Source organism: Sceloporus undulatus, chromosome 5 (genome assembly GCF_019175285.1).
Source record: "Sceloporus undulatus isolate JIND9_A2432 ecotype Alabama chromosome 5, SceUnd_v1.1, whole genome shotgun sequence".
In the NCBI taxonomy this organism is placed as follows: domain Eukaryota; kingdom Metazoa; phylum Chordata; class Lepidosauria; order Squamata; family Phrynosomatidae; genus Sceloporus; species Sceloporus undulatus.
In genome coordinates, this window is record NC_056526.1 from 129,356,952 (window position 1) to 129,501,130 (window position 144,179).

Here is a 144,179-nt window from a genome sequence, read left to right on the forward strand (position 1 = left end):
ATTACAGTAAAAATAAGGAAATAAAAAAAACAACAACTCCTGGCCAAGAAGTTGCAGCATTCTGTCTAAGGTCAAATCAATGAATGTGGACTGTGGCTTCTCAGCCTTTGCCTCTCTTTCCTCTTATAACTTTGGCCTTTTGTGCAGACAAATAGCAACTATGATGCAACCTCATCAAATATTGTGTCATGGAAACTTTGCCAATTTAAAAATAAACCACTTGCACTAAACTGCTTCAAAGATTACATCAGACTGTTTTAAACACTCCCAAGTATGCCTCTGAGATTAGATAGATGAAGAATCTCAAAGGGATTTAACGAAAGCAGCTATTTAGTTAAACAATGTCTCTGCCACTTTTCTTCTGAAGCTCTCAAAGCCGTTAACAACAAGGATAATATTATAAATTTGACTCTTTATACTCTAAAATTGCACCACAATGCAGTGTCATTAAAAATATTCAAACATCAGACACATTTGTCTGATTTACCAGCCACTGATTTGATCCTCATTTAGAAGTATATTAGAAAGCAGGTGAGAAGCCTCTATAGAATAAATTTCCACAGACTAACTGTAGTCACAGAAAAGACCCTCTTCCTGGTCCTTTCACAATATTAATAAGGTAAGTGTTGGAAATGTAAACAGAAGATAAGGCTTTTTTCAAATATGGTGGTCCTTTGATGAAGCACAGATATACCTGACCTGACACAAATTCATTTAATGCTAGAGGGCATTTTTATTGTCAAGATACAATTGGATCCAGAGATTTTTCTGCTTGGAAAGCTAACTGATCAAACTGGGAAGAAACGTGAAAAGTTATTACAATATATGATTATAGCAGTGAGAATAATATAAACCCAGAAATGGAAAGGATACACCAGCATAACAAGATTGGGTGATGAAGACTATTGATCTTGCTGCAATTGACAAATTGGCAATGTTGATGAAAGAGAACTCTTTGAATTATTTTAAGAAAGCTTGGTAATTATTTATTACTTATTTACGACCTTATTGGGGATATAAATCAGTTTTAGGCTCTGTGGAGCAAAAATGTGTTGATATGTGGTAGAAGCATAAACATTTTATCATATATAAGGAAACAGAGGTATAGACCCATCAGCTGGGGGGAAGAGTTTAGTAGTGTATGTTTATTTTTGTTTAGTAGTTTAGTTTTGTTTATATTGTTAGTGTTTGTCATTTTTTTTTTGTGCTTTAGGTATATTCATAAAATTGTTTGTGGCTGTGCTTATGTTTAATAGAAGGATGAAAAAACAATGTTAGTAAGCCCATTGGGATACAGAGAAGGTGATGATCTCAAAAGCTGGTTTCATACCGGAAAAATGGTCCTTCAGCTATCCTAGTTAGAGCTTGTAAAAATTACCTTTTTAAACAACTCTTTCCAAAATTCCTCAGTCAACATTGCTACTGTCCCTGGTCACTGTTATGTATAGTATCCAGAAAGAAAGTCCTTGGTTTCCAACTCATGCCCTGTCTCTTTCATTTGAAGAAGCCCACACTGGCTGAAATGAGCCTTTCCCATCCAGGCACTGTTGGAAAGAAAGGCCGAATACAAATGAAACTGCTTAGAACAAGATTCAGTCTGGGGTATTATATTAATTTGTCATACCGACTAGCACAAAGAATAGATTGCAGAAAATCACGAACCCTTTATCTTCTCCTTTCTCCATGAAGCAAAGAGCTTTATACTCTTGAAGCATCTACACTGCAGAATTAATGCAGTTTGACATCACTTTAACTGCCATGGCTCAATCCTATGGAATCCTGGGAACTGTAGTTTTGTGATATCTTTAGGCTGTCAAAGAGCTCTGGTGCCACAACAAGCTACAAATACCAAGGCTTCCATAGATGAAAGCATGATATTTAATTCTTCCATGTGGATATACCAACTGACAGGCTTTTGGCCTTTAATTGGTTGTTTCAATGGATTTCTGTGTGCTACACTTTTTAATCTCACTGTTATGTTTGAAATGCACCCAAACTAATTTACATGATTACATGTTTTAATAAGATAGTGTCATTGCTTTTAAATCTATTTTTAAAAAAATGTCATGATTTTAAATGACTGTAGTACGGTTTTTAGCAGTGTTTTGTTTGAATCTATGGTGTGAGCCAAATGGGTCCCATACTGGGCGAAAGGAGGGACAGAAATAAAGATAATTTTTAAAAAGACAGCATGGAGGAAGGAACAGGAAACTTTCCTTCCACTCAGTTTCTGTACCTTATTTTAGGAAACAAGTCTCAGCGTAGAGGGTTGGTCTTAGATTGTTAATTTTAACTTTGTATGTTTTAAATTTTATATTTGTAATTTTTACATGTTTATGATTTTAATTGTACAATTTTAATTGTTGTGTTTTATGTATGTTAGCCGCCTTGGGTCCCACTTTGGGAGAAAGGTGGGACAAAAATAAAATTAATTAATTAATTAATTAAAGAATGTGCCATTAAGATCAGTTAAGCCCACCTCCAAGTAGTCCTTCTACAAATGATTCACTTTTATCTAGAAATATAGGCATCTAGCATCCAAAAATCCAGCAGCAGCATCTTGTAGCTATGTTCCCCTATGCTGCCACCTCTGATTTTGTTTTAAACCATGCAGTCACCCCAACATGTCCATTTCTGAGTTACACGAGAGAGAGGGCATGAACAATGAGCTTCCAGTCCACTTCTTGTCAGAGAGCTGGAATATCATTGCTCATCCCCACTTTCTGGCAACTTGCAAATGGCCATGTTGGGGGAGGCTGTGCAACTTAAAATGTCAGGGTTTTTTTACAGGGAGGGGAATCTTTTCATCAATGCAATATTTCAATGACTAGAATAGTGAACTGTGATGTTGCAATTCAGTCTTACAACATCATCATCATTTCTGGCCAGGATACCAGTGACAATTTTATTTTTACTTTCACTTATGTAGGGGGGAAAAAAGGCAGTACCAAAAACAGAAAGATGAATCTGGGCACAAGTCCAAGACACTGAAAAACATTCTGTGAAAGATCTGTGGAAGGTAGTCATTTCTAGTGGTTTTAAAGCAAACGTTTGCTTCAGTACTATTAATAAATATTTGTGAGTCAGTTGGAATTTATTGCTGATTTAAAATGTCCATTTAAAAAAAAAAGTCTGCAATTCAGTACGTATCTCATTGCCCTGACTTTGGGTGGCTTTCTGCATTATATATATTTGAGTAGATATCTTAAAACCTTTATGTATGTGTATCAATAAAACTGTAACGTACACTTTGCAAAGGAATGTTTCTGTTTGCATCATTTAAATTCATTCGGTGCAGACAGGAAAGAGGATGGAATAGGCTGAAATTTTGCCTGTTTAATTGGTGAGATCAAATTTTAATTAGCTGGGCTGCATGTGAAGGTTATACTTTTTAATTCTTTAAGCCACCTGGTAACAGAGGGTGGAGAAGAAAAGATTATAAGATAGCTATGTTTTATAATTCTTCTAATAAATGGTTTAAGTGTGACTTCCCACACTTTCTTCAATGTTGCTTAAAGCATACGTGCCAGGTTTTTGCAAATTGCAGATATTTAAAACAATTAATTTTGATTTACAAAGAGATTGTTGCTTTGTTGATTGCCGCATCAGACAGGCCTTTTCCATTCTATTTCTTGTTTCCAAATAGATTTTGAAGGAATATACTACTGCAAATCTAAAACTGTTCCAGTTGTGCAAAAATCATTAACACTGTTGTAAACTAGGAACTGTAGTTTGTTGGTTTTAAGGTTGCCAAATGTGGACTATCTCTTGCCTTGAGATTGTTGTTGTTATGTGTTTTCAAATCATTTCTGACTTATGGTGACCCTATTACAGGGTTTTCTTGGCAAGTTTCTTCAGAGGGGGTTTGCCATTGCTATCCTCTGAGGCTGAAAGAGAATGACTTGCCCATTGTCATTCAGTGGGTTTACATGGCTGAGCTGGGATTTGAACCCTGTTCTCCAGAGTCATAATCCAACACTCAAACCAATACGTCACACTGGCCCTGAGATATCAAGGTCCAAATTTGAGACCTTTGTCATTTTAGAAGATGCAGGCTGTAGTGATGTTAGAAGTGTGATGTTACAAGAGGCAGCCACTGGCGATATCATGGAGTTTATCACACAGGGCAAACTGCAAAAATCCTGTGCAGAAATGGGATTTAAAAACCAGAAAAACTTGCAAAAGTGGGTAGTTTTTCACACACAACAGGGTTAATGCGACATTAACCCAAACAGAAAGTAGACAAAACCCACCCCTTTTTACTTTTGGAATTTTCTGAAAGTAAAAAGGAGCAGGTTTTGTCTAGTTTCTGTTCGGGTTAATGTCACATTAATTCTCATTAACGCTTAGGTCATCTGAAAAACAACTCGCTTTTGCAATTTTTTTCTACTTTCTGTTCAGGTTAATCCCAAACATCATCTGAAAAACTACCTGCTTTTGTGGGATTTTTCCAGTTTAAATCCAGTTTCTGCACAGGATCCGTCCCATGTGATAAAGTCCTATGATACCTTAAGTAATCACAGTTGCACAAAGTTTGCTATTCCCGATTTTTTAAAAAAAAACACTGTATGTATATTAGTGGGAAAATATGCATATACTATTCTGTCCAACTGTCTCAATTTGGCAAGGACAATTGTAATTAATCTTTTGTCATCCCACTTTCTCAACTCTTTTAAAATGTCCCTGTTTCCCTCTCTTCCTCCCACTTGAAGCACTTAAAGCAGCGGTTCTCAGCCTTTAAGTCGTGACTTTTTTGGGGGTTGAACGGCCCTTTCACAGGAGTAGCCTAAGACCTTCGGAAAATGTGTATTTCCGATGGTCTTAGGAAGACCATTAGTTGGAGGTCACCACAACATGAGGAACTATATTAAAGGGTTGCGGCATTAGAAAGTTTGAGAACCACTGACTTAAAGTATGCTATCCTCAGCTTACTTCAATTGCTGCAAACTGAATTCAAGGTGCAAAAGAGGAGAAGAGGGGAAGGGTGGAGCTTTACTCTTCCTGGTAGGCTCAGGCGACAGCAAACTGTTTCAGCCTCAGTTGGATTGTGTGTTCTTCCTCTTTAGTAACATTGGCCATCTTGAACATGCTCTGATGTTGCTTGGCTGCATGTATCCTGTTTTTTGTCTGTGAAATCTTGGAGGATATGTGAAAGTTTCTACCGAGCCGAGAAAGCGGAAGGAAGCAAAATTGCCATTTTCCTTCCAGGGTCACAGCTCTGTCTCTGAACTTGAAGGAGGGAAGTCAATATTTTCTGCCACCTTGGAATGGCACCCTAGGTAGCATACCAGTGAACTGTTACTATATCTAAACAAACTCCAGTGTGTACAAAGCTCTTAAGGCTGACAATGGGATGCCAATGGTTGGATGTCCCTGTGTACCAAGTTCCCTTCTTAGTATGACCTATGAATATTTCTCATTTGCATGCAGAAAATTGCTGATAAAGAAGGCTGGTGGAACTTTTGTGAATTAACCTAGCTCAATGAAGGGTAAACACTGCTTTCAGGATTGCTTTTGCTTCTCCTCAGCAGTCATGACAACAGTCATTGAGACTAAACAGTTACTAGGATGCCAGAGAAGCACTCAGTTGGAGGAGAGGAAAAGAAGGAATGCTGACATTATTTAACTGAAATACAGTGAAGTCTTCTTTTTTATAGTGTCGAACTATTTCACCAGCATCTCTTAAAAGGAAACCTTGCATATGTTTTATTCCTCCAGAATGAAATAATTGTGAAACTTCCTGGATAAAATGTGATAAAATCAGGCTAACCTAATCCATAGACAGAACTTAGAAAAGTTATTTTTCTGGATGGCATAAAAAACTGGGAGAGAGAAGGGACTTTTTTTTAACTATGGAGGGCTGGAGGATTTAAAAATATATTATTATTATTATTATTATTATTATTATTATTATTATTATTTGGAATTATAGTCCCCAAAGTAATCTTTCCCAGCTTTGACCATAGGGTGGTCATGTTGATAACGGAAGATAGAGCAGAAGTCAGTGCATCATCCAAAGGAAGGTTTGTACTAAAAGATAAATGGACGATGGACTGGGGGGGGGGGGGGGGGGTAATGCTTACTGTCAACCTTTTTTGTGTTGAAGTGTTGTATTTTTAAACGATGGACTTTGTCACATGAGCTTCAGTCTCAACTCAGTCTTGCTACACTCACATTATTTAAAGAGAATCGAAGCATACCAGTTTGGGAGCTTTTATTACCATGCTTTTCTTCAATAATGTGATGCAGGCTTTTTGTGTGATTCACAGCCCCGCATGCTCTCTCCCGCATTCCCCTTTAATCACACCCAGCAAGCCCTTTATTTTTAATTTTTTTAAAAAAAATTATAACATAATTTTGGGAATGCAATGTAGTAAAAACGGAGAAGAAAAAAAAGAAAACAGGCTCTTTTGGAATAGCGAGGGGGAGGAAGGGAGGGGAAAAGGAGGAGACTGCCTAACATCAAGACTGCAGCGGGGGCAACTTATTGAACTTGTGGAGGTGGCAGCATGATTGGCCATTTATTGATGGATTTTCCTGTCAATGAAAAGAGGCACTCCGGCAAAGTTTCAGAAGCATAGCAGCAATGAGTTGGAAGTGATGTATGCAATAGATATTGCCAAAGATGCCATTCTCTTGCTAAAATTTAAAACCCATGTGTGATAAAGTCTTGTGATGTGCTTGTGTTTTTAACTGTTTTAAATTGTTCTCTGGCATCCTCTTAGTGAATTGCAATAAGGTAAGTCAAATCTGTTTACACTATTGCAACTAGGGTTGCCATTTCACGGTGGTGGGCGGGACTTTCCTGCCCCCTGGGGGGCTTGCCCGGTCCCGTCCCGACCCCGACCCCGGGTGGCTGCCCAACTCTGAGCTCCCAGGGCTGCTGCCTGCCTTCTATAGAGTGCTGCCTATGAAACATGCTTGGAGCAGCAGTAGGAGGACTGAAACCAGCAGGGGCGGGGTCTGCTGCACTGCCCTGCCTCTATTGGCCAGCCCTCTGCTTCCTTATTTGGGCATGCTCCAAGCGGAGAGGGCTTTGCAGGCAAGTTGCTTTTTGTTCTTCCCCTCTTTCTCTTTCTCTTTCTCCTCCTTCTCTTCTTCTTGTTATTCCGTTTTTTTTCTCCTCCTCCTCTTCCCCTCCTCTTCCTCCTCTCCTTTTTCTTCCTTTCTCCCCCCTCCTCATCTTCTTTTTCTCTTTCTTCCTCTCTCTAAGCCCCCTCCTCTTCTTCTCAGGGGTCCAGGGCTTCTCAAGGCTTTGCCCCCATTAGAATAGAAAAAAGGCTTTGGATCTGTCCCATAAATCCCTCCTAAGTTGAGACATACCTGGGAAAAAGAGGGGGTGAGGGGGTTGGGAGGGTTGGAGGGAACAAGGAAAAGGAGGAAGGGGGGAATTGCTAAGAAGGCTTGGGAGTGGGAAATGTAGTTTGCAGTGGCACAAGGGACTGCCTATGGTCTTGCAAATGCTATGGCTGCTTGGGAGTGAGAAATGTAGTTTGCAATGGCACAAGGGACTGCCTGTGATCTTGCAAATGCTATGGCTGCTTGGGAGTGGGACATGTAGTTTGCAGTGGCACAAGGGTCTGCCTGTGATCTTGCAAATGCTATGCCTGCTTGGAAGTGGGAAATGTTCTTGTAGAATTGGGGGGGGGGTGTTGGCCAGAAAGAGAAGTACATTTCAGCCTTCTCAATCAATCAATCAATCTTTATTAATGCTTAAGCCAAAGGCCATTCGCATGATAAAATATAAAACCAATAACAGCAATTCAGAATTATAAAATATTCCATCAAATAGCATCCAGATTTAATACATAATATACTTCCAATCAATTGAATAAAACAACTTTAAAAGAAAAAAACCACTTCAAGATTTGGGTAAGATCATCCACCTAAGAATCATTAAAAACATTTTTAAAAAACAAAAACAGCTTCAAAGTTTAGATAAAGTCATCCCCCTGACAATCAACTGCAATGTCTGCTATTACCCTTGCCCGAATTTTGTTTGCTGCTGAAGCAAACAATGAAACCTTGTAAGTTACCTTAGAATCAATATCAGACAAGAGATAAAAAATCTTTTCAGAAATGGTATTAGACTGTAAATTGGACAGAATAGATCCCATAAATTTTGCTCTTGGACCAGTATATAGTGAGCAAGAAAACAAATAATGAGGCAAATCCTCGATTTCTGGGGCTCTACAAATACATAAACGGGAATCCTTAGGTGTATGTGAATATCTACCGTCAATCATGGCTGAGGGCATTGTTTGGAAGCGAAGAGCTGTAAAAGCCTGTCTAAGCTTTAGAAATGTAAGATTCCCTAGATAAACAGCCATCTGATGGTCCAATTTATATAATCTAAACCAATTGGAAAATTTCGAATTATTAATAGCCACCCTATCCAGGTGTACATCATGGTTAAAGATATATTCACGGAGCTTCTCTCTTGAATTCAAACTAGAAGAATTTTCAGTTAGAGCAGGATATAATTCAAGCAGCCTCTGGTGTCTTGAGCTCCAGACTTTACAGGTTGATAAATATTGAAAACACAACTTAGGAAAAACCTTAAGCGTAGAATCTTTAACAGATCTCCAATAATTAAGTAAAGTAAAGTGAATGCGAGCTCTAATGGAAGGGAGGCCAACCTCAGCCCGGACCAAGGCTGCAAGCGTGCCAGGTGGAAGTAGGAGCAATTTCCTGAGAAACATATTCTGGATGGCTTCCAGTTTGACCATTTGGGAATCATCCCAACCCCACACGGCAGCACCATAAAGAATCTGGGTTATAACTTTACTCTGATATATTTTGACAGTAGGTGCAACTAGATGACCCCCTGCCTCATTATAGAATCTAAGGATTGCTCCAATTGATCTCACAGCTACTGCTCTACTAGCTTCTATGTGGGGCTTCCATTTCAGCCTTCTGTCTAGGAATAATGCCAAAATGTCCTCCATTTTGAGCATGCCTAAGAAACATGCATTTATATTAACATTTTTTAAAAATTATCAATTTTTTCATGTGTCCTCCATTTTTAAAAAACATGTCCTACATTTGAAAATGTTGCCCTACATTTGTCCTACATTTGTCCCAGTTTGGAGGTCCTGCCTTATGGCAACCCTAATTGCAACTCACTTTTTTGGATGTGAAGGTTGGAAAGCTTTACTGACTGCAGGAGGACCAAAATTCCTTGCAACCCACCTTTTCTTAGCTTCAGCCCCTGCCAACTTCAGCAATTTTCTGGTCAGTGGATAGCAGAAGAACCCTGTTTTTCTTTAACTGGATGCAAAGCAAAGACATCATCCACAAGGACCTTTAGTGGATCCTGTAGATGCCCATCACTGTGCATTTAGCTGTAGGAAAATAGCAGAACACTTGTCTGTCACTGTGTCTGCTTTCAGCCAGGAAATGGCCAAGTTCAGGGGGGCTGCAGTTGAGAAAGTGGAAGGGGTTGGATGGGAGCCTTGTTCTCACAATGAAGCTGCCAAATGCAAGATCAAAGCCAATGTTTTCCTTAGATTGTTTGTTTAATTTAAAAAACCCACTTTGTATTCAATATTCTTTAAGCTAGAATTTGTTTTATCTTATATTGTAAACCACTTTGAATCTCGTATTGGGAGAAAAGCAGAATGCTAAACAAATAAATAAAATTCCCAATACAAACAGCCATTCAACTTGCATCCATTTTCAAAAAGGCAGAAAAGCATAAAAGTAATATGATGGCCACAATCCAACATCTCCTTGGCATAGCTTAAATTTCTGCTTGCAGAGATATGCCATGCCAGCCCTACTCAAACTTCATGCAGCATAGCAACATTGTGGAACCCATGTCTGGCTCAGTCTGCATGCACAATATTGCTGCAATTCGTGTAGATTTTGGGACCTCAGACTGCAAGCACACCTTGACAGTTATTTGGGAGTAAAGCCCACTGAATTCATTGGGACCTAGTCTCACAATTAAACAGGCATATGATTCCACTTTTAAAGCACAGGATGCGCAATCACAGCTACAGCATTCAGATAATAAACAAAGTTCTGGATTTTTACCTGACAATGTGATGTCACTTGTCTTTGCTACAGAAGGCCAAAACTAACCTATGATTAAGAAGCAGTTTTAATTACAGCCATTTGAAATAGATTAATCTATTTTAATCTATTCAGAAATGTTTTATTTCTTTGCTTTCTGAAATAACCAGCTGTAGTGCAAGGCAATCAATCAAATGCATTGTGTCAATATGTGGTACATACACAACCAACGAGCAGCAAGCTTACACTAAAATAGTCAAGGAAAGAGGGAAACAACAAATGATATCTACAAATGATTGGAATAACTGCAACAGGGATGTGTCTCATTCACAAAACGTATACATCTAGATTAACAATATCGAGTCTCAATAGTCACAAACAAACAACAGTATACACATGAAAAACATTGTGTTGTATCCTTGTGAATGTCAGTAGTGATCCAATGTTACATCTTGATGCTACTTTGCTGCAAGTACCATCAATGATCTTTTCCCCAGACTTTTGATTGGATTCTATTGTTGTAGCAGTAGAATAATTTTACTGCCAACACTGTATATATTTATTTCATGGACTTGGATCACTATTGACATTCACAAGGATACAACACAGTGTTTTTCATGTGTATACTGTTGTTTGTTTGTGACTATTGAGACTCGATATTGTTAATCTAGATGTATACGTTTTGTGAATGAGACACATCCCTGTTGCAGTTATTCCAATCATTTGTAGATATCATTTGTTGTTTCCCTCTTTCCTTGACTAATATGTGGTACATCCCTTTTAAAGAAAGGTGTGGATGAGTCCAAAAGGACTATTGGCTTCACCTTTACAGTTGGGATAGGGAAAAAGACCTGTGGGGAATGTTATCAATTAATTTTTTAAAAAAAATTATCTATGCTTTTTATTGAGGAAACATAAACATATATTGAAACAATGCTGACACCTAGTGGTTGCACACCAATCTTTTAAAACTGCTTGGCTGAATCCAAATCAGTAGTTTTCCAAGAAAGATAAGTTATAAATATACAAAGCAAACATGGCTGACTGTGGTCTATAAATGCTTGCCAAAGTAATCCATTTATTTTAAAGGAAAGAAGTAAATAAATGTAGTGAACCTATCCCCTTGGATTCAAAAAATCAACTTGGATTTTTTTTAAAAATACTGTAATGCTTTTCATATATTATGGACAATATGCATGATATACCAGACATCATTTGTATGTTCAGTAAATTTGTATATTTGATACAGCACCTTAAACAGTCTTTTGTCAGGTAAAATTTATTTACTAATAGAGAAGTATTTACATATTATACTCTTATTGATACTGCTGCGGTTTCTAAAAAACATCTAATCTCCACTCCCTTTAATTTATTGTTCCGTGGCTGAAAAAATTTGCTTATGATAGCACAGACATAATTAAATAATCAATTTAAAAGAAAAAAAGATCAAAAAAATTGATTTCAAGACTGCCAAAAAACCCACACATTTCAATTGGATTAAGTTATGAATGCTCACTGCTAAAAAAATGGGGGAAAAAGAGGCACTTTGCACATGTTCAAAGTCACGGCCTCATATTCACATACCATGTGGACCCCTACCATGAGGGGGATCCTTGTGTGCAATCCAGGACTGCACTATTTCTCAAATTAACCTTTCCCTAGATATAATGTTTGGTTTTACATTACATTTGTATATTTGTATTATAGAATATAAAATAAACTGGCTTTAATAACAGCATTCTTTCTTTATTTTCTTTTCTTTTCTTTTTTGGTGATGCAATGCAATGAAAAGTTGGGATTGACATGTAAGAAAGGCTGACCTTTGTTATGCCCCCACATCAGTCTCTGTCACTGGAAGAAGCTTTTCCAAACAGTTTCTGTCATCCTCTCTGTCCAGTCAACTGTTTAGCTAATTTCTTTGGTTTAAGGATTCCCAGCTGTATTTTCCCCCAATTATTCACCAATTAAAATCATGTGCATCTCATGCAATTAATGAATAAATAAATGGGAAGAAAAAATATTTTTAATTTGCAGGCTTTATTAGAGTGATAATCTGAGGGATATTTCATATCCAAGCCAAGTGATTTAAGTTTCTTAATTACCTGAATTCACAATGGATGAATTACCTGAATCCACATATGATGCCCATATCACATCACTGATATCCTCACTATAATTTCCCAAGCATCACTTTGTATGCTTTTTTCAACTAGGATAATATATTGTATCTATACATTTTTATTATAGTTTTATTCTTATTTTCATATATTTTACTCTCATGTTCTTTTATATAACTCTTATTTAGAGTTTTACACAGAGTTTTATATAGAATTTTATCTTGTTTTTTTATTTTGTATTGTGGTACTTTGAGATGGCCTATGGGCTAATCAATAAATATTGATTGATTGATTGATTGACTGACTGACCTAGGCGATTTTTCTAGAAAGGTCAGTAAGCAGAAGAGATGGACCCTAAAATACAGCATGGGATATGCAGGGTTGCTTAATACTGTCTAGTTTGGTTTGTGGTACAATACATGGATACCATAAAGAGGAAATCACTACTATAATGCAAGATCATGAGAACTACAAAAATAAAAGCCTGCTTGTGCAATATAGTAAATCTGCTTTGGCCACTAGAGTTGGATGACAGCAGAAATTCACACCTTTAGTCATCCAGTTATGCCTCCTGAAAAACTGGAGAAAGCAGAATGCTAGCCATGAAATATGTGAGGTTTCCTGCAAGGCAGCAGTTCTGCTCTTGGCATTTTGCCTTGGCCTTCCTCTTGCTTTTCACTGCAAGCTACTCTCACTCTTTCTTGACACATCTCTGATTCACATTACTCAGTCAGTTGGTGTTCTAGTTTTGACACTTTGACTGCTTAATACTTGTTTCTGACAAATCCTAATTCTTGGCTGTTAAACTCTTTGTTTTGGCACTTTTCTGGATTCTTGAACTTTGCACAGGCTTGTCTCCAAACACATTAAGTATGATCCAGTGTGCTCTTGACAAAGAACATTGCCGTAAGAGTCCAAAGTGCTAAAACTGTTCAGTGGATAAAAAACCACTTTTACTTGGATATCTTATTTTTATCTTTTCCTTTTTCCAAAAGCATATTCTGAGTTTGCAGGATTGCCTTGCAATTGTCATAAGGGCCAATATACATACTAAACCCTGGTAAAGGCACTGCATGAGGTGCATGCCCAGCCCCACATTCACAGAGAGGGCACTACGACTAACAATGACTCAAATTTTGTCAAAGCCTTTCCAGTCTTCAAGACTCAAGGACCAGCAGTGGATGCTGTAGACTTTTTACACTCGTAAGGCCAGAGATGGAAATCCCATCACACCAGAAACAATTTCAATTTGAAACACACCCACCAGAAGCCAAACATTTTCACCTATCAGCGTAAGACCTATTTCTTTGTGAAATCAATTTTCTTCTACGGTGCTGGTGTTTCTGTTTTTGGAGATCTTTCAACCCTATCCCTAACCCTAAACCCTAACTCTAACCCTACCCCTACCCCTAACCTTTAACCCCTTATCCCTAACCCTAACCCTATGGTGAAGTGGGAGGCTAGAGTTCTAAACTCTAACCCTGAAAGTATCCACCACCACCTACACACAAAGCACTCTCTCCTTTTGTTCTCTTTTATTTTTCAAAGCAAAGCTGTGAGCAAAGATGGGGGGGACATCATCCAAACAAAGGAAATAGCCTCTGGTAAAACCCTGTATGAATGATAGCTTTACTTATGCAAATCCTGGCCATTGAATTGTCAGCTGAAAGGTCCCATCCTTTCACTTCATTTGGAAAAAATCAAAATTCTTACTCATTCATTGAGAAGTGCTCATAATTTCTTCTCTTTAAAAAGCTTTCAAAATCTTCGAATAACAGATATTTCTACTGTTTTTCAAATTATGACTAATATTATGATAAAGAGGACAGAATGAATTCTGTGCACGTCTCTGAAATACTAAACAAACGGAATGTGGAAGATAAAGAAGGAGAAACTGAGGCATACCTCAGTTCATGGAGGCTTTGCTAGTGAAGCTTCTTTTTTCTTTCCTTTTTCTTTTTATTAAAGCTTTTGGGAACATAGGTTAGGAGAGGCTTCTTCCCACTCAGTGCGGGAATAAAGCTTTCCAGTGGCAATAACCACCCACCAGTCATGAAGCTGTAGTCGTGAATCAGCTCCCAGTGTGTAGCAACAGATTGGACAGGAGACTAACTCTTTAGGTTGCCAACAAAGGTTTACTAGAACTAAAACATATTTATAGTGAAGAACAGATTAACTCTGTCCTGAGGGAGGGGGGGGGGGGGGGGGGGAGGGGGGGGTGGCTGTAGCAGATTTCCAAAATGTATAAGGCAGATAAAACCCTAAAGTGCAAAGATATAAAACCAAACACTAAAGTAAGGATAGTATAAGCCATTGTTTCCCCCCCATAAACATGAATGGATGTGAGAGTTGGACATTGAAGAAAGCAGATAGAATCTACTCATTTGAGATGCTGTGCTGAGAATACCATGGATATTCAGAAAGTCAAACAAATGGGTATTACAGCAGATCAGGCCTGAGCTCTCCCTAGAAGTCAAGATGACCAAACTGAGGCTGTCGTACTTTGGCCACATCATGAAAAGACATGATTCATTGGAAAATATAATAATGCTAAGAAAACTAGAGGGAGTAGAAAGAGAGGAAGGCCACATACAGTATGAGATGGATGGATTCAATCCAGGAGACCATGGCCCTGAGCCTGCAGAACCTGAGCAGAGCAGGTGAAGACAGAGAGATTTGGAAATGTCTCATTCATGGGGTTGCCATGAGTTGACTTCGACTCGAGGACAGTTAATAACAACACAAGGTAACATATTGTATTTATTTATTTATTTTTAGTTACTCAACTGGGAGAGTTGAGCTTTCAATGGCTTTGGAGAACTGTGCTGAAAGCTTTAGATTGCTACAGTGACATTGTTGATAAAAGAAAATGGCAAGGTACGCATTGCAGAAGCCTTTGCATGACATGTAGAAGGCTTGCTGTGTTTTTGTTTACTTATTTAAAATTTGCCTGACCTGATTGTTTCATTTCACACATGTAAATGGTTAGTTCTTAGTAAAAGGTCTCCTGAAATACAAATTGCTCTTCATTTTTGTGGTGCAGGGATCTATTCTATTTCTGCCTCTGGTACCATATTTTCTGTTTAAGAAGCAATGTCCAGGAATATACAGTATCTGCTTAATTAAGTGAGACAAGACTGCATTCTTTGCATTCCAGTAAGATTCTTTTATTGCAGAAGTGTAATGTAAACTCAAACATCAAGTTATAATTAATGTAAGTGAAATAAATATCCAGTGATTCTGTATGATTCTATGGTTTTAGTGTTTGACTAGGACTCTGGGGAGACCAGGGTTTGAATCCCTGGAGACCCATGGGATGGCCTTAGGCAAATCACACACACTCAGCATTACTGGAAGGCAATAGCAACCCCTGCCGAAATCAATCATGCCCCCCAAATCCCATGATAGGTTGACCTTAGGGTCATCATAATTTTGAAATGACTTGAAGGCACATAACAATAAATTTATCCCTTTCAATGTAAATGTTTTAAAGGGTTTTTTTAAATTGTAAATTTAGTGCAGTGGCATTTTTTTTCCTGACTACTACAAAGAAAAGTAAATACCGAGGTAAAATTAGTTGGTTACTATCCAATAACAGCATACTGTCTGAGATCCTTACAGTTTAGTATAGTTACTAGGTCCTTGATATATTTATTAGCTTTGTTCCTGTTCTGGAGCGCTAATTATCTCGGATGTAGATAGCAGTAGCCAATCCACAGTTTTCAGGATAATGGTGGGTCTTCTAAAAATCTTTCAGTTAAGTGTACCATTTTACACTGATACATCTATACAGAAGAAACTTGAAAGTGTTAGAGACATGGTTGGACAACTGTTTAGTAGCTTTAGGTGGGAACTAGAAAATCATCTAATCTTGATGTAACTTGTGACCTAAATAATTACAAACACTTGGTCGAGTCAATGTACTTCAAGATAATGGACAAGAAGAATCAAATTAAAGTCTACCTGTGATAATGTTACAAAATGAACTTTCTATATCAGTGCAATGGCTAGCAATAGAATTTGTTACCCCCCCCCCTGTGAGCTGATAAACAATTTAACATGCACAATACTTTTGGAAAAAAGTTTGTAAGAAGCAATTGAAAGTAAAATTAGCCAGAAAATATCAGTAAGAAGATATTTAAAATGTTATAAAATTGCACAGTGACACAAATAAAATGAATGCAAAATAGAACCAAAATTTAATACACTACACTATAGTTTCCCTTAATGCTAATAAGTCTGGAACACTTTTTAAAATAAATAGTTGGCAACTGATTTAGAACTTCGTAATTATCTTACAATGTTCTGTATTTCTACCCAACAGAAATAGTATACAGTATTAGGTTATTCTGTAGCTCAGAATGGTCATAACCACTATGTAGCAAGCTAGCTGCATATATAGAAGATGTTTTAATAAATTAACAAAAACTCTGACATGGTGAGCAATCTTCACTTTGCAAAAGGTGTTTACTAAACGTTCAGCAATACAATTACTTTAACGCTGTCATAAAACACATTTTAAAAAACCTTCAATATAAGTAAACTGGTATGGGCAAAGTACAAAATGCAAATCTGTGTGTTTATTTAGACACACAGATTTGGTGTCCACCAGGCTTTGGTTGCAGGGTCCCCATGGATACCAAAGTCCATGGATGCTCAAGTCCCATTAAATTTAATGGAATAGTAAAATGGTGTCCCTTATATAAAATGGCAAAATCAAGGCTTTCTTTTTTGGAATTTATATATTTTAAAAATATTTTCAAGCCATGGATGCTTGAATCCATGGATGAAAAAAATCCATGGCTATAGAGGACTGACTGTATAGTTCTATAACAAAATGCCTTTTCTGAGGTATTTAAGTGAATACAGTAGTTCTAAAACTACTGCTTGACTAGGAAAGTTTTGATACTAGGTTTTTTTTCTTTTGAAAATCCCATTTGAAAGAAAAACAAACACCACCTGCTAATAAACAATCTACAGAAGACTGAAGAAAATTCTAGCAATAATTTGGACGTAATACACTTTCTTTCTTTAGTTGCTAGAAATAATATACAGTGTTTTAATGTTAGTCTTTTAAAAATATTTTTAATATATAAATAGACAAGACCAAGTTGCATCAGAAGAGGGACAGGAATCGGAGATAGAAGGAGAGAAAAGAGCAGTTGGTGACTCATCAGAAGTTTCTGATGAGGACTCTGAACAAGAATCATTAGAACAAGCTAAAGGAGCTACAGCACTTAGGGGGAAATCTTCAAAGAGGAAACACAAGGGGACAACAAAAAAGAAAAAGGGGAAACAACAAGATTTTAATAAAGTATGGGGAAAAAAGAATTAATTTTTGATTATTTAACTAAGAGTCCAGTTGTGAGGTGATGTATCTATTATTTTCATGGAATGTTAATGGACTAAACTCTAAAAGTAAGAGGGAGAAAATATTTCATTACCTAATCAAACAGAAACCTTCAATAATTTGCTTACAAGAAACACATATACATATGAAAGATTCTTTAATGTTGAAGAATAAGAGATTAGGCAATTTGTTTTCAGCTTGCAGACCAACTGAAAAGGGGTTGCAACTTATGTAAGCAAAAATCTAGGAGCTAAAGAAATCTTTAAAGATAATCAAGGCCAATACTTGGCTATTGAAATAAATATTCAAAATAAACCTTTGTTGATCATTAATTTGTATGAGCCACAAGAAAATAAATCTAATTTCTTTAAGAAATTGCACGCTAAAGTTAAGGAGTTATGAAAATATAATTATCACTGGAGACTGGAATGGGGTTATGAATACTAAAGAAGATAGGTCAAGCCAGTTTAAGAAAAAACAGGGTAAGGTTCCTATATCTGCTTTTGACCTAGTAGAGGATTTAAGTTTAATAGATGTATGGAGATCGTTTCACCCTAAGGATAAAGACTTTACTTTCTTCTCAAATAGATATAGATCCTGGTCAAGGATAAGCATGATATTATCATCTAAACTCGTGTATATGGATATCAATAGAGTTGAAATTTTACCAATGGAACTTTCAGATCATTGCCCAGTCCTTTTAATGTTGCATCAAAGATCAAAAGAATTTATATAGAGATTGAATAACTACCTTTTAGAGGATGAAGATGTAATTAAAGAAATTAAGAAACAGATAAAATTATTTTTTCAATAAAATATTAAAGATGGAATGCCGATGCACATAATATGGGATGCAGGTAAAGTGGTTTTTGGGGGATATTAATGCAACAGCATATGATTAAGAAAAAAAAGACTCGAGAAAAAGAGCAAGAATTACTGTATTGGAAATGCTGAAAGAAAAAGAACAGAAGGCTAAGAAAAATCCAAAGGATAAGGGCATTTTTCAGGATCTACAGCTACTTAAAAATAAAATTAACAAAAATATAATGCAGGAAACGAAGGACAAAATTAAATATTTTAAATTTAATGAATTTGAAAATGCTGACAAGGTGGGGAAATGGCTTGCATGGAAGTTGAAAAAGAAAAAAGAAGAAAGAGCAATATTAAGACTAAGAGAGGGAACTAATACCACCACCCAACAAGATAAATTAAAGGATATAGTTACTAATTATTTCAAAAATTTATATAAAGCGGAAGAGATTACAGATGAAAAAAGGGTTAATATCCGAGAATATATAAAAAAGGTAATTAATGTAAGTATGACAGATCAACAATCTAAAGTTTTGAATGAACCAATTTCTGTTGAGGAATTAGATCTAGCAATTAAAAGATTAAAAGATAATAAAGCCCCAGGGCCTGTTGGCTTTACAGCAAAATTCTATAAGATTTTCAAAGAAGGGCTTATTCCCCCACTGTTGGAAACTATAGCACAGATTGACTTCGGTAATTATCCAGAATCTTGGTCCCACTCGGTAACTACTTTAATTCTAAAAGAAAACAAAGACCCTGAATTAATTGAGAATTATTGTCCAATTTCTCTATTGAACTTGGATTATAAAATATATGCAGCCATTATAGCGGAAAGACAGAAAAAATTACTAGTTATTAATATTCATTCTGATCAATCTGGCTTCCTCCACAGAGACACCTCAAAGACACGGTATTGAACGTACTTGAGTTTGGTGAAATTTACAAAGAAAGAAAGATAGGGTTGGCTTTTGTGGATATAGAGAAAGCTTTTGATAATGTTAATTGGAACTTTTTAGATATTTTACTGGATGAATGGGGTATAAAAGGTAGAATGAAGAACTGGATAATGAGAATATACAACAAACAATATACCAAGATTAATATAAATGGAGAAAAAATGGATATGATTAATATTGAAAAGGGTACGCGACAGGGATGTCCCCTGTCACCCCTACTTTTCCTAATGGTAATGGAAGTAGTAAATGACAGGATCAGAAACGATAATCAAATTCAAGGTCTAAACATTACTAAATTTTCTTATAAATTTCGCGCCTTTGCAGACGACCTTGTTATTATATTAGAAAACCCTAAGAAAACAATTAAAGAACTTGAGAAATCATAACAAAATTTGGTACTCTGGCGGGATTTAAAGCTAATAAGAAAAAAAGTGGTCTTTTGGTTAAAAATCTTATGGCAAAGGAAAAAGAAGAACTGAAATCTATTAACGGAGTTCCATCTGATATCTAAAATTAAATACCTAGGTGTAAATTTGACAAAAGATAATTCTGTTCTTTTCAAGAATAATTATATACCAACGTGGGAGAAAATTAAAGCTGATTTAAAAAGGTGGGATTCACAAAACATTTCATTGTTAGGGAAAAATGCTATTATTCAAATGAATGTGCTGCCGAGAATGATGTTTTTATTTCAGACTTTACCAATCATGACAACTAAGGGTATCTTCAAATCATGGGAACGAGATATATCAAAATGTTTGTGGCATAACAGGAAACCCAGAATAAAATTTAAGATTATGCAAGATAGCAAAGACAGGGGAGGGCTTGGTCTACCCAACTTTGAGATTTATCATAATGCTTGTGCCATGTCATGGATTAGAGACTGGATTTTATTATCTGATGAGAAAATGATGTATTTAGAATCTTGTGGGTTAGAATTAGGTTGGCATGCATATCTGTGTTATAATACTGTTCATAGGTTTAAAGTGTTTAAACAGCATGTTGTGAGAAACGCTTTGTTCTCTATTTGGATCAAATATAAAAAATTACTTTATAGACATCTACCAAGATGGACTTCCTCGCAAGAGGCATTTCATAATAAAGAATACTCCCGGTCTTATAAATGGTTGAGATATGATGACATTCTAATAAAGAGGGGAGGAAAAGAAGAATTAAAAACTAAAGAGGAATTAAAAGAGATGGACCCTTATGTAAATTGGTTTAAATATTGACAAATTCGAGATGATTGGAGAAGAGATCATTCTGGAGATGGAACAGAGGGTAAAGAGACCGACTTTAATAACATTATTAGAGGTCCAACGCAAAAATTAATTACAAAATTGTATAAATTTCTGTTGAATATGGAGATGATGGAAGAAATCGTAAAGTCTAACATGATATGATGGTCCCAAGACATTGGCAAAGTTATTCCTCTGGACAGTTGGGAAAACGTATGGAAAAGAAATATCCGTTTTACTAAATGTATTAAGTTAAGAGAAAATTATTATAAGTTATTTTTAGGTGGTACTTGACCCCAATTAAGATCGCCAGAATGACTAAACAAGGCGTTTCCTATTGTTGGAAATGCAATCAAAAAGGAAGTTCCTTATATTGCATTTGGTGGCGGTGCAAATCGACTAAAAAGTATTGGACAATGATACACAGATCTATAACAAATGTAATGGGGGGGGGGGGATTCAGTTTACCCCTGAATTATTTCTGTTAAATATTACTGATGGGATCCGGGACAATTTAGTTCAGGATGAACTGAGTGTTTTATTATATTTAATAACTGCTGCTCAAATTCTATTTGCCAAATATTGGAAAGTCAACTCTATTCCAACATTAGAAGAATGGATTTTGAAATTGAACGAGTTAGCAATCTTGGACATGATCTCAATGTCCCAAAATGATAGAATGGTCCAGGATTATAAAGCCAAATGGAAAGAGGTTGCAAAATTATGGGAAAATAATCTCTCTGTATAAATATTGTGGTACGAGACCGTCTGAAACGGGAGATATTTTATGTCATGTATTATATATGTACTTGTAATATGTAATTATTATTTCAATAATAAATAAAAAAGACTTGAGAAAAAAATAATAAAAAATAAAAAATATTTTGAACTGTCCTGAATCCCACTTTGGGATATAAAGTGGGTGATAAATTCAATAAATAAATAAATAAATACAGTCCCTAAACTTTATCTTCGTATGTCCTAAGGTCCTGTACCCGTCTCCAAAATTTGCAAAGCTCCAAAGTGTGAGTAAGTGAAAAGAATGGGTAGTAATATGCTACTACTCCTATGAGAATTGAGGGACATAGATATACTGTTTGAGGCAGAAGTGGGATCAGGACCTCCTACTGCCTTTTTGAAAGCAGTAATATAGAATAAGTAACCAGGTTCCTTTTGGTCCTTAACTGGTGAAAAGAAAAGGATATGCAGGAATATAAGCCTTGTGCTGATGTTCTGCTTTCAGAAAGGGCATTCCACCTTATCACACTAGCAAAATCCCACTGGGAAACGGGATTTAAACTAGATTTAAATTTTTAAAAAAGCTGCAAATGCGAGAAGTTTATCACACCACATTTCTGACAAAGTGAAATAACACAAAGTTAAAACAAAGGCAAAAGGGAGAAAAGCTTTTTACTTTCAGGAAGTTCCGATGGTGAAAAGCTGCATTTTTTCTCCCTTTTCTTTCGCTTTCACTTCACATTATTTCACTTTGGCAGTAACGTCGTCTGATAAACTTCCCGCATTTGTGGTTTTTTCCATTTTAAACCCCGTTTCCCAGCAGGATTTTGTTAGTGCGCTAATTTGGGAAAGTAACTATCCCAAAATCACTCAGTGAATTTCATAGTTGAGCAAGGATCTGGCCTCACTATTCCAGTGATAATGGGCATAACAACGTACTGTCCCTCTCCTTGAAGAATGCTCATTCTGTTTTCTCTAATATATTTCCTTTAAGAAATGCTGATCTTCTAAAAGTCTGCTGGTAATTTACACATTTACCTAATGGAAAAATATGACAACACAGAGGCATTACGATGCTATTCCTAATAAAGGTGGTTGGACCGGATGTAACTGAAGATGTCCATCTGTTTGAAATAATCAGTCTTTGGTTTCTTTATTATACTTTTTAATTGCCCTCCTGAAGAAGTCCTTAAAATATTTACAAGGTGAAATGCATCAGGCTTTTTAATAATAAAACACAGCCCCATAACATCTTGAAACCTTTTTATTTGCAGTCAACCAGAACAGATACCTCAGTTGTTTTTGGACAGTGTCCTCCCTTCCATATGTCATAAAGAAAATCACTCTTGTGGGAATTGTACTCTCCTTATATCCCTTTCCTATTACATGGATGTTAGCTTTGTTCACAACGTCTTTTCCACCACATCCTGGTATGATATCATGGTCAACATATCATGGTATAGTTTCTTCTTCCCTCAAATCATACAGTTTCAGAATCTTCCTTAATACGTGAATATTTCTAACATTACTTCTAACTTGCTCTTAATTTTTTTTCCTGAATGCTTTTCAGGTTCTTATGTCAAGCATCTCATGATTCAGAAAGCCTCTGGAGCTGTGAGATAAATTTATTTTTGATAAATAAATTTATTAATAATAATGCATAAATTATTCTAAATAATTTATTTGTAGTATTTTAAGGAAGATTATTTTAGATTATTTTATATTTATTCATCACATTTTATCACACTTTTTTTTCCAAATCAGTCCCTCAAATAGCATAATAATTAAGATTAAAAAAACCCCAGAAATAATATTACAATATTAAGAGGGAATTTTTTTAAAAAAACGTATAATGTAAATGAAACTGACAAACTCTTCAGCTATACGTTAGCCTTTTCTTCATCCGTATAGGTTTTCTCACTAATGACTTCATAACATCAGGTTCATAAAATGCCACAAACCCATTAGTCTAAGAAATGCAAACCTACCAGGTTAAGGACAGTCATTATCACACAGTTCTTTCAAATTGCCATGGTGCTACTCCTGGCATTTTTCTTCCTTATGTAGGTGTCCATAGCCTCTGCCTTGTGTCCTTCCCAGCATGCCTTTCAGTCTATATTTATTTTTGTTTTTATTTTTTGCACAATTGCATGATTATGGCAATCCATTAAGTTAAAGAAAAGAAAAACAGCTTTCTTGGGAATAGTGTGAGTGAAGGGGAGAAGGGGAGAAGAGCACATTCATCATTCTTAAGAATCAAGGGGGAAAAATGCATCTAGTGAATGCCTTTCTGCCTTGCAGGTATTATACATCCTGGAACATTGTGTAAAGCTAGAAGAGGAATCCTTAAAGCATTCTAAGGCTTCAGCCCAAAACCACAATAAGGAAAAGAAGCAAATGTACTTTAAGGAAATAATAAAAGATAAGTATATCCATGGGATGATTTTGTATTTCTTTCACATTGGGATTAGTGTCCATGCCTCATGGTGAAGCAGAACAGCACACATGCCACCTATTGCTACAAAGAGGCTATCCGGATCAACGGGATAAAAGGTATACATTTCCCTCTGAGAGGCATCTATTTCCCTCAGATAGACACCCTTATAAAATACATAGATGGGTGAAATCACAAGCTATGACAAGCAGATGTCTTTCACTATTGGAAGAAGTACTTCTTATAAATATGTGCTAGAGTTTGACCAGCAGATGTTGATGGAAATCTAGCCTGGAGACAAACAATTTTAGTGTAGAGCAGTAGCAGTCATGGTAGTAGTTCTTATTATTCTACATTTTATTCCAAAATTAGGACTCAGAGCGGCTTACAATTTAAAAGAACAGTACAAAAGCATGGGCGGGAGGAGTGGAGTAGTTGGTATGATTTATGGTTTAGATGTTAGAGTAACTTCTTTTCCTGGCAACAGAGGCTCTTCTTGATAGGAAATATTTGTATTTCCAATAAATCAATTATTAAATCATAGACTCACAGAGTTGGAAGAGACCACAAGGGCCATCCAGTCCAATCCCCGCCATGCAGGAAATCACAATAAATACAATCCTGACAGATGGCCATCCAAGAAAAGCTCCAAAGAAGGAGACTCTACCACTCTCTGAGGCGGTGTGTTCCTCTGGCAAACAGCCCTTACTTCTTCCTAATGCTTAAGTGGAATCTCTTAAAAATTAAGGGAATACATGATTTTTAATAACAGCAAAAAGTGACATCTGAACATAGGTCCAGTTTACAAAAAGATTAGTATCCAAACCAAAGGGGACTACAGATCTCGTATCCCATCCAGTAGAGGAGCATTTCTCTGCTTCCTTAAAACTGTTGCCTGCATTCCTCTACACATTGCTTTTAAATTTTACTTTTGATTTGTATCGTTGATGTATATACGCATGACAGCACAGCAAGAAAATGACAAGAAAAATGTAAAGATGTTTGTCAGATATCTGACATAAAATATAAGAAATCATTTTAAATTCAGGGAGTCAATTACTTATAGGGGAATGTTGTATACTAGTTAACAAATATCTCTGTAAATTTGCAAAAAGCCTGCTACGAGATGAATCTGCCAGTTAGAAGGAGAAATAAAAGTGACCCCCCATCATTTTTAAAATTATACAGACTTGCAGTCTTTCAGGGAAAATGTTTTTCCTCCTAAGAAACTCATCGCTTTTCCTTACAAATTTTTCAACATTATACAAGTGCACTGAAAATGTGACATGCCAGAATGTAAAAGACTCTATTATTTTCTGCGTTGACCCTTTTCATACTCAGGGAGCAACATTATCTTTAATAGGCAGAACTGTGTTTCTTTGTCCCGCTCTTTAGTGCTCTATTTGTTGGCTGTATAATTGAAACTCACTAAAGTGGAGCAGGTTTGTTGGTGACCCCCTACCCCATCTTTGAATGTAATGCATGACAGTAGTTAGTCAGTAACTTTTATAGTCTGATGAGTTCAATTGCTGCTGCTGTACCTTTAAACTCTGGAATCAAACCAGCAAAGAGAGCAAGCTGTGTGAGGTCCAGCCCTCAAGAGCAGCTTCAGATTCAGAGTTGCTCACAGGGACAGGCAGCTCTGATATAGTGCTCACGGCCCTGGCTAGACTCCATCCAGCAACATGGCAAAACATGTAGCCCTTTCACTCTTGCTGCTTGTCCTCATCCTGGTAAACTCATCCCTTGCACGTCGAAAGCTCCTACTGTTCTTGATTGATGGGTTTCGTCATGATTATATCAGTGATGAAGCCCTGGAATCCTTGCCTGGCTTCAAAGAAATAGTGAACAGGGGAGTGAAAGTGGATTACCTGACCCCAGACTTTCCCAGCCTCTCCTATCCAAACTATTACACACTGATGACCGGTGAGTACATTCTTTGACTTTCTCACTAATGCTCTTAACATCCCATAGCCTTAATTGCTGCAGATCACCTAGGGTCACTTGGTTCCCCACAGACTCTTAACACTGTAGGGATGGCTATACAGACAAAAGCTTTCTGATGAACATTCATCCTCAGTAAAAGCTGAAAACCATGTCTGGAATGAACTGCAATGAGAAAAAATCCCTCATGTTTTTCTCCATTTTATTCTCATAGAAGAAACTTTTTGTGCCCAAATAGTCCTGCCAATTAGTTGGAGCCTGTTCACTTGTTTCAAAAACTCGCAGTATAAAAATGTGACAAGGTCAAGTTTTAAATAAACTTTTATTCCTAACATCACTTGTAATGACCCAATACCAAATGATCAAACACTAACTTGGATTTTCCTCTCAGGGGAGAATAGCTGACATTGGTAGAAGTAATTAAAAGATTCAAGGAAAAAAAGAATAATTTTCTTGGCTTGTTCATATCCCACCACTAGAATATTACATTATGATATGCATTCTTCCTCATCTCTCAAAAATAATTTATTAAAATATATTCAGTTATTGCTGAAAATGGACATTCAAGTGTTTCCCTTTTCTTCAAGAGATCAGACAGTCTTTAATCACAAAAACTGCTTAAACAAAAATGGGGAAAAGTGTCATTCCCACTATCTTGCTTTCCTTTTTGGTCAGTGTTTCTCTTATTCAAGAATGCAAATGCTTCCATGGTTGATTTACACAGTAAATAATGCCTATGCTATAAACCTGGGGGGCACTTAAGTACATAGTGTGATATATCCTTAATATATATGTGTCCCCCCCACTAAAAATTAGCAGTCATGATGATTCTAACATATGCCACAAGCAATAACTTTTTATCCTTAGGAAAATGTCATTGGTATGTTTGTCTAGAATACCTTTAATGTTTCAGACTCCAGTTCTAACCATTTGTGCCAGCATTCATGAGTATCTCATTTGTGTAATAAAAATACTTTGTAAAACTGGCATAACAGCATGGTTTATGACTTTGTGCTGGCGTAACAGTAGGTACACTGTATCTTATGATGGTATAATAGCCTTTATTATTGGCAGACTACTTTTTGGGGTGGCCATTCAAATGACCTATCCTAGAGATGCCCTATTTACTTCAACTGATCTTCAGAATCAACAGTTCATTCATGGGAGCTTCTGTAATGTTTCCAAAGTTCACTTGTACTGCTTGATCTAGTAACTCAGCAGGAATGCACAAGAAAGAATATAAACAACGGGAAAAGTGTCCAGGAATTACACAGACTCAAAACTTAAACATCAAAAGGCACATTTTGTATAATCTAAGGAACAACTTTATCAGGCATATGCAACAGTTTAAGCACATTTCTAATGGCTAATCACCGACCCAGAAGGTAAGAATGTATCTTAGGATAAGTAGAGGAAAACTATGCATCATCCCTGTCCAATGGAGAGGGTAGGTGAGGGTCACAGTGTATATTATATTGTATTATATTATATTATTATATTATACACTGTGTAAGAACAAAGCTAGGAGGGGGGCTTTAAAACAGCGATTCCCAAAGTGAGTGGTACTGTCCTGCTTGGGAAAGTTGAAAGATCCAGGGGAACAGTTCAAAAAAAGGTGGCAGTAGGGGGGGTGAGGAAGAAGGGATTGGCGGTGGGGACCTTCAGTCAGTGTATTGGCATGCAAGCAAGACAAGAGGAATCAGCAGCTTTTAGGACGATGGTGGTGTTGAAGGTAGCATGAAACTTCTCTTTTCAGGGTCTCTTAAAACCATCTGCAGAGCCTTGTTGCATGAGCTCACTGCCGCCGTGCCATTTTGGGACAGGCTCACTGGAACGAAAAGTTAGAGCATGTGGCAGCAGGGGAGCAGCAGTGGCAAAAAGGAGCTTTCACATTTGGGACTTTGCTTAAGCTTTGTAAGCTTTGTAAGCTTTGCTTGGACTTGGCTGGCCAATTGGAGCTGTGCTGCTGCTCCTGCTTTCTTTCGTCAGACAGGCGGAGGGAAGAGGTAGCAGAAGAAACAATGTTTTTGTGTGTGTATGAGGGAAGAATCTGAAGCTCTGTGGGGAAGGCATGTCTCTGGGGAAAGAAGGAGAGTACCTGGTTTCGATTCTTTGAAAGAGTCCTTTGCCTCTTGTCTCTCTAAGATCGAGACTCCTTCCACACCAGGAAGAAATGTGGGGATCTGGCTGTGATCTTCTCTATCCTGGTAAAGAAGGATTGAGAGTCCTTCCTTGCTGGCGAAACTTGGGGAGCAGCAACCGAGTAGCCGGTTCAACAGTGACCAGAAAGCCTCTTGCCTGCGCCAGCTATTGCAAGGATGACATGGGCAAATGAGGCAGTTGCTCAGTTGCTGCACCAAGGGTGACCGGGTGCAAAGGGAGCAGCAACTGAGATTGGTTTTTTTGAATTTGCAGTAGAACAGCACACCTAATATCAAGAAGTGTGTGTGTGTGTGTGTGTGCTAGGGTTGTTGCCCAAGAGGAAAGGGGCCTTTCCTGAGTCTAAATTAGCCCAGGGGCTCCGCAGAGGGTAATGCACCTCATACTCTCTAATGGACATTTTTTGGGTAATTTTATAAGGGGGTGAAAGGCCTCCATACATGCTGGAAATGCCATTCGCACACCCCTAGAGTACATTTGGGGGCATTCTGGAGCCAATGAAATGGAAATTGCATGCAAAAAATTTCAAAAATAAATATATGTTTGGCCCTGGGGGGAGGTCACAAAAATGACCCACAGAAGCAATACTTTGCATTCTTCCTGTTACCCTTATCCCACTTGTAGAAACAGTGAAAAGTTCTAGATGCACAGATTTATGCAGGATAGTTTCCTTTGAAAGGTTGTCACCAGTTGCTTATGGCATTTTGTAATATGAGTTTATTTGCAAATATATAAGTTGAGCATAGCAGAGGCACAAACACTCAAATAGATAGCCAAATATATGGTTTTCCATCAGGTTTCCAGAGGACAGTTCTAAAATTGCTTACAGAGATTTTTTTAAAAAAAAACCTCACCTTTTTGATTTTTCTTCAGTCATCCTTAGTCTTTTTCAGGATGCTTATGGAAATTCCAGGCACAGTTGTCTTCAGCTTTAGGCTGTTGTTTTCTCCCTACATTTGTAGTGGTAATGGTGGAAGTACATTGAGCTTCTGCATCAATCTGTAATGCCCATACATTTTCCCAGCATTGTTTTGTGTCTTTTTGAGAGGATCAGAAGAGTAACACAAACTCAATAGCTACCAACTTCTATCTTTTGGCTGTCTCAAAGGTGCTGCAAACTGGTATTACCAGTAAGCACTCGTTCTGGCTTGACTGGGAGCCATTCTTTCTGCTGGGCCCCTTTCAGCAAATAAGCAGTATTTTTTTCCTTCAGAAAAAAAATAATCAGAAGTTTTTGAAGAAACTTTAGTGGCTGGCTCCAGGATCTTTTTTGCAGGCCTAGAACCACCTACTCCATGTTGCTTTTTCATGACCTCCAATCTGGCCAACAAACTGCGTGAATTCCTGCATGAATGTGGCTTGGCACTGTCACTAGGGTTGCCATAACCCGTCTGCAGGCGGGACTGTCCTGGTTTTGGCGGAACCGGCCCGGTGCCGGTCTGGTTCTGCCAATTCAGGGGTTGGAGCCTGGATTTTGCCTTCGCTGCGGGCCAGGTGGTGCTCCTCCTCCTCCGCACGCTCCCACAGCAGCCACCCACCTCCTTCTCTTCTGCGTGGCCACGCAGCTGCGCAGTCCACCCTCTTCCTCCTCCTCCTTTTTTTGCGCACCGCACAGCCCACCTACCTCCCCCTCCTCCTCTGTGCGGCCTAGCTGCCTGCAGCACTTGGCCCCTTCAGGCTCGCTGACCATTGGCAGAAGGGCGGGGCCAGGGCTGTTTCCAGCCCCAGCCTGCCATTGGCCAGCCTCAAGAGGTAGGTGGAGCCTAGGAGGAGGAGTGAGACTCTGGGCCAGCCAGGGGGAGGGAAAAGCGCCCTTTCTTGGTGCATGGTGCCAAGGAAAGAATAAGAGACGGAGGAGGAGGATGAAAAAGAGGAGGGGGAAGAAGTAAGAGGAAGAAGAGGAGGAGGAGGTGGGTGCCCATTTACAAAGGTTCCCCCCCCACAAAGTGTCTTTTTTGTGTATTTTTGGTGCTTTTAATGCTAACAGGTCTGCCTTGTTTTAACAATGATAGCCATGTTAAGTAAAGCCATGTGAAATGCCCAAATGTGATGTCGTGTGTGTTTTGGAATGGAGTGGGGTGGTTTGGCCAGAAAGGGAAGTACATTTCTGCCATCTGTCTAGGAATAATGCCAAAATGTCCTCCATTTTGATCATGCCTAAGAAACATCCATTTATATTAACATTTTTTAAAAATCATCAAATTTTTTCGCGTGTCCTCCATTGGGGGGGGGGGTTCCTACATTTGAAAATGCTGTCCTACATTTGTCCCGGTTTGGAGGTCCTGACTTATGGCAACCCTAACTGTCACCAGAGGAAAAAGCAGAGTTTGGTTGGTCTAAGGACAGCTGAGGGTCTGGGGCCCTTTCTTTGATTTGTCTCCTCTGGTGACACTAACCTTGCCTAGTCTCCTTTCCCTCCTTTCCTCTTCTTATATGAGAAAAAGTCTAAATAATAAGGGTGGGCCTAAACTGCTAGGCCCAAGCGTTGGAGTAGTCAGAGAAGGCTGGAATGGCTTTTTAAGAATTATTAAGGAGACCTTGCACCCCCAAACTTGGTTAACACCAAGAAGATGCACTGCTGAATGCACTACGTGCCTCAAATGGGTTAGAAGAGCCCCAAACTGTTGGCCCATTAAATCCTGGAACTGAAAGAAGACTGTACCAAAAACTTGCATAATAAAGATGGAGGTGGAGAGAAGGACTCTGGCTTTGCCTCTTTTATTGCATCTATGGAATAACAAGCACCATGGTAGAGAGGAGCAGAGATGTTCCTAATATCCATACTCTTTTAAGCTGTAGGACTTAAAAAGGAGCGTTACAGACCACCGCTTTGCGGCGGTCTGCCGGCGCTGCTGTTTGCTCCACAAGGGAGCCGCAGCAGCCAAACCACGCGACTCCCTCACAGAGCAAAAAAGAAGCTCCAAAATGGAGCTTCTTCCTGCGGCGCGGTTATGACGCCGCGAGGCGCCAATGGGGCACTCGCGACGTCATAAGCGCCGCGTGACGTGCGGACGCACAGCGTCCACTATGTCAATATGGCGGCGGCCATGTGGAACGGCCGCCGCCATATTATACGTATTGACTACGTACTAGGGTTAAGGGGGTGCGGAAGCACCACCCCTTCCTAACCCTGGCGGTTTGTAACCCGCCAAAGTTTTTTGAAGGCAAGGAATACTCAGAATTGGTTTTGCCAATTCTTTCTTCTGAAATATAGTTTACAGGACCTGGTATTCACTTGTGGTCTCCCACTCAAATACTAACCAGGGCTGACCTGTTTAGCTTCATCAGACAGGATCTGGTGTTTCTAGGGTACATGGTAATAAAATGAGAAAGCTGCATTGATAAAAGCAGGCATAAGACTAATTCATACAAATGTTTCAGCTAAATGGTTTTTTATGCTCTGGACCATGTGAACATCCATCACAGTCCAAACATCATGTTCCTTTTTCTGTAGTGCTCCAGATCTAAATTTGCTTTGTATGAAAGTCAGTAATGTATTAACTTCACTGAAATACCTTTTGTTTGGAGAGTCATCTCACAGCACCCTTCATCCTGGGTGCTGCCACTATCCCTCTCTCCAAATACACTTCCCCAAAGTACTTGGGGAAGTTCAAAGGATTGATGAAATAATTCCACTTCTGAATCAGTGGTTGCAAGAGAGGTGCTGGCTACAGACCAAATGAGAGTTATATTTTTAAAGAAATGCTATTGGTATGTAACAGGGCAAAATGTCTACAGGGAACTCTAGTTTAAAAGTACCAAATGGCCTGTGTAATATTTTGTCTCCACGGATTACTTGAAACTATACACATTCTACGTATTTAATATTACTCAAAAATAATAATCTGGGAAATTGATAGTTTCCCCTTTCTTTGTTCATATTGTTATGTATTTTCTACATTGAAAGTAGTGAAAAATTCTGAGAATGGTACTAACAGGCTTACCTTATTTTGGATGAGAGAATAGTAGAGATTTAATGTGTGACCGTAATATTTATTTCATTTACAATGCTAAAAGCAAGGAGTAACTGGCATTTCACAAGGCATATCCATAGAGCTGACCTTGCACAGGCTCTCAGGTCTGCAACTACAGTTCCAACTACTTCAGGCACCTGTCAAGATGCAGAGTCAACATTTTGAGAATGTCAAAAACACTCTGAAAAGAGGGACAAATCGTTATTGGATAGATCTTTGGGGCACGCTGGATGTCACAAAAGGATTGGTACTCTAAATACAGTATGTGAATAGCAGGAAGCCTATGTGGGTGGTTAACAGTTGTGCAGGCTTTACAATTGAGGAATAGGAGGGAATAAACATACACATTCTAGCCATCACCCACATGTGGAAAGTAACTGTAGGCAGAGGAGACCAACCATGGGGCCACTCCCTGGGATCTCTCAAAACAGAGGGCTCTAAATTGCATGGAAAACCTCCACAGATAGAAGTGTCTCTCTTTTGTAGGCAAGGAGAATGCAACGAGAAAAAAGATAGTCAACTATGTTGTTGTTTGCCTTCAAGTTGTTTCTGATTTATAGCAACCCTAAGGCAAACCTATTATAGGGTTTTCTTGGCAAGATTCAAAAGGAGGTTTGTCATTGCCTTCCCCTAGACAGAACATTTGACATGTCCAAAGTCACTCAATGGGTTTTATGGCAAAACAGAGTATTGAACCCTGGTCTCTAGAGTCATAGTCCAACATTCAAACCACTATGTCATGCTGGCTCTCGTAGTTTTCTATCCTTACTTTTATTTGCTTACCCTAGGCAACTGGGCAACTCTAAGTAGGCAAGAAGGTGATATAGAGACAATTGGAAGTAATTTGGCAGCACTGCTTGTTTACCCACCCTATCTAATATGTACATGCTTTTCCATGTATTTTCTCTCTCTCTCTCATTCTTACCTTTCCGCTTGGTAGTTGTGAAGCTAGGACAGAACCCTGTGGCAGCTCACTAGTCACTTCTTCCCAAGATGGAGAGGAGCCACTGCTGAGCACCCTTTGGGTTCAGCTGGTCATCTAACTATAAATACACCAAACAGATGCATTGTCTATTCCACATTTTACTAGCTTCTTTGCAAGAATATCATGAGAGACCTTGTCAGAGGCCTTACTGAAATCATGATATGCAATATCCACAGCATTCCCTTCATCTACCAAGCTGGTAATTTTATTATTTAAAAAAGAGATCAGATTAGTCTGGCATGGACTTGTTTTTCAGAAACCCATGTTGATTTTTTGTGATTATGGCATTTCATTATAAATGCTTATAGACTTTTTGTTTAATGACTTGCTCTTGAATCTTTCCTGGAACTGATGTCAGGCCAACCAGACAGTAATTGTTTGGGTCCTCTTTTTTGCCTTTTTGAAGATGGGGACAACATTTCCCTTCCTCTAGTCTGCTGGGACTTCTCCTGCTCTCCAGATATTCTCAAAGGTTATTGCCTGTGGGTCTGATATTATTTCTGCCAGTTATTTTAATACCCTTGGATGTAATTCATCTGGCCCTGGAGATCTGAATTTCTTTAAATTAACCAGGTATTCCTGTACTACCTCTTTATTTATTCTATGATGCAGTATCCCTTCTGCATCCTCTGCTCCATTTTCTTCAGGTTGAGCACCATTTTTCTTTTCTAAGAAGACTGAGGCAAAGGAGATGTTGAGTAGTTCTGCAATGGGCCTACCATTTCCTCCTTCTTCCTTTTACTACAGACATAACAAAAAAAAAACCTTTTATTACTTTTAACCTCTCTAGCAAGCATGAGCTCATTCTGTGCTTTAGCTTTTCTGACTTTCCCCCTACAGGTGCTAGCTATTTGTTTGAATTCCTCTTTGGTGATTTCCCCTTTTCTCATTTCTTATGTATGTTAAAACTTACCTCAGTTGAAAGTTCTTTAGTCATCCATCCTGGTTTCTTGGGACACCTCCCATTTTCCCTTCTCATTGGAGCTATCTGAGTACTGTATTGTATTCTGGGTAGAAAAACATGTTTTTGAGAGAGAAAAAAACCCTTCTTTCCTGCATAAAAATGATCTCTGTGTAGAAAAGGAATTATTGTGAATTCTGGAATATTTCAATATGACAAGCATACAGTGATGGAATATTTGTTTTATCCACAAGTGGAGAGAAAGCTACTGTAATTATTCATCCCTGCATGTGAAAATGAAACATCTAAGGATCTACATTCCTATTAGAGAGTTAAATGTAACGTGCAAACCTGTGACTATTTCTTTCTAGAGTTCCTGCGCTGTATCTTCCTAAGCTGATATATAACCTGATTCTATCTGGCAACTACTCATGGTAATGTGGGTGCCTTGGGGCAAACTATACATGGGCAGGCAGCTGTGAGCATATATGCAGTATCACACGTAAAGGGAGGGGCATAAGGATTTACTCGTACATGAAAAGGAGAGCTCCACTGAAGGAAACAAAACTCATCCCCATTCCTCATCTCACTGTTGGTTACCCTTTGTACCCTATTGCCATTTACCTAGTTTTGAAGCACTTTTCTAAAGTTTTGTTCTGAGACTCAAAGTGAACTAGGCAGGCAGAAAATTCTTAAAACTGCCGCATGCAGGAAAGCAAAAGAGGTGCTCCTATCAATGCTTTTGTGCAAAGAGTAGACCCTAACCCAGGTTTGTCTAAGATTGTGTGAATGGTGCAGGCACATAGACAAATATACTTGGCTTCCAAGCCACTTCAAGCATGTGAAGCATGGTATTCTAGGACAGTGCTCTTCATGGTTGTAGTTGGTAGACCAATGCTAATCCCTGAGTCATCAGCTGACACTTACCAGTACGTTTCCAGGAAATTATGTGAATATCATAATCATATGACATAAATATGGTCTTGGTCCTGGGAACTGGGTTGCCTCAGTGGTATTCCCACACCGGGTGACACCCAGTGTGAGGGGCAGGATTTCTGGTGGGGTTTCTGGGGTGGGGTACCCGAAAAAAATCCCCCCATGGGGCCTAGGCACCTGGAAAAGTTCCTCCACGGGGCCTTGGCACCTGGAAAAGCCGCTCCGCAGGGCCTGGCTACCCAAAAAAGCCTCCGCACAGCCCAATCAGCACCTGTGTGGGGCGGGGAGATGATCTGGTGTCACCTGGTGTGGTTTGAACCTCCTGCACGACCTTAGTGACACTACTAGATTGACTATCTGTCATATCAGATATCATGAACAGCACTGTTCCAGAACATTGAAAGGAATTAATCATAAACAGAGGTGTGGTTGCTAAATGAGGGTGATCAGAGCAGAAACTCCCTATTCAATATAGCTGTATGACATTGGCACATTTACAAAAAATACACTTCCTTGTACCATGTTTGAAAAACAAAGACTACAATTTTACTGTTACTGAACACTGAAGAGATATAAAAGTGAGTGACTGAACAAGAAAACCAAAATAAGGCTGCTTTGGTTTCATTTCTACAAAAGCATCATGCTTAGTATCTGCCAAGGAGATACTTGGCAAATTTACTGCTGCACCAGAAAGTATCTTAGCAATATAGCATATTCTTTTTTCTTTCTGGATTTTACTGTGTTGAACCTATCTTCTGTACATCACAGTTCACATTTATGATTAGTGGTGCTACAATTTTATCACTAGCAAAGAAGTTGGATCTCTGCCTGGCTCCAAAGAGACTGTTTTAAACCAGACAGTAAAAGTGGATTATCTGGTTTTCCAAGTCTTGCCTATTAAAATTACTGCTTGTGACTGACTGTATAGTGCTCTAAAAAAGGTATTTTTTAATGTGAAAGGTTTGATAAGGTCACCCAATTTAGCTATGCTACAAGGTGAAAATACTGCCAGTGTCACTTTTTGGAGAGCTTTGAATGGTATGTCTACAGTAAAGATATAAGCCAAGCTGGAAAGGATGGGGCAGCCATATAAAGCAGTAATGTGGAAATAAAAGGAAATGTGCAGAGGAAGCAAAGAAAATACAGGCTGGGCCCACCTCCTTGTGTTCTAATGTACTGACAGAGGTCCCCTAGTCTGGTTCACTTCCACCATCACAGCTAGGTTCAAGGAAAACTGTAAAGCAGACCTGTGAATTGTATGGCCTCAAGATATTGTTGAACTGAAGGTCCCAGCATTCCTCACCATTGGCTATGCTAGACAGGGTTACTGGAACTTGCACTTCATCAGCATCTGGGCCAAAGCTGACAAAATGAAAATCAACATGGGGAAATGTAAGATACAGCAGTTAGGGTGGAAAAAATGAAATACACAGCTATAGGATGGGGGACACCTGGCTGAACGAGACTATGTGTGAAAGGGATCTGGGGGTCCAAGTAGACCACATCTTGAACATGAGTCAACAGTGTGGTGCAGCTGCTAAAAATGCCAATACGATTCTATGCTGCATCAATAGAAGTATAGCGTCTAGATCAAGAGAAGTGGCAGGGGGTTGGACTGGATGGCCCTAGTGGTCTCTTCCAACTCTATGATTCTAAGTAATAGTGCCACTCTATTCCTCTTTGGTCAGGCCCCACCTAGAATACTGTGTCCAGTTCTGGGCACCACAATTCAAAAAGGATGTTGAGAAACTGGAGCATGTCCAAAGGAGGGTGACTAAAATGGTGAAGGGTCTGGAAACCACACTCTATGAGGAACAACTTAGGGAGCTGGGATGTTTAGCCTGTTTAGAAGAGAAGGTTAAGAGGTGATATGACAGCCCTGTTTAAACATTTGAAGGGATGTCATATTGAGGAGGGAACAAGCTTGTTTTCTACTGCTCCAGAGAACAGGGCCAGGAACAATGGATGCAAGTTCCAGAAAAAGAGATTCTACCTCAACATTAGGAGGAACTTCCTGACAGTAAGGGCTGTTCAGCAGTGGAACACACTCCCTCAAAGTATAATGGAGTCTCCTTCCTTGGAGGTCTTTAAATAGAGGCTGGGTGGCCATCTGTCAGGGATGCTTTGATTGAGAGTTCCTGCATAGCAGGAGGTTGGACTGGATGGCCCTTGTGGTCTCTTCCAACTCTACAATTCTATGGTTCTATGCTCTGAAGAAGGTCTGGTTTAAGCAAGAGTGCAAGAACACCCCAACACACTTCCTTTCAGGTAAAGCACTCTGGGCAATTGGTGGTCCTCCAGATATTCCCGGACTACAACTCCCACTAGTCCTAATCAACATAGCTTGTGGTAAGGGATGATGGAAGATGCCACCTTACTATGGAGAATAGACTCCTTCATCTCATTTCATTCACAAATATGGCACATAAGAGACAAAACCATCTGTATTTGTCCCATTATATCCTATTTTTACATTGGATTTGTTCTCTTAGGAAATCTCTGGGAAGTATGTTTTTCTGAAGGGTGAGGGATGCAGTAGGGATCTCCTACAAAGTATTCTTCATCCCCTCACTAAACTACAGTTTGTGAGATTCCGCAGAAGAAAATATGACATTTAAATTGATATGTTTAAAGTGAGATAAAGATGATACAACAGAGATTTTAGACCCTTGGGCTGGTGTATACAACAGAAAATATGAGTTAGGCATGTGTGTACTATCCTGACTCATTAATGACCATACATATTTTGTAATAATATTTTGCAAATACAGCAGCATTTTCTCATCACATGTTCCACTCCTCTGTTGTTTCTTTATAGTCCATTTTCCTCCTCACTGCCACAGACGATTATGATCTCAGGTGAAGAAAGAACAAAATAACTTTTAAAAATAAGTTCTTGAGGGCAAACATCCAGAGACCTGAAGCACCAAACAGAAAGTAATGTGAAAGTACTTTTCTCTGTTTTCTATAAGGGGTCAACAGCTCTTTAACCTGCACTGCATTACATCTAGGCTGGCTGATGCTTGAAGAGAGAAACACTCAGGCATGTGATGCTTGTCAAAGGCAATGAAGTATAATCAGGAAAGTTTCTGCAACAGGGAGATGTGTGAAAAAGTACTTTTCTAAAAGAAGACCAGTGATGCTGAAGTTGGACAGGGTATGTGGTAATGAAATGGTCCAGTGGGATTATGAGCTTCTCTGTGTATTCAGATGGTTTAGATTCTAAACAAATTTGTTAGTCTGTGTGACTTGCAGAAAGGCCTTGGCAACTTGGGAGAGAAATTCGGGTCAGCGGTAATGTCTTGATAATTATATATCTGAGATCTTCTTTCCACAAAATAATTCAGTAATTTTTATTTGTGACAATATAGTCTTATGTTGCATGGAACCATATTTGTATGCTTATAAATCCTTGTGTGTCAATAAATGATGTAAATAATCAACAGGATAGTGAATTGATTGCAGGAAAGGGAATAGGTACAAACAAGAGGAGACATTGATCTCACTCAGAAAAGCTAAATTTACAGATTCCCAAAGTAAGTGAATAAGTTATCCTTACTACACAGGTTTCTAAGACTATCAAAGTATGCCAATTGGACATTGTAATAAAAATTATTTGAAAATTCTTGGAATGGCGCAATAACAATCATAATTTCATATTCAAATAATGTGTGTGTGCGCGCGGATTACATGAGAGGATAATGGTGATGTGTGTTATTACACGTTGAGCATCCCCAATCCACTAATCCAAATACTCCCAAATCCAAAACTTTTTGCACCGACATAGAGCTGTGAGTGGAAAATTCCACACCTACTACTCATCTGATAAATTGCAGTCAAAACCAAGGGACACAACAGACTCTTTATTCAGTGTCCCCAAAGGAAAAAAGACCCTCCCAGCCCCTACCTGTTCAGTGGACTCACCATATCCACAGGGGTTTGGTTCCAAGACCCTGTGTGGATACCAGAAAAATCAGATGTTGAAGTCCTTATGCATAAAATGGTGTAGGCAGCAGCAGAGACAATGGTAAGCTCTCTTGCTTCTGGGAAGCCCACCAGCCACCTGCTTCTGCATTTGACATGGCAGCTATGGCACTCCTGCTCATTCTTTCCCAAGGTGGAGCTGCCACCTCAGCCAGTGCCCTAAGAACAATTCTTAGTCAATCTCACTGCATATATGCAAATATTACAAAATCTGAAAAAGTCAAAAACAATTCTGGTCCCAAACATTTCACAAAAGGAATAAATTATTATTATTATTATTATTATTATTATTATTATTATTATTATTATTGTTGTTGTTGATTCAATCTCCACCCCACCCTTCCTCTTAAGAACCAATAGGTGTGCATTTTCAAAATGTATGTTAAAATTTCCTGTTTGCATGACAAAAAGGTGACTTGGGAATTTACTCACCAGTCAAAATGGATCCTCAACAAATGTTTGTGCCCCATCTGGCTAAGGTAATCTACTTGTGAAATACCTTTCACTCTACTCAATTTTGTAAAGATTCACAGTCTTCTCCACATGTTTTAATTATCTTTGTTCAGTTTCAGTGAAGATCACAACCAGCAGCACAGGACCTAAGAAGTTTAAGCATTATTGTTCACCTATACGAAATCATGTTAGAACAGTTTTTGCTATGCCAGCTCACACTCTTTCTCTCATTTCCTTGTTATTTGTCATTAAGTCAGATTCTACTTATGGCAACTCTATCAGATTTGAAAGAGCTCTGTTCATCAAGAGTCCTGCATAGGTCTTGCAAACTCAGGGTGGTGACTCCCTTTAGTAATTCAACCCACCTGCAATATGGTCTTCCCTTTCTCCTCTTGCTTTCTACTTCACCAAAGATTATAAAAAAAAAATTCAATCATATCATCTCATGATGTGTGCAAAGTATGATATCCTCCATTTAGTCATTTTTGCTTTTATTGAGAGTTTAGGAATGATTTGCTCTTGGAAGCTTTCATTTGTCTCTTTGGCAGTCTATAGTATCTGTATAACTCCTCCAGCACCACATTACAAATTAACTTATTTTCTTCCTATCTGCTCTCTTCACTGTCCAAGTTGATTTGATTGTGCCATTGGATTGTGAATATGTGTTTTCTGATTATTTTGGTATACTTATGATGCATTAACTTTTGTTAAGTACTAGAAAGTGCACAAAGAATCTAACATACGATCTAATATTCTGATAACTGTATGACAAGTATAACATTGTTTTCAGGTAAAGCAAAGTCAGTTCTGAGAAAATTAGAGTGTTCTGTGGGCTTGTTGAAAAGAAACCTATTCACTGCATTTGAAAAAGAAATATAATGCTAATAGGCCATTCAGTGTGTTTCATGCATTTCTCACGAATCATAATGCTAAGAGGTGATTCACCATGCTTCATATACGTACCTCTCATGACTCAGCTTAATGGTTAACTAGTTACTGTTCTCTCGATGTGTTCCTGTGCACTACTCCTTTAACAGAAAATTTGGTACCAGAGACAGAAATAACATGGAAGCAATAGGGATAGGTTCATGTGCCGCAAAGAAGAAGAAGAAGAAGAAGAAGAAGAGCACTTCAACATATTTTTGCAAACCTTTTCATCCAAAACTAGATATATGAAATGAAGCAACCAGGTCAGGTAAGCCTTGAATAAGTAAACAAAAACACCTGAACCTCCTGGAAACTATCTGAAAGCTTCTTCTTAAATGTATCTGGAGATAACCTTTTCTTTCACCAGTGTCAACTTTGAAAATGAAAAAAAAAATGATTTTCATTTTAGTGGACAAACGTACAGATCTATGCTTTTTAACATGCTGGGGTAAACCAAGCTTATCTGCTCTTCTGTTTCCCCCTCTGTTTTACTGTTTACATTTACTAAGTAAGGGATTCTGGAGGCAGCTGCTGTTTACCTTGCTTGTTGTAAGAAGGGACACACAGATAAAGTAGGACTGGTGAGTCCTGTTCTTTCTCAGCTCAGGGTTTATTGCATTGTTTACTGCAGACACAATGCTGCAACCCAACACATCGTCCTCCCAGTGCCAATGCTGCCAAAAAAAATCTAGTCAGACAGAAGACAAGGTGAAAAGTGGGGCTGAGCAGCCATAAAGAGACTTTGTACAAACGTGTTTCTTTGTCAGAGGGTTTGTTAATTGAGGCATGCCTTTATAAGAAAAAATACAACACAAAACATAACCAAGTGTTTTAACCCCCTTACCTATCCCCCTTGACCAATGCCTTCCATATCCCAAAGCAACAAGTTTCCACACAGCTGGACAGATTAGTATGTAACTCACATTACATTTGCAGGAAGGTCTGAAAGAAGCCTGCTGTGTCACTGGAATCTAATAATGGAGTCATCTGTGGAACATTAATTCTCCACTCGACAGTGCTCTGTTTGAGTTATGATAGGTGAAAATTCTGAAAACACATGCCATACAGAATTTATTCCATCTTGTCACCCCAAAGTGTGGATGCTGGAAACATAAAATCTCATATTCACACAACTTGGGCAGCTGGTACTTGAAAAAATCATGAGGACCAGATTAACAATTACAGCAACACACTCTTTGTGAAGCAAAGCCCTGCAGTCTTATTTTTCCTTCAGGCCCACTGACTTCCACATTTTCCTCATAGTTGTGCTGCTTTCTAAATTCTCAACAGCTGTTAAGACTGAAAGATTAACGCTCTCTCTGCCTTGCGCAGCCCTGAATGAATGAAGTTGATCACAATGTGAATGGATTCTTCTCAAATGTTTCTTTAGCACCCGTGTGGTAAAAGCCTCCAAAGAAAGCATGCTGTGTGAATTCCTTGGCACAGCTGCTGAGACAATCTTCTGCCCGATACAGGAAAACCTAACTGGCTGAAATCTTACATTTATATCTCAAAGTATCATCTGAAGAGAGAGAAAAATACCTTTCTGTACTCCATGGCAAAATACAATATGTAGCTCCATACCTTCCAACATTTCACAGATGGAAGCCAGAACAACAGTGGGTTGGGATAAGGATGGCAAAAGTTATTAATGAGGAAGGACACACAAGATAAGAGAGGCTGCAGCAGTTTGCTTTTGTCTGAGCCTTCTGGGAAGAGCATGATTCTGCCCCACCTTTCCTCTCCTTATTGCTGACTTATCTGCTTTTTTACAAACTTAGTTTGCATCAGTGAAAATAAGCAGAGGACAATGAAAGAAAGCTGAAGGAGAAGAGGAAAACCGACATTTTAAAAGCAGCTGAAAAGTGGGATGATAGAGCATTAATTGGGACTATCCCTACCAAACTGAGACAGTTGAAGGGTATGCAGCTGTGTGATCTCAAATGTGGATTCCACACAGAGACAGGGAGCTAGGGAAATGTAGTGGCTATGAGTGTGAGCTGCAAACCCTGAAGTTGCATATTCAGATTTTGCCTTTCCTGCTTTTGCCACTTAATTTTTAAAATATATTATCTTAGCTGTATTTCCATCATTCAAAGAAGCTTCTATAATAATACATACATTGGGATATAATAAAATGTATTCACTTTAAGGATAATGACCATAACCTACATTACAGTGTTGTAAGAATGATTGAGATCTTGTATGTTAAATGCTTTGAAATCTAACAAAAGGTATTAGACAGTTATCAAGTGTTGTTATTATAGTGGTTTATTCCTTTACAATGCTTCTTCTATGTAACTACATAAGCACTGAGCTAAAACAATGCAGGGTTACAGAATCACAAAGGAGGTTATGAATAGCCAGTATTTGCTGCAGCTTTAAGTTTTGCTTAGTAATTTGCTTGTGGAGTTTTTAATTTCATCCCCTGCATACATTTATATTTACACATACGTAACCAGTAATGCCATGACTGCCTGAAAGTAAAAGGACTGCAATAACAGCTTGCAGGATGTTGACTAGAAACCAACAGATTTTCTGGCTGAGATTCAGAAGTTTATTTGAACTATTATATTCTTAGGATGTACATCCTTTTGGGCTTTTTTTCTATTACAAAAGGAAGGCATACTCTCCAACTGTTGTGATTTGGCAGAGACAGTCTCAATTAATCCTCTCATATCTCCCTTTTCAACTGCTCTTAAAATGCCTTTAGAATCTGCAGCTTTCGGCCTCTGAGGGAGAGAGAAGGCTGGCCCAGTTCCATCAGGGGCTGGCCTGAAGAAAGAGGCTCCTCCCTCCCTAACTGTCATCTTTCGGCCTCTAGAGAGAAGGCATGCCCAGTTCCATCAGGGGCTGGCCTGAAGAAAGAGGACTCCTCCCTCCTGTCATCTTCGCCTCTGGGGGAGAGAGAAGGCTGGCCCAGTTCCATCAGGGTGCTGGCCTGAAGAAAAGAGGCTCCTCCCTCCCAACTGTCATCTTTCCTTTCGGCCTCTGAGGAAGAGAAGGCTGGCCCAGTTTCCATCAGGGGCTGCCTGAAGAAAGAGGCTCCTCCCTCCCTAACTCATCTTTCGGCCTCTGAGGGAGAGAGAAGTCTGGCCCAGTTTCCATCAGGGGCTGGCCTGAAGAAAGAGGCTCCTCCCTCCTAAACATGTCATCTTTCGGCCTCTGAGGGAGAGAGAAGGCTTGTTTGCCCAGTTCCATCAAGGGCTGGCCTGAAAATAAGTAAGACCCTCCTCCGTCCCATCTGCTTTGTCCATGGCCTCACGCCTCAGATTGCGAGAAGAATACCTTTGGACCTGATTTCCTCCACCCCTCAACCATTCCCTTCCTCCTTTGTGTCGTGTCTTTTTAGAATGTAAGCCTGAGGGCAGGAAACCGTCTATTATCCCCTCCTTGTAAACCGCTCGGATTCCCAGTGATTGGGTGGTATATAAATAAAACTTATTTATTATTATATTATTATTATTAATTATTATTATTATTATTATTCAAGCAATCTCATAAACCAGATCGAAAGTACTACTATAGCTTGAAACTTTCCATATTGGTAGAATTTCAGCCAGGAGTGATGAGGACAAGTATCTGATTACAACCAAAAGAGAGCATAGTTTAATGACGGTCTAAGGCCATCACAAGATAAGTTCAGCTCTTACCAACTCATAACAACAAAACCAATAGCAACCAGGCACCTCTATAGTCTCACTCCAGGTAACAAATGAGGGGATACCACTCTTAACTTAGGCCCGGTTCAGACTGGTCATTAAGAAGACGCGGCCTGGTGGCGGAGTGGGGTGTTGCATCCATATGATGCATGTGTCCTGACTCTGTCCCCCAGGACGCCAGATGCCATGCGCCGCTCCACACAACATGTGGAGTCATGGTGCTCCTCCGGGGCTGGCGTCTACAGTATATGATGCAGTGCTGAAAGAGTGCACAAAGCCAAGGCAACATGGCTATGGCACCCTGAAAGGCCAGATCAGGCCATTGTGTGTGGTTGCCACGGCCCTGATCTGGCTGAAACAGGGGCGGCTCCATGCTGCCCCTTGGGGCTGTCTGAACAGTCCCTTAGTTTCCTGATGAGTTCTCCATTCTTCCTCTCTTGGGCCTCCAGTTGCCATTTTCACTCAGCCTAATTCATCACTGCACTTTTAGTTGTAGAGGATGGCTAGTAAGAAAACATGCATTTATTGTCCACCTTGCTTCAAATATCATTTGTTGAATGTCTACACACACACACACACGTACGTATATATCTCTAGGGGTAGTCAGGTTGGCCAAACAGCAAAATATAGCGAAAACCAAAAGACATTATAGGGGGCTCTTGGTTCCACTGGGGTTTGGTTTCCGGGACCCCTCATGGTGCGGTACCCTCAGGAGGGGAGAGCACAGCAACGAGCTGCCACAAATGCCTCCTGAAGCCCAGGTGCCAAGGAGCTAGTGTGCTTTTGTATGAGTATTATTCATAGCAAGGGGGTCCAAAATCAAAAGAAATACCTTTTAAAATAACAAAGGAAACAATATAATTATAATAATTGCAAGGAATACTTTAGCTTACTTCTGGAAAATTCAATTCCTCGCAACCCATTCAAGCATAATGCTCTCAAAGAAGCATTGTGTTAAGAGCTCTGGCTTCCACGAGAAGGTTTATTCTGCAGTCTATGGTTACAGTACTTCTTTTTTTAAATGTGAAAGTATTATCGAATCAGAAAACCTGGGGCATTGTTGAGTTTGCAGTAAGGGAGGCTGGTTAATAAACAGTCGGAGCATCCTCAATTGATCTTGCTCTCATTTCACAAACAATTTAAATCGCAGCAAGGCCTTAATGACACCATATTAGGCACATTTGTCCAAACGTAAATTACAGCAGTAAAGAAAGCGATTCATGGCCTTAAATATCTAAGAAAGATTCATGCATGGAAAGAAAAGTGTTGGCATTAGATGCTCTTACTGGGGATTATGGATGTTACATTTGAGGTCAGTGGGGTTAGCCTCAGCTAACTTACTTTTTTCAAACTTCAGGGTGATTTCACAAAAGGATGGAAGAAAAGGAAGGAAGGAAGGAAAGGAAGGAAGCGAAGAGAAGTCTGTAGGCTCTGTTTCTTAAACAGGTTTTGAATTGGTTTTAAAATGTTGCAGAAAAAAAAAAGGATACAAAAAAATGAATGCCATGTAGCCCTTCAAAAATTAAAAAGTGTGCATTGGTGGAAAGGCAGGATTGGACCTGATCCTGTTCAATTCTTCACCAAGGACATGTGAAGCTGAGGATAAATTAGGCGAGTAGAGTAAGAACTAATTGTACCATATCTTCATATCATCTGTTCTTCATTATGTCTGGGGTGCATAGCGTAAGTACGTCCATATGACCCCACATTTTCTTCCCTTATTTCAAGAGACAATATTCAGGATTTTCTGGGCTTGACAACAGTTTAAGAGGGGATAGATATATAGTGAAAAATGAGGATACCAAGCAAGTGTTTTTCATTTTCCAGGTCGCCACTGTGAGTCCATCAGATGATTGGAAACTACATGTGGGATCCTGCTACAATACGTCCTTTGATAACGGTGTTACTAAGAGAGCCTCCGGCCGCTTTGGTGGAATGGATCAGAGCCTTAGGGTCACTATGGTAAAAGCAAGAGGAAAGTCTTTATGACTATTGCCTGTTAGTATTGCCAAATCAGTGCCTCTTAAATTGCTGACGTGGGCCCCAGACAGACAGGACAAAACTGAAGCTGCTTCGGGGTCACTTTGGAAGTATGCTGTTTAAATGATTTATGTGTCTAAGAGTCCGGAAGCTGCACCAAAGCCATGCTCCAGCCTTAGGACTAGAGCATTGCTTTGGCATGGCTTCTGGACTCTTAGGACACATGCGTCATTTAAACAGCATCCTCCAAAGTGACTCAAGCAGCTTTAGTTTGGCCTGTCTGTATGGTGCCTCAACTCTGTATGTTTGTACTTGTTAACAGTGATACTACAAGCCTCTTCTGATGCTCTCATTCGACCTAACACACAGTACAGATGGCCCCCCTTTTTACAGAGCTGAAATCCCACTTATCAGCCATGTTTAGCAAGTAAAGTGAGGCAGAATGGAAATGAATCCAGCCTACCCCTTTGTTGTCTCTCCCAAACTGATAATGAAGGGCTTTCAGCCTTTACAAACTGACTTCACTTACAGAGGAGAAGAAACGGGATTGGGGCCAAAAAAAACATCGGCAAGGCATCCGTTTGTGTGTTCATTCTGGGTGCGTACAGGACAGGAACATCCTTCTACACGTTGTTTTAATAATCTTTCATATGTGTTGCTGCATCACAGCGCCTGTGTTACAGGCACCTCTCAACACAGACAGCTTATTTACAGGTATATGAGAAGAATTGCTGTTCTTTGTTCATCTTGACCATGAACCGCTGTTGTTGTGAAGCCCTGGTGGCCACAGTGTTGTAAATCCTTTACTGCAGCCATTCACTCAAAACAAAAAAAGGTTGTGAGTTTCAACAACCACAAAAGGGCCCAAAGCTCGACTCAGGCTGCATCCTCTCCGAGGTCGCTAAAAATGGAGTACCCAGACTGTTGGGGCCAAATTAGCTTACTTGCTAATAAGCTACTGCTGTTTCACTTTCACCGCTATGATCTTTTGTAATAGCGGTATATATAAATAAACTTATTATTATTATTATTATATAATTATATTTGAAAACAGGGAGAATCACTTAATATTGCAGCAGCCCTGCCTGTTTTTGCTTATGGAACCATCTATTAATGGAGGAAAATTAGTTTGATTCTGGTCTTTATAGCCTAAAGTGTCAGCCCTACTAGAGTAGACCACACTGAATCAATGGACTTTACATAAGTGATGACTTACCCTCCATAAAAGCTAGGGCTGGGCCTCCTCCCTGCTCTCCTTTTGGAAGCAGCCAAAGACTTTTCTATTCAAACAGAGCCATAGGAGTGCATTTTTACAGTGTAATGTTAATAACCTCACTGCATTTTTTGAATGCTTTTATGGTTTTTAAAAAACTTAAAACTGTATTTCAGTATGATAACTTGTTTAATTGCATGTAAACTTTTTTTTTATGCTCAGTTTTTGGCCTTTTTCTTGTTCTGAACAATTTTGTAAGCCATTGGTCCACACTAAGAGATAGATAGATAGATAGATAGATAGATGATAGATAGATATAAGTTCCATTGATTAAGTGGGTCTTCTCTCTAGTTAGACTGAACAATTGGATGAGACTATAGTACAAATTCTGTTCCAACATGAAAACTGTATGGTGGCTATTTATATAGCATAGTTACAATCACATTGTATATTCACACTAAATACATATGTATGCTCTTATGCGTATACAGTACATACCAAATGACAATGGAGCAGCTGCCCCACTCATTTATGTTCTCTGCTGGTTCACCCATCCTATCACATATGCATATGTCACATCCTCCCTTCATACAATGCTGCATAAGGCCATTCAATAGAAAAGGCAATGTCTCAACAACAGACAGACAGACACCATTCTTTCTTTCTTTCTTAAACAAGATAGATGGACAACAAAAACATTATAGTACGTTAGCCACCACACTGTTGCTACTTGCTTTTAAATGATCCCCAATCCACCAAATGCAATCTCATCTTTATGGTAGTTTCCAATTACAGTTCAAACTATAATTCTTACTAAAACAAGTTCACAGTAAAGAAGAATTAAAACAGATGTATACATTTTAAAAATGGGGTAATTTATTATCAAAAGACACTAATAATTTAAAAGCTATAGTAGTTGTTTTGCCCAACCACTTAATAAACCTCCTGTTTAAAGAAGAATAATACTTGCTCCCCAGTTATGGATCTGTTCAGTAGCTAAGCGCTTCATCCCAAGGGCTCAAGCTAGGTAGCAACATTTTAAGTAAATATGTGTTTAATTAAAAGTTGTAAATAAGGCCCAAAACAGACCACCCAACACCGCAGGATGAAAGTGTCCATTAACTCTGTAGGGACCCACAGCAGCCAAATTGGAAAAACCGTGTTCTTTTTACAGTGCCCGTGCATATCACGAGTGTGCTATTGGCGCACACAGTGACGTAAGCGATGCCCAGTGACGGTATATGTTGCACGTCCCTTACATCAAGATGGCAGCGTCTATGTGGATGGGACGCCACCATGATGCTGCCGTCATTATACACTAGGGTTCCAGTTAATGTGCGCTCCTGAATCCTAGTATCGGCGGCAGCACCGCCCCTTTTGGCCCATCTGTCTTGGTGAAAAATAGCACATTAATATAATGGCATTAGATGTAAATGTTAATTATTTCTCTTCACTTTATAAGCACTCATTTGCAAAATTAAAAAAAAACGATGGAAGCTCAAAGTTTTCTAAATATGTCACTGCCTGATTTTAATATTTAGCATAAATATTAGAATCAGGCATGACTTTTTAGAAACTTTTTTTTTAATTTGCAAATGAGTGCTTATAAGTGAGGGAAAATAATTAACACCAGAGTGCCTAAGAACACTTCCAAGCCATGCTTGGAGCAAAGTACTGTGGCTGAGCTCACCTGAAGGTGAGAGGTTTGCACTAAAAATCATATTGCACCAGATACTCAATATGACTGAATTATATGCTTTCTCCCTACATCCAACTAGATCACTCTTTCCCAACTTGGCACCTTCTAGAGATCTGGACAGTGCCGGTGGTCATGAATCTTGCACGCGCTGTCTAAAACATTTGGAAGGTGCTAAGTTGAAGAAGTCTGGTCTAGATAGAGAATTTACACACCCTGGTTGGAAATGTATATGCATCACATGATGTCCCAAAACAAATAGCAAATTCAGCATATGTTCACGGACAACTAATTTGGAGTTAGCAACTTGTTGGTCATTACAGATTTTTTTAAAAGAATAGAAAAGGGATTAAATTCTGTTTCTCTTTTTCAGGCATGATCATGGTCATATTTTTAAGTGAGCATACAACTACTTCACTTTTAGGAGCCTGCGTGTCAAGTCTGGATCAATAATAGAAATATGAGGGGAAAAAAATAAAGACAATCGCAAATTCCATTCCCTTTTCCCTTTATGCAAGACATTCCCCAGATCATTTGAGCAGGTCTGGAGGCTTTAAAGAAATCTGTTATGACATTCCGCATCCAGCTGTTAAGCCAATATTTAGACATGCAGTTTGGAAAAGAAGAGGTTCAAGTCCTTGTGTCAAACATTTAAAGATACATTTCATTATAAAAGGGGTGTATGTGTGAATAGCTGTACTTTAAAAAAAGCTTCATTTGCAAATTATTTTCTAAAACTGATATAATACAAACAGTGCAACATTGTTGTACTTTGCCTTCATGTCACTTTTAATTTATGGTGACCCTGTGTATGAGAGACCTCATTTGCTCTTGTGAACTTAGGCCTGTGGCTTCCTTTATTGCATCAATCCACCTATAATAAAATGGTCTTTCTCTTTTCCTATTTTTTCCCCCACTTTACCAGCCATTAACATCTTTTCAAAGGCTCATGCAAGTAACATCCAGAAATACTTTTAATGTCCTGTTAATTCATCTTCTAAAAATTTGTGTAGTAGTTACAATCATATTTAGTGAACAAAACTCTGTTTCAAGAGTACTCAGCCTTTGGGTCTATAGATCAGTGGTTCCCAAACTTTGGTCCTCCAAACATTTTGGATTTGTGGTCCCAGAATTCCTGTTTGCCAAGCTAGCCGAAGGACCAAAACACCTGAAGGTCCAAACCTCTGTTTTAGATGTCTTAGACTTCAGCTCCCAGAACCCTTCACCTTGGTCTAAGATGGCTAGTGTGTCTGAGAACTGTCATCCAAAGAGGCTGGAGAACCACATTTTGAGAACTACTGTAAAAACAGAATACATCCTAACTATGGGTCAATTTCATTTCTATTGAATTGCACACATTAAAAATATTCCAATGTGCATTGCATTTTGAAGGGATGAGTAAAGTTCAGAATGATAACACAAGCCTGTTAATGGATAACAGAGCCCTGGTGGTGCAGTGGTTAAATGCCTGTACTGCAGCCATTCACTCAAAACCACAAGGTTGTGAGTTCAAGACCAGCAAAAGGGCCCAAGCTCAACTCAGGCTTGCATCCTTCCGAGGAGGGAGCTAAAATGAGTACCCAGACTGTTGGAGGCAAAATTAGCTTACTTGCTAATTAGCTTACTTGTTTGGAGGACCAAAGTTTGCTATGATCTTTGGAATAGTGGTATATAAATAAAACAAATTATATTATTAAGCCTGCAATGACCTTCAGTTTTGCAGACTTTTGCAGTTCAACTGTTACATATGTTTTAGTACTACTCAGCATTTCCTGGTTTTAACAATCTTAACCTATGATCTTGAATTTAACAGAAACTAAACAAAGCAAGGAATGTCAATTACAGCTAGGGAAATATTTTCTCACAGACATTTAGCACAGCTGGGGAATCTGTCAACCCCCCCAACAATATCGCATTAGTTCATCCATCTTGGGATGCATGGACCCAGTAGTGTGTTAAGTATATAACCAAATAATATACACATTTTGAATATATACTGGTTATCACAGCTGCTGCTCATCTAACTTCTGCATAGGTATGTTTTAGCCAAAATTATTGAAATCCTTCTTACTCTAGAAGACCCTCCAGTAGGGAAACGATCAAAACTGGTATGCTTAAGAACATGTGCAGTCCATGTGCCATGTGCAGCTCCCCTTTTTTGTGGCCCTCCAATACTTGTAGAATGTTTGTCTTTTTAAAATATATATATTGTAGTTTGTATGAAAATTCAGCAGCAAAACAATAAATGCACTATGCTCTATGAGAAAAGGAACTTAATATACTATTGTCAATGTCATAGAACTTTATCACACAGGGAAAATCGGGTGTTTAAAAAAATTACTCAGGACATTTGCTCGATCGCGGGAAAGATTTTCCCATGATGTCACGATTAAAGAGGACCTATCCCAGAAAAAAACAAGAATGCTTCAGCAACAAATCATTCATGAGAAAATGCTGGAGCATTCTTTAATTACGATGAGTGGGAAAAGCTTTTCTGTGACCATGCAAATGTCCTGGGAAAATGCCTTTTAAACGCCTGATTTCCTCCCGTGTTATAAAGTCCATGGTCAGTACTATAGTCAGTATCATAGGGCAATCTCTTATTATATTCTTCCCCACTAAAGAAGCATTGTTTATACAAACACTATACTACTGGGACAGTTACCTTGTCTTTTGCACCTTTTTGGAAAAGTACATTGTATTCATATATATATTTAGGTGTACTTAGTTTGGAATGGATGTAAACCATCTCGGATCCTGTTCTGAGACAAAGGCAGTATATAAATAAAATAAAATAAAATAACCCTTGGAAATTGTTCCCCCCTGCTGTATAACTTGCTTCCTTCAATGCAACCAGCATTCAATGAGGGTTATTTTCTCATTCCCCAAAGAGGAAGTGGAATGCTCAGGTTTAAGTAGCACATGTCCCTTCCTGCTTAGGTAGGAAAACCTTGTTTATTATCCTTATTCTGCATTATATGTTCATTTATTCAGTGAAATACATATCATAGCACTATAGTTTCCATGCCCTTGGGATATTAAAAACTAGATTGCTTGTACATTTTGTTGCTGAGCAGAACCGCTATAAATACTAATATTACAACATGGTTCTCTTGTGTTTAGAGCATACACACAGTTCATTTGCCATAGGTTTCTAGGGCTTCATACATTGTGTTTTGTTGGGAAAAGCTTCAGGTGACAAAAAGTTAACTGGCGTAAAATAGATTAAGATTCTGTGAGGAAATAGATTCAGCAGTTCAATAAACCAGTTCCATTAGGAAGAAATGCAACTAAATGCAAAAGATTTGGTAAAAGTATTAATTTTATTAATTTTATTTTAATTAGACTTCAGGTCTGCAGTTAGCTTGGTCAATAATTCTGAGAGCTGAAGTCCAAAATACCTGGTGGACCAAACTTTTAGGAACCATTGGATTACACAAATACAAAATGGGCACAGTTTTTGGCAAGCTGCGCTTTTTTTCTCAATAGCTGGATGGCTAGATAAACAGACAAACAGACAGATGGACAGATAGACGGACTGATAGTTAATAGATTCAACACATTTTTCTCAAAGAAAACTCCTTTAATCAAGGTTTAATCAAGTTACTATAAATCCTGCAGTGTTTAGTTTAGGATATTGAAATAACATAATCACCATCATCGCTGTCCTCATTTTTGCCACCCATGCCATTCTTTCTCCTTTCCCCCAGGACATACAAAAAGTTACTACTGAAATATTCTTAAACTACCAATAGAATTAAAAGCAATTTAAAGCAAAAGCCATCAAATAAAGATGGCACAACACGTCATTACATTTTAAAAAAGCTATTGGACGTATTTAGAATTAACATCTAAGGTTTCTGATAAAATTTTGAATCTCAGATGGATGTTTTCATAGTCTGTATGTGCACATGCAAACACATGGACTTTGTTTTGCCTCTTGCAAATTCTCACCTCATCATAATTTTGATTTCAAAGTATTTAATTGTTAATTGAACTATTAATTCAAACTGTAAGGGTGGCTAGGAAAAGACCGTGCCAATTTGTCATTTAGCATTTGGAATCAGAACAAGCCATAACAACCAATATTCCTTTTTAGGATGTGAAGTTGAAATCCTTGGACACCGACCTACTTACTGCTTACCATACTATAGTGTTCCAACAGATGCCAATTTCTCCAACGCTGTCAATAATGCTATTGAGTCTTTGAGGTAAAGATACCAAAATGTTTTGCTTTGATTGACTGATTTGGTAGAAGGAACTCTGCTTCTGTATAAGAATAATAGCACCATGTCATTATAAAGGTAATTGATTCACTCCAAATTTCCTTTGTTATATTTTGTCATTTGAGCGGCAATCTTTATCAAGCTAAACTGAAAACAGGAAAATTGGGTGGCTAGGTGGGGGAAAGTACAAGATAAAATTATAGTGCTTTAGTTCCAAGCAAACTTTTAAGTTCCATGTTGGGTTTCCTTTGCCAAAAGATTTTAGCTGGCCCTAGAACATAGACAACGGATGTTGAAAGTGTCACCTTACTGAGCAGCAGACATGTAGTACAAAATATTTTTGTTCCGGATTAGTTTATCTTTGTTTTCTGCAGATCCCTCACAACACTTAATAATTATTTGATCATGTATCTGGTCAAATGCTTTAACATTTTCTAATGTAATTAGTGCTATGCATTATGGAAGCTCTAACATTAGTTTGGCATATAAGGGGGAGTTATGCTTCATTATTTAATGCAAACTTACTGCTTGCTTGAAAGTCCCATCCAGGCTGTTCTATCAAGTCAGAAATCTAGCTGTCAGTCAGTTTTGTCTAATCTGGCATACTCCAGATGTACTAAATGATAACTCTGGCACTGTAGTTCAACATATCTGCAGGTGAGGGGGTGCAAGGCTGGGGAAAGCTGTTGCAAATTGTTGGGTAGTGTTGGTTTTTAGCTTAGTGTTTCACCCCAGAATAAAAGCAAAAAGCTGAACTGCAAATGTTGCATGAAGCTTCAATGCAATCTTCCTTTTGCTTGTCAAGTGATGTTTATGTGGCCTTTCAAATATCATTTTGATAAGTGTCCAATAATAACAAGTGTTGCTTTATATAGCACTTCTTAGAAAAGGAAGTGCAATTTTGTGTAATTTACTATATGTATCCAATAATCATTTGCACAAGAGTTTTGGTTCCTATATGTTTGTATTACTTTTGTTATATATAAAATTTGTTATTTCAGATTCATCATTTTTTGGCATTTGTTATTTCTGATTTTAATTGTACATGTTTTATGTGAGATCATTAGCCATCTTGAGCTCTTATAAGACAGGGAAGGCTCTAAATCAAATTAAGAAAGAAAGTACATAAACAAAATGTTGTTGACAATTATAGTCCCATCTTTATTACTTTGACATCACATCAGTACATAAATTTGGAGTTATTTTTGAAAGGCTGAACAAGACTGTTTCAGGGATCTATAGGTAGGACTGAGTAAAATGTAGGAGAGCCATCACTGGCAGGAAGGATCTGGTGATGGGAGGATGCAATCTGCTAAAGGAGAGATCATGATATCTCCATCTAGATTAATTTCAGTTACAATGTCTTCGTGAGAAAGGAGCATTACACAGAAAGGGTAGCAACCTGTGGGATATAGCATAGCCTGCACCTCTTATATTTGCAATATTTAGCAGCAGATAGCAGGAAAAACAGATGTCACAAGACACCTTAAGAGGAAATATGCTTATTTTACACTTCTTTTATTTTATGCTTAATTTATAAGGTTGCTTATTTTACATTTAACTCTTTTTGTGATATTGTTACTTTAGAAATGGCTCAGCAGATTTGGCAGCAGTGTATTATGAACGAGTCGATGTCGAAGGCCATCATTATGGCCCCTCATCTATTCAGAGGAAAGATACTGTAAAAGCTGTGGATAACGTTTTGTTCAGTATGACTAAACTTATCAAGGTAGGTATCATTTAGAAGCTACAGTGTCCTTCAGGATCTTCTCCATACTCCGCTGTTCCTCACTTTTATTCAATGTCATCAAGGGGTTTATATCTTGCTACATGTACTGTGGGCCTGCCATATTGGTAAGCTTGTCATTCACAATTTGGAGCTCTTGCAAATTGCTCCATCCCATGTTAGTCAATAGTGGCACATGCCCATGAGTGCACTGACACAAACAAGTGCACATCATTGCCCATTGACTAATATAGCCTTGAGCTCCCACATTTTTTCCATCAGTAGAGAGCCCAGAACCAAATCCCCACAGATGAGATGGCCTGGCTGTACTTGGTACAGTACATGAACATTCATGTCTGAAATGGTAATGTGCCTTATACATATTTAGCATTGCCAGATTTTCAGAATAGCAAGAAGTAACAGTTGAAATTCATGGTATGCAGGGCTGACAATCAGAAAGCAGCTATTAACAAGTTTGTATTCTACCTAAACACCAAATGAAAGTATTGATTTCAGTTAAACTAGCTATGTATGCCTCTCAGTATGAATATACTGTCCACATTAATAAATTACATGATGCATATATTTCTGTTTTTATGATGGGCTCACACACACACACACAAAAAAAAACCTCACAGGATTTTTTGGGTTTTCATTCAGTCTACATAAAAGGAAAAGTCTTCCAGGCCTTAAATAGGGTGCATTTATTATAATAAAGAACACCTGCCACCCCTCTAAGGGCCACCTGGCAATCCATGTACATATTCAAAATGTGTAAATGTAACTACTCAAACATAAAAGGAGACATGCATGTGCACTTAGTATCTTAGTGTCTTACTTATGTTTATCATAGTGGCCCATACTAGGTATGGTATTATACAGTGTGCACCATGTTTACTTCTGCAAGTGAAAAAGCCATAACTTGTTGCTGTGAATTTAAAAGATCCAGCAGATGAAGTTACTGTTTTACTAAAGCCCTAAGATTAGAAGGAGGACCACCATCTCATCAGTAACGTCAGAATGAAAGTGGATGGAAGAGCTAATAAATTCGGTGGTCAAATAAGAATAATCTGTTTATCTGCTCTAGCACTTCCAAGCGAAAGGCTTCCTTGCCCAAATCCCCAAATTTAGTATATCTGATCCTAATTAAAAAGTAATAGGTAAACGGTGGTTCTCTAGTGGGGGCAGTTGGGGGTTCCTTAATACTATCCATTGTCCCCTTGGACACCCACCCCGTTTTGGCCAAATCAAGCCTTTCAGAAACACTACCCAAAAGGGATGCTATAAAAGATAAGGAAGACAGATTACTAACTGGTTGGTCATTTGAGAGCTCAGCATGGCTGGGAAAGATCTCTGTCTGAAGTCTGGGACATAGATTATTGAGCTAATTGGGTACATATATGTGCTCATATGGTTTTTCAAAGAATGATAAATTCATGGACTGGAAATACTAAGGAAAGGACTGCTCGCTACTGCATGTTGGACAGAACCTCATAAATACTTTGTTGATATACTTTGTAAAAAGAAATTACTACAGCTACTATTGATGAAGAACCAACTCATGTTAATCCAGATTACATCATTTCATAAGCAGAACCAGCAGAAACCATGATGACACTTCTGCCTGCCTCTTCACAAGAGAGTGAATATGGGAACAGAGAGTACTGCATTGGCTTTAGGGTCCTTAAACTGTTAGCAGGGCTGCTGCCAGTTGATAGTGAAGTTAATGTTAGTCTGTTTCTACAGAAACAACAGAGACGTTTGGCCGATCTTTAAAACCTTTTATTGCCTGTTTGGGACCAGCCTTCCACATAAGAAATCCACGAACACCTCCGCCTTTTAAAGATTAGTCACTCCTCAATATCCACATGACACAACTATAGTACTTTGATGCCACATTAACTGCCATGACTGCAGAGACCTCTAGAGCTGTAGGTCAGGGGGTGATGCCTCACCAAACTACAAATTGCAGGATTTCATATGACAGTCACAGCAGTTAAAGTGGTATCAAAATGATATAATTTTGCAGTGTGGATACAACCACTGAAAAAAACTGGAATGAGTAGAGGAAGGAATGCCTTCTGTTAGCATTCTTGTGACTCTTCTCAAGCCAGTATATGGATTTCTGGGTTTAGCTCAGAAAGTCATGGTTGTATTTCTCAAGAAAGTTCCAATCATAAAGGCCCAGCTTCAGAGAAAGCTGGTGACACCCAGGTCTTGTTAAACCAACGAGATAAGTTAATTGTGACTAAGAGCAGATACAGGTGGCTTGGTTAAGCAGAAACTGGTGGTTTGGGCAGGCTTTGGGCAACTGATTGTCTATTGAACAAGGAGATTTTAATGGGAGCTGGACTTTTACCTTTGATGCTCATGTCTGATTTGTTGGTTCTTTTAATGAGATAATCTATTTAATTCTGTTTCAAAAGTGTACCATTTGAATTTTCAGCTGTATCTATTTTTAAAATACCTTGTGAGCTCCATTGTGTCTCAGTACTGAGAGAAAAAAAGGATACAAAACAGGAAGGAAGGAAGGAAGGAAGGAAGGAAGGAGTAGAGATACCATCAAAATCAGGTTCTTGGTGAATGCACACATCTCACCACATGGATCAGGAACACTACACTGCATGGTCTGCCAGTCCACACCACTAATACTCAGAATATAGAATAAAAGCAGAGAGACTCATAATCTGATGATGGCACTTCCATCCAAATCTAGGGCCTATTCATTCAATACAATTATAACACTATATTCCACTTTAACTGTTATGGCAACATCTAGTAGAATTCTCTGATTTAAAGTTTAGGGTGAGAATTTAAAGATATAGATATGTGAGTCTACAGAATCAAGTATGTGGAGAAATCTTATAGCACCTTTGAAACTAATGGCAAGAAAGAAGTTGGCAGCATGTGCTTTCATAGACTGAAGTCTACGGAAGCTCATGCTGCCAACTTCTTTCTTGCCGTTAGTCTCAAAGGTGCTACAAGATCTATCCACATACAGTTTAGGGCAAGGCATTCAGAATTCTTAGCCAGAGAGCTCTAGTGCCTTACCAAATGACAAATCCCAGGATTACACTGGATGTTGCCATAGCCTTTAGTAAAATATAGTGTGCTAGTGTGAATATGTAATGTGAATGGGCCCCCTGTATTTCAAACATGGAGAATCGCTGTGTGCAGGGATTTCTCAGGCAGTCCACAACTTCTTTTAGTAATCAAGGATAAGAGACCATTTGAACTATGGAAACTGAACTCTGAAAAGTGTATTCCATCTCAAACATAAGTCTCTTTGATTTTAGTTCAAATAGAACCAAGGGCTCTGCTAGACAGGGTAAAAATACCAAGACATATCAAAACCATATGCTCACTTCTCTTCTTCTTCTTTTTTAGAGGTTTTTTTTAGTGTTATGGTATAATAGTGCAACACGGAAATAGCACTACTAAACTATAACAGATTTTTAAAAAACCAATGCAGATTAAAAATCAGAAAGGAGAAAATTTGCTCTTCATAGACCACCTCAGCAAACCATGTCCCATTTTAAAGAAAACCTTGAAGAGTTCTAGTGCAAATCCAAGAAATCATAAAAAATACCACCTGATAATAATGACACTAGTACACATGGAGGTGACAACAAAAGGCAAAATCCAGCAAACCTCTAAGAGCTATATCATATCAACTCATGCTTCTTTAGACCAGTCTAGAAGAGCTGTAACTTTATCTGGATCTTTTAAAACCAGACATCAGCATCAACTCAACTGGAAGTGGTGGAGGATGTGTGAAAAGATTACATCTCATTGTTCCTCTATTCCTATCATATACTCACTGTGCCGGTAAATGAATCTGCTTACCAAAGTGGAAATGGGGAAGCATTTTATGTCCTTTTCAAGCTATAATCATGGTCTTTACTATCTTGACAGGACAAGGGCCTGCAGAATGACCTGAATGTGATTCTTTTCTCGGATCATGGGATGACTGACATTTCTTGGACGGATAAAGTGATTGAACTGAAAAACTGTATCAACATGAGTGATGTTATACTACTGAAGGACCGAGGGCCTGTTGTAAGCCTGTGGCCAGTCAAAGACAAGCAGCTTGAGGCAAGGAAAACAGACACCTTTTCTCTTCCTTAATCCACCTTGTGCCAATCATTTTTTGCTTCACATCCAGTTCTGCCGCTCATCTGGACTACGCCCTGTCCTTCCTTGTGCATTCACAAATGTGGAAGGGAAAAGGAAGATATAGTGGAACCATGAGTAACTGAATCTCTGACCTCCCCGATACGATTTCAGAGGGAACTATTTCTTTCATATTGCTGCTAAACTGTTTATGACGGGACATCAGGGAAGGCAGTTGAGGGTCCACTGAAAAACAGAAACTAGGAAGACTGTAATCCGTTCTACTTATGACTCACAGTCATGTATTCATAACCTCAAACAGCGAAAGCTAGTGGCTCTGATGTCAGTAGAGCAGAGAATCTCCTCTGGGTTTTAAGATAAATGTTAAAGGTACTATCGAAAGGGCTGAAACCGTGTTATAACAAACAGTTATGCCTGCTTGAGTTTTGCAGGTTCTTTGGCACAGTTTCCTTTGCTTCATTCTTTAGATCCTTTGTTACATGTCCCTATGTTGTACCCTTGACTTATCCACAGACCATATCAGATTCCATCATTTTTCAACTTATACATATGATCAAATTATAGATGAGTATATACAGTATTTTGCAAGTGGGTGAGCTAAAGCCCACAGATCTCCCTCTTAAAAAAACCTCTATGTGATTTAAAAAAAAAAACAGGGCCCCAATCCTTACTGAAATTGCTCATCCCTTCTTTATATAGATTTATTGGCTGTAGTGGGGATAGCAATCCTTTAAAGAGCACTTTTGAACAGAAATTGATGATAGTTTTTTTGTGGGTTTTTCGGGCTATGTGGCCATGTTCTAGAAGAATTTATTCCTGGCATTCTGCCAGCATCTGTGGCTGGCATCTTTCTCTGAAGATGCCAGCCACAGATGCTGGTGAAACTTCAGGAATAAATTATTCTAGAACATGGCCACATAGCTCGAAAAACCCACAAAAAAACTATGGATGCCAACCATGAAAACCTTCGACTCGCATTAGAAATTGATTATGTTTGCAAACATGATTGACTCTTCAATGTGGATGAAGCTACCAAATTTCAAATAAATTTCACAGCTTGTAGGTAAGTTAATCACAGAATTTCAAGGTACTGGAGATTGTGCCGGAAGTTGGGGATGTGGAGCTGCTAAAGATTGTTGGGAGAAGTGATTGGTTTCTTGCCCTGTTTCGTTTTCATGAAAATAGCATCCATGGGCAATTAACTGACAAAGTGTAGATTAGCTATATGGTTTAGAGAGTTAGGATTAATAGATAATTGTTAAGGAGAAAACAAAATGAAAAGCCTCAGACTAATACGCATCTCTGTCCCCAAAACACTGTGACTGAAAGCAAAAAGGAAAGCATTGGTAAAGTTATCCCTTGGTTGGAAGCTATAATTGTCAGTCAAAGACAAATTCTTCTCCCTTCTACTACCCCAGGTTCTTCATATAGCTTGCTCAGGGTAATGTAACATTTTAACCAAGAAGTCTTCAGTTTGTCAGATATTTTTGGTACCTTTCAAAGTCTAAGACAGTCCAAGCTAATTCTCGTCAGATTGCTTTGGAGGGACTTCCAAAGTGTTCTTTGCTTCAGAAGAACCCCAAATATCTCTAAAGTGGCCTGAAGCAACTTAAGATTCATCTCATCTAAATCCACACATTTACAAAATGTCCAGTGATCCCCTCAAGTGTTCAGTGATGTTTGCCCTAAGAATATAAACTAATTGTCTTCTCACACTATGTGAACCAAATGGGTATATTACTGGATTTTCTGTTATAGAGTTTTCTCTCTTCTTGCCCTGATAAAGTTGATGGGACAATGTAATTTACACCAACAGTTAATGCTCATTCATGCTGGCTTGTTGTAATGATGTCCATTGAATTTTTGTAAATTTAATTTCTTTGCAGATATATAGCAAACTGAAGAATGTACCACATATGACAGTTTACATGAAAGAGGATATCCCTGCTAGATTCTATTATAAAAAAGGAAAATTTGTCTCTCCTTTGACACTTGTTGCTGAAGAAGGCTGGTTCATCACAGAGGTACATCACCTGTGCTAAGTCTGTACAATTGTGGCTCAACAGCAGAACACAACCAAGAATAATGATGAAGGCAATCCTCAACACATTTTGCTTTCTGACACAGGGCAGTAGATATTACCTTCACAACCCAAGGAGTCTGATATACCCAAATGTGGCCATGCTGTTTGGTTATGGGAGACAGAAGATCCCTCATGCATCTTTCCCTGTCTCTAGCAGATAAAAAGTATAGCAATTAAGAACTATATAACAATAAATATTTTGCCCTTTCATGACATCCAGAATCTGCTGCATGTAGCACCGATCCCATTCTGCCTAATATTAGGGCTGGCTCTGCTATTTGGCAACAAAATAAATTTATTGGAAACTTTAGGGAGCCAGCACACATGGTTGATGGACTATGTTTGTCTTAGCAGGTATACTGCAGGTTGTGCAGGCCTGTGTAACAGTGCAACAAGTCTGCCTGGGCTATCAATCCCTCCCTCCCATTTTAACTGCAGTATGAAATGTGAAATGTTAATACACACTCAGACTGGCATCCTATTAGTGACATTTGCATGCGTAAGTCCACCTTACACCCGTAAGTACCCTTTTTTTAAATCACTGCACAGGTTGAGCATTCTCTTCTACCCTCTGCAGCACCCAAAGCCCCACCAGGATCAATGGTTTTGCTGTGACATTATGTATTTATTTTATTTACTCTCAGAGCGGCTTACAATTATTATTATTTTTAATTAGATGCTTCTCTGCCCTCAGGCTGACAATTTAAAAAAGACATGACACAAAAAGAGAAGGGAATGGTGGTGGGGAAGGGATCAGGTCCAGCAGTTCTTCTCTCCCTCTGAGGCTTGACCCAAGGCAGATGGACTGGAGGGAGGGCTCTGCTTCTTAATGATAGCCCCCCTGAACTTCTACTCTGTGGCTAGTGGAGAGTGTGGCATATCAGAGATGTGGCTAGCTTTGCCCTGTGCCCAGACACAGAGTGATGGCATCGTCTCCCAAGACTCTGATGCATCTTCAGTAGAAGTTTTTATCGGTCTGTCTCTGGCTATAAGTCATAACCGGATGCCTTATCAATTCCTCTGTGGTCTTCACCTGCCACAAAATTGCTATTCAGGGGATTACTGCAGAAAAATTGTGAGTCTTGGAGGTAGTCAGCAGGGAGGCATAGCAGAGTTCTGTCTATGAAGTTTAACTTTAACTCTGCGCTGGGTAATATAGGACCTCAACCTTGGTGGGAAAAGATGAAATCACATTTCAATTCCAGAATATGTAAATATTTCTATTTTAATTAACATATTATAGGCCTGGTACAGATGGGCCCTTTGCGGCGTGGCCATGACGTGCTAGGGTTGCTTGGCAGCAGGGCACGCACATGCCCCACAACCCTAGCACGTCATGGGCATGCCGCAGGTGCGTGGTAACATTCAGATGGCGTGCACAGTGATGACATGCCAGAAGCGCAGCATCCACACCATTGCGCTGTCACTGGCGCTTTGGCACGGTGCAAGTGCGCCGCAGAAAAGAAGCCGCTTCCGCACGCTCCTTTTTTGCTGCGCAGCAGCACCATGCAATTTGGTTGCTACGGTGCTGCTGCGGAACAAGGAGAGGCGCCTCCCCGGCGCCTTTTTGGCGCTCTGTACCGCACCTTATTCTTTAAAAAAATTGCATTACCAAGCTCAGAATACAGTATCTTTCTTACAAACTTCATGAAAAGGTTTATTTTCCAAATGTTGGAAAGTCTGTGTGTGTGTGTGTCCTCATTTTTTATTTTTATTTTTTCTGTCTTTTGAGAATGTCTTCCCCTGCTGTTATTTCTTTTGGAGCCCCATTATTATTTCATTATCAACCGTTACCTCACTATCAACCAAATAAAAATTATTTTTATGTTATCACAATTGCAAATCAATAATTTAATTTTGATTTTCACCCACCAAAATGACTTCAAACAGCTGCCAACATTACTATATTATATTTGCTTTCTTAATTTTTTAAAAAAGCATCATTGATGGAAGTGTCTTAGTAGCTTAAAGTTGTTTTTGAATCCTCAGTGCCTCACATTATTTTGAAAAGGTGAACATGGAGGTTAGACCATTTCTTTATAGTATATATAACTCACTTCAATATTTTGCATCTCAAAATATTAAGTCAATATATATCAGCAGTATGAGACACATGCTTCCAGTACTCTAAACCAAATTGATGATGACCAGTTAAAATGGGTTAATATAACATACAAATAATTGTCTATATGTCATTTCAAACTATAGGTTGAATATATCACTGGAGAGATAGGGAGATCTTTCCTTTTAAGAGTCAAAGCACATTTGGCTGACATTTATCACAAAAATACTTGGGCCAGCCCACAGGTCTGCTATATGGGGAAAGGACAACATCAAACTATTCTAGTGAAGCTCTTGGTTTGTAGTTGTGTGCCTTCAAGTCGTTTCCGACTTAACGGCAGACTAAGACAAACCTACATGGAGTTTTCTTGGCAAGGTTTGTTCACAGGCAGTGTCCTATTGTCTTCCCCTGGGGCTGAGAGCATGTGAGGTATCCAAGGTTATCCAGTGGATTTCATACTTCAGCTGGGAACTGAACCCTGATCTCCAGAGTCACAATCCAACACTCAAACCACTACATCTTGCTGGTCAAACTCAGCCTCTAGAGAAAGAAGACCAAGATGTTTATTGATCAATTAAAACTCATATTAGCATAAAAGTAGAGTTAAACACTGTTGTTTATCAGTGGAGCTCCTCAGACATGTAATATAAAGTCATTTTATTTAATGGGACTTGAGCATCCACAGAGTTTGGTATCCATGGGGAGGGCGGGGGCTGTGACTAAATCCCAGTGGACACCTAGGGCTCAGTGTATATGTCCTTATCTCATCTGTTGAATCTAAGATTTGTACTTTTGGAAAGATTCATGATTTCATCAAAATGTTATATACTGTACAACCACCACCTCCATTGATGATGGCCTATTCAAATTCCCCTTTATGGATGATGCACGGTTCTACAACTGACTAATGGCTCTAGTCAAGAATGATGCCTCTACAATATATAGCAGGGGTAGGCAAACTTTTTGAGCCGGAGGCCGGGTTGCTGTCCCTCAGACAACTGGGGGGCTGAAGCCAAAAAATAAATAATAAAAAAAATTTTTTTTAAAATTAAATAAATAAATAAACCTGGACAAATGTAGGACAAAAATTTCAAGTGGAAGACACTTTTTTTAAAAAAATGGAGGACACGCCAAAAAAAATTGCTGATTTTTTAAAAAAATGTTAATATAAATGTATGTTTCGGAGGCTTCTATAGACAATTACCCCCCTTACCCGCCGCTTGCCCCCCCTTGCCTGCTGCTTGCCCCCCCTTGCCCGCCTCCTCCTGATAGGCCAAAGGCCCCACGCCCTCACACGAGAGGCCAAAGGCTCTGGCGGCAATCAGTGGCAGGACCAGGCTGGGGCCGGTCCCAAGGCCTTGCTGGGCCGCATCCGGCCCACGGGCCACAGGTTGCCTACCCCTGATATATAGCATCTGTGTATTTGAAACAGTAACACGATACATTGGTCCTGGTCTCTATTTTGACTTTTTTTTTTTTAGCTTTCTGCTTCTATTTATGACCAGAATCCATGCCTAGAAACTGTCAGCACTGTATTCATTAAAAAAAAACAACCTTAAAAACTTAGGAACCCCTTGAGTGTCCATACATTTCTTTGTATCTAATTGTCAACAGATGTGCTAGATAATTTAACAATTCTAGCTGACAAATTAAATCTGTTTCCCTTCCTCTGTTTATTTACACTGACAGGGCTCAGAATGAGCAAAGGAGAAAATGGACGATCTTCCTACCAGCGGGCCCCTTCCGCTGCTGTTTTCTTTAATGCAGTTCCAGGAAACTAACTGTCAGTGGTCTGGACAGTATTAGGCAGTGCCTACCATGCTTGTTACCATTAATGTATTACGGCCTGCCAAGGCTTTCCTATTTCAAAAACACCCTAGAGCCAGCATGGCATTACTCAAGTTAAAACTTTCAACAGTACTAGATGTTGACGTTGGCTCAGCTAGTTGTGTGCCAAAAGCAAGAAATTAAATGACCCCTGCTCAGACTATTGTATAAACAGAATCAGTATGTGGATATATCCTGAGAATGCAGTCTAAAAAACAGCAACTTTTATTTTAGGTGACCACATGTAATACATTCAAATATGCTACAGGTTTTCAAACCAACTTGTCACCAGTCAGTCAGGTGAGCTAGAGGGCTAAAAAGTAGTCACATTTCTCAGTTAGATAGGTGGGTCAATGGAAATCATTTGTTGTTAACTGCCATCAAGTCAACTTTGGCTTATGGCAATCCTATGAATGAGAGGCCTCCAAGATCCTCAGTCATCAGTTGAATCTATCAACCTGTAATGTGGCGTTTCCCTTTTCCTACTGTCTTTTCTCTTACTGAACATTATTGTCTTTCCTAATGAATCGTGTCTTCTCATACCTCCAAAGTATGACAGTCTCAGTTCAGTCATTTTGCCTTCTAGGGAGAGTTAAGCAGAAGTGGGTATCTTCTGGGGGTCTGAAGACCAGACTGGATCTCCTAGAACATTTAGTGGGAGCTGCTCTAGATAAAGAATTAAGATTGTACTGTAACACGTGTTCTGTATTTGTTGCAGTGTGACTTTTTGTTAAAACAATTGGGTACTTCTTTTTAATTCAGTGTTATAAACTGTTCTTCCAAGAACATCAGGATATTTTCACAACAAAACCTCTTCTACTCTCTTCCTTCTTTTTTTCTTCTGCTTCCATGGCTCGCTGGTAGACTGTACAGTCACCTGTAGTCTGAGCATGTGTAAAATACTCCTTGTAAACAGAACTCCTATCTTTTGCAGAGCAGAGAAAACCTTCCATTTTGGGAGAATGGCACTGGAAAAAGGGACGCCTGGCAGAATGGTTGGCACGGCTATGATAATGAACTCATGGATATGAGAGGATTCTTTCTTGCATTTGGGCCAGGTAGGCATTCAGAGACGTAGATAAGCCTCCACCATTATTCTGTTGCAATTCTAGAACTGTGTTAATTGCGTATGGGTAATGTTCATTGTGCAGATGAAAATTTTGGAAAAGCAGATATGGAGTTACTCTACTTGTAGTTTTTATGTCTTCTTTTAAAGTGTTTGGTCAAATAACATTTATCTTGTTATATCACCATCATGTCCAAACAGTTTGTTCAAATGATTTCATTTTATGCTGCCTTGAGATCTTATAATAGCGGGCCAGACATAAATATTTAAATCAATAAATGTGTCTAGGTACAGGCCATTACAATCCACTTAAGGTACATAACTAATAAAGCCTCTTCCTTTTAATGCACTTCTTAGAGAGGACACACACAGAGAAAGGGTAACTCTTGAGTAATTTTTAATGTTAAATTATTTAAATCTTAATCCTAAATCTGTCACTGGTAACAGCAATGTGCACAGAGTTGATTTTCTCAGATCCAGAGTAACTCAGAATAATGCAAGGCTTAAATGAAGTCTCAGGTTTTATTCTGTGTGTATTACAATCCATCTCAAACTATCTCCCGGTTATTGAATCAGATGAGCCATACCAGTTGTAGTGTTAGCATATTCAACTGCGTTTGATTTGCCTAGTATGAAGAACCAGAGCTGCTAATTATAATTGGGAAGATTCAGTTAGTTCTTTATCAAGTAAAATATAACACCAAGATGATGATAGGTAGTACTATACTTAGAGGCTCTGATAGTGTATCTCATTGTATGACCATAATTGGACATATTTTGAGGTAGCAGAAGGAAATGAAATAAAATATTACTGAACAAAACCACAAAAATGAAGGTTACGGTCACTAAAGATACATATTGAGCCATATTTTAGACGTTGTCTGCCATACAACTGCCATACAAGGAGATGTGGGACACAAAGCCAAGGTTAGTTTACATAAGTAAGTTTTGGCCTGATTCTCTCCAACGGTGATTCAGCACAGCAAGGACTCAAATGTAGTTGGGAGCAAACAAAGTTCTTACCTTGGAATCCATCCAACTGCATTCAGATTCCAGTGGGAAAAACTAGTAGAAGAGGCAAGAACAGCTTAAAGGGGCAAAAGTGAAATGAAGAGCCCGGTATATATTTAAAAGGAATAGGGACACAATACAGAATTAAACTGTTGCTTAAACAATAGCTCTGTGAGTATATCTGTACCTGGTGAAGGTTAGCAAGATCCAGATGTCAGAGTGCCAGGCTCAGAGAAAGTTTAAAACAGCTTCACACAGTAGATTGGTATAAGTGTTCATATAAAAGCCATAGGGGGAAAAAAGGTAAATCTTAAATGAAGGCAATATCCAAATTTATTCTTTTATTTATTTGCTATGTCACTTTATCAAATGCTTGGCCTAATGCAAAAACAAACCAAACATTAAATTCCATAGAAATTAGGGTGGGTAATACCTTTTCTTAGGACCACCAGAGTGGCACAATCTTTCAAAATTAATGAAACCACTAAAAGATTACAAAAGTGGCACACTTTAGTCATCCTAATAAAAAGGTGTCACTCATCTCAAATGTTTTGCTTTAACTTACAGAACACACAGGCACTATGTTATTTACTAACTATTAAACCCAAGAACAGTCCTATTTGTTTAGTCAGTATCGCTACCATGAATGACTCAAGTCTGAAATGCCTCATTGTCATTTTCTTTCAGATTTCAAGACTAACTTCAGAGCAGCACCAATCAGATCGGTTGATGTTTATAATGTTATGTGCAAAATTTCAGGGATGCAGCCAAAGCCAAACAATGGATCCTGGTCAAGGGTGGAGTGTATGTTAAAAAATAATGCCAATTTGGCAGAGATATTCCACTGGAGCAGCTCTGTGCTGTCACTAATTCTGTTTGCATTGTTTGTATAACAGACTTTGCTACTCTGGTCCCAATACAATGTTAGTCAGTGTACCCAGTGTTTTCCATCCATCACTTGAATAGCAGCATTAATAGAACACTATCTGGAGAAGAATATACAAATTGATTTCTCAAACATCCAGCGTACTGTCAAGTGTTTATGGGTCCTAAGAAACTAAACGTGGACTCCTTTAGGGGGAGGGCAGGGGCCAGCTTGTGTGCACTACCAAAGACAGAAAGACCAAAAACATTCACCAGCATCATTTAAAGTCCAAAAGCAATCTGCAAGTACACAGACAAATGTTCCAAGCAGTAACCAAATAAGCCACATGTCATAAGGGCACTGTTTTCATCATGTGCTTGCAAATTTTTCAGATTTACATTTATGTATATATAAAGGATGGGGCTGGGGAAGGTCCATATGCTCCCTAGGAAACAATTTCCGTTTAGGTTAGTTCTCTTGTTACCCTAAAAGATGTGTGTATGGAGGTGTTGGGGGTCCCCAGCATAAGTGTCAGCATCTCCTTAAAATTTTGAGGGAAATTACAGCTCAAAAGGAGGTTTGCAAGAATAGGGTAACTTTGGGCCTGAACAGACAGGCCCAAATAAAGCTGCTTTGGGTCACTTTGGAGGTGTGCTGCTTAAATGACACACACATCTTAAGAGACCAGAAGCTGCACCAAAGTGTGGCTTTGACTCGGTTTCCGGCTTCTTAGGACACATGCATCATTTAAACAGCATGCTTCCAAACAGTGACCTGAAGCAGCTTTATTTTGGTCTGTCTGTTCGGGACCTTTGTTGATCTTTTCACTTTTAAATATCAGTACTACCATATATACTTGACTATAAGTCGACCTCATGTATAAGTCAAGGGCAGGGTTGGGGGGCAAAATTATGGATTTTTATATGACCGTAGATAAGTCAAGGGTAAAATTTAGGGGCATATAACAAAGGATCTAAAGACAAGCAATGCCAAAGAACTTACAACATTTGACCAGGCATAACTGTTTGTGTGCACACTAAAGGTTGGATGGATAAGAGAGTAGGGAAGGGGGTCAGTGTTTCCAGGATAGATTATACTCTTGCCTTTTATCAGGGGATGTTTCCTTCTTTTAATAAGAGTTAAAGTACAGAACTTATATTGACCTGTCGAGTCAGATTTTTTGGGTTAATTTTTTGACTAGAATTTCTAGATTTATACATGAGTATATACAGTAACTGCAGAGAATACTTCAGTTTCTGTGAATAGGAGGGTTTTATTTAGAAATGTGCAAGGGTGCATGCAAACATACAAAAATCAATGCAACCATGAGAACCATGCAAGGCTATCAAAAAGAAAGATGTGGAAGAATGCATAGAGTGGAACTGATGAGAACAATAATTACCAATCCTGAAGAAGCCCACAGAAAACAGAGAGTGGCTCAGTTACACAGAGTTACACAGAGCAAGTGGAAAAGATCCTTGGTCTGTGAACAGAACCCCTATCTGTGAACAAAGTGGCATGGCTGGGGAGGATATTTATATTCCATTTCATGTCTTGCAGGGTGCTTGATGTTACCATGCAGTGTAACAAAAACTCTGATAGTTGACAAAAGGGATCCAGAACAGCTGATGGCTTTAGTTCTGGAATGACAAAGCATTTATTAGATTTGAGACAATCCCTGATGTTTGGGCAAGAAAGGTGACTGAGTTGAGGTGAAGGGTATGGTCTCTGATTGCTTTGGGATGGGACTCCCTTTGTCTCCATTGCAAGAAAAAATTGCAAAGAGCCTGGGTGGCGGAGTGATCAGAAAACCCTTTAAGCATTTATTTTTGTACTATCTAGGTCTTTGCATGTCCTCATGTCAGCATGACTTCTTACATGTAATTCCCTGGATTCCACAGGTCTTTGTGACCTCTCATAACATGCCCAATACTACATATAAATCATAAAACCACATATCCAGCGAGAGGAGTGTAAGGTATGCTAACACTCCCAATCTAGCCAACCCCACACCAATCGTGTCCCTCTCTGCTAACTTTTCTTATGGGATCCCTTGCCAATCCCGCTATAAGCAAAAGATTGTGGCATTTATGAGACTACAATTGTAGACATTTGCACTTGCAGGAAGAGTCTAATTGGTTTTACCAAAACTTAATTGCAATGCTGTTCAATTTCAAATAAAGATCAAGGGTCCTGGTGCCATTCCTCTATCCTGGCAACAGCAGCTGTCTCATATCAAGTTCACAAGCCACTTTTCCTTCTTCCATCCTACTCTGTTTTTATACTATAGATCTTCTAGATGAAAAATAAAACAGAATCCTTGTATACAATCTCTACATTTCAGAAAGCTCTAGAATACATCATATCTTTCAAGTGTGCAAATATATTGTCGTTGTATTTCTTTATATGCCACCATTTATTCAGTATGAGGCTCAAGGTGGCTTCCAACAGTTAACAAAGATTCCCAGCATACAAAAATTAAAAAGTAATTAAACTGTCACAGAATTAAAATAGTTAAAACAGAAACTGTTAAATGACATCAAATAAAACTACAGTACATTATACACAGACTGTGGCCCAAAACACAACTGCCAAATGAAGCAGTTTCTGGTTGTGTTTGTGGCATAGCATTCAGATGATGAATGCTCCAAACACGGCCGGAAGCTGCGCCAACACCATGCCATCCAGGAAGAACTGGGCCAAGAAGGAGCAGATAGGATCCACTCCTTCTGGCACTCTGGTTCAGGACAGTGGTGACAGCCCGGATTGGGCCCAGTGTGTGTGGTTGCCACAGCTAAGGCATGATCGGCATCTGTGTGGCCTGTCTGTTTCGGGCATGTGTCTCCACAAATTTTTTTTTATCAAAGACCTGTTGGAATAAAAAGTTTTTTACCTGCTTGCAGAAAGAAAGTAAGGATGATACTACTCTAACCTCTCTGGGCAGGGAGTTCCAGAGGCAGGAAGCAGCCACAGAAAAGCAGCCATGGAGAATCTCCCATATTCCCACCAGATGTGTGTATAAGGGTAATGAGACAGAGAGAATGCTCTTCAAAGGCAGCCCCACAGAGAGCATATTACAGTAATCTAAACAGTATGTAACCGAGGCATGTACCATCTCTCAGCAAAAGGTCCAACTGGTGCACAAGCCTTAACTGTGCAAATGCACTCCTGGAAACCACCAGCACCTGAGTTTCCAGGATCAGGGCTGAATCCATCAGTACACCCAAACTGCAAATCTGTGTCCTCAGGGCGAGTGTAATCCCATCTAGCACAGGCTGAATTGCTATTCCCTGGTCTGCCTTTTAAAAGACCAGGAGCACTCCTCTCTTGGCTGGATTGAATTTCAACTTGTTCACCCTCATTCAGCTCATTACTGATGACAAGCATTGGTTCAGGATCTAAACAACTTCCTTGGACTGAGGTGGAATGTCACAGAGTTGGGTGTCATGTTTTGAGGTTAACAGCAATTGCATCTCTCTCTTTCACATAGATACACACAAACATATATGAAGCCTGACACAGGTGTTCTGTAATAGCTGATAAACATTTAAGTATGTTTTTTTAAAAGCTCAAGTGAACCATCAAATCCATTGGAAGGGGGGGGGAAGCAAAGCAAAGCAAGCAAAGCTGTCTTTTGTTAGCAAGCTATTGAGTATAAACAGCAATTTAGTTCTTTCTAAGCATTTGCAGTAGCTGGGGAACAAACAGCTCTTGTTTAGAAGTCTGTGTTTCTCATTAACAGACCAGGCTCTTTGAATTCTTATGTGCTCTTTCCCCTCCCCCATTAAACAAAAAACCCAAACATAATTTAAAACTATCTTTTAAAAAAAAATCTCAGGTGTAAGCTTTGGTCCTTCAAAATGATGTGAAACACAAAGAACCAAAATGTGTACAGTACCTTTAAGTCTCTTGTTTTCCGGTGACCAAAAACTTTCATTATCCTTTTCATTATCCTCCATCTTTCATCATCTCTGGCTCTCACGCTTATAGTGTCCTTCCTATATATGTTTACTCAGGAGCTGGTTCCACTAAATTCTTTGGGACTTTTGCTGAAGTATGCATAAAGTTGCAGGCTTAAGCACCCCCTCTTTAATGAATGTAATATAAATTTTGGCATACAACTTTCTTAATAGTTGAATTCTCCTAGATTGCACCAGAGGAAAACCATTTTGAAATGAACAGCAACTATGCTGAAAATAAGTGCCTTTACTGACTGATACTAGGCTTCCTGCACAATTATTATGGGACAATGTTTTCAATATGTATACAGTGTAACAGGCACTTTCAGTTTGTTTGTTTGTTTATGGCACTTATAGCCTGTTTTTCTCCCCCAAATGGGAGAAATGTGTGCAAATGTATGAGATATCAACATCCTTCCCAAAGATATTAAGCATTCCTAAGGGGACAAAATGACGTTATTCTGACTGTTTGACTTCAGAAGTAACTTAATTATGTGCTCAGTAATTTTTGTGTCCGGTGTATTGATTGTTACCATCTTTTGAAAAATCTGCCATTTCTACTATAATGTCCTAACCCACATACACCATAAATTTATATTTTTAAAAATATAGGTGAGTTGGGACATTAAAGAGACACTTTATAAATGTTCTTTTATAAAATCAAAGAAGCAGTTGCAGTGGAGGATGGCAACTACTGGGAATGCATTGGCAAGAAGTGTGGGGGAGAATTAACTCTGTCTTCTCATACACAACAAAAGTATTACTTTGGGGCTACTACTAACAGGGATTTCCTCTCAATGTAAATAGCTGCTTAAGAGGAGCAATTTTTGTCAGTACTATGGCAGGTAGAAAGGCATTAACTGTTGCCAAAAAGAAAGAAAAACTTCATTGGATGACAGATAAGACATTTCAAGTCATAAAGGACAAACAAGAGGTAAAAACAAAAAGAGAGACAGATACAGCCAGAACCATGAATGCAACTGTCCAATGACTAGGGCACAGAGATTTAGGAGATTATTGCACTGCCCTTTTTCATCCTTCCCTTCTGGCCTAGGTGTGGGCTGAAACCTTTTAAGCATGGATTTTATTGCATGCCTCCATGCCCAGGCGGTTGGTGGCATCCCATAATCATGACATCCCATGCCCTATCCAGACTTCTATGGCACTTTTGAAAGCACAGGACTTTGCTGTTCTTTGCAAAGTATGGGAGAAGTCATTTGAGATTTGGTGTTGGAGAAGAATTTTATGGATACTATGGATTGTTAAAAAGACAAATAAATAGATCCTAGAGGAAATCAATCCTGATATATCCCTAGAAGCCAAAATAACTAAACAGAGGTTGTCAAGCTTTGGCCATATCATGAGAAGGCATGACTCCCTAGAAATGGTAAAGTAGAAGTCAGTAAGAAAAGAGGAAGATTACATTGCAGGTGGATAGTCTCAACCAAAGATATCACAGCCCTGAGTCTGGAAGACCTGAGCAAATCAATTGAGGATGGGGTGTCTACATTGGCCGCTTAAGCTGGGGCCAGTCCAGAACATTATGACCAAAACTGGCCCCAGAACATCCACAATGGCAACCAAGTACCGGGGCCAAACTATCATGGAAATGGACCAGCCAGGCTGACAATGCATAGATCTACTCCTTGCTTGTTGACAGCACAGTTGTTCCATTCTGACCTCAACAGAAGCAACGGTGCCCTGGACAGACTGTCACAGGGAGCCTGTTTTCAGAGCTGTTGCTTCCTTGTAGGCATTATGTTGCTTCTGCTGAGGACAGAAACTGGCACCTGGACTCCTTGTTGATCACATGTCTGGGTGGCTGTTTCTGTCCTAGCAGAAGTGGTAGCACACTGGACAGACTTTACACAGAGCTTCTGCCCGTGAGTGGCTCCAAAAGCAGGCCATCCCTATTCCAAGCATTGCTCAGTGTGGGGAAAGGGAATTGCATGGCTCTTCGCATGTTGATAATGGCTTGGGCTGAATCAGTCTTGATGCAACTGTGCACACACCACCACCACCAACAACAACAACAAAAAGCTGAGATCACTCTGGGGTTTCTGGGAAAGGCCCCATTCTGACCTCAGCAGAAGCAATGGTGCACTAGGCAGGCTCTCACAGGGAACTTAGTCTGGAACAAAGTCAAATTAAGGGCCCAAAACTGCAATATCTCCCCCAAAGTAGCCATAAATCATGAGGACTGCCATCAAGGCAAGTTTGGTGTTTTCCCCCGATGTAGACAAGTCCTTGGAGATCTCATTCATAACATCACCATAAATTGCAGTTCGGAAGCTCAGGAAACATTACATTTTGCCTCTCCACGTGCTGCTGTCCCAACAATTCAGAGGCTTCTGACTGCTTTCTGCATTCTAGAAAAAGGGCCTGTCAGATCAAAAGTGTCCGGGATTGCTGCCAGCAATCTCTGACTTATGCTGATAACCAAGCCTTCAGCCAACACATGTAAGCAAAACAAACCTTGTGGAGAAGCAGTCCAAGAGCAAGCCGAGGAAACAAGCCGATGTCGGGGTTACAGAAAGTCAAGCGTACCGAAAGATGAGCTGAAGTCAGGAAGCCAGAAAGTAGTGTGGTCAAAACAGTCCGAGGTCACAATAGCCAAGAGGTAACAAAGGTCCGGTCCGAGGTCAAGATAACAAGGTAGCAAGGTAACAAGATGTCAGGAGCTAGAGCGACAGCAATCACACCAAGGGCTCATGCAATAAACTCTAGCAACAAACTCAAGCCTCTCTCCCACTTAATTCAGGGAAAATCTCCCTCAAGCCACCTGAGGCTGGTTTGCTAATTGTCTTTCTGCAATCCTGCTGGATCTGCGCCTGCAAGCACTCTCGGCCCGTCTCTCTTGATAAGAAGGCACCTGCAGGCAAGCCTCGTCTCCAGAGTCACTAGGCTGTGGCACAATAGGAGGCCTCTCCTCAGCACTAGGACCTGGTTGGATCTCCTGCTCTGGGGCTGGGGAAGCACAGCTGGGACCTGGCAGAGTAGAACTAACATCTGGCGTAGCCTCAATCAGCCCTTGCTCTGGAGGAGGCTCATCCTCCTCCTCATCCTCCGAGAGCTCATCTTGGCTGGCCATGACAAAAAGTGAATTTCATGTCACTAGTCGTCAATGGCATGGTTATCACTTTTGGATTTAAAACGTTCTATTATATGGGTGGGACCATTAGGTAGAATTTGGGACAGATCTGGAGGTAAGGTCTGGTGAACTTCAGAGGACCATGGAATAAGAGCAACAGCAAAAAACATATTTATTTCATGACTTGGGCAAACACTTGTACACAGTGAAGAAATGAGTGTTAGAATAATCTTCATACAGCTCCCACAGCCATGATGCAGATTTACCACTGCATTCTCTTTTTTTTTCTCATACCCAGCCTCCCTCAGCACACTAGTTTCTCTCAGTATACCATCACCTGTGAGGTGTGACCAAACACATGCGCCCAGCAATCTCACATGGAGTAGCAAGTAAATAGTATGCTTTGTGAGGAGGTCAGTACTGTATGATGTAGTGGTTTGATAATTGGATTATGACTCTGAAGAGCAGGGTTCAAATCTTGGCTTGGCCATGGAAACCCACTGGGTAACCTTGGGCAAGTCACACTCTCTCAAATTCAGAAGATGGCAATGGCAAACCCTTCTGAAGAAAGTTGCCAAGAAAACCCTGGAATATATTTGCCTTAGAGTAGCCATAAGTCAGACATGGCTTGAAGGCATCGAAGAACAACAATAAATACTTTGTGGAGATTCATTTGGTGACCTTAATAAACATTTAGCTCAAGCCTGCAAATACAGACACAAAAAATCGTGGCAGCCTGCCATAAATGAATAAATACTTCATTCCATAAATAATTCAGGCATTGGGTCCCAAGACAGAATGTGGGGTTCCCTCCATCTCCCATCTTAGAACAAACATAGTTTGCAGTCTTAGAGATTAATCCTGGTTATTAATAAGATTAATGAGTAATAACACTGTTTCACTGGGGGGGGGGAGACTTAAAAGTTGAAATGAGAAATAAAAAAGATATTTTCTCAGAAGAAGGATAATCTTTCCACATATACTGACAGTAAAATTCAGTTTTTAAATTTGTGGTTCCCCCTTCCCCATATTAAGCTGTAGTCAGTTTGAGCATTGGACTGTGACTCTGGAGATCAGGATTATGATCTCTGCTCAGCCATGGAAACCAACTTTAGCCAAATCACATTCTCTCAGCCTCAGATGAAGGGAAGGGCAAATCTCTCTGAACAAATCTTGCCAAGAAAACCCTGCGATAAAGTCACCTCAGCATTGTCCTTCCCCCCCCCCCAAAAAAAAAACCCAAAAGCAAACCTTTACTTTGCCATTTTATGTAAGAGATTTCATTTTACTATGTCATTGTTTGTAATGGCATGAGCATCCACGGATTTGGGTGAAGACGTAAAGACTGAAAATCAATAGTCAGTCATTTTCAGAAGTAAATACTCAGGTTTTAGAGTTAAAAATGACTTAAGGCACACAACAACAAATGAATGACTAAGGCTGCAATTTGAAAAGGAGCAGTATTCTACATTTCATTAGCTTAATCTTACCCATGTTTGAGCCATGCATGGAAAGTATGAAAGGCAGAAAGCTTCCAACCCCCTCCCCCATATTTATTATAGCTTTCCAGTAAAATAATAAAATGTATATATAAGTTGTCTTCAAAGATATAGTTGTGTTAGTCTGTAGAATCAGTATGCAGAGAGATCTTGTAGCACCTTTGAGATTAACTGAAAGAAAGAAGTGGCAGCATGAGCTTATGTAGACTTCAGTCTACTTCCTCAGATGCATTTGGTGGAGTGGAAGCTAGGAACAGGCATATATATGCCATAGGTATGTGAGAATGTCAATTCAAATTCAAAATCTTTTGTGTATGGAAATAAAGTAGCAAGTCCAGTTTTAACAATGGTCGTTTGTTGACAAAGACATAAACTGACTTCATCAATGGCACCAGGCCAGAGAACAAGAGCTTCACGCACTGTTATTTAGAACAGTGGCCTTTGCAATATGGGCTTCTCCCAAATGATACTAATACTGTATTTCAAAGGACACTGATTAGTCATCAATTAATTATACCATGTTAAGTAGCTATACTAGAGTCAGATTGCAATTTGTCTCAGATACATTGGCTCCTGGGTATTTGCTGGGGTTTGGTTTCAGGACCCCTCATGGAGACCCAAATCTGTTGATGCTCAAGTCCCAGTATAAACAATGACATAGTAAAATGAAGTCCCTTACCTAAAATGGCAAAGTCAAGGTTTGCTTTTTGGATTTTTTTTGGGGGGTGGTGGCATATTTTCAAGCTGTGGTTGGCGAAATCTGGGGATACCGAGAGCCAACTGTAATTCCACTGAAGTCAGTTGCCAAATGACAAATACTTGCTGAATCCCCAAGGAAGTGCCGCTTGCTATCACCTTAAAAACAGAATAAAGATCTTTAGTTTTTCCTTTATGCCATGAAAACTACTTAGTGTGCGCTCAGAAACAAGAATATTTCTTGCCCAATCTATAGTTTTACCTCCTGTTATTACTTAATCCAGAGCTCCCTCTTCTGGCCATATACACAGCTACCCTTCCACATGTAAGTTAAATTCAATTTAGATACTCAAGAGGCTTAGCATGCAGATACATAAACTTATAAAGATATAAAGACTGAAAACTAATAGTCAATCATTTGCAGTAGTAATTACTCAAATTTTAGAGTTGAATAGAGCCACAAAGTATTTCTATGGGATTCTAAAATTTGTAATTTTAAAAGATACTTTTCTTGTTTGCATCAACCTAGAAACTGGGACTGTTATTATATGCTACTGTATATTCCCCCCCCCCCCCAAGATATTCTTCTTAAGAAACCCGTGTGGTATTCAGACACAGGAGTGGATGGAGTCTTGAATTAACTCTTAACATGCGATACATGCTTTCATGCCTAGTATATTATTTCAGCTTCTTGAATAAAAAAGGACAGGAAAGTGTAACTCTTTCCTTCTATCTGAAGCACAGGGGAAAAGGAATAACCATCATCTTGAGCAATCCAAACCAAGAATATCAGAGCTGGCATCATCCAATCAAGTCCATGCTTTATTTTTAACACAAACAAAAGCAGGCATTAAAAATGGAGTTAGAAGTTTTGAGCTAAGTTGAAAGCAGTTTGATATCAAAGAAAAACAAAAAACTGATTTATTTAAAATTCAGAAAAGAAGCAATAAGAATATTGGGCCGATACCAATAATGCTGATAACTTGAGCAATAGTTCCAGTTGCTTTATATGCAATACTTTTTGATACGGATGGAGACTGTGGGTTCCTCCATGCATAGCCCCACTAGGCATGTTTTACACATAGCAATGCATAGGGTGGCATTCTAACCTTAACAACTATCCCCGTAATGTAAAGCTAGGATGTAGAGCCTCAGGCCATCTGTTTACTATTAAAAGGGAGCAGAAGAGTTATAGGTATGATGCTTGCTTCTTCAGACATGGATATACAGAGATATGCTTATTTGTGGTAGTAACAGTCAAATTTGTGATGGGGTGGGTGGAATGATTGAATAGACTGGAAATCTACAAGTCTTGCACTACCCCCCCCCCCCATTTTAGCCAGATCATACCCTCTCTGTGGGCTTGTCTACACGCCTTAAAAACTTTTTTAAAATGGGTGGGTTGTGTAGGAAATCTACTCACTGCCCCAGCAGACAAAAAGATATACAGGGTGGCTCCAGGGTGGGCGTGGGGCAAGAATCCATTTGGACTTTTGCCCCTAGTGTAGACCAGGCCTGTATGTGCGTATATGCCTACAAGTCACCTGCAAATTTAATTTCATAGGGTTTTCCTAGGGAAGAAATACTCAGTGATTTTGCCAGTTCCTTTCTCTGAAATATAGCCTACAGCACCTGATATTTGTTGGTGGTCTCCCTTCCATGTGCTAACCAAGAATGACCCTGCTTAGCATCCAGGATCAGACAGCATTTGTTGACCTAAGGGTATTTAGGCCAACATGCCCTCTGTAGACTCCTAAAACATTTGCTATTGCAATAGAGAAGGGGAAGATTATCCTTCAAGCTCCCTTGAAATTTCAGCACTGCATGGTAAAAATGATGCCCAAGCCTCATATGAATGCATGCTACCTATGGAGGCATGTAGCAAAGCAACACAGTGAATAGCTCTTTATTCAGGTAACACATAAATAGGTTTTTGTATTTGTTTTCACCACCATTTAATGCCACAAAGATTTTTTTAAAAATCCTGCACATAATTGGATAAACTGGATTTGGCTTCTATTTGCCTTGACATGATTTTGAATAGCAGGGCAGACATGTGCCTGAAATAAAAAGTAATTTAAGTTTCAAATGTTCTGTGCAAAGGAAAAGCACTTAACATCCAGGCAGTATAATAAAGAAAAATAAAATGGAAAACTGGGCTATCACAAGGATACAAAAGCTCAGTTATTCCTAGTTTCCTATTTCTTTCTACATGATTAGGACATGTTGCATACCTGTAACTATAGTTTTTCAAGTGGTCATCTGTGAACTCACACAAATGGGTTATCATGCACCTGTGCAGTGAGTGCATCTTTCTGAAACTTCTAGAGCAATATATATGTATGTTGGCAGTAGCACTGCCCACCTCCAGCAGCCTGTATAGGAGAATTTTTGCTGAAACCAACAGCAGTTCCTCTTCATCCGCCGCTGCAGCAGAATCAGAAGAGTCTACTGTCTGTCTTGTCAGGCCATCTTCAGCCCATTTTGTCCTGAAGATACACCTGGTAGTTTGGTGGTGTTTGTGTTCAAGGCTGTGGTCATCCTAAGACCTATTATCTCTTGCTGGCATCTTTGAAGAAGTATGTTCTTGTGTTGCTAAAATCCTGGAACATGGTGGACACCTGAAGTTATCTTCTCTGTCTTGGTCAAGCTGATGTGGTTGCCTCTTGTGCCCACTGTACTGCCTTTATACCTCAAGCAAAAAGGAAAAGAGAGTCACGTTTGGAAATATTCTTCACCTTGCACTGCATTTGTGGTCACAAAAACCACAAAGTCTGTTTATCCAGAAGGGCAGTAATCACATTTGCATGGCCCTGAAAGAGAAGTGTAACCATCAGGTTTAATTCCTCCTTCGTGCTCCCTCTAGTGATTAAAAACATCTGTTAATTGCAGCATGGAATTTTTCCTCCCATTTACTATGCCTCTATTTTGTGATTACTCAATGGAAAAGTGAAGTGTATGAAAAAGAAAATGAGGGCAGAATATAATTTTCTCTGGGGACAGGGGATGAATTTAAAAGCCCTTTGGACATGTCACTGCTCAGAATGGGAGCAGTACTAATAGTGCAATGAGAAGTGCCCTTGGAATCAAAGGCAATGATGGAGAACAGATGGGAAGCTTCCAGGGAGTGGGACACCATGCACCAACTCCATTTCATTGAATCATTCAACATTCTGATATTACATAAGAGAGAAAAACTCCTTATGAACTTTTTCACCCACTTCTATAACTTTATACTACTTTCATTATCCTCCACTTATTTATTTTTCCTAAATTAAATAGGCCCAAAGCTTTCCTTATTGTTGTTGTATGCCTTCAAGTCATTTCTGACTAATGGTGACCCCATCATGGGGTTTTCTTGGCAAGATTTGTTCAGAGGAAGTTTGCCATTGTTTTTCCTTCAGCTTGAGAGCATATGACTTGCCCAGGGTCACCCACCCAGTGGGCTTCATGGCTGATCTGGGAATCAAACCCTGGTCTCCAGAGTCGCAGTAAAACACTCAAACCACTACACCATTCTGGCTGTCCCATATTTTTAGTGAAATTATCTATCTCCCTCTTCCCCTGCAATCCCCTCACTTACCTCCCTTCAGACCTTCTTCTTCTTCCCTCCCCAAATCTTCCAGCTTCTCCAAAATCTATTCTAGAGTATTTCTCTGGTTCCTGGAGCAGATCTTAAAGACATAAAAGGAATGCAGGAAAGGGAATGGCATCCTCTCAGTTAGGTTGACAGAATTACTTCCATTAATAGAACTTTATCACTGGATTCTGGCCAAATCTACACCTTAATGTTGTAATACCTGTAACCCTTGGGAGAGCAACATAGGTATAAATATTTACTTAAATCAGAGATTTTAGACTGCACAAGGGCACCAGAGCAAACAGTCGAGAGCAGACAATACACATTTTTCAGTTCATTTCTTAAACTGATTTCTTGGAATCTGTTCCCAAAAGATCTATGATACGTATATCCACCATTTGTGCAGTTTTAATCTTAGTTTTTAAAAAAGGAGTGATTAAAACAGTTGGGTGCCTTCAGAAGAGGCTTACTAAACAAAAGGACACATGTGAAACAATACTGCAAATAATACATAGTCACTATTAGACATTTTAATCTCTGGGGAGAGTTTATTAATTTTTGTATTGTTTATGCCAAGGATTAGTGACTATAGACCCAGGCTAAATCCAGGTTCCCTGAGAGTTGCCACTCTCCACTCCACCCACCACTACTTCTGGGTGACAGAATAGAAAAAGATTAAGAGAAAATGACAAATATGGCATCAGACCTTGCTGGAAGGTTATCTCAGGGGTGTGTGTGTGTGTGTTGTGAGCTAAGAATCAGCATAGGATTATAAATCATACCAGATCAATCAAACCTCCTTTTTTAAAATCTAAGTTGATAGTTTAGTAACAGACATCTATTATATGTTTGTGCACAAGATGTCATTATGAGCTTTGACCAATATTACTGTGAGGAGGATCCAGAGCTAGTTGAGCAACTGTGAGTTATCATTATCATCTCAAAGTTAAACTAGAAGAAGCTTTCAAGCAGAAAGCCACAAAACCTTGTTCTAGGTCCTGTGTTGTTCTGCAGTTATAAATGATTTAGTGAACAGAGGGGTTGCCAATCAAAAATTTGCAACTAACACAAAACGGGGCTGGCCAACACCATAGAATAGAGAACCAAGCTGAAAATTGTCTTGACTAGCTGGGACAAAACTAGGAAGTAGATTCAAAATTCAACAAAAATCAGTATAAAATTAAAAATACGAGTACAGGATGTGGGAGGCATGTCTTGGCTGGAGCAGATGTGCAAAGATTCTAGGTGTCTTATTGGATTACAAGATCAACATAAAGCAGCAGTGCATTATGGCTGCTAAAAAAGGCACAGTTACAGTCTTACAGGGCGCACTGATAAAAAAAGGATCTATATCACAGGAAATACATCCTATTCTCAGTTTCTTTTGCACTATGCTTGAAACCACTTTAACTGCCACAGTTCCATTTTATGTAATCCAATTGCATTTTAGGCAATGTATTAAAAATATCACCCAGAGTTTTAGTTCCTGACTAAATGACCGCCCTGGGATTACATAGGAAAGAGCCATGGCAGTTAAAGTGGGATTGTAGTGCTATAATTGTGTACAGTGAAAGGGGTCGTAGTCTGCACATATCAAACTGTATTTGGAGTACTGTGTCCAGTTCTGGGTACACAGACAAAGTGGAATGTGTCCAGAGGAGGAAATCAAGATGACAAGTGGTCATATAAACAAGTGCCATGATGAACCTTAGAAAGAACTGGGTATGTTCAGCTTTGAGAAGATTAAAATTAAAGAAATGACAGTAATATTCAAGTATCTGCAGTCACAGTATTACAATGTGGAAACATGGAACATTTAAGCTTGTTGCACACAGAGGGCAGGCTTATATCCAATAGGTAGAAATGTCAGAGAAATTTGGGCTAAACACTGGGAGGAACTTTCTGATGGAAAGAACCGTTCCACTGTGGGGCTGCCTGCTACAGAAACCAATTGGATCAGCTACTTTATATGTATTTGACCACACAATGAATGGTCACCTCTCACAGATGCTGCAGTTGCATCATACATTGTAGTTCCTGTACGGAACAAGGGCTTGTAGTAAATGTTATTAGCATCTCTTAACTAAATATAAAAATAAACAGCTTTTCCTCATCATCTCTTTCAATAGGAAGATGTATGTGGTCACCCTTAAAGTTAACATTTCTTCTTTCTCTGTTTATTGCCTTGATACATCACTCTCTTCCTTTTCTTCAATATAGATGCTGCTGTCAACACCTTTTGCCTCACACCATCTATTTGTGTCCTCACATATCTTTCATCTGTACTTAGTTCAGCTCCTAACCAGGGATCTATCCTACAATGCCTTTTCCAGATTTAATATGCTACTCATTGAAAGAATTTGTATTAGACTTTCAGCTCCTTTCCCATTTGTTTCTTCTTTAGCCATATGATATGTTTTTACCTATGTTGCTTCAATAGTTTTGCTCCCAGACCATTTTTCTCCATTTATATTACAGTAATTTTATATTCTCTAATAAACTCCCTATGTCCCCTCTGAGACTCAGAAACTGATCTGCACTTCAGTTTCCCATAGTCTTCCAAAGTCTATTATAGTTTTTCAGACCATCTGTCATAGAATCATAGAATCATAGAGTTGGAAGAGACCACAAGGGCCATCCAGTCCAACCCCCTGCCATGCAGGAACTCTCAATCAAAGCATCCCTGGCAGATGGCCATCCAGCCTCTGTTTAAAGACCTCCAAGGAAGGAGACTCCACTACACTCTGAGGGAGTGTGTTCCACTGTCGAACAGCCCTTACTGTCAGGAAGTTCCTCCTCGTGGCCGTGAGGTTGGGCTAGGGGTCTTTTATTGTTTTTATGAACTGTGTTGTTTTATTCTGTTTTTAAATTGTATACTGTTGCACTAAGGTGCATTTGTAAGCCGCCCTGATCTATTTGGAAGGGCGGGGTATAAATAAAATTTTATTATTATTATTATTATTAATGTTGAGGTGGAATCTCTTTTCCTGGAGCTTGCATTCATTGCTCCAGGTCCTAGTCTCTGGAGCAGCAGAAAACAAGCTTGCTCCCTCCTCAATATGACATCCCTTCAAATATTTAAACAGAGCTATCATATCACCTCTTCTCCAGGCTAAACATCCTCAGCTTTTTCTACTGTCCCCAAGTTTGTGCCTGCTCCTTTCACAGTTACTGAAACTCAGAGGAATGCTCACTTTGCTTATTTTCACCTCAGTTTATCTCTAATGTTTGGTGAAGCTAGATTTACTTTTCTGTCTTTTTCACTTAGCCCCCCCCCCCTTGGCACGGAGATTTTAAAACATGGCTTCACGTTATAGTTCCAAGTTGTAATGTTTCAAGCTTTAGTTCCACTCATACTTCCACCCTACACTTGCAAGATTAATACAGCTAAATTTTCAGTTTTGCACTTCTCAGAATTTAGTGATGCATGTTTGACTGAAAAAAAGTACTAAAATGCATATAAACTTGTATATTTCAACTTAAAAGATGTGCCAAATGGATTTTAGGTCAAAATTAATGTGAAAAATGTGCAGTTTAGATTAAAATATGTTTCATGCAAAATAGTGTTTCTAAATAATGCGAATGTTGATGCAGTGGGAAAATATGAGACTGCTTAAGGAACAAGATGGAACAGAATGAATGAAGACATGCAAAACTCACAAATAGCCTGATCAGCCCATACTTTCATGTCACTCATTCTGGTTCTCTTTTTTGGTAAATTCTGGCACCTAGCCATATGCATTAGGGCACACATGGAGGACGTGATAACAAGCCTTATGTCAACCAAGTATTCCCCTCCCCACCCCATCCACCTCTTTTTATAAAGATGAACAAGCAGAGTATAGCATCACAGAGCCAGAATTAGAAACCTGATTATGCCATTTGCTGTTTTTAACAGTTCTGCAAAACAGCCTAACAGTGGCACTATTCATGGCATGGAGCACTGAAGAAATAATGCGCAAGTCCAAGACTCAAATACAGCTAATGGGTAAATCACCCACAGGTATCCAGAGGGAAAAACATTTCCTGAAAACATGCTGTTCCACAATGTCATTTTCTAAAACAAAAGCTAACACATTATTACATCATACTATTATTGACAAAGAGATCAATTCTTTACATGCTTTTCCTTGCCCATATTTTGTTATATCCAAAGGTGATGGAAATCATACTTGAGAAAAAGGGAGGGCAAGACCCCACCTGTAAATCTGAAGGTACACAAGAATTAATACATGATGGGATGACATTTGTATACAGCAAATAAGTAAAACATTGGGAATACAGTTGCTATTTTGTTTCCTGAACGAACTTTACCCTTGCACACATGCACACACGTTAATTCCTATAAACATGAAAGGTTCTGTCATGTTCACCTAGTATGTAGAACAGTTGTGTCCAGTTTAATATTCATTCGTTCATTTAATATTCTGCCTTTCCCTGAAATAGGATCCAAGATGACCCACAATATGAATTAAAACAGGGAACATGAATTTATCCCTAATAAAAAGTTTAAATACAACTAAATAAACTATCAGATTAAAACATCAAAACTTTAAAGCAATATAAAATCATTTAGAAACATAACAAAAGTAAAAATCCAGCACATCCACTGCATTAAAGACCATTCTGCATAGCCATTTGATCACTAGATGTTTATTCATTTTTTTTTAAAAAGAACACCACCCTGTTTACTTGCCTTGAGCAAAGCAAAGAGGCCAGCCCAGTCTCCCATGGCTGAGAGTACCACATACAAGGAGCAGTTACTTGGATGGCACTCTCCCACATCCTCATCAAACTGTCTATGCCCAGAAATGAATCAGTGGCTAATAAAACAAAGGAGTTAGTTTTCCCTGTAAGCAACCCAGTCAGCACTTTGTCTGCAGCATTTTGGACCCATTAAAGTTTCCTAATACAGCCCTAAATATAGCATGTTGGAATATTCTAAATGGCATGTAATCAAGGCATGGGCATCTAGGTTCAGGACTGAGTCCAGAAGCACACCCAGACAACAAATCTGAGATATCAGGGGGAGTGTAACCCCATCTCACACAAACTGAATCCCTATTCCGATCTACACAGAATTCCAGTTTGTCAATAAGAATTGCTCCAACCACAGAACTACACTTTTACTACCAAGAGTGTCTGTGCGACAGTGTCGGCCACTACAGGGTATGTTATGAGTGGATGATTTTCTATCCAACTCTAATATTCCCATTTCTTTCATTGATGGAAGCAAGAGGTCAGTATAGAAAAAGGCAACAGGAAAGTTATTTCCTGTGACAGAGTAGAAAACAATATTGAGATTAAGCTCTCAACCTCAACAATCACCATCTGATTTTATGTTTTTGTGTAAAGAAAACTTCAATTTAAGGAGTTTGCAACCACTTTAAGTTGTTCTGCAGTTTAAGATAAACTATGTGAGATGCTCATCATCAGACTTCAGAGTTCAGAGTTTAAAAGCACCCATCTTATTAAACACTGATATATCACTGATCCTTACCAGTTTTCTTCCACTCTGCAGAGAACTAGGGGTGCAAAAAGAACAGAAACTACAGAAAATGGGGGCTAAATTTTTAGCAAGCACAACATATATAACTGCAGATCAAATACAAAGGGAGGCATGTAAATATAACACAACATAACTAACTGCTGAAGTTAGACTTGTATTTTGATTTGATTTTTAAGTGATTTGAAACATTCACCTCACTGTTAACTTGAGGCTTGGATAGGATCTGAATCACTGATGGTCCAAAATTCCAGTCAGCAACATCTGGTAGACTGTGAAGCCAGAAACAATAATAAACAGAGGAATGCAAGATGTAAAAATAAACAAATAGCACAGACATACTGCTTGCATGTTGCACAGGTTAGTTTCTGCAAGTGATAAATGAAGTTACATTCCCAAATGGAGTGCATTCTCTTTTCCTTTCTTGTCAGAGCCAAGACCAGCTACTTCTTTCTCCTCTGAGGCTGACTCTTCCCTCTCCTCCTCACCACCAGCAGCATCCTTCCCAGGCTTGACAGCTACTTGAGGGAGTTTTGGATGAAGTGGTAGAGATAGCTCCCTACCTCTTGTATGCAGACACCCACAGACATAAGACATTATGGCCTGTTACAGACTGCCAAAATAAAGCTGCTTCGGGTCTCTTTGGAGGTATGCTATTTAAATGATGCATGGGTCCTAAGAGTCCGGAGGTCGCGCCAAAGCCACACTCCATTCCTAAGCACTGGAGTGCAGATTTGGTGCAGCTTTCGGATTCTTAGGATGCATGCATCATTTAAACAGCATACCTCCAAAGAGACCCGAAGCAGCTTTATTTTGGCAGTCTGGAACAGGCCTATGTTTGTGTATGCCACCAACAGGATACTGGTCAATGTGTTAGTTTAATTTTTCTCTAGAGCCAAATATTTTTATTTTTTTAAGTGTTGAGTTGTGTGTGTGTTTATCACATAATTACATGAGTGTTCTTTGGAAGAGAGTGAGAAACACAATTGATCATTAATGTTGCTTTTGCCTTCGCTGCCTTCTGAGGCGTAGAGAATGTGACTTGCCCAAGGTCACCAAATGGGTTTCCATGGTTCAGTGGGGATTCAATCCCTGTTCCCCACAGTTGTAGTCCAACACTTAAACCACTAGACCATGCTGGCTCTTGTGAAGATTATTAGGAGAGCCTATTCAGAGACTCAGCGGTACATTTTGTACATTTTAGTCATCCTGTGTGTTGAGACAACACAGCTGTCTGTAACAAATGGGCCAGGCCTCAGGAGGTAAGTTGCAGAGTGGAGGGAAATGAGCTGAGATCCCAAGCAGGGGAGGAAAAAAACGTCTGGGATGCTTTGGGAGGAGGAATTAGAATGTCTGAGGAGGGGGAAGAATCTGAAATTTCCTCAAGACAATGATTAACTTGGCAGTCTTTTCTTCAGAAAGTAATGCATGTCAGTGAGACATTCAAGGCAGATGTTTCACTGAAACAATAAGCTTACGGAATGCAAGTAAGTTTTCTCCCACCTCCACCAGGGAATACTCTAACCTGTATTCACACTGTACTATGTCTCATGCTAATCTGGATATTTCCTCCACAGAGCACACATAGTCATCTCCTATTCCCTCTTCCCAAGAAATTGTGTTCTGAGTTCCAACTAGAGATCTCTCAGTAGAGTTGGCTCTTGTCAACCATGGGCTTGGCATCTGCGGATTTCAGAATCCATGGATGCCCCACATTGTTTCCAATGGCAGTTCATGCATGCAGCTGTGCTGCTAAGTGCATAGTGCACTGCCACTAAAAACGACAGGATTTGAGGTACCCTGGTTTTTTGCATCCGCAGGCGGTCCAGAATGGAACCCCTGGAGATATGAAGGGCCGTCTGTATGATTGTACAAAACAACAATACAGAGTATCACTTGGGGCGGGGTGGGGGTCAGGATAATTAAACTATTATAAAAATCACGATTTTTTTTTTAGTGTGGCTATTGTCCACAAGATAAGACAATGTCACACATAAAAACCTAAATGTCAGGCTCATCATCATGGTGCCGCAGTGGTTAAATGCCTGTACTGCAGCCACTCACAAACCATAAGGTTGTGAGTTCAATACCAACCAGGGGCTCAAGCTTGACTCAGGCTTATCCTTCCGAGGTTACTAAAATGAGTACCCAACTTGTTGGGGGCCATTAGCTTACAGTTATACACTGTTTAGGGAGTGCTTAGGTGCACTGATAAGTGATATAGAAATGTACTTACTATTGCTATTGCTATCATTAAATGCTTTGAAAAGAAATTTCTTTGTGTGCCAGAAGTCCCAAAAGTTCAACCCTTGGCATTTCCAGTAGCATGGTCTTTAAATAGCAGGAGATAGGAAAGACTCCTCCCTGACTGAGGCATTTGGGACTTGATGTCAGTCAGAGTACAGAATTTTGAGTTAGACAAACCAGTGGCCTTTGTACAAAGGCAGCTTCACTGACTCGTTTCATAATGACACTGCTCTGATATTCTTTTCTCATAATCTGTTTCAAGGGAAGGCTTTACAATTATTCTCAAATTTGTACTGACAAATAAAGTTGATTTTCAGAAGATTCTTCAAGAGTTTCTACTCAAGTTACTGTTAAGATGGCAGTAGACATCTGGAGCCTTTGAACTCACAGACAGGGCTTCCCTTTGACTTTCCATTAGTTTAAAACAAAAATCTTATTTCCTAACCTGTCATAATCCTACTGTGGGGAGAACCCATACTTGAATGGCACAGCACGTGCTTTGTACACACAATCAAATGACGTCAGGACATTTCCTCTCCTTCAGAACCTAAAGATCTGCTGTTAGTTGGAAAAGACATAGCAGTTGGCTGGATGGTTCAGTAGTTAGATGGAACAAGGCAGCATCAAAAATGTCTTTGTTTCAAACATAGAAAATATAACATGAACATGATAAAATGAGTTGGAAACACAGAACGCAACTAAGCATACAGATTTTCTTCACAGCAGTGGTATTTGCAAAATAAAATTAAAAAGACTTGAAAACATAACATATAACCAAATGTTATTTAATATTTTAAAAAGTAACACAATCCAAAATGGATATTTCACAGAACACTACATAAACAACATGAACACAATATTACCATATGGAGGGACTTTCAAATATAGACTTACAAAAATCCCTGTCCTTTTTTTCCTTTTAAGTTATTATACTAAGCATGACAAGTTATCATCATTTACAGTATGGTACACTGACACAATAAAAACCATGTCACAAATGTGCTGTTATAAATCAGTAACGTTAAGGGAAGACATTTCATGAACTGTAATTATTTCATATGAAATACTATACAATATAAACAGAACATCCAGCTTGGATGACCTTTACAGCAACCAGAGACCAAGTAATTTTAATTTTTTTTCAGTGCAAACACATTTATACAAGGCAGTCTTGGTTGCAAAACTCCCTTCTAGCATACAGTAAGTCCCACTTGCATTTATTAACTCATTTAAAACTAATGCAACAGTCACATTCAGTCACTCACAGAAGGTTACCTGCAGAAATATGATCCCTTTGAATATAAGTCTCTTGTTTGTACAGAAGTTAACATCTGTGCCAATTACCTGACAGGCCCTGTTCAGATCTTTCACGCTCACATGTGGGTGTCTGGTTATTTTAATTTCTGTGTAAAATCCACTGTAATCTCCAATCAAAGTAATGTTTGGCATGGCTGTGTACTGCATCAAGGGGTGTGTGCATGTGAGTTTCTCACTGAGAGAATAGTAGCATACTTAATGTTTTTAAGGGCAGCTTTTATAACCCAGAACATCTCACAATGGAGGCACTCTGGTAAGTCTGTTAAGTGTTTATATATCATATATTTGATATGATGGGAGTCTTTCAGGTCCAAAAATATGACACACTCAGTACTTAACCATGTTCTAAGCACCTTCTCCCTATAAAAGGAAATCCTAGTTGCCATTCTTCAGAGACAGGCAAAATGAAACAAACTGCCTCCCACTATGAACTATCCCTGTCCAATTTGCAAAGACAATTTTACTGCATAAGCTGCAGTACATGCTACTATTTCACTAAACCTCTCCAGAGTGGTGAATATGGCCTTTGTTTCTAGGTTACACGATGAGGAGGCAGCCACCATATTTGCATTTGTTAACTCATTGAAAACATAATGATGAAATAATGAAAGGTTCATGATTTCACCATAGTAAACTTTTCACTTAGGCTGTGACAATGCATAATAGTGGATTTGTCTAGCTTATTCCGAATTTTAACCAGAATTAAAATGGGTCAGTGGCTATGTCCTACAGCCTATTAGGTACCTGACGCTGATTCTTGCAGATCCATGACAGGCTGCAACACTATGACAGAAAGGCCTACTGTATAGTGTACTTAGGGTCATAGATGACTCATTATTCTTCTATATGTATCTTACACTGCATTTATGGAATACATTAAAAAACACTTTCATGCATTCAATCTGAGTGGTCTAATCAAGGACCATTTTCATGACATGTTAATAAATCTATACCGGTAATGATAAAACATTTTAAACAGTGAGACTACATATTTTCCTGCTACTTTCAATTAAATAAAATATGATTTTGCGCCAATGAAAACAAGATTGTGAATGGTATCAGAAAACAGTATCCTGTGATATCTTGTTATCCTTTAGTTCATCCTATTGCCCAAATCGTATGATAGCACCTAGTGTGTGAATCTGCAGCAGAGTAAGATCAAAGGCCATTTGTGTGTGCTCTCAGAGGTACCATGATGGTCACCTATTAGGCAAAAATACAGTGCCTCGATTGTCTAACACATAGAGAGGCATTCCACACTTTAGAAGTGTTGTAGTGGGTACAAATCAAATAATCTGAATTTGTATAATTAGTAATAGGATTAGGGCTGGAGGCCATTTTTAAAATAGCTAACAGAATGAATTTTACATTACTTCTATTTAATAAAAATGCTTCTCTGTAAAAGCAGACTGGAGCATAAACTACAGCAGACTCAACTGTACTGAATCTATCAATTTCACATTAGGAAATGCCTCTTGTAAAAAATATTTTAAAAATAGATTCAAGTCTATTCATCTTATAGCATTTTCCCCCATGAGCAGGAATGGTTATACTGCTGAAGTGAAACATGCTGGTATTCTTGTAAAAGAGAGTCCAAGGCTCCAAAATTATTTTTTCTTGTTTAATAGCTTAAAAATGAACTCTAAAGTGTTAATACTGAACTTACTTTTATTATTAAACTAATATTAATGGAAAATAGTGCTGTAGCTAATAAATAAGTTTGTTGCATCAGAGCAACTCTGCATCTGACAGTTTGGTGAATCTAAAAAGTCCCAATAGGGTTTATTTTCACTAGTTAATTTTATGAAGTACTTGAGATCCACTGGCAAAAGGCACAACATTAGTGAAACAGATTACCATCTGTCATTAAATGTTCTTTATACCAAAACATATTCACGTTGATGGCTATTGCTGGTGATTTATTAAGGGAAGAACAGCTTTTAATTTTGTATCTATATCATACTAATTTTCTTATTATTTTTAGGGCTGCAAGTATTATCTGTATCCACGACTGCACAACACAAGTGTGGAATCTGCAACGGGCACAACAGGAGTCAGCACCTTCTGAATCTCTGCAAAGAGAGAAGGAAAAATGCACTAAGTAAAATTTGAAGATTTCAAAATGGCTCTGCATAGGACTATCAGTGGTAGGGTCTTATAGGCAGCTTCCAGTTTCTTGTACCATACTCTTTTTCCAAGGCTAGGAAAGCTGGAAAAATGTATTCAGTTAACTAAAGATGACTCTTTTTGGTGCACAGTCTGGATTACTTTGCTGTATTTTTTAGATTTTTCAGGCACTAAATATTCACAGCCCTAGGTATAATAAAGCCAATGTTATTTCAGCAATTTATAAAGTTCTTATAATACTTATTGTATATATGGTCCTTCAGCCCTGCTTATTTTTCCTATATGAGAGATGATGCCATGAATTTATCTGAACAACCTGAAACTCTTTCTTCCACATCTATAAAAACTGCAAGTCTGAAAGGGAACCTGCCACTCTGTCTTCTTAATCTTTCCCATTATATGCTTCTTGACTGTACTCCTCTTTTTAAAAATCCAAATGAAAAACAGTGCTACACCTTATTCGATGGTTCTGTCATTGTTACCACTACTGTCAGGATCTCATGCTATTTATTTCAGTACAGGGGAAATATATTGGGCATCAAAGTGTTCAATCCCCAAGATGCATAAGATCGAGAAAATGGAGAGCGCATCACATCAGTGGCCCATTTGTAGACAGATAATGCTAGCAATTTTAGCTAAGCTCTGGCATGATATGTGGCCAAAAACCAAAGCAGAATAGGGCCCAAAATGTTTAAATGGAGGCAATAAAAATGCCTGGTGTGTCTTATGCTAAGCCCCAACTGCCAATCATATTCCGTATACCGTATATATTAACAGGCTTCTAAATTACAAGCAACACTTGACTTTCTACCAGGTAGAAACTGCAGTAGAAATGAAAAGACAAAGGGCAATTCTGACCCCCCAACCCCTTTGCTTATCTAAAAGATTCTACAACTTTGTATAAAACTTCATACTACTAAAGCCAAAAGCCAATTAAATACAGTAACAGGAAATCATGGCAATGAAAAATGACTTCATACGCAAGCACCGACACACAAGAGAACATCATGGCCTTTTTCTTCATAAAGTTTTAAATGTTGCTCTTAATAATACCCTTTAAAAAACATGTTGCTGCATTTCATCAAATTCATGGAGGTAGTTATATGCGTAAAAAAAGTTTTACCATAAAAGTAACATGTTGTATTATAATAATACATATCAAGTGTGCAAAATGCCGACAGATTTGTGTTGACCCTTTAAAGTTGAACACAACATAGAGATTCAACGCATTCTGGTTTGTAAACCTTTCAGTTGATACATTAGAAGGAGAATGATAGATGATCAACCATGTAATTAATACAAGGTTATCATGATTTCATCACAGGGTAATTGTGACAAAAACAGTCAAGCTCCACTCCTGTGGGTAAATATATTTATAATCTCAAAAATGGGCTTTCCTTATATTCCTTTTCAAAAGAATGCAAAATATTTCCTTTTTTGTAATTTTTCTTTATATTACATGTTCTGAGAGTCACACTGATGCCAATAAAATATCAAGCTCATTCTTGGCAAACAGTCATGCCAGCCATAACAGAATTTTTTTTTTAAAAGCTTCTCTTTGGGAATTTTAAAATGGTGATGAAGAAATTTCTTGTATAAAATTGGAATGATGACTTGTGCGTAACTGCCAGATGCATCAATTTAATTTAATCAATTTAATGTATCAGATTATCCAAAGGAAAAAAATATACATGGCAGCATTTCCCCAGTCCATATTTTAATACTGCATTTGAATTTATTTATTTGCTTTTAACTGTAAATTTAGATGCCACTTCAACAATTTTATTTAGTCGACTGATACATACTGTAAATATCAGTGCATGCCTCAATGAAAAAACCCAATGAACACACAATTACTGCAATATTATAGCAAATTCCTCTCTGAAACCTAATGACTCTGGAGTTTGCAAGTATTAAATATTCCCAGAGTTCTATATGTAAGCAATAAGATTGGTCAGGCTATGCATTTCTGGTTTTTTACAACAGAGATTCAAAGGCAAGTGGCCAAATGACTAACCAACCAAGCAGCATAATGATCTCCGTTATATGCACTGATCTCTATCTTAGTGCTCAAAACAATTACAGCATAGAGACCAGATTCTTTACTGGTTGTTCTAGGTATAAGAGTTGCAACTCTAATTTTCATAGGGCTCAAAATGCTCAGTGTGCACAATGGAATATTGGAATATGTGGAATACTTCCCAATACTGAAGGGAAGACAACAGCTCCAGCTTGTTCAGAACTCTAGGATTCATATCTGAGTCCTTGCATATGCACCAGAACCACTGCATTTGTGATACAATAATCTACCCAAGTGTAAAGTGAGACCAATTCTGCCCAGCATTTATAAAGCTATTTCATAAGCACCTGAAAGCTGTTTAAAACTGGTTTCAGTTAAGAGTGCACCTTCAGAAGACAACAGAGAACACAAGTGAAGCCTGAACAGGTTGTACAAATTGTCACCAGTACCTGATGAAAATACTTTAATAGAATGCTTGATCATATCACCTGGATTTCAACAGAAGACAAATAGTGTAAATGTCAATGCATACAACAATTTACACTGTTTCTGATTATTCTTATAGTATCATCTCATATTTCAACTTGTACCACCATCATGACTTTCTGAAAACAAATTTTCTGCAATATGGGGTTGCATAAAAAAACTGACAGCAGAATTTGGCCCTTTATGTTTTTCAGGTTAACTCTTGACGTTGTGGCTCTCTCTAAACATTAATCTAGAATACTTTTTATTAATAAATTACTTTGGATTAGCCATTTCAGGACATACACATTAGATATAATAAACCTGTGGATATAGAACTTCGGCTTTCAACTTTGTGAGACTCACAAAAGAAATGTCTTTTATTGAACTAACCTTTGCTGATGAAAAACCTAGAAAGCTTTTAGTCATTTTAATATTGTCAATGAATCTGTTTTACCATCTCAGTCTTTCAGATCAGATGAGAAATTTCTATTAGTGATCCTTCTGGATACATTTAATTTCAATTCATATGATTGTGTTTAAACTAAGTATTTCTATACAATGTTCATCCACAAAGAAATATAATTCAATAAAAGGCCTGAAGTTTATTTGTCTCTAAATCTGTTTTCTACAGTGTATGCTAGTTTCAATAGCCTAATTTAGGCACTCTAAAAGCTACATAAAATAGAAATATAATTTGTCCTTCCATAGAAAGAAATCAACTCTTCAGGCTGTTATTTTTCATTTGTATCACAAAGAGCTTTTCTCTTTATCTTTATTGAAAAAAATATTTTGATATTAATAATAATGTGGGGGTAACAACTGGAGTGGTGCATTTAAGTGACCACCAACTTTATTTTTACTAACAAAACCTGTTAGTATAACTCCTTCTGTCACTCAGTGATGTTCCTTAATCAAAGTTAGATTTCTTTTTCCTCTCCCTCAATTCAAAGTCCTACATCCCTGTTTGCAACTAGGGGAAATTAAGAAATAAGTTTTAGATAAACATCTCATATTTCTTAAACAAATCAAATAAAGTAAAATAGATAACATATCTATTATCCCCACTTTTTCCCATATCTTTAAAACATGACCTCTTTTGACTTACTTTTGCTATGGATTCTTGCAAAATCATGTCATGAAGACTCACAGTGAAAATGACAGATGTATAAATAATTCACAGGTAGAGCTGAGGTCTTTCCTAGTCTTGTTTGGCATTGTTTCCCCACAAGGTGACCCTTAGCTGTTTACTTTCAACAAAGGCTCAGTTTATAAAGGAAAAGAATCAACTCTGTGGCAAATAGTTTAATCAGTGGTAGGGGGCATCACATATCTGTGGCATTTTAAAATGAAGTTGGCAACTGCATGACATTGAAAATGCAGATTACACTTACAGTGTCTAGACTTTCATATATGTGCTCAGTTACGATTAAGTGAAGCAAAAGTGTACATATTATCCCTACTGCTATTCTGTTGCTACAGAGCTGAAAAATGTGAAAAAGCAATACCTTGAAATAAAGATTTTTTTGTTGCCCCTAGCCTATGTAGCAGCACAGTTTAAGTAGATATAAAACTGTGTGGTTGAGATGCCTGTTCTTTTTCCTTCCAAAGACGTAAACATTGGTCCCAGTGTCGTAAACTTTGCTGTATAGGATGAGACAGAAGATCTGAGGAAGAAGCACTATCAAACACTTGTAACAGACGCTTGCAGACAATTAGCAGGTTTCTGCAGTTTTTCAGTTTCACTTGTTGGAGGGTCAGCAGCTGCTCGGAAGCTGAACATTGGACCTGCACCACCATGTGCAGGACTGAGAGCTGGATTCTGACGTCTGTTGCTTTCCACAATGCTTGAAGTGTTGGAAGCTAAGCTCTCACGAGTACTAAAGAGAGAAACATAAAAACCAAATAAAGTTATAATATATGCACCTAACCATCAGTTTATGAGAAGAAAAAGTGAGCAGAAAGTTATAGAAAGCTTTGATTTGCACACAATGGTTCCATCAACACACATATCCTACTCTGACAAAAGATATATACAAAGTCAATGCACACAGTAAATTCCATTCATGTGCTGGGTACAAAAATCAGCCTCAGTTTTTCTTTGTTACTCCTTTTTGTAAAGCATATTTCTTTTCCTTGTGGCTGGGAACACAGCCTTGAAATTGTGTAAACAATCCCTCTTGCAAGGCAGAAAGGAGTTCAAGTAGTCACTGGCGAATAGGCTTTCAATGCTCTGTGGAGACCTTGCCCAATCGTTAGGAAAAACAGAATTAGAATAAATAAGTAAAATAATTAAATGCATACTATTTGCTTAACTGATGGAATGGTGTATTTTAGTTTCTAATGCCAGTATATTTTGGATGTCCTTTCCTTCCCCCTTCTGCTGTGGTGATCTGGGGTGGCTAAACTCTGTTTGAGATGGTTTCCCAGGTTTTTAGAACATTTGGCAAGCTTCAGAAGATAAGGATAGAAGCAGTGGGATCCAGTGAAGACACACCACAGGGTTCTAGCCTCTGGTTGTAGGATCCAACCCTTCTTGATGCAGAAGGATACCTTACTGAATATGGTCTTTTAATCTGGTGCAGAATATGAACAATTTGCTGCATGTACTCTTAAAGTGTACATACATACACTTTTTAAACTCAAAGTACACATTGCTGCTGACCATGATTAAGAATTAATATGAATGCCTTATGTACTATGAATTTAAGAAGTCTTTAAGACCTCGCAAATCTAAAATACTGAATTTTTCATTTGCCACTCAAGCGAGGAATACAATATATTATTACTGCAGGTGAAATGTAGCACCTTTGCATTCCAGACTGGTGCACTGAAGAACAGGGTCATCCTGGATCAGCTGCGTGGCTGGCATGACTGAACTAAGATATGAGAATTACTGTTGCATCACAGGCTCCACTGAACATTAGCACTTATCCTTTCTTATAAACCATACAGAACATTTCAAAGTAATTCTGAAACATGAAGAAAACAATTTTCTATATAGAACAGGCTTCCGGCATGACATAGCTTTATCCAGCAAACATAGCCAGACACTAATCTTACCTAGCCTGCACATATTTGAGGCTAAGATAGTACTAATATTTTATAAGTGTTCAAAACATGGATCTAAAAATAAACTGGAGGCAGATGACAATAATAAGGTAGAGCAAATGATGCTAGATAAATGATGAACTCAACGTAAGAACAGTAAAAAAAATTTATCTGTATTCATGACCCTACAAGACAGTGGCAATAGATTTGATCTTGATTTCCTTTCCTTTCTTCCTCCCAGTTCTTTTCATCATTGGCCGGCTGCTTTCTATTTACAGTAACATTCATTTCAGTGTGCTGCTTGCATAATTAGGTATCATCCATGGTAATGTTGTGTATAGCAAGTTGGCTCTTTTTACATTTTTCATATTACACTCCTTCGTACCCACTATATCTCATAGGAAGTCTTCCATATGATAAAATTTCCCAGTCAGTTGCTTTGCTTCAAACAGACTGTTATAGCCAGCAGTTCCCCCAAGATGCTATCATTCTATAATGATATCTCAGTTGCGGGTTTATGGGGGTAGTAATATCACATTACCCATGGGCAATAAAAGTCTTAAAGACATGGCAGAATGTTCCTGCCATGCTCCTCTCTGAATATGTACAGGGCAGATTTGATAGTATGAACTACTGGTTGCAGCTCATAGGAACAGTCTAACCACTACGCCTCTCCTTACATAATCTGCCCTGCACTCTCAAAACAACAGGAAAGTACTTACTTGAGTACTCCAGGGTGAGATTGGATGTAACTCACCAATGAGCATTCACAGCAATAGCTCCTGTGTGTTGGAATAAACTCCCTGAAGAGATCCGACTCAGTTCCTCTCTGTATGCTTTCAAGAAGGCGTTGAAAACTTATCTTTTCCACCTAGCATACCCTCCTGACTCTTTATAGAGAAAGTTATCCCCTAATTGAAGTGTACCTCAAGATGTTTAACCTGTGATTGTGAGATTTTAAACTGTTTTTATATGATGTTTTATGGAAGTGTATCTGTGATTGTAATTGTATTGTAATATGATGTGATGTATATATATTTTTTCCTTGAATTTGTAAACTACTTTGATCTCTTTGGAAAAGCGGTGCAGAAGATATTATTATTGTTGTTGTTGAACAAGGATGCTGACTGAGCTCTAACATCAACTTGGGCATTTTCCAATGATTTACCCTTCTTTCATAATTGTCAGTGCCCCTCCATGAATATGGGTGATATTTGAAAGCAGTGAACACAAGAATCATAGAAAAATAACCTTAGACAGCTCAAAAGATAAACAAAACTAAAGCATCGATCTGCAATACTAGCAGGGGGGAGGGGGGGAGGATAGAGAAGATATTCTCATTTCCTCCAATGGTTGAAGTTCCTTTGACATCACAATTACTGCTATAAGCCAAATTTCCATCTGTTTAAATAGGAACTAATCATGAATACATGTTTCCTGTTACAGAGAATGCCATATGGTTTTGTCTTACCATTACAAACCAAAAACCTATATGAATAACAACAAATGAAACTAACTTTAAATATAAAAAAATATTTAAAAATATATATAAAATAACTTATAATTTAATAATACACACATATCAAGTCAGTGTATTTTCTTTCCATCTAAATTAGATGTCATAATAAGCTTTTTATCAGATATCATATAATGGTTATCATACAACCATAATTACATGAAACTATGTACACTGAATGTAGTGCTGCATGATGGAAACATCTATGAATGGATAGATATCTAAATCCACATTCACACACATTATAACTGTAGGTCTATATTCTGAAATTACTAATATCACATAATTCTGTCAACACCTCAATTTAGATGCTGCTCCAAACCACAACTCCAACTCCCTCTCATGCATTTCAACCAGTGTCCTGTTTAATGCCACGGGAAAGCTTTAAATATGGCATCCCAAATCAGAAGTCATATGAAATTATGGCTTGAAGTACATGGGAACTATTTCAGGAGGCTGTACATGAGAAAAGAGGATACTGACAGTTTTTCCATGATGAAATTTTGAAAACATGTCCTAAACCAATCTGGGCTGAAAGGAAAGAGTATCAAATAAGGAGCCTGAGGAGAAGAATGAAATGATTTTGGTTGGCAGTGTAGGACTCTTGAGTAACTCATTTGTGAGAGTCACAGAGACCACGAAGGATAAAAGTAAGTTGATGTGTCCTGTCAATACAGTTTTGACTTATGGTGATCTTACAAATGAAAGACTTCCAAGAGACACTGCCATTAACAGCCCTGTTTATGTCTTAGAAATTCAGGACTATTGCTTCTTTTACTGAATCAATCCAAATGTAATGCAGTCTTCTTTGCCTTCCACTTTATTGAGCATTATTTTCTTTTCCAGTGAGTCAAGTTGTCTCATGATAGGTCTAATGTATTTTAGCTTTATTTTAATCATATTGGCTGCCAGTATAAGTCTAGGACCCATTTAAGTGTCTTTTTGTCAGTCCGTAATTTATATCTACAGAACTCTCCACCAGCAACACATTTCAAATGAGTAGATTTTCCTCCTGTTAGTTTTCCTTACTCTCCAGCTTACACAACCATACAAAGAAATAGAAATACTATGGTATGGATGATTCTGAGTTTGGTATTCACTTGTACACCAAGGATAGAACAATAAGAATACCAAGTCCATAAAATGGACATCATGAAACACTAACTGAGGTAACTAAAAAGAATCCCTACTCCACATATACATTGGAAAAGGAAGACACCATCGCTTAGAAAAAAACTTTGCATGATTTCTTCGGGCATTATGTGAGTATTTAATGCAGATTAAAGACAATTTAGAGCATATTAGAAGCAACTTGGTTAATAATAACCAAATAACCTGCAATACTAAAATTCTTGCTATTGTCTTAACTCCAGAATCTAAAAGTCCTGTACAAGATAAGACAATCCAGAAGCAGATCAATATAACTTTGTTGGAGCTGACCAGAAAACAAATGCAACAGTAAAATCTACAGAAACTCAAAGAAACTAGCAAGCAGATCTCAGAAATTTAGCCTTTCCATTACATATGTGCAGTAGCAGCTGTCAGAAAAGCAGGAAATTTCAGCAGATTGCAGTAACACTGTAATTAAGCTAATAGTGTCATTTTGGGTACATGATCAATTTCTTACAGAGGAAATGTTTTATAAGGAAAAGTGTCACAAATGGTGCACGTCACAGTTTGTTCATCAGATCTGACTGCTTTTGTCTAAGGTTAAAGGTTAAAGGAAAAGTGTAGAAGAAAGCTGGACTGTTAAAACTGTATTCTCTCTTTTTCTTCCTGCTTTATGAAGAGGACACAACTTGACCTGCAAAGGCATTCTCCCTAAACAGTTGAAGCCTCTTTATCCTTGGTTTGTCTGTAAAGTAAATACTTTAAAAAATGGGGAGAAGAACACTTTGGCGGGGTACAGACCGCCGCCGCCAGTAGGTCCGCGGGGGAGTCGGAGCCTTCACACGGCCCAACTCCCGCGCGGACCGAAAAAGAAGCTCCAGAATGGAGCTTCTTTTTCCGTCGCGTTTGCGACGTAGCGAGGCGCCAGGGGCGCGCTCGCTACGTCACAAGCGGCGCGACGCGTATGGACGCTCAGCGTCCGATACGCAAAGATGGCACCGGCCATGTAGAAGGGCCGGCGCCATCTTGTACGGACGGAGTCCGTACTAGGCCCAGGGGCGTCTATAAGAGATGCCCCTTTTTTAAAATGGGACGTCCAGAGGACGTCCCAAATGGCGGTGCAGAAAGCACCTTTGGTGGTATAAGGCCAAGGGAAGAACAACCCAATGGGTGTTCAATTTTCAATAGGGTTCCAAAGTCTACAATCACTGAAGTGGCTGCCTTAGTGAGTGGTTTAGTGCCTTACCTCACTTGCCTGATTAGCTGTCTATTGCTGCTGTTTGATATTCCTTCGGACCACCTGCAGATAAGCAAGTTACTGGACAGCAGAAAGGAGAAGAGACAGCCCTAGCTGTGGTATCTCAGATGTTTCTTTTTTTGATCTCCTTAGTCTTGATCTTTATGTTTTCTGTGTTTGGGGTTGAGCAAACAGCAACAGCCAGAGTTGCATCTTATCCAATTCTGCCCTCACTGTGCTCATTTCCAGCAAAACTGAGTCAGTGGCTGTTATGATGTCCCTCATAAAAAAAAAAAACCCCTAAAATGGAAACAAAATGCAAACAAAGAGAAAATGCCCACACATTGAAAAAGATGGGGCCAAAGAGTACTGCAGTTTGTTAATATTTTTTTGCCAGAATGTCAGAGAGACTTGATAGGGTCATTGATTTCTATCTCGTAGGCAAACAGGCATGATACTGGCATATCTGAGGCACTTCATATATGTATGCCATAGATCTATGGACGTTCCAAAAAAGCACAATTTTTTAAAGAAAAGGTGTCTTGAATTGCAAAAATTAAACTTCAAAAATCTCAATTTTAATTTTAAAAACCAACAATGCAGGCTTTTTCGTTTTGTCCTTGTCTGAGATAAACAGTCCATAGAAACAAGCATTTTACCACACATCTGCATTTTAAGGGAAAGAACCCCCATCTTACAACTTGACATAATAACAGTGACCAAGCTTCCTAGGGTTTGGGAGTTCATCTTGAGATAGATTAGTTGATAATGCTGGCTCAAACGTATTTTGCTAGGCAAATAATACTGACCTAGATATTTTTTGTGATTATTCCCAATTGTGTGAACAAAGTCATAAGGGTCTGGAGGCTACCCAATCTTAGAGATATTATCAGTCAAGCAAAAGACAGATTGCTTCAAAATGTAGGGGGAAATGTTGTAAGAGAATAAAAGCATAGCACCACAAAATGTAATGTGATATGTGATTCTATGATATGACAATACAAGCTTAAATTACTAAATGAAGCCATAAATTATTTTTAATGTCCTACCGTGGGGAATTGAACCCACTGTCAACAGTGATGCTGCTGCTATCCATGCTGTCCAGTCTTGCTGAATGTGTGGCTCTCTGGTTGTTGCTATTTTCAGTCTCTTTTGGAGTGAGAAGAGTGAGATTCTTCTCAAACTTCCTTTGTAGGTCTCTTTCTTTTTCTCGCTCAAGAAGCCACTGCATAGTGCCCACATCATCCCGATTCTTCTCTTCTTCAGCATTCTTATTTGTCCCTTCCTCAGAGTCATCATCATCAGATACATTGTAATAATCAAATGATGCTTCTTGGTTTCCAGCTGTCTCTTGCTGTCTCTGGGAAACAGGTATAACTTGCGTAACTGAGGTTACCATAGCTTGTTCGATTTTGTCACATCTGCTTGGCAATGTGTCAGAAGATATCTTTTGATGAGGTTTTAATAGCGGCACACTAGGCTTGTGAAAACTGTTAACAGACAGAGTACTGTGGAGAGGCTTAAAAAGTGTGTCTTTACTAAATATTTCTTTCCTCTTATCAAGGCCACTGGATTCTGTGTTGTGGTGCTGAACCAGTCGGCCATTTGCAATCACTTCAGGGGTTTGGCTAGTAACAACTGGTCCACTGCTGTTGCTTTGCCCTTTAGGTGACTCCTCTTTGTGCACTCCAGGTTCCCTGGTTATGTGCTGTGACTGTCTTTCTGAGGGAGACACTTTTTTAACACTATCTGTCAAAGTCATTGTGTCATGGTCATCTTTATTTTTTCCTAAAGGTGAAGGAGCAGTAAGTACAGTTTCACTAGAAGTGTTACACTGAAAGTAATCATCAATGGCTGATTTAGTGGTACAGGAGTTGAGATCACTGTAGGGTTGTAAGTTCTCTGCTGGCTTGCTTTGATCCAATAGATTACAAGGAGAGGGAGTTTCTGTGTTGCTACCAGTTTTCTCAGGTTTAATAATCTCTTTGTAGTTTGCAGATGACATCAGAGCCCTTTGATGACTGAGAGATTGTGAAGGCCTTAAGGTGCTATCATCAATGTATGCTTGGCTGGTTGTTTGGTCATCTTGGCTGCAAGCTTCAGCTATGTCTTCAGGTGTTCCTAAAGAAGCAGCACCCAGAGGTCCTTTGGAGTTATCCATTGACCGAGACCGCTCCTTGGCTTTATTAGACCTCTCATTTCTTGACCTTCGGTCCTGTGTATGGCTGTGGCTTCGATGTACCTTAGAATGGGAGCTTCCCCTTGAAGGTTCAGGAAAAGGCATTTCAGTTCTCCTTTTGGCTAGTTCACCAGATACATCCCATTCAGGTGTCATGGGAAAGTGAGATTCAAGGACATTAGGACTGCTGTGCATGATAAAATTGTCCCTTTTGTGTTCTATTATGAAGCAGCCTTCCCGTGGAGACCTTGTGAGAGGGTCATAGAAATCATATTCTCTTTCACCTGGTACATCCAAATGGGAACCCTCTGAAGGATCTCCTTTAGAGACTCGAGTTTTACTGTGTGACCGAGATTTTCCATGAGACTTCCTATGACTTCTACTCTTTTTGCTTCTCCCACTATGGTGAACTGAAGATCCAGCCTTGCTTCTTTGAGCTTTTTCTTCTTCAAGTTTCTTCATTAGTGCAGTGTGCCTCATGACATTTTCTACAGTCAAATCTGGGTTTATGCGCCTAATTATCTCCATCTCTACCTCCCTAGGTATAGTGGTAGGGGTATCTTCATCCCTTAAAGGCCATTCCTCAGGAGGAAACTGGGCAGAAAAATTTGCCAACTGTTTTGTTTTATCCTTTTTAAAACTTAGTCGAAACAGTTTTAGCCCAAATTTTTTAGACTGCTTTTCTGCATCTTTAGGCTTTGTAAGTGTCTCTGTTTTGTAAGAAAAATTTACAGTACTTTTACTTTTTTCAGTGGGTGGCACCTGGCATAGAGAAGGGGGGCAATAGGAGTCCTTACAGTCTTTTGCCGATTTCCTCTGTAGAGTCGAGGCATGCATGCTATGCATGTCTTCTCTGCAACAATGGCAAGAGTCGCAGTGGTTTTTGGGTAATGTTCGGTCTCTGACACATCCCGAGGTGGAAGGAGTTATAGTTCCTTGCTGCGGAGAGGTACACTGAGACCTGTCAGGTATCCTCTCATCAAGATGGTACCACTTACTGTTAGTTCGTATAAGGGATGGTGTTATAAAATAAGTCTGTGGGGTCACAATAAAGTAGCCATCTGGAGTTGGGTATATTTTCCTCTCTCGTACCAGCATATTTAAAGTGTGACGAAGGATTTCAGGACTTGGAGTTGGAACACCTGAAAACAAACAATAAAATGTATTTATGAAGTGCATTTTATCACATTAAATTCAGAGATTATTTTTTCAGCCCTTCCCCAAAATAACCAGATCCTTGACATGATCTTGCAAAATGTGCAAGCAAAATGTGGTGAAGCATTATCCAGTAAGTTTAACACTTAATGCCTGTAAATTATTAAATATAAAGGAAAAGTACTGATGGGTTATGAAAAAATCTAGTTATTTGTTCCAGAAGTGTTGTTAATCTTACGGTTGAGAGTCATCCCCCTATGCCAAACCCCAAAGTGAGGATCTTCAAAATATATTGTACAGTATCTCATCCCCTTGCTCCTTATTCTGATAAATATTTATATCCTAGTTAGCTGAGTTATTAGTTGAGAACATAAAAGCAAGATAGCAAAAGACATAGTTCTACTATTTGGGGCATCTGCACATGTATTTTCAATAAATAAATAGCAAATCTGCAAAAAAAAATTGCTCTGGGGAAAAATACGTAAAAATCTAAATCAACATTTCCATGATAAATATTCATTGTGTCTTAAGATGAAACAAGAAGCACATCATCATTTTTAATTTAGGTGGAAGGTTTATTTCAATGTCAGGCTAAAGCCATTGTTTGGATGTTATTGGATTTGCTATATGGCCAACAGGACTAGAGGCTAAAGTCAGATTGTGTTCAGTTTTTCCATATAGTTTTGTAGTACACTGATAGCTGTGAAGACTTCTTCTGTTTTCAAAATAACAATGACATTCCTACTAGTATAAATAACAATGCACTGCTGGGCAACTGCAATTTCCAGTTGTACAACCAATTGTGGAAGCAGTTGTACAAACATTTCCATGCCGGCCTAAAGTCTCCAAGGAGTGCCTACTGATTCCACAACTTGAAAAACCAGTGGAATTCTACTAGCATATTATTTTCCTTCTATATTAGGGCCTAAATATTGTGAAGGCACCAGACCCTGCCTGATCTTGGAAGCCAAGCAGGGAAGCTAAGCAGCCCTGGTTAGTACTTGGATGGAAGACTGCCTGTTAATACCAGCTGCTGTAGGCTATATTTCAGAGAAACGAACTGACAAAACCACCTCTGAGAAACACATGGGATTCTTGTAAGTTGATAGGCAATTTGAAAGTGTGCACACATACACACACAACTGTATTAGATGTAAGCCTTGATTTAATCATGAATTAAAATTAATGATAGGTGAAAGCTCTGGGAATTATAACAGGTTGATAAAAGAAATTCTAGAGGTTTTATGCTAAATCAGGATAATAAGAAATAATTAAAGAAATTGCTTCAATATGAAGATGACAAATAGGTTATCAATAATGTTCTCACCCATAGAATCCTTTCTGCTTTAATAAACAACCATAAGAACTGTGCAACTGTAATATGTAATGTAACTCAAATTGAAAATTTCTATAATAGGCATAGACTAATTTTGGAAAGCAACCTAATAGCTATTGCCTTAGTTACCAAAGAAGTTATTACTGATCTACCAGTAGGTTAATTTTATGGAAACCTTTACCAACTAAAAATAATCTTACAATAACAAACCAAGCTTCTTTCACCAGTCTTCCTGGTGCATGTATTGCAGCCATCATACACATAATGCAGACTTCTTCCCTGTTTTCGACTGAAAAAGTACAAGAAAAAGTAACTAATGGAGACAATTAACTACTGTATATGTGCGAGAATGTGCTAGATTGTTTCCACAGCATTTTAATGTCATCATACAATATGAAAAGGAAAATGAGGCTTTAACTGTATTGCATTAGATATGTTTCATTTCGATACTTATTTATTTATGCTCTAGGGTCAAAAGAAACCACAGAGTTTTCAAATACAGAACTAAAAATTATGTACAAACTCAGAGCCTTATCGCACCATGACATTATAGAGACATAGTGACACATTAGTCCTGTTACTGACTCAGCCTTCTGTTGTTATCCTTTGGGAGATTGTTTTGAAAGTGTACTATTAAAGGAATAAAGGGTTCAGAGTCAGAAAAGAATAGTTTAGATCAGACCTGCAAAACTTGGCAGTAAGAAGGGGCCAGAATTAAAATAGGCTAATGTTTCTGAGGTAAACAGGGGGCCTCAGGGCATTGGCAGGAAGAAGCCTAGTGACATGTGCACTTATGGTGATTTGAGGTGGTAAGTGGACAGTCAGTGGACATTGTTTGGGTGACACACTTCTCCACCTCCTTTTCCAGCCCTGTTTCAGAGTCTCTCTGTCATATTCTCTCACTCAGTAATGCACACACACACACACATGTCTGGTAAGGTATGAGGAAAAGAGTTTTACAGTTTTAAAAAAGTATTTATTTCATTAGCTCTTGCTTGCTTGCTGTTTCTTCTTAACTTCAGACTTACTAAGCAGCAGATGAAAGCAAGCATTGGGATAGATGAGGCAGATAGATCAGTAGCTGCTGGCTTCATCTGCCAGTGATTAGTTAAGTATGAACTTAACTAGAAATCTGATCAGGAATAAAAAACACAAGGGAAAAAAGGCTTAAACTGTTCTGGACGGTTCTCATTGATAGGAACAATATACAGTGGCCCCTTGGTATCTGCTGGGGTTTGGTTCCAGGACCCCCCATGGATACCAAAATCCGTGGATACAATGGATAGTAAAATGGTGTCCCTTATATCTAACAGGAAAATCAAGGTTTGCTTTTGGGAATTTATATAGTTTTAAAAATATTTTCAACCCGTAGATGCTTGAATGCATGGATACAGAGGGCTGACTGTACTGCATGAGGATGGACTTTCTCTACTGTGATGCTAAAGTTGCAGAACACGCACCTTGTGGAGGTCTGATTCCAGAGTTAAGTTAAAACATGGCTTTTTATCAGAGGCCTTGACATCTATCTAATGATTTTGCCCAAATCTGTACAGTGACATCACTTTAAACAGTTCTTGTTTTTTTCAATTCTACATCAATTTAATTTAGGAATTTAGACTAGACATTGAGCAACTGTCAGGAGCTGGATGGTTGCACCCCCCCCCCAAGGGATTATAGAGAGCAGTCCCTACATTTCCTGTTATTGAAAAAAATACCCCAAATTCCTCCTAGGGGGAATGAAAAGCAATCTTACCACATTTTCAGTCCCACTGGCCTTTTTTTTTTTTAATGGAAGCAAAACTCATATTGGTAGCCTATGTTTTCCTAAGGGGATTTTAGAGGCAAAAATACTCTCCCTACACTCTTGCATAATTTGGGAGATGAGTGCTAGAGGCCCTGGACCTCAAAAGCATTCTTGGAGGCTGCATGCAGTCTCATATTCGTGCTCAACATATCATGTATAAAAATATTTAAACCCAATGTGCAGTTGGCAACTGGGGAGAGAAAGAAGAAACCAATTAGGAAGTATGAAAATTTGAGGGTGCCACTGTACTTCAGAAGGAGAGCTCTTGGCCACCCATTGAGACTCTCTAGGTCTGGATGCCTGGTTTCAGAACTGTGCTAGTCAAATAACTTTCTCCTAATTTTAAAGAGCTCTTATTTTCATGTTACCACTTTTTTCTTTTCTAGTTTTGTATAACCTTTAATTTCTCCTCCTAAAGCTACAGCTTCAAGCACTTTATTTTAAAACCTCCTCAGCCTTCTCCCTGGGCTAATCTTTGATCTGGACACTTCCAGAACTTCACCTCAGAGAGCTAGAAGAAAATCTTTTCTGGCTCCATTTCCATCTAGATGAAGCTGCTCTTCAGATTTCTGTTTGGAGTTAGAAGTTAGGATTAAAGTAGGCGTGTGGAATGAAATATACCAGCACCAGTATCTATTGAAATGGCTATCACATGTTTTTTAATGTACAATTTCACCATTAACATGCCATTAGAGAAAGATTCATCAGTCGTGACTAAAAAGTCTACCCAATTAAAAGTTAAGCAGAAATTTTAGATATAGTATATCTGTTTGTCCATAAATTTTTATCTTACAAACCAAATAATGTATTATTTATGTGTATTTTGCATGTTTATTTGTGAATAATGAATTATATAATTAAAAGTGATCATAATGATTAATCAATGATTGATCAAATTCAATAAGGAAAATGAAAATGATAAACAACCCTTCACACTATATTATGCCAGTTTTACAGCCGTAGGAAAAGAGAACATTAAAGGCTAAATACCATAAAGGAACACACAAGTGTCATAATATTAGGTGATTAGTAAACAGATTAGATTATAGAATATTTTTAATGCCGAATTCATCTGCAAAAACCTACCTCAGTCCTACATTTTATCAGCAAATTCTTGTAATTTTTTTTTAAAAGACCAGAACTCAGGCAAGCTAGAATTTAAAATACAGCTCAACAGCAGTGGTGTTACTTAAGATTATGTAGTGCTTTAATAATTCAAAAGTAAAATCTGTCTGGACACTGAATCATCAGACACGTACATTTTCTGCATCTCAAGAGAGTGTACTGTGCCTTCCACTGAGCTTCCAGACAGAAGATTATGTCTTGTTTGCTGCTCACAAAAGAAGGCTGACCTAAGGTGAACCCAGCTAAATGTAAGACACATTTCAAGCTGCTATGTGTAAATTGGAAGTAATTTAAAAAGAAAATATGTAAGAATCCTAGTATTTGAGGGAGGCCAAAATGAAGCATTGCTGTTGCCAGAAAATGACCTCTTCTCAAAATATCTGCAACATCAGTACTTACACAGTGCATCTCAGTTTTAGGTTGGTGAATCTGTTTTTTTAAAAATACTTAAGCATTTTGTAGCTGCTATGACAATAAACAGCAAATTTACTTCTACAAAAGTAAGTACTGCTTTTTTCCCTACACATATACTCAAACAATTGGCATCTATTATACAAAAGTCCTTTTGATCAATGGCTATCTCCCTATCTGATGTCTTTTATGGAAAATTGGTTTACTCTGTTAATGAGATTTGTATGCGTATGTGCCTTCATGTCACCTGTCACCTTATGGCAACCCCATTTATTTCTTAGGTAATGAATATTCACCTGTGGTTTTGCCATTTGCCTTCAGAATGCCATTTCCTTTCACTGGTTGTTTTGGGTTGAATAGTAAGTAGTCAACCTATCTTTAATAGCGTGCTTTACTTCTTATTTAATATAAAAATAAAAATTATGAAAAAAAGGTTATCATGCTTACTAGATGGAACTGTTTGATGCCCATCAGGTTTTTACTAGTTAAGAAACTGATAAAGAACTCTGTGTTTTTTCTGTTTCTTTTCTTATATCACAATATATTTTATGTATTGCTGAATGTACCTTAATTTTTATTTAACTCTCTATTAGTTCCTGAGCCTTTCAATGCTCTTGACATCAATAATTCTCAAGCCAACTTTTTTTTTAAAAAAACAACAACATTATTCTTATTATTATTATGGAACAGATAAGTAGTAGTTTGGATGACTACATTAAATACAAAAAATGTGAAACTGGCCTCTAAGTTTTAATTAGTCCCAACAAGAACAAAAATATGTGTATTTGTATTACCTGAAAAATGTTCCTACAAAGAAAGATACTACTTAACATGCCGAAAACTAAGGAGCGATGAGGCCTTAACTCAACAGGAGCCATTTTCAATCCAGCATAAAAATGTGGTAATGGTTCTTTTTTATTTCCTTCTAAAACAAAGACCTAGCAATATATTCCATGTGTTCCCACGGGCCATGCCTGGGAAAATAAGGGACCTTGTATAAAGCTCTGGCAACCTATCTGAACAAGCAGCATAGAAAGATCTCATGGCCTAGAGGAATAACAAGTGCACAATCAAATTCAGTAATCAGGATGGTTTACTTATACTCTTGAATATGCTGTATTCTAAAGTGAAGTCTCTTTTCATTATTTGTTTGTTTGAAATGCCTTTAAAACTGTTTTTAATAGAGTATGGTTTTAGTATATCACATTTTTTTCTTTTCTTTTCTTATAATTATGATTAATTATAGGTGTTTTAATTAGTGTTATAAAGCCATCTTGGGTCCCATAGTGAACATCATATAAATAAAATTTAAAAATGGTTTTTCCTCTGTGAATGGCTGCTTGTTCACACAAAACAGTCTTTGGTTCATGATAAATTGATATTTTCCAATGAGATTAAGTATGCAAGCATACATCACTTAACAAAGTACCGTAGATGTATTCCTGGATTTCTTTAACAGAAAATTTGGTACCAGCAGCAAAAATAGCATGGAAACAATAGGGATACATTCCTATACTACAACAAAGAAGAGCATTTCAATTTGTTTCAGGAAACTTTATTTAAAACTAACACATGTCTGAAATGAAAAAATCAGGCCAGGTAACCCTTGCATAAGAAAACTAAAACATTTTGAACCTTCTGGAGACCAGCTGAAGGCTTCTTCCAGAATGCATCCAAGTATGACTTTTTTTACTTTCACCAAGTTCCACAACTTTTCCTTATGATAAACTTAGTTTATGACGAAGAATGCTTACAATGTGGTGTTATACCTTATCATTTGAATACCTTATTTTTGATATAGCTATAAATAATTAGTATACCTTATTTTTATATAACTACCATGGCCCAGAAAACGAGACAGCTGGGTTAAAATAGAAAACCTCACATCGTGGCAGGACAGTTTATGCCAAGCTTATGATTTTCAAATTTTATAATTCTATCTATCTGTGTGTGTGAGAGAGAGAGGGGGGGGGAAGTTATTTTAAAACTGCTGCTCTGGATGTGTAGCCATTTTTGAATCACTTGTACAAATGGTTATTAATACTGTTAATGACTCCAGCCATAATCTAATGGTCCTGGAGTACTACAAACAGTGTTCACTAGCAGGCTTTTATTATTAGTTATTTTCCCGATGGTATAATCACCTGATAGTATAACTATCTATCAAAGTGATACGTAGGATGGAAACAAAGGACTCGCACTATGAAAAGGTTTATATAGCTATCATACACACACAGTTGTGGGAATCATAAATGCTTTCTTTTAAAGGATCCTACCCTCGTTAGTGAACAGTGACAAGGAGTCTGTAATTCACAAGAACCTGTGTGAGGGGTGAAGCAAAGGATAAAATGTCTCTGTGAGAAATAAGTACTACCCAAATCCAATGAGATCTTGATCTTTTTATCATTAATATTTGGTGATAATATTTGGAGATAAGAAAGGCAAACAGTGAACAAATTGGGGGAACTCAGTCTAGATTTGATGGTATTTCACTATGAAGTACCAATGGACAGCAGTGCTAAAATGTGGGGAAACATCATACTCAAAGTTTGTACTAGAGCGTTACTCTAGATGCTACTGTAGGGAAAGTCTATTTCTACGATTCAACAGCACAACTACACCCTACATACAATTCACCTACATACAAACTACACCCTTATGCCTTGCAGAAATATTTTGATTAAGTGGAGGCTGGATGTGTGTATGAGAGAGGGAGAGACAGTGAGAGCGCACACACAAGACAGTGAGCACAGACTCCAATTAAAGATTAATAAAGTCTGGCTCTCTTTAACTACTTTGTTTTCATTTGAGAAAGTTCTAAATTCTATTTGGGGCAGAATAGGATGTGTCAACATAAGGGGGAAAAATCATACTCACATTAAACCTGGCGTGATCTGTTAAGACAGGGGTAGGCAACCTGCGGCCCGCGGGCCGGATGCGGCCCGGCAAGGCCTTGGGACCGGCCCCAGCCTGGTCCTGCTGCCGATTGCCACCGGGGCCTTTGGAGGGCAATTGTCTATAGAAGCCTCAGAAACATGCATTTATATTAACATTTTTAAAAAATCAGCAAATTTTTTCACGTGTCCTCCATTTTTTTAAAAAAAGTGTCTTCCATTTGGAAATTTTGTCCTACATTTGTCCTGGTTTATTTATATATTTAATTTTTAAAAAAAATATTTAATTATTTATTTTTTGGCTTCGGCCCTCCAGTTGTCTGAGGGACAGCAACCCGGCCCCCGGCTCAAAAAGGTTGCCTACCCCTGTGTTAAGATAATGTATTGCCAATTCAGCAGCAAAACCACTTCTTTTAGCTTTCAATTCAGCTTAAGAAAACTTGCGGGTTACTCCAGAGCTTTCAGTGTAACCTCGGTGTTTTTGAAGTGTGGACAGCTGGATCAGGTTAGATTCAGAGTGATCCAGTTGTTCACATGTCATAAACACCCTGTGGGATGGACTGATATTGGCAGGTGTTGCCATTTTCTGCCTCCCCTTACTGATCAGTGGTGCTGGAAAGCCTCTTTGGGGCTGACATCACTGCTGCCTCGTGGTCAAGTAGCATCCTGGCAGAGCTTCTGGTGAGGTCAGAAGGAGGCACCCAGCCCTTTCTCAATGCTAGGGAATTGTGGGAACTGTAGTTTTGTAAGACATTTAGTCTTCTCTGTCAGAGAGCTTTGGTGGCACAATAAACTATGGTACAAATTTCCAGGATTCCCTAGCACTGAGCCAGGGCAGTTAAAGCAGTCTCAAACTGGATTATTTCTACAGTGTATTTTGGACCGTTATCTACTTAGCCTATAACTCAGATGCATTTGTGGAAGTAGACTAGGCCTACAAAAGTTTAAGCTACAACTTTTTTTGCTCAGTTAGTCTAAAAGGTGCTACAAGATCCATTTCCATAGGGGCAGTTAGCAAAGTTAGTCTGTCTATGGGTACTATTAACAAAAAGCTCCATTTTGTCCTTACATTTTCACCTTGCTCAAAAAATATTAAGCTCTCTGGAGCTGGTGGGTGCTAAAAAATTCAAATAAATTGAACTTTGCATGTATCATCAACATCTGTACAGAAATGGGCAAAAGAGTGCTGATCCTGTTTATACTAATTGAGAAACACTTGGATTCACTCAGGTCTGGATTCACTCAGACCTCCTCTCTGCTTCATTTCACCAAAGCATTGGTAAATCTATTAATAATTGGCTACCTAACAGATCTGAGTAGTCATTTTGTAATCTACCAATCAATATAGAAACACATACACTTAATTATAGAAACACATACACTTAACAATAAATATAGAAACACACACAATCAGCCCTTCTTATACACAGATTTTTTATACATGAATTCAAGCATCCACAGTTTGAAAATGTTCCCAAAAAGTATAAATTTCAAATATCAAATCTTGATTTTCCATTTTTTATAAGGGACACCATTTTGCTATGTCATTATGGGAGTTGAGCATCCACAGATTTTGTTATCCACGGGGGATCTTGGAACCAAACTCTAGCGTATAACAAGGGTCCACTGTACACTTAACACTTGTGCCTTTTTCAAAAAGGATCATAATTATCTCCTTTTGTACACTTGAAATTTTTTCTTCAAACTGCCATCCTAGCTTTTTGTTAGTTTTCTCTTTTCAAGATTTTAACTGGTTTTAAATCTCTAACCTCATTTCAGAAGAACTGTCATTCATTTCAGAAAAAACAGTCTTGATGGCAGGAACTCTTCCAAATTCACTACTGAGACTCACAGCATCAGGTGCCTGTCCTTCCATCAGCAACCCCTGCCCTGTAAAAACTTACCATCAACTAAGGAATGCCTGTTCTTCCCACTTTCTTTTTACCATGGAGCATTATTCTCCTTTCTTTATCATGTTTTCATACAGATCATAAGGAAAAGTCTTGATTGCTTGCTTACTATTTGTCCCTCAGTGTATCCACATTGCACAATAATAGCACCTTGATTCCACTTTACATGCCATGGCTTCATCCTATAGAATCCTGCAATTTGTAGTTTGGTGAGATGCTTAAGATCCTTTGTTACAGAACTCTAGTACTGTAGTTATTTCTAGCAGAGAATTCCAGGAATTTCATGAAACTACAAATTCCAGAATTTTCTTGGGCAGAGTCATGCATGTTTAAGTAGCACCCAACCATTATTATTGCACAGTGCAGACATACTCTCATGTGTTTTGTTTTCTTACTGATATGTTAAAGAAAGTGACTCAATCTGAATATGAGACCGTTGTTAATTTTTTTTTAAAGTCTCCTGAAAGCAGTTTACAGAACATGCCAGTATGATGAAGTATATTTCTGTCTGATAACAGCACCACATTAATTCATTTTCAAATAATACACTGAAAATGCTTTAAATTTTGAGTCTATTGGATAGTTTTATTACATTATATTGATTTTTTTCTTTAAAATTTATTTTGGCCCTTCCTTTTTATACAAAAAATTGTTATTATAATTTGTTCAATCTGCAGAATAATCTGCAATACACTCTATGCCCAAAAACAAGTGTGAACTTTATGTGCCCTCTCTACCTACTCCATCTCCAACATGGATCATTTATTTTGCAGTTTTCTGAGGACACTAGCAAAAAAATTCATAAATAAAGCCACAAGCCAACAACAAAAAATTACTCTACATGGTTACGCTGCAATCACAGGCACAATTATTTAACTACTTAGAAGAAAAAGGGCACTCCTTTTCTGTAAACCTAAAATTCTTGATAACTGATCTTACAGCATAACTAATAAAAACTACAGTTGTCCCTCCGTATTTGCTAGGGTTAGGGGAACAAGACCCCCATGAATATGGAAAAACCGCAAATAACAAAAACACTGTTTTTAGCTGAGAGGACACCTCTCTAGGAATCTCTAGGTCCTCCAGTGCAACTCTGTGGTCAATGTCCAACATACACTGACCATAGAATGGCACTGGAGTAGCTACAAATGGTCTTTCAGTGCAACTTTTAGTTAAAGTTGACCAGAGTTGCACTGGAGGACCTAGACAGTCCTAGAGGGAACATATCAATGAAATCCATGACTAATCAAATCCGCAAATATCAAATCCGCAAATATGGAGGGATGACTGTATATGCAATAAATAATAAAATAGTATAACTGATATTAGGAGTACTAGGAGAATTAAACATCAATGCTGATTTAATTTAGGATTTTAAAAAATGGACTATTTCTCTAAATGTATGTAGTTAATCAGCAGCTGCTAAAGATGAACTGCATATCACTACCATTATGCTAGCAATAGCAAGTACATTTCTATACCGCTTATCAGTGCACTTAAGCACTATCTAAGCAGTTTACAAAGTGTAAGCTAATTGCCCCCAACAATCTGTGTACTCATTTTAGCAACCTCGGAAGGATGCAAGCCTGAGTCAAGCTTGAGCCCTTTTGCTGGTATTGAACTCACAACATTATGGTTTGTGAGTGAGTGGCTGCAGTATAGTCATTTAATCACTGTGTCACAAGGGCTCCTGGTTTTATGCTACCATAAACATACAGATCATGTCTGATTCTGGAAACCAATCAGAGTCAAACTTGATTACTACTTGAATGTGAGACCATCAAGGAATACCAGGGATTTCCAGGTAGGGCTAGGAAAGAATCCTAGAAGTGATGCATAGCCAATCAGAGATGACAATACTGGGCTAAATGGAGGAATGGTCTAACCAGGAACCACAAAATAAAGTTACTGCACTCTGAAACCAATTTATATATCATGGCTCCACTATGCAGAATCTGGCATTTGTAGTTTGTTGAGGAACTTGGAATTATCTGGTATGAAGCCCCAGCACTACAGTTAGGTGAACAGACTAGAGTTATCTAGCAGAGAATTCTAAATTCCCCATGAAACTAAAAATACTAGGATTTGTTGGATGAACCCATGGGAGTTAAAGGGGCACCAAACTGCTATAAATCGGCAGTTTGGAAACAGTGTATGAGGCAGCCTGCTATGTTCCTAACATGACAAATAAATGAAAATGAGCAAATAGCCCTATAACAAAGAAAGGCACACAATCTTAAAAACAAGAACTTTGTAAAACATTCGGAAGGGTTGTTTAAAATGCCTTTACAAAAATCTGTGACAGCGGGTAGAGATACATCAGCATATATTTTACCTGGAAAACAGGTTGTAAGATGTTCCATTAGAGCTTCTTGTGTGACTTGTTTTCGTGCTGAATTCATTGCAGAGATGGCCAAACAAAGGATTTCCCCAAGTGGAATAAACTGTGACTGACTGATGGGAGACATACTGATGGGTGATACATCACCTGCAGAAAGAAAAGGGACTTTCAGGCAAGTACTTTGCTCATCTGTCACAAAGTTAGAATGACTCTATGGAGACAAAGTGGTGGTTCCATCATGATTTTACTATCTATCTATCTATCTATCTATCTATCTATCCATCCATCCATCCATCCATCTCCTTATTTATACTTTGCTTTCCCCCCAGACTGGGACTCAACGTGGGATTCATGGAAGACAGAAAATTACAATAAAAATGCATGTAGTTTAAAACATACCAAAGTTCTAACAATAGAATTAAAAGTATTTTTTTTAAAAAAAAGATTAAAAGTATAACATCACTATAAAAAGCCCTTATTTTGCTGACAATTCCCAAATCCCTGCTGAAATAGAAATGTTTTCACCTGCCATTGAAAAAAAATAGCAAAAGAGCCATCCTAACTTCTCCCAAAGAGAGAATTCCAGTCTGGCAGCAGCAACCAAGAAAGCCCTCTCCCACATTCCTACCAAACATGTCTGTGAAGGCAGTGTTCCTCCCCTGAAGAACCTCCCCTGAAGATCTTAGATCTCAGGATCATGTGGGAAAATTTGTTTTTTCAGATAACCTGGAATTGAGCTATACATATAGTAACGAACATTTTGAACAGTATCCAGAAACAGATTGGCAACCAGTAATGCTGTTCCAACAGAGAAGTTGTGTGATCCCTGTATCCAGCCCTCATCAACAATCTAGCTGCAGTTATTTGGACCAGTTGAAGTTTCCAAATACACTTCAATGGCAGCTGTGTGTATGGTGTGTTACAGCTCTGTGTACGGTGTACAGTAACTAAGGCATGTGTCAGCAGACCTGAGTCAGATGTCACAAGGAATTGGTGCAGCTGGCACACCAGCTTGAAGTGTGGAAAATCTCTCATGGCTACCACACAAAACTTAGTATCCAGCTTCAGGCTGAATCCAGGAATATTTAAATTCAGAAGAAAATTAGAAGAATCTGGAATGGCAACTGTGAAGGAATCAGATAAGATCCTCAAGTGTAAAGACACATAATTAAAGGACCAAGTCAGAATCATCTATGCCATAGTACTTCCAAACTTTTTTGATTGTTTGTGAAAGCTGGACAGTGGAGGAAGCTGATAGGAAGGGAATCAACACATTTCAACAGATACAGTATTATGGACCATTAAAAAATCCCAACAAATGGATCCTAATGCAAATCAAGCCCAAACCTTCACTGGAAGCCAAAATAACTAAACTGAAACTATCATACTGTAGAGAAATTGTGAGAGATGATAGACTCACTGGAAAAAAATGATAATGTTCAATAAAGACAAAAGCATAAGAAACTAGGAAGACAAGATTATAGATGGATTGATTCAAGAAAGGAGGCCCTGTGATTGCAAGATTTGAGCAAGATAATGAATGATCAGGACCTCTTGGAGGTCTCTCATTCATAAAGGTACAATAAGTCAAAGTCACCTTAGTCCAAAACACACTGCAAGAATAATCCAGTTTGAGACCACTTTAACTGTGCTAGTTCAATGCTAGGGAATTTGGGGAACTGTAGTTTTGTGAGACATTTAGCCTTCTCTGTCAGAGAGCTATGGTGCCACAATAAACTATAATTCCTAGGGATCCCTAGCACTGAGCCAGGGAAGTTAAAGAGGTCTCAAACTAAATTATTCCTGTAGTGTCTTTTGGGACTCTTGAAGGCAAGTAACAATAACAAAAGCAAAACTGGAGTCAATTGTTTAATTGTTTTTTACAAGGAAGCATTCTCATTTCATACAAATGATCTGTGCAACATTTATTTACATTTGCTTATCTAGGGACATACTGAGGAAAGTTTTCTTGAGTACTCAAATTTACTCATGTGTAAGTCTAGAAATTTTAGTCAGCAAACTGACACCAAAAAATCTGATTTGTCTTATCCACAGGTCAATGCATGTATTGTATTTTAATTTTTATTTTTTAAAAGACCCATAATCCCCTTCTATGAGGAGAGTGGCAAAAGACAAGAACTTAGGCCCGAAACAGACAAGCAGATGGGGACAGTTTCTGGCCACTCTGGGGCATGGTGTTTTCATCGACGCACACCCCCGAGTGCCTGGGGCTCCTATATGGGGCCACAGCAGGAGGCACCCTCGGGGCTGTGACATGTGTTTGCTGTGGCCCCAGGGTGATTGAGCTGGGAGCAGCTTCTGGCCATTCCTTCCTGCCTGTCTGTTTCACCCCTCAGTCTATCCTGGGAGCACCTAAAAGAAGCACTGACCCCTCTACTCTCTTCGATACAGATACCTCTGACCTTTTTGGATGCCTGGTTGGGATAAAGGCAGCAGCAGCAGCTATTTGGTATTTCCAAATACTGTATTAAAAGAACACCGAGAGGAATCAGACTTTGAAGGATTTTAATAAGATATTTGTGCTTGTTTGTCAGTCTTTTTGGATTAAAATCGTGCAAAGTTAAAGGCTATAATCAATGTTGATGTGGTCACCATTTTCTTTGCTTTGCCTTTTCATCCTTTTTGACATATGTTTTCTTAGTCCCATCTGTGCTTGGTCTCCTCACCCATACAAGTTGTGCACACATGATTTACTGTACTTCTCTCTTCATCCATCCAGCCTTTAGGATGAGCACAAACAGTTATGTGTGCAGGAATTTTGTAAGTTCATTGGCACTGTTTTCTTTTGCTTCTTCCGTTACATCCTGTGTTGTGTGCCTTTAAGTTTTACCCTCAATTTACAAGTGGGTCATATCAAAATCCATAATTTTGGTCCCACACCCTTCCCTTGTATGTAAGTACAGTGGACCCTGGCCTTACGCGGGGGATCCGTTACAGACCCCCCCCCCCTGCGTAAGGCGAATTCCGCCTATGCCTGAGCCCCATTCACTTGAATGGAGCTTGTGTGCGCAGTGGCATGCGCGTGCCATGGGCGTGCACCCCATTCATCTGAATGGGATGCGCTGCCCCTTGCACCCCGTAAGCTCAAAGCCGCGTATAATGTGGGAACACTCTATAAATGCGGTTGACTTATAATCGAGTACCTATAGTATTTTCAAAGAGAGAAGAGGATTCAAGTGTGGCACTGTGTAGGCCAGGGGTTATCAACCTTTTTGCCTTGTGGAGCTCTTATTTCTATAGGGGAGCCCCTAAGATGCCTAGTCTATATCTTTAAGTTTTACCCTCAATTTAGGGTAAATATATTCTTATATATATGCCTAAACACCATTAACTTGTAATGGTGTTTAGGCATATATATAAGAATATATTTGGATTCTTTAATTTCACTCAATTTTTATTTCTTTCACTTTCCTGTAGTGGCTATGGAGCACCTGTGAAGTGCACGCAGAGGCCTAAGAGCTCCTCCAGAGTACAGGTTGGGAAGCCCTAGTGTAGGCAATATCTCTGCCTGATCTTATATCAAACTCATTGCCTGTTTTTCTTTATAAAGCAAGCACAACCTTCCCCATCATTTCTCAAACAAAGCAGGAATGTTTTCGTAAAGACATATTCCACATGTGTAGGCCACCTGTTTTCCACATACTGCTCTAGACTGGATTGGAGCTACGGTGTTAATGAATATAAACACATAGGACAGGAACTACTGTACTACTGAATTGAACATATTCATTACAGTAGGCTTATGGGTATAACCTAGTGTGCTGGGCATCTAGCATAGGAGTGCCTGTGTTAGACTGCTGAAGTGAAACAATAAAGAGATTTTCTGTACTGCACTGTTGCCTTTGGTTGTGTGACTGAGTATGCACCTAATATTTTCTAGTCAAATTAAAGCATTTTGTGCTAATAAACTGCATTTTATATGTCTCTGCATACTTAGAAACTATTTTGATTTTGCCACTCTAAACACTTAACATTGGTTATAAAGTCAAAAGGAAAGTCAAATACTTGTGTTAGCCTAAACTGCTCCTGCTTCCTAAAAAGCCTATCATAATTCACTCCTTTTAATTCCTTTAAGAATTAGTAGCTCTTCTTTATCATGATAGGGCAATCCCCACTCATCTTCACTGCTGCTGCCAGAGTTAATTCTATAGGACTCTACAGATGCCTATAACCTGTCCAACGGATAATATGTGCCTCTTTCTCTAAAAGCAAAATGTATTACTAAAATTCACAAAAATAACAATAAAACAATGGCAATTCCTCTTGCTTTTACCTACAGAGGTACTAATTTGCTGTATATTATCTCAAATACCCCTTGAGACTAAGAAATTAAGCATTCATTGTGCAATTTAGGTAAACAACTTTTGAAATGTTCATGGGAGGAAAGCTTTGATTTTTCAACTTAATCATCACAATGGACATGTTTTTCAGAATTTTAAAGAAATATTTGCTATAGTCTTTGAAGGAAAAGACCAATTTCAAAAATTGCAATTTTGAACTTAAAAAGTTTGGCTTCTAAATACTACAATGCTTGGGTGGAAGTGGAAAAATCAACCATATGGCTCCCATTAACTTGTATGAATATGCTGCCTTTTGAAATTACCTTACAATACTCAAACTTACAAATGTTTATGTTCCAAATTAAAGGGTAAGCTATGAACTATGGGGAAAATACTTTTGCAACTATTTTGTTTTAAGCCCCAACAGAGTTTCCTCAACACTGCTGCTAAAAGAAAGAATCACACTGAAATTAAAATACAGACTTCTTGATGTTTTCTTACTATGTTAGGTAAGTTATCAGAAGATCTCCACTATATAGAACTTACTTGAGAAGACATGATGCTTCTAGATACCAAAAAACTCAAAACAGAACCATATTTTAATGACCAAGTTATTGTGCAACACCCTAGTGATCCTGCATCACTATCCCATTTTGTAGATGAGAAAAAGCAGATGAAGTCTACAGTACATGCAGAGTATATACAGATGGTTGTGAATCTCCACATAGACATTTATTTGCTTAATCACTTGTTTTATGAATTACTACATTAAATATTATGTACTTAAAATATATGATCTTGAGAAACTGCAACATGCACATAAGACCAAGTGTATTCCTGGAATCTGTTGTATTGAAAATATTATCCATTAGAGGTTTTGCAGGGGGTGACAATACAGTGAAGCCCTATGGGCTAGCCGTCCACGGATTAGAGCATCCGCAGATGGACCTGTCCCATTATCGCCAACAACAGTGTGTGCACGCAGTCATGCTGATGTGGCCACGCACACATTGGTGTCCACTGACTCTAATGGGACTTGACGTCCTGTGTTATTTAGTATCCGCGGGGAAGGGTGAAGCCGAACCCCCACCAATACAGAGGGCCAATTGTACCAAACTGTGTGATTCAGAGAGACCATGAAGAAGAACTTAATGATGTAACTGGGGTGAAGTGTTCCACTACTTTATGGCAAGCATGGAAAGCACATTTGGGCCTACTGATCTCCTAGGCAGTTATGCTGCACTTTGGAGCTGTTTACACTTACCCAAGTTGCAAGGTATAGGAGGAGGATTATGGTTGTTTCTCTAGTACAGTACTGGGCTTCCAAATCACTAAGAACGGACGGCAGGCTATTTCTTTTTCTTTTTTATACGTATAGGATATCCACAGACAGTTCACACTGAACAGTGGAAGATATCATTCAGGAACTCCCAGGGCTAACGAGTGATGCAAACAATAAAAGCAAAAGTTTTGAACTGCTCCTCACAGACAGCATTATTTGCAGTTAGAAATAACACTGTTCCTGGGTTTCTGTTCCTGGCTGCTAAACTTTGTACCATGAAATCATGCTGAAATTGATCTACCAGTGCCTGGCCATGAACTTGTGCTTGCTTTTGCCTCCTAGAACTTCCTTGCCTATTTGTTCCTTAGGATGCTGAATATGTACTATTCATCAGCTTTGGATTGTCATCTGGGCAGTGATTGGGGGAGAGGAGGACGATAAAGAAGGATAGCCATGTCCACTCTTAGCTGTCCTATTTCATTTTGATTGTTTAAATTGTTTTAATAGTTTAACTATTGTAACTGTTATTGTGTTTTATTATTATGTAATGGTGGTGGCTGTAAGGGAACAGTATACTGTGACTACTGCTTATATTTTGTATTTTTATTCTATATTGTAATATTGTTAATTGTTTTATTGTTTCTGTTGTAATCCGCCTTAATTCCTCCGGGAAAAGGCAGAATATAAATAAATTCTCCTCCTCCTCCTCAACAGCTTTATGTTTCTTCCCGGTATAACTAGATTTTCACCTTGGCACTTCTTTTGACTCTCTTTCTAGATTCTCTCTTTCTGTCTGTCTACCTAGGAGGAAGGCCCTCACAAGCCCTTGACCTAAACAGAAAACTCAGTAGCAAAATATAAACAGATTGGTTGAGATTTTGTTGTTGTTCAGCTGTTGTTTTTTGTCTACTGTAAAAAAGCTGTACACTGCAAATGACTGAAACAGGATTGTGTTGATTAAAACTTTTGATATGGCCATGTTGTAAAATATCTTCTTTTATAAGTCTAGCAATAACAACAATACTGATGCTAATAATAATAACAAGAATAACTACCACCACTCTCACTAAAATATCCTGTCTATGAAGGAACGAGCAAAGTCACCTGAGTATTCCTTGTGTAAGAAAACCCTATGAAATTCATGGGGTTGGCACATACACATACACTGGTGCCTCGGGATACGAAATGATCGGGTTACGAAATTTCCGGGATACGAAAAAGTTGGATTGGAAAAAACTGTTTCGGGTTACGAAATATTTTTCGGGTTACGAAATTCATTTCGGCGTGAAATTCAAATGCTGCAAAGTGCAGCTATAGGCTTTCCAGTGCTAACGGAAAGCCTTTTCGGGTTACGAAATTTTCGGGTTACGAAAGGAATGGCGGAACGAATTAATTTCGTAACCCGAGGTAGCAGTGTATAGATAAGGCTTAATAAACAATTGTGCTCAAAGTTTATGTTAATTTATCAATAAATGTTTTACAATACCCTGATGTTTGGCTATCAGTACCAGAAAATGTATTCTTATGTAGATTTTAATTGCTTCCTAACTGTAATTGGTGCATCCTATCTGGAGGGGGGAAATTGAAACAGTCTAAGAAAGTAATTTATGAAATCCCCCAAGAGATATTTTGAGTTAAATTTATGTTAAAAAGCATGAACAGTTCAGCAACTCTGACTAAAGACCTTGCCAATTGATTTTAACTGATAATAAACAGATCAATTTATTTTTCAGTTCTTCTGCAAACAATTCATCAGAAAGTTTAAATGGTTTATGACCAAACTCAAAATGTTCATGTTTGAAGAAACTAGGTCTTTTAAAGCTTTTTCAAATCTAATCACTTTTTAAAAAATTCAATCTACTTATGTCATCTTCCAAGGATTCTATTTGATCTCCATACTGCATATTTTCCCTTTTGCAATTCTCTTGATTTTTAAAATAAAACAAACCCAATTCTGATTAAAAGCCTTTTCAGTATCTCAAATAGCAACCCAGCTATGATGAGATCTCACACTATGATGGCAACAGAATATTATGATTTCTGTGTGTCTCCATGTGTGCATTTCCACAGACAGAGTGGAAATATAATTATTATGAGTGGAATCTGTGCCAACATGTTATGGTGTGGACTGCTTTTCTGAAACCTGTCCCCTTACAGGTTATTCTACTGCAGCACTACTGAAGGTGATGTGGTCCCTGGACCTGTGTCGGTCCTGAACTATCGACTATCAGTCCGTAGAGTTTCCAAGACAGACAGAAACTGTTGTCATCCATGGACATACATAACAGTGCCCGTTCCAGGAACATGGGGGGAAATGCTTGGAAAGCACTGCTCATGTCTATTCCCCACTGTTTTCCCATCCATCCCATCCCACTCACAAATACTTGGCTAGAATTTGAGGCCATGGAGCATGGTCAGATTTCACTAGGTAAGTTATTCTTTTCTTTTCTTTTTAAAAAATACTTCTGAAAACACTGGGAATTCTCTTCTTGGTATCTCCCCTCTTGTGCATTTTTCTGACACTCAGAAAATGAAGTTCACTATTAGTTTATATGGTGTGAACAGGAGGGCACATATCAAATGGGCTTCCATACCACAGGGAGAACTGATAAATATGATAATAGTCTGACAAAAAAGTTCTAACTGTTTTAAAGGGGGGGATAGATAATAATAATAATAATAATAATAATAATTATTATTATTATTATTATTATTATTATTATTATTATTTATAGTCCACTTTTCCAGAGTAGATCAAAGTGGGTTACAACAAAGCAAAAGATATACAAAACAAAATACAAAACATACAATATAAACATCATAAAAACAGCTCATTACGTTTAAAAACACTATAAAAATTCAGCAGCATAAAAAACCAGAAAAAACAGACTAGCTGAATAATAATAATAATAATAATAATAATAATAATAATAATAATTTTTATTTATAGACCATTGTACAACAGGGGAGAACAGCATGAAATCAGGACACATGGGGGAAAGCTTGTTGGAAGAGAAAGGTCTTTAATTCCTTCCTATAGAGATCAAGAGAGATGACGGAGCGGAGCTCATCGGGAAGGGAGTTCCAGAGCTGTGGGGCAGAGATGGAAAACGCCCTTTGTGCAGTCAAGGTGTATTTTGACTTAGGAACCCTTAACAAATGCTTCCTGGCCGATCTGAGAGTGCAGGGTGGATTATATGGGGAGAGGCGGTCCTCCAAGTACCCTGGGCCCAAGCCATTTAGGGCTTTATAGGTCATAACCAACACCTTGTATTGTGCCCGGAAGCGAATAGGCAACCAATGTAGCTCTTGCAGGATAGGTGTTATATGGCTGGTCCTGGAGCATCCAGTGACCAACCTTGCTGCCATATTCTGTACTAATTGAAGCTTCCGGGTATGGTACAAGGGTTGCCCCATGTAGAGCGCATTACAGAAATCCAACCAAGAGGTTACCAGAGCATGTACCACCCACAGTCTTGTGGGGAATTAAGTTTGATCATATATATATATATATATTTTTTTTTTTGGTCTCCCTAGCATGAGTAACCCAAAAGAATAGTACAAAGCAGGCTACTCTTTTCTGTTTCCCAAACAACTTTCTTTATAAACTTCACTGCTTCAAGAGGTAGTATCTCTTACAGACCATGAAATTTTGAATTGTGACACTATCTGAATAGGCGCTTGAATAGTGCAGTAATAGCCGCTAACAGAAATGATAGAAAGGGGAAAAAATCTGGCTCATGATGTGAACAATCATCTATAATATCTCCTCTACTAGAGGATGAAAGATGCACATTCTTATAACATAGCTCAATAAGAAGATGTTGATCTTCTTGGTATGAAGAAAACAAAGGTCATCACATGGATTGAATAAATAAAATATAATAGATAACATTTGGGTTTTTAAAAACAAAGTAATTGTCAAATATTTTCAACATAAACATAAATCCAGTGCATCTAACAATTATTTACAAACCCACAAAATATCAATGTCATAGACAATGTTTTGTGATGCTCTTACTTTTTAAAGAATGCATGCAAATCACAGGACTATAACAAACTATAAGCTAATTTATTTTCTTCAAAAATCAGAATGTATCAATGCACTCTTTTCCCCCCTTTATATCATGGAGTAGATAACATGTGTAAAGCTCTCCCATTTAAAAAATGGGCAAAAACTTCCCCAAATGGCAAGTTGCTACTCCTACAAGAGTGATTTACCTCTTAACATTCCCCAATCCACAATCACAATATCGAATACTGCCCCAAAATCAGCTGGAAAACCTGGAAGTTGAAACCAGAAGTAAGCTTCCAATAATTTCCAGATGCTACTCTGGGCTTATTTTCAGCTGAAAATGGGGTATTGTGGCCTAGCAAGGGTTGGTGGTGGCAGATATTACTCCCACAATTGGCTGCAATCTCTGGACCATCTGAAGCTCCAGTGAGACAACCCAACCATTAACAATGCCATTAACTCAACATGGCTAAATCCAATATTTATCTTACCTAGAGTAAACCCAATTAAGTGAATAGGATTTGTTAGCCACAATCAAATGAAATCCCATTGATTTCAACCAATCTCATCTGCCTAGAACTAATCTTGGGTTTAACTCATAACTTCTAGAAAGGGGGGGGGGACAACTTGTTTGTAATATTACGCCATTCTAGGATTATAAAACAACCAACAGTGCAGGCACAAATTACACAATACACTAAAAGAGCCTTTTTTATCCTCTTGTAGATATTGTTCCATGCTTTGGAAAAAAAAATACAATACAGAGGTAAAAATACAGTGTAAAGGCATATGTCAGATTAATGTAGAAGTATAGTTTTACACTCTCTCTCAGCCTCAGAGTCAGGCAATGGCAAACTCCCTTTGAAGAAACTTGCCAAGAAAACTCCATGATAGGCTTGCCTTAAGATTGCTGTAAATAAAAAATGACTTGAAGGCACACAACAACAACAACAATTTTACAATGGATATACCTTGCCTTCACATTAGACTACAGGCAGGAACTCACTACATGTAAATTGATTACATTTAAATTGACCGCACTACAGTGCCTAGGTAAGCAGAGTAGATATTAACTCATCAACCAGGACTGCTAAAAACAAATCTCTTTAAGTTCACTGAAAAGGGCTTTAAAATTGTGTTTTCCCATTCATTAGCTTGCTGTAAAATAAGTAGTATGCTCAACACTTCTAGAACAGTAAGATTATCGACATTTTGCTTCTCCTGATGATGGGAAAAATACTCCTCTGCAATGCTTCAGGATTCTGCAGCATCGTTTTCTGCTTGGCGCATACAGAAGGCCTGGATAACCTCACTTCTCACTATGATACCCAGAATCCTTTGTAAACTGAAATTAGTAATTGATCTGGGCTATGCTATACAACACTATTCCAGGTTTTTCAGAGTGTTGAGTGCTTCATTCTTTGCTTCTGCAACTCAGCTTTTGGAAAAATGCCTAGTTGTACTTTGTATATGAAACCAAATAGCTGACATGGCAGAAAGAGCTCACTGCAGACATCATCATCACTGACTGGTTACAAATCTAAACCTCCACCACCCCAAACAAAGCTAAAATAAAAGGACTCTTAGATCTTGCTGAAAACCTAAGGTCTGAAATGACAGTACCTACACATAAACCAGAGAGAAAATTCACTTGCTAACCCTTCTATACCCAGATTCCTAACTGCTAAAAGCAACTGCCAAAAACATGAACAGCACAGAATTCTGTGAATCAAAACTGCTGTTAAAGTCAGTTTGCTAAGGATTCAGAATAGATGAACAGGCCATTGCAGGCTCACTTCTCATCCTCCTATTCACTTTGTAATGCATGCACCACAGAGAAAGCCTTGAAACCATTTAAGTTGGCAGAAAACATCAAACAGCTTCAGAGATGGAGAGCCAGTGAAAGTGCTGCTCCTCTTGCTCCTGACAAAGCAAGTAGCGTTCAGAATGAGGTCACTGTGTGAGGTTACTCTGAATGTGAGATTTGTATTTGCTTGGCTAGAGCCTGCTAAATATTGGGAACTGGGGGGGTGGGGAGAGTAAATGCAGGCCGGGGCTTATAAGAAGCTGGACTGCAGCCATGAAAACATATTTTCTGTTCTGCGTAAGGGGGTTTGGGAGAATACAATACTGAACAGTTGGAAAACACACGTTCAGAGTCTGCAGATGCACAGAACAGTACATGGATACAGACGGTGGTTAGGGAAAACTATTTAGCAAGTAACAGCCAACAGTTATATGTAGCCAATGTGGCCACAGAACTGAATATTTCTCAGAATCATCAGCTCACACTGCACCTTGAAGAGTGTATGATTTTCATATTCATCAGTTTCCTGCTATCATTCTATACAAACCCTTCTGCACTACAGAAACTGGATTTATATCTTAGGGTTTAAAACACAGTTGGTTTTCCCCTCATGTAGTCTTTGTCCACAATGAGATACTAAAGTCCATATTATTAACCAGGAGGGAAGGAATCACAAGATTAAATTATTTTAAAGGAAAGAAGAATGTTAGAAAAGAAGTCCCTTTTAAGAAACAAGGAAAAGGAAATATCACAAAGCAATTTTTGTTGTTTTGTTTGCTTTCTTGTATTTAACTAATCTTTGCTTTCATGCAGTCACTGAAAGATACAGCCTTGAGAACACACTTGCCAAGTAAGTCCAAATGAAAACAGTGGGTTTGCTTAAATATTGGTAGTACAGTACTGCAAATCTCAGAAATCTCAGGTTTAAAAGATGGTACATCTTAGAAGCTAAGCAGATACCAGGGGTTGTGGGTTATATTTCGGAGGAAGGCACTGGTAAAAACCACTTCAGTATTCCTTGCTTAAGAAAACCCTATGAAATTCATGGGGCTGCTGTAATTTGACAAGTGATTTCAAGGCACATATGCACATACCCAACAAATCTGCCACAAAACAACACCAAGTCTATGATGTGCTAATGAACCACCAGAGGGAGCATTCCTTGTAGCCAAGATCTTTGAATGGGAATGTATAGCTGCTGCTCTTAGGAAATATTTAATTCTGTGCTTACTTGCTAGAAATTCTCGAAGATTTTGGAGTAACACAAGAAACATAGAGGTGGAATATATCCTATCTGCTTTACCTAGAGTTATTTCTAATCACTGACAGGATGTTCAGGAAAACATTTCTGAAGAAAGCCAAGCCTGTACTATATCCACGATTCTATCCAAAAAGAGAGAAGGTAACAGATACATGTATTTATACTTATGTATAAGCCTAGAAATTATAGTCCTCAAACCTTTGAGTTGATTTATCTTTGGGTCGATGTAAGTACTGCATTTTATCCAAAAAAAGAAAGAAAGAAAGAAAGAAAGAAGGGAACTATTCCCTTCTCTGGGTAGAGTGGCAAAAAGCAAGTGCTTAGTTCATCCCAGGAGCAACTAAAAGAAGCACCGACTCTCTGCTCTCTCTAAAGCAGCAACATTCCGGACCTTTTTGTTTTTTGAATGCCAGAAAAGGCAGGAAAATGGCGACGTTGGCAACTCTTTGGTTCTTCTTGCAAAGGAGTGCCAAGAGGAATCGGGATTTGAAGGATATGAATAAGATATCTGTGTATGTTTGTCAGCTTTTCTGTGTTAAAATCAGAGAAAGTTATCACATTAAAGGCTATAATCACTACAGTTGGCCCTCCACATTCGCAGATTTTACTTTTGCGGGTCTGATTATTTGTGATTTTGGTTAATATGTTCTTTCTAGGAATTTCTAGATCCTCCAGTGCAATTCTGCTGGATGTTGAGCATAGAGTTATGTTGGAGAACCTAGAGGTTTCTAGAGAAAACACGTCTTTAGCCATTTGTAGATCCTGCAACATGATTCTATGATCAACTTCTGGAAGATGCTGACCATGAAGTTGCACTGGAGGACGCAGAGATTCCTAGAGAGGTGTTCTCTCAGTAAAAAGAATAGTGTTTTTATTTGCGGTTTTTTCACATTTTTCACCCTTAACCACAGTGAATGTGGTTCACCATTTTCTTGGCTTTGCCTTTTCATCCTTTTTGAGATGTCTTAGCCCTGCCTGTGCTTAGTCACCTCTCCCATAGATCACATAGTCCCCATTTACTGTACTTCCTCCTCATCCACCCAGCCATTAGGATGAGCAGTTATGCCTGATGGAATTTTGTAACCTCTTTGGCATTCTTTTCCTTTGCTTCATCCTTTAGATTATTTGTCACATGCCTCTACATTTTACCCTCACCTTAGCCATGGGTCATATCAAAATCCATAATTTTGGTCCCAAAACAGACCTCAATTTATATATGAAGTCGATTTATAGCCAAGTATATGAAGTAATCACGCAAAATATCTACACACCAAACTGTATGTTTCAAAACCAAGTTTTGTTTATATCTTTCAGTTTTTAAAAGTCCACATTAAAACCAAACATCTGCAAATTCGTAAAAATCACAAATCAATAATCTGATGGGAAATGAAAGGTATTTAACTTATTAAAAAGATAATGAAAAACAAAAAGTTTTTAAACAGAGGCTAGATGGCCATCTGTCAGGGATGCTTTGATTTAGATTTTCTGCATGGCATGGGGTTGGACTGGATGGCCCTTGTGGTCTCTTCCAGTTCTATGATTCTAATGTCAACTTGAAGGAAGTTAACACCACCACCATCCAGTTCTACTTACTCTCTTTCCCTTGCTATTTGCCATAATCTTGCATGCTGCAGACAGGCTGCACCAAAATGATAACCAGGATTATTAGGGTTACTAATAGCCCTTTGCCCTGTGAATTAAGAATGGGCTGCTTTCTGCAACTAATGACTGATAGGAGTTAAGCAAACAGTACTACACACAAGCTTGTCTACCATTACTGATTTTTTTCTATGAAGAATTGTCATTCTTGACAATTGGGAATTCACTGTTCAATGAACCACTACCCTACAACATGCCCAGAAAATTCTGAGATTCCAAAGTATACTCCAAGTTCTTGTGGTGCCTGCCATACTTAGCAGTGGCTCAACACTGTGGTGTGAGCTATTCTAGGGAATGATTTGTATATGCCATTGTGTTCTGGAGTGCATATTCAAGTTCTACCAAGATCAAGGCTTTTAGATCAGCAAATTAAATCATGGATTTCTAGAGGCAGAAGAGTAGGTCAGAGGCTTCTGGTCAAGTGGCAGCATAAGAATGGACAACTTTGACAGGTCCAGGAGCCAAAGTGATCAAAATCAACCACAATGTTCTTATCTTAATTATGCCAGTCTAGACTAAGACACATAAAAAACATTCACACAAATCCTTCTGCACAGTAAGTGAATATGCAGGCAGTTTCTTGGGCCAATATGGGCTAGTCCCACTCCTGCCTCTTTTCACAAACATCCTTCAGGTATTTTTGAGAAAGAATTGCACATATAAATGTGCAGGGTGAGAAAGCCAAAACCTGAGGAGGGAGACTATCCAATCAACATACCCTTCTGAGTTTAGGAGTTTCCCTCATGTATATCCATATGGAAAAATCAAACTTTTTCATGAACATCCAAATGGATATTCATCAGAAATTGAAAAGGCAATGTACAGTTCTAGTTGTATGTGGGACCAGACTGTATGAGTTTAAGAATCTCTCCATATGTTTATTAAACATTCAGAGGGATTTATACTGGTCCCCCTACTAACTGCCATAAAGCAGCAATTTCTAATAGTTGCAACAAAAAAGATAGTTCAAAGCATCTTTGGTATACTTTATTATTAAAATGCCTAAAGATACTTGCGATAGTGCAATAAAATGGCGCAGTTCTACTCACATGTATGTATTTAAAAACGATAAGTGCATCAATGAAAAACAGGACAACAGCATTGTCCCACACTAGGAAAAAACATCTTCAATTTTTTATCTTCCACCTCCATTTGATAAGAAAACAATGTAGCCCTTTTCAGAACCTAATTACTTTCCCCTCAGGTTTTGTCTGACTGGCTGCAACGCTCACCTGAAATAAACCCCAATGAAAATGAAACTACAATGAAAATGAGTAGAAAAGAAATGCCCTGTTAAATATTTTTTCCAACCAAAGTTTTTCCCTGCATATTTTTATTGTTGTTGTGTACTTTCAAGTCATTTATGACTTATGGTGACCCAAAGACGAACTTATCATGAGGTTTTCTTGGTAAGGTTTGTTCAGAGGGTGTTTGCCGTTGCCTTCCTCTGAGACTGAGTGAGTGTGGCTTGCCCAAGGCCATTCAGTCAGTTTTCATGGCTGAGTGGGGATTCAAACCCTGGTTTCCGGTGTCACAGTGCAACACTCAAACCACTACACCAGAGTAATACACATGGAAAACTCTCATTATGAGTTTTGTGAAAAGATCAGTGAACAGAGTAACTTTAATAGAATCACAGAATCATGGAGTTGGAAGAGACCGCAAAGGCCATCCAGGCCAACCTCCTGCCATGCAGGAAAACTAAATTAAAGCATCCCCAACAGATGGCCATCCAGCCTCTGTTTAAAGCCCTCTAAGGAAGGAGACTCCACTACACTCTGAGGAAGTGTGTTCCACTGTCGAACAGCCCTTACTGTCAGGAAGTTCCTCCTAATGTTGAGGTGGAATCTCTTTTCCTCTAGCTTGCATCCATTGCTCCGGGTCCTAGTCTCTGGAGCAGCAGAAAACAAGTTAGCTCCCTCCTCAATATGACATCCCTTCAAGTATTTAAGCAGGGCTATCATATCACCCCTTAACCTTCTCTTCTCCAGGCTATAGATCATTCCAGAAAATTCTAGACTGTTGGCCAGTTCTGGCATTACATTTTCATCTGCCCTTTCATGAAAGAGTATAGCAACAGCGTCTGAGGGCTCGCACTAAGACTCTAAATTATCTAGTCCGTGAGCTGCTTTTTGCTGATGATGCTGCCCTCGTTGCCATTACGGAAGCAGCTTTTCAGTGCCTAACATCTTGTTTTGCAACAGCTGCAGAACTCTTTGGACTGGAAGTCAGTCTAAAGAAAATGGAAGTTCTCTACCAGCCTGCACTACAGGAAGAACACTACCATCCCCACATCACTGTAGGCACATCTGTGCTTAAGTCCGTCCAGCAGTTCACCTACCTGGGAAGCATCATCTCTTCAGATGCCAAGACTGATAAAGAGATCGATCACAGACTAGCAAAGGCGTATAGTGCATTCAGAAGGCTTCACAAAAGAGTCCTGAGGCAAAGCACAAAAATCAGAGTGCATAGAGCCATTGTACTGTCTATTCTCCTCTATGGGTCTGAAACATGGGTCGCCTATTGCCAACACCTACAACTCCTCAAATGCTTTCATCAGCACTGTTTATGCATAATTCTAAATATACACTGGACTGACTATGTGACAAATGTTGCTGTCCTTGAGCAAGCAGGGATCACCAGCATTGAGGCCATGCTATTGAGGACGCAGCTGCACTGGGCAGGACACGTTTCTAGGATGAAGGACCATCACCTCCCAAAAATAGTATTCTACGGTGAACTCGCCACGGGTCAGCATAAGAGGGGCGCTCCAAAGAAGAGATACAAAGACTCCCTGAAACAACATCTCAGGCTCAGCCAAATTTTCGGATCATCTCGGATTGGCCTTTTTAGTCATCAATGCGCTTGTAGAAAGCGCGGGATGAGTCCTTCCTGAATCTTCGTTCGTGAAGTAAAGCCCAAGAGAGATAGCAACAGCAATAACAAGTGCATTTCTATACTGCTTATGAGTGAATTAGCATTCTCCAAGATGTTTTCAATGTGTAAGCCAATTGCCCCCAACAAGATGGGTACTCATTTTACCGACCTACAAAAGGATGGAAGGCTGAGAGGACCTTGGAGCCCTGCCTGGGATGGCACTCAGAACCGTGTGGCTGCAGTACAGGCATTTAACCAGTACTGTGCTTCCAGGGCTCCTTAAGTAAAGTAGTTGATAAGACATCAGCAGCCCTCAAAGAAGTAGATTAATAACTGAATTGTGACTTCTAAAATAAGCCAGTGAACCTCTCCCCACCTGTAAGTTTGAATTTTGGTCTTCCTACACTAAATCTGATCCAGGGTCACCAGTCTGCTGACCTGACATTAAGTATCAGATATGTTTACTGTAATCATGCAGAAAGTGAGTTTGCTACAGCTCCCAAATAACACTTCACATGGTTTCAGTGACCAGCAGAAGAAACTTAAAATCAAAAATTTATAAGACTGCATGGAATTGTGAGTGATATATGGGGGATTTTTTTTTTTTTGTAAGAACACAGTTAAATCCTACTTCTAGCAGTATTTTAGTTTTTTCTCTAGAACAGGGTTTCCCAACCTGTGCTATGAGAAGCCTTTAGGGGTCTGTGTGCACTTCCCAGGTGCTCCACGGCCGTTCTAGGAAAATGAAATAAATAAAAATAGGAGGAAATTAAATAATTTTTTTATTCTTATATATACTCCTAAACACCATTAACTTGTAAGACATAGGGTAGGCCTCTTAGGGGTTCTGCCATAGAAATAAGGGCTCCATGAGCCAAAAAGATTGGGAACCCCTGTGCTAGAAGAATCCAGTATCTGAAACATAATATTATTCTGCAAAGAAAAAGGGGGAGTGGACTCTTGCTGCTAATTGCTCTATTTCGGCAAAATACTTCTTCAGATGCCTTGATATAGTAAAGTATTACTTTTGAACTAAGAAAAATTACTTACAATATTTTTGAGATGAACAGATAGCCTAGCTTCCTTACAGTTTGATACAAAGATATAAATAAAAATACCAATGTGTGTGTGAAAACACATACACACCCTAAATCTTCAAGGAGATCCACATGCAGACACAGATTTCATAGGTCCCCTTCCGTTCTCCAACAACGCAAGGAAAAAATTGTAACCTGTCCCTAGATTATGCTCACTGAGAGATATGTTGTGAAAATTTCTGTCACCAGAAAATTTCTTTATGCTTTCCTTATGCCTTTGGCCCAGCAACCTTCTGGATTTTCATATCTGTACCAGATTTACACACTCCAAACACAACCATAACTTTGAGGGGAAAGAAAAAAACAACATATTACTTCACTCTGACCACACTGTATATTTTCCTGTTCATTCACAAAACTTCCTGTCAAACCACCCACTCCTTCTCCTAACTTAAAGAAAAGACCAGGGGAAGAGGCTAAGAACAAACCATGATTTCTTTCTCTGATTTGCTGGGAGGGGAACAAACTAGAAAAAAGAAATTGTCTGCTTCCAGATGACACAGTAAACCAACAAAAGAGCAAAGTTCTATGCTTCATTTAGCCACGGCAGGATCCGGTCATGTCTGATCTTGAACACTAAACTAAGCGGGGTCAGCTCTGGTTAGTATTTGGATGGGAGGCTGTCAATGAATACCAGGTGCTGTAGTTTATATTTCAGAGGAAAGAAAGCCACGTTTAGAGTATACCTTGTCTAAGAAAACCCTGTGAAGTTCAAGAGGTTGCCATAAGTCAATCAATAGGCCATTTGAAGGCACACACACACACACACACACACACTGAAAATGGGAGCTGCTGTGCAACAGCCACCAGCATACTGCTTATTCATGACAAGTCAGGGCTCCCCAGCATTCCTGGCTTATGTTGTGCAAATGCACCTATTCTCTTCACAGACAACAAGGGTAGCCAATGCTCCTTCCATTATCTGGGAACAGGAATAACATTATGATAATACAGTACTCTTTTTGAAAATAACAAAAGTAAAGTGTAAGAGCAAGGTGGGAAATGAATCTTCCTCATTTTGGGAATAATGTTTCAGAAACCACATGCCAATAAGCCAATGTAGAGCAGGGCCACAGCTAAAACTGAGGGGAGCCCCTGTTTTTTTTCCCCTGACCCTATTTGTGTCTCTGTCTCCTTTTAACTGAAATAAAAACACACAGCTACTCTCAATCTGAAACCACCTTCGTTTTATCTCTCACACACCATCCACATGCAGGAGGCTACTGTGGGAAGTATAGTTCACCCTGCCTGAAGTTTGAATTGATAACTTGCCAAGAATGACATAAAATTAGGCTGCGGGCTGCAGGATGTCCATCCCTCTGCTAGAAGAACACCAGGAGAAACTAGAGACCTATTACAGAACAAAATTATCTTTTGTGAGCACTATCTGGTATGTGCATGCAAGAGCAAAGTCACTGAAGCAACTGCAACATTCAAATGCCCAGGAGTGAATTTATGTTTTAGGTGGAAGTGTTGTGTTATGTATTGTTTTTCGTCAGTGTTCTTTCATCTCTTGGATTTTGCTAACCCTTATTTGGTTATACAAATTAAGGTGACAAATCTAATGAGGGTGTTAGGTGAATGTGCATCTATGCATCCATACCTGATCATAATGAAGCAGGCTGCTTTGGTCTGGTTATGCAAGTGCTCAGTGGAAGCAAATGGACATGAATGCAAATGTTGTCTTCCTATTATTTCTCTCAATAAACAAGAATAGGTAGTCAATTATTTAAGCAAATCTTATCAGCTAAGAAGACATACACTTATACCATCCATTTCTCCCCGCTCTTTTCATAAAACAGGGGATCAACCAAGGTGCAGTCAACAAGTCTTCATGCTGGAATTAAGTTTTAAAAAACAGTGCCGACATAATTCCAGAACTATACTGAAATGTTTCCCACTGCACAGTGGGATTGATTGTTTATAGTTTTAAAGTAGATGTCTATTGTCAACGTTCACATATCCTGCATTGAATTGAACAACACAAATCCTAGCTACCTTATAGTTATATAATATGTTCTATCCTTCTAAAGGCGAACACAAAGTAATTCCAAACTTCCTTTTCTCTTCCACCAGCTCTTTTTCTTTTCTTTTACACAAAGGGAGTTGTGTCAGCACACCTACAACTATGCCGGAATTGCACGGTTCTGCTAAAAGCAGCTCTTCCCAAACCACGTCAATCCGTCTGCCCACGGATCAGTCTTAAAACTGCTTTCCTACAGTTTCCGCATTGCACTCCTCCGTCAACATGCACAGCGACCATAGCGACCATAGCGACTGTCTTAAGAGGGCAAACAGTTCCAAAGAGAATGAAAAACCATCTACGACGCAGCCTTTCAAAGATCCAGTCCATAATCCCCAAAAGATTCAAAAGCATTACCTCACCGCTGCTTTGAGACAAACTGAGCATTCACTCAGGGGTCCTACCCAGCATTCCCCGGTCCACACAAACACAACAGAGGTGTGACCAATCACATTGTGGCTCCCAGGCACTGTTTCAAAGCTCCCTCTCTACGCTGCCCATTGACATGCTAGCTGGCAGCCTGCTGAACTTGTCGTCATGGCAACACATCCCAGATGCTCTCCACAGAGGCTTGTTACTCAGCCCCCTCCCACCGCAAACACACAAACACACACACACCTCCCTTTTCACCATTCACTTCTGCTAATTAAAAATGTAGGGCTCTGTTTTGCACAGTGGAAACAAACACAGACAAAACAAGACTCCTCGCCGCGGAAGAGCTGGAAGCATACAATTCACAATAAGCTAACATTTTTGCTGTCACCGAGAAATGGACAGATGCACCGACCTGGACGGGCAGAACTTGTCACTACAGCTAGTCTTTGTTTTGCAGCCAACATGCGTGGACCTAAAGGCACCCCACCCAGTTTCCAATCCTGTAAACCATGCTGTGATCAATGCATCTGCCCTCTGTCTCTAAAGAGAGCCTTTCTTCTCAAAGCGGCTGCTGGAAAGGTCTCTTCTGACAGTTCTTTGAATGTCAAAAAACAAAAAACAACCCAATAAAATGTAAATTGTCCTTAGAATAAAAAAAGGCATTGTGTGGGAGATTTCTTGTTAAGCTGGCAATCTGATAAGTGAAGGGGTGGGGTGGGAGGTGATGCTGGAAAAGATGAAACTTTCAACATGCAGCCTTCTCAGTGACACTTGTCATTACACAGTTGTTGTTTTTAAAGAGGGCTGCGCATTCCACATCCCTCAATGGACAAAAGGAAAGCTAATCGGAGGAATTCTAAACAGGCCTGTGTCAACTGGGAGTAAAGCCTGCTAAACTCATTGGAAATTATTCTTAAGTAGACATACATAGGATTGCAATGTTAGAAAGAACAAAGGAGAGCAAGATCTCCATATGTGAAAAGGCAGCCAGATCCTTTAAAAGGCCATGAATGTCTTGTATCACAAATTTATTCATTCGTTTATTTATTAAAGGAATTTATATCCCGTCCTTTCTCCCAAAATGGGATGTAAGGCAGCTTGTTGTTTTTGTTGTGCATTTTCAAGTCATTTCCAACTTCTGGTGACCTCACATCTTCTCTTCTACTGAGCTCCAGTGTTTATAAGAGATCCAGGCGAACGCCACAGCCTGTTTCTGACCAAAGGCAGATGTTTGGGGAGCAGTAGTGTCACCACCCCCTTTGGGTATCACCAGGTGTGGCATACATCCCCCGCAACCCTAGTGACGCTCCAGAGCCAGCATAGGAAAGAAGTACTTTTTCTTAGCTCTACATGCAACTTACATCTGGGAAATGATCCCAAAGTTAATAGATCCATTGACAGCCATGATCTCAGCATCTTTGAGTATTCACAAAACCATGCAAAAATGATATCACTATCCACCAAAATCACACTGTTGTTTGTATAAAGCCACCTTTAGTTAACTAAGCAAAATAATTAAGGGTAGAAAGGAGCTCTACTAACATATAGTACAATATTCCTCTATATCAGATCTATCCAGAATGCAGGTGGTTTAATATTAGGCTACGCCTTTGTCCAGAGTATTCACTTTAATTTACAGCTCTGATGTTGATGAAATTAATCCAAGACAACTCTGTGAATTAGGAGTAAAATCAGCAGTACCTACAGAGCAAAGATAAAAAGCTTTCTTCTGTATTTTTATTGTTTTTGCCCCTGACAAAAGAACAGGCTACAGCATGCACTGAAAAGTCAGTTGAGAATGTATGCCAAATATTTCCAGCAAAAGCAACCAAAGAAACAGATGAATACCTTTCCCCCTTGATGAAATCTAAACTACGTACTGGTGGCTATGATAAATTAATTACTTAACATTTTTGGCTGACTTTCCTTTCACACATACTTACGAATTCAGCTTAATTTCTAGGCCATACATAGGAAAACATGGGAACAGGATCACCACTGAATACAGGATCATATCACTGGTGCAATTCTACTGTTGCACCAGTGCTAAACAGGCAGAACCAGCACGTAATGAAAAACCATGACTGAACATTGTAAAAATGGGTGGAGCTGATGCATGTAGAAGAAAAGAAAGCCTTAGTCAGAATCCTCTGCTTGCTCAGGTTGTTTCTGTCCTATACAACTGCATAATGTTAAACCTAAAAAGAAAGGGTAAATACTCTGGCAACAGCAGATCTCACCATCCAAATGCAGTATGGAAAAACAATACAATAGCTTAACAAGCCTTCTTTACTCAACAGAAAACAGCAAGTCTGCCATAAATGTGACACAGAACAAGGGATGTGTTTTACATTGGTTGTAAATCCCGCAATGCAGGTGAGCTTGCAGAGCAGAACTATGCCTCTAAACAACACATTACTGTGGGGGCCAGCCAAGTGTCATGATGAAATGTGCCTTACAGGATCAATACTAAGGCATATGGCAGGATAGTCATTGTTCCATAAGGCATATGGCAGGATAGTCATTGTTCCATTCCAACATCACTACATAGAATGAAAGAGTATAACCATTTTTTTTCTTTTAACGGCTGATTCAAGAAATGTAGACATCAGAGGATCCACTAAGTAACAGCATACTCACTAGAAGACTGAGGAGCCTAGCTGTGTCATACAGGCTGGAAAAACACCTAGAGATGTGAAAGTTTGGGGGGAGGAGAGGAATTAATTTTCCCCCTCCAAAAGCTTTTGAATGATTATGGCGGGTTACAAACCCCCATAAAATACGTATTGACTATGTGTTAGGGTTAGGAAGGGGCAGTGCTTCCGCACCCCCCTAACCCTAATACGTAATCAATATGGAGAATATGGCAGCAGCCGTTCCACACGGCTGCTGCCATATTGACGTAGCGGACGCTGTGCGTCCGCACATCGCGCGGCACTTATGATGTTGCAAGTGCGCCATTGGCGCCTCACGGTGTCATAACTGTGCCACAGGAAGAAGCTCCATTTTGGAGCTTTTTTGCTCCGCGAGGGAGTCACGCGGTTTGGCTGCTACGACTCCCTCGCGGAGCAAACAGCAGTGCCGGGAGACCACCTAACCCACCATAGTTAACATATTTAGTATCCTCAAAATCATTTATAAAAACTATGTAAGAGAAAGATTTGTATGTTAAGATTTGTATGTACAGTATGAGATCATTAAAATTGTTAGTCTTGGTTTTGTTTTCTCACTACTTTTAATGGAAATAAGTGTGTTATTTCTGCATGACACTATGGAGAAATAGTGGTGACAAAATGATTTTCTTAGTTTTACTAATACTGATGAAACATATCCAGGGGAAGCCATGTTGGGCATACAGCAAAGTACAATTTCAGCCAAAATCCACAAAACAGTGTTACCTTCATTGGACCAACCAACATGCATAAAATAAATGTTGCAAGCTTTCAAAGCTCAACTACCTTCTTCATCAGGCAAAGGTGTTAAAAATCATATAGGAGGGGGAAAAACATGACAATGCTAGACACAGGACTGCATTTTGTCAAGATGTTGTTTGTGTTGCTCTGAGTTGGTATAGAGGGATATCTATCCAGGCAGCCCCCTCCTCCTTCTGATGTCACATGGACATCCATTTATGCAGAGTGAAGCAAGAGCCTTTAACTAGAGATTTTGGGTACATGAAAGACTAGTTATTTAATTTTTTCCCCTTATATGCCTTTACTGCTAGAAGTGTTTTTTTCCTCTTGTGTCAAAATAACTTGCCTAGCTCTGAGTAATATACACCTTGGGTGCATCTAAGCTGTAGAAATAATGCAGTTTGACACTGCTTTAACTGCTATAGCTCCGTCCTATGCACTTCTGCGATGTGTAGTTTTGCAAGAATTCTAGCCTTTTCTGTCAAAGCATGCTGGTGCCTCACAGAACTACAAATTCCAAGAATCTATGAAGGTATATCATTCCAGATATGTATGTTCAGTGTGTAGACACTAGGGTAGGAAGTGAAAAATTTGCAAGCCAGACAGAAATTAACAATTACAGTGTTTTCATCACTCCATGCAACTCTTCTATTTCTGTTCATTCTGCCTATTTGAAAGGATTTCTAGGCGAAAAAAATCAGCAACCCCACAGACGATTTCCCACTGGTTCCTGCCTCTACTGCTGGCTTTGCTTATGATCTGAATGTCACTGTGTGGGTAATGCCCTTTCTTCAAGGAGTCTTCCCTGTAGAAAGACAAGAGAAAGCATGGAGACAAAGATGCACTATTGAAAAGCGCTTACAACAGACATGACCTATGAAGAAACCATCAACATTAGTCTTTAGTCTTTAACATTAGCCTTCCAAGTCTTCCTGTTCTATAGTTTTAAGAAATTATTTGGGGGCAATAAATAGGTGAGTATGTAGTCTTAAACATTTAGCATTCTAAAAGAAAATATTTCATGTTCTATTTTTTCCATTTTTCTGGGGAAAAAGATTTTTGGGGGGAATGCAAATCTCTCTGTGCTATTTTTTTCTGCCTCCTCCCCCAGCCTTCACATATTTCTCCTGCATTGCTGGAACTGGAATCTGAACTTGTTTGACTTTCCCTTGCTTCACTTTTTAGTACAGTATCTGAACTTGTGCCTGGTGTGCCTTGCTCAAGCTAGAGACCACTGCCTGAAACCAAATAGGGTCTAGACCTGGGGCCATGGTTGAAAAGGGCTCTGTATGGTCCTTGAGGCTGGATCCCAGCTCTGTTGTGGTGGGGGGTCAGCTTCTCTGGATTTTATATTTCAAAAATTGGGTGAGCGACTTGGGGACAAAACAGACCACCCCAAAGGTGCAGCTTCTGGCTACCTCTTTGCTCGCTGGGTTGGAGCCATGGCAAACACACGTCACACCCCCAACCTGGCCTTTTCCTGGCGCAAAAAGGAGCAGCTCTTTACGCATGCTATGCCAAAGAAAGGTGCCCTTTCCCCAGCGCAAAAAGGAGCAGCTTTCTGCCGCTCCTTTTTGCACCAGGAAAAGGGCGCCTTTCTTTGGCACAGTGTGTGTAAACGCTGTACCACCAAAATGCCATGGATCCACTGCACGTGTGGTCAGCTGCGTGGCTTCCCGGCAGACTGAGGACATGCTGCTGTCTGAACACCACACCCGCAGTCTGACAGGAAGCCAGGTCTTCCTGACCGTCTGTTTCACCCCTTGGTTTCTTTGTTTTTCCCCCCTTCCTAATATCCATTAAAAGAATCCCACATAACCTGAAACCATCTCAGTACTATACAAGAGTTTAATCTGACCTCCTTCCACTTTTCATCTCTGTATGCAGATGCAGACTTCATGGCAAAACTTCCCCTTTCTCCCCCACAGCCTTTTTCACCTTCTTGCTAAATGAAGATTTCTGGAAAACACAAACATGCATACAGTATTTTGTGCCCTTTAAGTTGTGCCCTCTAATATTTAGCTTTTTCCAGCCAGCCATGCAAGTTTGGAGAGTCTGCTAGCAGGTGGCAACACCCAGATGTCTGGGGAACACCAAGGGTACATGGGAACACACGGTTACTGTGTAGTATGCTACCACTTTGCATATGTCATCTGTCAGGCAGGAAGCAAATGTCCAAAAGATACAGAATCTCTTCTTATGCTTTCATTAAATGTCTGCTAACATTTTGTGTGAATGTTACATATAATACATTTATTGAGGTTTCTGAGAAACTCTCCTACTCAAATAAACAGCATGATGATTTTAAGAGCAAATAGACAAATGAGATTCTTTGGACTGTGGGAGAGAGTATATGTTTTTCAAATCATGATTTGAAAACAACCACAGTCTTGCAATGGCATAGTCTATTTGGAGTATGTGCCACTCAACAGAACAGATTAATAATAATAATAATAATAATAATAATAATAATTGTTTTATTTATATACCGCTATTCCAAAGATCATAGCGGTGAACAGCAAGTAAGCTAATTAGCAAGTAAGCTAATTAGCCCCCCAACAGTCTGGGTACTCATTTTAGCGACCTCGGAAGGATGCAAGCCTGAGTCGAGCTTGGGCCCTTTTGCTGGTCTTGAACTCGCAACCTTGTGGTTTCGAGTGAATGGCTGCAGTACAGGCATTTACCCACTGCGCCACCAGGCAAAAAAGGAAATTAAAAAGATGAGAAAATTCACACATACTTCATGCTTTTCAAAAATATGAAGGATTCTTAAACTGTAATTTTGTTTTAAAATCCTGAACATTAAATACAAGGTGTAACCAGCACAAACTCCTGGCTGCACTTAAACATGCAAAGTAAGTCCCCTTGATATTAACAAAGCCAGGATATTGCCCACCAGGTTAACCAAGATGTGTGCAATTTCTATAGTAACCTTCTTGATAGTTTATTTGCCATTCATTTTTTATGATGCTCTTGAGTGCTAGCAATTCTTTTTCTGTTTTTAATACCACTCAATTATTGCACTTCACTACACCTGGCTGACAGGTAAATGCAAAATGTACTGAGTTCTCTCAGCACTGTTTGGCACTTCAACCAACCCACCTAAACCAGTTTATGCCCCATTTCAATTCTAATGTGGACAATGCAGTTCTCAAGCAGTTGTATGACTAAAGAGCACATTTCTTATATTTCTTCATACAAAATGGGACACAGTGGCTCAGCAGCTGAGATGCTGACTCTGACAATCGTAAAGTAAGTAGGTTGGCAGTTCAAAACCCAAGTGCTGCATGACTGCGTAAGCTCCGATCACTAGTCCCAGCTTCTGCCAACCTAGCAGTTTGAAAGCATGTAAAAGTACAAGTAGATAAATAGGTATCACTTTAGTGGGAAACAGTGTTCCATGAAGTCATGCTGGCCATATGGCCATGGAGTTGTCTTTGACAATGCTGCTCCCCTCAGCTTAGTAATGGAGATGAGCACTATCCTGTACAGTCAGACATGACTTGACCATCATGTCAAACGGGAAACCTCTACCTTTACTTTTCATACAAAGTATTAGGTACTTGACTGAACATCTAAGATTGCATAATGTGCAATAACAAGCATCAGAGTTTTGCAAAGTGTGACACCTAGGATATTATTAGACTCCAGTTCCCACCAGTCCTAGCTAACATGCCTAATAATGTGGAACACTGGGGGCGGAAGTCTAAAAAACATGGGGAGAGTGCTTCACTTTAATCACCCTTGCTGTACCTGAACCATTTACAAGTTTTGAGAGTATCCTTGTAGGCTCACATGTTCTGCTTTCACACATGCATGAATCCCCAATCCAGCTTTCTCTTTTTGGAGCCACTCATGATGCCGAATTAAATAATCAGCAATGTTAACCATGTAACATCAGTTTTTTTAAATGAATTGCAGTGGCTGACAATCTGTTTCCAATTTGCATTCATGGTCCTTCTGATGATGTTTAAAGCCCTAGAAAGCCCTGTTACATGATAGTGTGCTTCTCTCCATG

General features: G+C 38.8%; 2 protein-coding genes and 1 long non-coding RNA gene across 8 annotated transcripts in view; 2 read left to right on the top strand and 1 right to left on the bottom strand.

Annotated features, from left to right (window-relative positions):
- The first annotated feature begins 497 nt into the window (after window positions 1-497).
- Window positions 498-23,661, top strand: LOC121931885. The gene is made up of 3 exons (XR_006104223.1): window positions 498-619; window positions 14,913-15,011; window positions 23,528-23,661. It is a non-coding gene; the product is annotated as an uncharacterized LOC121931885 (long non-coding RNA).
- Window positions 23,662-25,281: 1,620 nt separating this feature from the next.
- ENPP6 (ectonucleotide pyrophosphatase/phosphodiesterase 6) lies at window positions 25,282-67,630 on the top strand. The gene is given in 11 exon segments (XM_042466576.1): window positions 25,282-25,586; window positions 45,414-45,425; window positions 45,428-45,463; window positions 45,466-45,492; window positions 45,495-45,571; window positions 52,559-52,686; window positions 54,289-54,430; window positions 58,343-58,522; window positions 60,448-60,585; window positions 65,468-65,591; window positions 67,298-67,630. Coding segments are annotated over 11 exon segments (1,311 nt in total). The 5' UTR covers window positions 25,282-25,345; the 3' UTR covers window positions 67,504-67,630.
- A 9,727-nt stretch (window positions 67,631-77,357) lies between these two features.
- STOX2 (storkhead box 2) overlaps window positions 77,358-144,179 on the bottom strand; it is a 337,882-nt gene continuing 271,060 nt past the window's right edge. For 3 of the 6 annotated variants that reach the window (XM_042467226.1, XM_042467225.1, XM_042467227.1), the window contains 3 exons: window positions 116,046-116,198; window positions 101,946-104,217; window positions 88,823-95,862 (listed from right to left, as the gene is read on the bottom strand). In XM_042467226.1, the coding sequence (XP_042323160.1) occupies window positions 95,667-95,862; window positions 101,946-104,217; window positions 116,046-116,198 (2,621 nt within the window). In that variant the 3' untranslated portion in view covers window positions 88,823-95,666. Of the gene's footprint in view, window positions 79,413-80,303; window positions 80,395-88,822; window positions 95,863-101,945; window positions 104,218-116,045; window positions 116,199-142,019; window positions 142,254-144,179 lie in introns of those variants that run through there. The other 3 variants (XR_006103983.1, XR_006103982.1, XM_042467228.1) reach the window with 3 other exon arrangements.